At 39.6% G+C, this 122,787-nt stretch overlaps 1 protein-coding gene across 12 annotated transcripts; it reads left to right on the top strand.

The window, feature by feature from the left end:
* The first annotated feature begins 22,888 nt into the window (after positions 1 to 22,888).
* Positions 22,889 to 121,678, top strand: IKZF1 (IKAROS family zinc finger 1). 12 transcript variants are annotated; one of them, XM_085052193.1, is made up of 10 exons: positions 22,889 to 22,964; positions 64,829 to 64,882; positions 71,708 to 71,827; positions 95,914 to 95,967; positions 98,073 to 98,132; positions 100,171 to 100,431; positions 106,154 to 106,321; positions 108,273 to 108,398; positions 112,617 to 112,751; positions 117,179 to 121,678. In XM_085052193.1, the coding sequence occupies exons 2-10, from the start codon at positions 64,843 to 64,845 to the stop codon at positions 117,880 to 117,882; spliced, it is 1,668 nt and encodes a 555-aa protein (XP_084908319.1). In that variant the 5' UTR covers positions 22,889 to 22,964; positions 64,829 to 64,842; the 3' UTR covers positions 117,883 to 121,678. The 12 variants fall into 12 exon arrangements, with proteins under 12 accessions (XP_084908319.1, XP_084908322.1, XP_084908321.1 ...); XM_085052196.1 differs by lacking the exon at positions 22,889 to 22,964 and adding an exon at positions 46,850 to 46,952; XM_085052195.1 differs by lacking the exon at positions 22,889 to 22,964 and adding an exon at positions 51,661 to 51,817.
* The last annotated feature ends 1,109 nt before the right edge of the window (positions 121,679 to 122,787 follow it).

Below are 122,787 nucleotides of genomic sequence, written 5' to 3' on the forward strand. Positions count from 1 at the left end.
TTTAAAGTCCCCTAGTGCAATTAAATTCTAGCAGATTTGTTTAGCTTTTGCATAAGAAGGAATGTTTTATGTGTTGTTTTGTCATGTGTCCATTGCTACATGGAAAATACAAATCCAATTGCACCTCAAGTTGTATGGAAAACCATTGGTTTCACCACAGTTAATCTAAGTTAGTGCTGGATTTAGTTTGATTTTTGAGTTAGCAAGTTACTTTGAAGGTTTCAAAAGGTATCTCTGGGTCAATTTTTTTTTTTTTATATGGAGAATGAGTGAACATAAAATGCTGTGGCCAATTCTGTGTCAGCCATGAAAACTGGGCATCTAAATCAGACATTTGATGGTGTCAACAAAGTATTTTTAGAATGTTTGAAAGCCAAATCTCCAGCATGACCTCCAGGCGCCACAGGGCGTTGTGGGCTTGAAAGCATTTGTCATGATCGTGGCAGTTTGCATAGGTACTCTGCAGGTTGGTTGTGAAACTGCCTGTGTGTCTGTGTGTCTATCTGTGTCTGTGTGTATTCAAGAAAGGCTGGAGAAGCTCTGCAGGAAGATTTACCACAATTGTTCTTAAGGGAGCTGATTCTAATACTAGGGAATATTGCAAATTGTTAGTGTTCTCTGAGGCCAATGGGCATAAGTGTCTATGGAGAAAGCAGTGAGATGGAAACAGAGAGAACGTTTAGAAATATGAGAACATGTTTTAAAACACATTTCTTTTTTCCCTGTCTTTGTGTAAATGCAGATATATCGCAAAACACAGAGGTTGTCTCAGTATAAGCACCAAGGACTTTTTCCTCAACTACAGATCATCATCAGATTTCTTTCAAGGCACAATAAAAAAACTATTACAATTTAGAAAGAGTCAGTCCTTTTTTCCTGGATAGCTTACAGCCTGAGTGTCTGACATGGAGGAGGAAGGAAAGGTGTGAAGATGTGCAGACACTTTAAACACAAGAGCATGAATAAAATAATACAGAAGTGGGTGTTTGTGGTAGTCCTTATTCTCATAGTTGTGACTGACTGACAATTAAAACCATATTAAAAACAAGAAGAGATGTAATTCAAAGGCTTGAAAGTTGTTCTCTGTACTAGATTGCCCTGGGAAGTAAGATTGAAAATGATGCTGTAGCTGTTCCATCTATTGACATAAACATTTTGTGCACACACACACACAAACATGGACACACATATGTGAATGTATTATTAAATATGAAATTATTAACTATGAATTAACTATGAAATACAATCTATGAATGTATTATTAACTATGAACAGGGCAGCTTCTCAAGCAGTTCTGAGTGTGCCTTGTAAAGATGGTTAAATGTCACAGAGTGAGATTTTACCTTTTGCCTGTACTTGCTTTGTGTGTGTAGTGAATAAAAGGAGCCAGGTTATGCTCCCTGCTTTGGAGGGTTATAAAAACTGTGTGCCTTACATCCATGCTTAATTTTTTTATGCTTAATCAGAATAGGGAAAATCTAAACAAGGAGGATGAAGGACCTCTACTTTAGCATTTGCCTAGGCACCATTTATATTCTGATGTTGGTGTAGACAACATGAGGAAAGAGCACCCCAGAGAAAGAGAAGATCAAATGCAAATTTTTCAGGGCATTCTGGTGTGCTCCAGGGGCCAAAATAGTAAAAATAAAAAAAAAAAAAATTATTCTAATTTGGACAGCCTTGCAGATTCCTTAGAATTTTCTGTCCTGAGGTCTCTGGTATTATCTGAATAATCTATATTTCTACTCTGTTACCCCTAATGCTTGCTTTTCTCCAGTACAGGCTTCTCCAGGCTTTTAAGGTATGTACACGTGTAACAATGTTTGTAAGAAGTAGCTTTTTCATAGCTACTTAAGAGCTTTCTGTGAAGGATTACAAAGTTCACCAATGGTGAAAGACCCTTTCAAGAAAGGTAGTCAAAATAAACTGCAGAGCCAAAAGACACAAAATCCACAGAAAGAACTAACATCCCTTAACAAAGGGATTAGATCCTCAGCAACAATAATGGGAACTAAGCATCCAAATCCCTGACATTGCTGTGCAAATCTCAGCCACAGAGAATATACGAGCCCCTAGGGAATGTGAGATGACAGCTAAGCAAGACACTAGGGTATACCATTTCTCCTAATAAGACTATAGCAGGTTGTTTATCCTGAAGTGGGGCACAAGATACCAGTTCTTGTAATGTCTGACCAACACAGAAACTTCTACACTTCTAGTGTTCTGTATTTTGCTCATGTACAAATCACCAGTCCTAGATTTTTTAAAAGAGATTCTCTCATCCATTCACTTTCTTGTTATACATTAAATTTATACTTACATGCAGGTACAGGAAGGTTGCAACCTCCTTTTACCTTTGCTCTTGTGCATTTGGATCTAACGTGTATATAAGACAGTGAATATTTTAGATGAAAACATAGCTTCTTTTGCAAATTTGGTTTATTATATCCTATCAAATTATTATGTAGCAGGTAAAAATATTTACAGATTTGTTACTGGTTACAAAGGCTTTGTTGTTCTATGCTTGAGAAGGATTTCAATTAAATCTTTCAGAGCCCCAGTTGGGTAGTGTGCAGAGAGTGATGTGACATTAGGTACAACTGTAGAAACTGTCTTTGTGCAATGCAATGCCGTATCGCTGCTGTATCTTGAACAGAAGCCTAAATTCCTTTCAAACTAGCAGATGAAAACAGATTACATTTTAAACCAGCAGTGGGCTGAGAACATTGAATAGAAAGACAATGCCAATGCTTTGCCAATGGCCAAGATGCATTGCACAAGTAATTCAGCTTAGTTGCTTTATGCATAAAAATGGTATAACTCAGCATATTTTCTTCTGACATTACAGATCAGTTAAGAGCCAGAATCTCTGGCTCTAATGGGGGAAAGCTGTGTCTTAGAAATCCTCTAGATAAATCCAAATAGTAAAAAAAAATGTAAGGATGTTTTACACTTCTTTATACTGATAGACTTCAAACTGAAGACATTTATTAAGAATAAAACCAAAACTAAACAATAAGGAGGAAAAGTATTTTCAAAGCTGTTCTCTGGCTGCTTTCAGTTTCTCTGAAAGTTTGAGTAAAGAGTAACAGTCTCTAGGACTTAAAGACCAAGTGCAAGGGAAATGCTTGTATCTAAACTATAAAGAAATCCCTCATTTGTCCTAAAATAAACTAAAACAAAAATAATCATGTTTTCAAACACTTTTTCCCATTAAGAAGTTTTTATGATTATCGAAAAAAATCTGGTTTTTTTTACCTAAAATTAAAAGATTGTATTCACTGAAATCTCAAGGAGGGAAAATATTCATTTGTAGGAACTTACAAAAGTAGTAATTTAAAACTACGTATGTGACTCACTTGATATAAGGTCTAGCCCAATTCTACTGGCTGCAATAGCATTGCTCTTGATAGTAAAGACAGAATGGGATTCTTGCCATCCTATGCACCTTGTAACTAGCACCACTTTATTTGATCTGAACCCTACATTCATGTGATTCATGATATGATGATCTGGTTATTGCTATTTTAAATTTTTCTGATTATTCCACACTACCCTAAAGAAAAATAACCCAAACTTCTTCCCCTGCTCCGCATATCCTTTCACTTGCTACTCTAGCATATGATATAAAGTACATGTTAGAAAGTTTATGAAAGAGAGTTGGTTTTAAATAATCTGTTCTGCCTCAAGTGGAAACCAGTGAACAAATCAGTTCATGGGGCAACTTTTGCTTTTCATCTGCTAAATGCCTTGCTGAATCATAGGTGCTGTTAATCTGCATGCAGGGTTCATAAAGCAGTCAGATTTGAAGTCACTAGAAATGATTTTTGGATCTGTTCTTTTGAGTTATGGCATAGACAACTAGATGAACAGGAAAAGAGTTGGCTTCCTGTGTGTAGTAAAACCACTGAAAAACAACGCTGCTGTGAGAGAAATGGTTTCCTGGGTAGAATTTAGTTGCTTTTCCTCTTACAGTCTTCTAAAGCCTTCAGAAAGCATAGTCTTCTAAAGCAGATGATTTACACCATGCACAAGTCACTACATTTGCATCTTGTTTCACAGAATTTCTCTTTAGAACCAGCAGGCTTTGGAAGTTAAATTATTTGAAGTTGTTTTGTGTAGAGTAGTTGTTAGTATAGTGACCATGCTTTTAATGTGATCACTCGATGTGCACAGTAAATAATCATGTCTTAAACTATTCTATTTCTTTCTAAATATCTCTAAATAGTATCTATATATTTTTGTATGCATAGCTACTAAACTCCTTCAAATACATTTTTGCATTATGCTGAGTGGATTGATCATAAAGAAACATTTTGATATGGAAAAATAGGTACAATAGAGCAATTATAATAACTCTAGCTAAAGTTCATTTTTTTTTACTAGATTCTTTTTCCTCTTGCTCCTTTCAGAAATACATATTTTTAAAAATTGGTTTCCTTTGGTTTGTTTGTTATTTTATTCCTAATGCTTCTCATCTGCCATCTAGTAAAGGTCATAGAAATATTAATGTATTTCCAAAGCAAGAGGACCAAAAAGCTTTGCTTTCAACATAGCTTAGAGTATGGGGATGCAAATTGCAAAAAATCAGTGGCCTGTATCTTCTCACAGAATTATTTAGTAATGAATATACCAAGTGAAAGAGAAATGTCTGTTGGGTAAACAGTACACATAAACAACTTCATGGTAGGAAAATAATATGATATAAGAGGCGGTGGTGATCCTAGCCTGAAATCTTGAAAACGACTGGAGAAAATAAGGTACTTACAGAGGAGTCAGAAACCAAAAGCATTTAATAACTGGAAACTTTAGTTTGTTTTACAGTAGATGGACGCCTTCTTTATTTGATAAAGTGCAATTAAAACCAGAAAAAGATAGTGAACAAGTAGACAATTTGCGTTGCTTTCAGAAATTGAGAGATTATGTATGTTTTACTCAGCAAAGTCTGGCAAAGGAGAGGAGAAAACAACATTTAAAAGTGGGGTATTCCCCTCCACTGGTGGCTAAAATCTCCTTGTTTTGGGTCTCAGCATCTCTTAGCCCTTGCTGCCTCCCCAGCAATGGGAGACTCAAAAGGTCTGACTTATGCTTTAGAACTGGACTCTATGTTTTCCCCCAGTGTGCAGGAATACAAAGCAGCCCTGCAATATTTGTATCAAGCCATCCCTGAGGACATTGTTCCCAAAACACTGACCTGAGTAGTGAGACAGGATGGCTGCTTATCACTTCCTCCAAGTGCATTTGCACTTAGAACATGTAATGCTGGCTTTGCAGTAAGGATTGAGGACACCTCTTTTCTTGCAAATACCAGTGTGTGACATTTAATGGTGGTAAGTCAAGACTGTGCCTCCCATCTTCTCTGAAAAACACCAGCTCTAACAGCAGCCTTAGAAAATAATCTATTAAGGCCGAGAAGGGAAATAAGTGCCCAAATCATTCTTCATTTACAAAATGTGATTTTCATTGGGAGTTTATCAGAGAAATAGGAAGCAAGCCTAAGTGAAAGTTGCTTATGGAACCAGACAAAACCATTGCAGCTGCTCTGTGCTCATTACTTAGTTTAGAAATGACCATATGTAATAAGTTTATCACATATAGGTCCTAAAGGTCAAAGACCTTTGGGCGCCCATGCTCCATTGACTGGTGGTTTTGTTTGCCGGCAAGGGCAACTTTGGAACATCACTAGTTCAGCAGCTGGTCAGAGTGGAGTGTCATAAGAGGTGTCCCTTCTGCTTCTGCCATTAAAAAGATAATAATTCAGGTTCCATCTTTAGACAAAAAGCATTGCATGGTTCCTTGTTGTCATTCTGTATGAAGCAAATCCTATGTGTAAATTAAATGTACACTCATTAGCTTAGGATTTTGAAGTGAACTTCTCCAACAGTCTCAGAACTGGAATAAACAATGAATGTCTCTCAGCTCATTGCTGGCTCTCAGTTTTAGAAGATCATACACCTTGCTGAATCCTGTAGTGTGAACCTTCTCATTGCTATTTATGACCTCTAAAACCCCCACAGAACACTCGCTTGACATCATTTAAACTAGTTAACTGTTTCATTGCAGATATGGAATCTAATGTGCAAGCATTACAGTTATTCAATAAATATTGCAGTTATTCAATAAAGTAAGGATGCATTTATTAAATCCATGAATCTCCTTCAATAAGAACCTTTGAGTATTCAGTGAGTCCACTACTTCTAGGTAAAAAAAAAATAGACTCTCTCCTTAAAAACTAAACCAAGTTTCTTACAAGACCTCTATACTTTTTGAGGAAAGAATGTCCAGTGTATTCTGCATGGAGTTATAACAAAGCTCTCAGCTGAATTAACTCCTCACAGCTTTCTGCCATGTTCAGTTCACCTGTGACAGCAGTCAATTTAGGATAAAAAGCCCACCCAAGATCAAAAGAAGTCCTGCCCAGTTAACCAGGTACAAACCTAACTTCAAATTTACCAAAATCATGCCCTCAGTTCTCTTAACCTTCATCTGCTACACACACACTCTCTGTTCACATGGGATAAGAGAGCCTTGATTTGTAAAGTAAGAAAATCAAGGACAAAAAGGGAAAGACAAAACCTAAGTGCTCCTACTATTATTTTTATTGAAATTAAAATGCGAACTAATTTCTTTTCCTACAAGCTCCAAGTTGTTCTTACTATTTCTCTAATTCTAGCCCTAACATGAAGAGCTATTACTGTGAAATCTCATAGAACTTCCTAGGCTCATTTCCATTTTTTTTTTCTGACAGCCTTGCATGGAACAATTAAATAATTTGGGTAAGCAGTCACCCCAATCAAAATATTTTCCAGTGAATTAACAGATCAGATACTAGTGAAAAAAAGCATATAATTGTATTAGCCACTATCAGTTTGAAAGAGTAAATATGCGAGTATGTACACATCTCAAATAATGACACAGCCAGCAGGCTGTAGATCAAATTAATTTACACTTAAAATAATTAAAGAATAAAGGAGAAATTATTGAAATTACTCAAGATTTTATAGAAGGCAAGCCACAACACAGATGCAAGTGATGAAAAAGAAAAGCTTTAATGACAGCATCCAGTGACTTCAGTGCTATGTAAATTAGACTGTAGATTTCCAATGGCTGAAGATTTGGTGCATGGAAGGCAATATAGGCCTAAATGAGAAATCAGAAGGGATTTGATTATTCACAGAAAAAACTGAGGCTAATTCTCCTCCCCATGATATACATTAAGCTGCACAATTACCAGCACACCCTGAAGTTTACCCTTTGGCCTGAAAGCTGCCTAGGCACTGAGGCTGTGACCACACTGGTGAATTGAAACACGCCAAGAGCCATTTGATGGCACTTGGGCCAAGGAATACCCAATATCTATCCATACTGTTGACACAACTCCAAACAAGGGTGCCACAGATGAGAAGAATTGATAGTTTTTTCCTATTTTGGAATTTATGTATGAGATATTTTTGGATGTGTGAAGAAGAATGCTGTTCAGCATGAAGTAAAAATATGGCAAACGCCAGGCTAAAAATCTAATAGTATAGCTGGTCCTGTTGTACAGCCAGGAACACTCTCCAGTGGTGTTTAAGCATCTCACATGGACAAAATTGCAGAAATTTTCTTCAGAGCTTGCACAGTTACCTGATAAAGTACATACATAAAAGCCAGATGAAGTTCCAGAAATGAACAACAGTAAAGAAACTGTTTCCCCAAGCATCCTGTCCACTGAGAATTAGGATATGTCCTTGAAAAGAAGAGATATAGATAGGACTCACAACTGCAATGGGAATAAGATGGCCATAAGCCTCAGGAAAGAATCATGGCATCATAAAAAAATGTAGTCTGGGGAGGAGCTCTGAAGGTTAACTGCATAAACTCCAAATTCACAATGAGGCCAATGGTGAAGACAAGGCATTTTGCTCAGGGCCTTGCCCAGCTGAGTTATGAAAATTCTCCAAGAACGGAGGCTCCCCAGCCTCTCTGGGCAACATGTTCAATGCTTCCCAATTCTCCTTTTGAGCATATTTTTCTCGTAGTGCCTTTGTTGATGTTTGCAACCATTGCCTCCTGTCACTTGGCATTGAACCTCACAGAAACATCTGGATTTGTCTATTCTGCAACCTACTACACACTCCCATCTGATTAATTTCCTTTAGAATAAAGTAACCCAGCTCCCAAGTCCTTAGATGATGTGATCCAGCCCCACAACCACCTCTGTGGCTTTCCTCTGAACATCCCTATTTGTCAGTAGTAGCTTCCATTATCCCCAGGCAGCTCATGGTCTATCCAGCCTTGTTGAATTCTTTAAGCCGGCAGACTAATGAAAGTCCATACGACATAAAAGAGATGTGGGAAGGGGGGAGGAAAGAAGGGAAAGTAGGTTCCCAGCTGCTTTTTGATTAGAAAAACTCTTTAGACTTTTGTTGTTGTTGTTGTAAAGGCTATACTCCTAGTATAAATAATAGGGTTTTACACAGACACAGTAAAACTGCTAGTATGTGTGCACATGCATGTGCACATTGCGTGGTGTGTGTGTGTGTGTATTTATGCATAGATACATGTGTGTATTTCCCACTGCCTGGGTCAAAGTGGCTACACACCAAATGCTTCGGACAGCCCAGCTTCAGGTTTTCAACCTGCAACTGCTGTTCCTGCCCCTATTTAGGCACCCTTTCCCACATCCCCTTTGTTTAAATTAGGGGTGTGGCTTTCCCTATGAGAGGAGGTTACCTCAAAATTTGACCTCGCACTACTTTCGAGGAACTCAGGCTCTTTTTCTGTTTTGGTTCATTATAAGAGAATTTACTTACATACTCATTTTTGCACTGCTCCAAGAGCAATATGGAGCAGTGCAAAAACATTACAACTCTAAGCCTCATTTCTTAGAGGCAGTTCTGTAGTGTGAACAGGTTTTTTTAGCCCAGTCAGGGTGTCAGTTGACTTGCAACAGCTAACCTGCCTCCATAATAACACTTGCTGGCAGAGTGCTGTGAATTTCCTTTATATCAGCTACTCCTCAGTCTAATTTACCTTTCAAGTGGGCTAATGAAATACATTGCTACAGTCTGTCTGTCTTTAAAAATAAAAAAACCAACCCACTACCCCAATTCTGCAGAACTGAATAGCAGAGAAAAAGAATCTAATATGACAGAGACAGGCTCCCATCATATTTGTAAAACTTTCCTAGGAAGGAAATCCTGTCAATTTTCAGAAGTTCCACATCTATCCAGACATTTCATTTAGACCTGTGTTTTTGTGTATATTAAATTGCTTCTAGTTGGCTGAAAATCATTTTTAGCTCTTATCTCTGTGATCGGTTACCCCTGCTGTTCTTTAATGGCCTTCACCTCATTATGCAACTAGTCATTAAAAGCTTAGTATCCAGTACAATGGTAGCTTATGTAAAGTGATCTATGAGAGCTTTATATAGGCTTACCAGCCGCAGCCTTAATTTTACTCATTCGTCTTAATTTTTTGTAATCATTTTTTGTAAAAAGGGTATAATGTCAGGCATGCTTCCCTGCGACTGACAGATCCAATCTAGCAGATAATTACCATAAGGAAATTGATGTTTTAGTGTGCAGGGGAGAATTTAATTTACTCAGACATCCTACAGTACAATGCATTCCAAAAGATATGAGGATTTAAGTTTTTAAGAAATTAAATTTCACTATTTAACATGATTACTTATGTTGAACATCATTAACTAGCTTTTTTTTTAACTGTTTGATATAATTACAAGAACAGTTATTTGGTCTAAAATTGAAAATTGTCTTTAAATAAGGGTTAAGGATCCATGAAGTACAGAAAAGAAAGCTGCATTCTTTCTCTCCCTCTCCAACACCAGCCTTCCAGCAACAGCATTAAAAAATCTATAGAGATTAACTGAGCCAATGTATGAACTATAGAGCTTTTTCCAATGATGTTTTAATAGATACTTTGTTATCAGCCCATTCCACCTCAAATTCAGCAGTCAGGAAATTCTTTAGTCCTATTCACAAATATAAATTGCTTAAATGTTTCAAAACTGATAGTACCATGAAAGAGTTGTGGAGATCTTAAGTAAACAAGGTGATTAATTTATGTTTAATTTGAGGCTTTAATTGAAGTTGACTTTAATTGAAATCCACGTGATTTAGAATTGGATTAATTGAATTAATCTCTATAAAACTGTTTAATCTTCATGAGAAAGTGTTGTTTCTAACATACAACATGTTTACCTTGCAAGCAAAACACACAATGCACAACCAGGAAGACCCAAAAGTCTGGGTCTTTTGAAAAATAAAATTTTTCAGTCCTTAAAAACCTTCTGGTATGAAGTCCAGAAGTTTGCTTGTTCACTAAACGTCCTTATTAGTAATGCTTCAACCAGAGAACTAGAGCAATGGAATTTTACAAGCCTTCTCTTTTTTTCCTTTGTTTGTTTGAAGTTTTGTTAAATATTTTAAGACAACTACTCCATGTCTTATTTTGTCATGGGGTTGTGCAGTCAGAGAACAAAAAATACAAAACTGTCAAGAGTGTGTGACAAATGCTTGTAAGATGCCCGATCTGTCAATAGAATTTGAATAGCATGTGCATGACTGTTGTACAAACAGAGCTAATGCTGATTTGAAATATTCTCTTATGACACACTTTTAGTTCTGGATTAAAGTCCCTTTTCCAAAGATAGGAAGCTCCTATCACATGATGTTCTAGGAGTTATGGTGGTCAGAACTTTGACACCCCACTAGGGGAACAGTCAGGATAGGGGATCTATGCTTCAGCCTGAAACTGGAGAAAACTCATGGGCTCCGAACCATCCATGGCCTGATGGCATGGTACAGATGATTTCTGCTGAGATAGCATTTTCTCTTATTCTTCATCATTTAAATAAAATACACTAAATCCAAGCAAAGAATTACTTTGTTATTAATAACATAAGACCAACCATTAGTGCTTCAGAAAATCTACTTGAAAATAATTTCTGTCTGTCTTTTCTTGAAATAGCTTTGTCAAAGGCATGCTTTTTGTATTTGCAGAAGAGAAGCTAAGAAACCGCAAATAGAATGAGGGAATTATGTGACTCAGTATTACTTCTAAAATTAAATGTAAAACTTTGCCATTTTTAGTTACACCCATAGATACACAATGTAAAATGGAAAGAGCATAATGTCAGTAATGACATCAGCGCTAACTTCAAATTTTTTGTTTCTTAGAAGAACTGTGCTCATAAGAATGCCCCAGAATGCAGAGAAGAGCTAGTCAATACCACCGGAAGCACAGAGGATATGATGACTCCAAAGGGAATGCACGTCACTGAACCCAACATCTCTCCCAGGTCACAGCTTACCTGGGGGTGACAGCAAGGAAGCAAGAAGGAGCAGCAGCGGCTGTAGCAGACATTGCCTACTGGTGTGCTGTCTTGAGCAAATTCTCTTCCAAGCAATTAGATCCACTTACAATGGAAAACATTTTCTCAGTTTTTAACCATGATCAAGCTTCTGCTAGCAAAATTCTTCTACAGAATTTCTTAGGAAATTAAACCAGAAAAAGAGCAGTTTGAAAGGAATTATTAGGCTTTCTGAAGCTTGCCAAAAATTCACCAACTTGCATAAAAATTCCTTGCTCTGCAAAAAGAAAGAGAAGATCTTGCCTGGTAGACATTTGCCTGAGCATGGCTTGTCTGGGATTAAGGCGGGCCCATGGCATCTGAGGAGATGAGCAGCTGGGGAAGCTACATTTATCATCTCTGCCAACACAACAAGGCCTCCCTCCCATAGGTGTTTGCAGTCTTTAAGAAATCACAGTCCTAAAACTTTCAAAATAAGTAGGAGGGGAAAATGATAAAATTCAATGGGCCCTCGGTCAGTGACCCTGACCGTACTTTCTGAACCATTGCCTACCTGAGGCAGTCTAGACAGGAACTCATCTGGTGCGTGACAGACATCCCAGCTGTGCCTTTGCCAGGCACTGCATCACCTCCCCTCAAAAAACCTGATTCTCAGTAGGCACCCTGCAAACTTACATGTACAATATCTGTATGGAGCACAGCACACACTTGTTCGTAACCATGCATATTTTCATTATATGTATGAATGAACACGTGTCTAAAAGGATACATTGTGTCAAAAGTATGTACTTTGTATGCTACATATACAAAAGCATATAAACCCACACTTCAGCTGTTTACTAAAGCATGCAGATGCATGTTGCTGTCAACCCAGCAGCCTTTGAGCCTAGGCAATATTCTGCTCTTGTACCAGACTCTTTTCATAATTTTTTTTTTTCACACCAACCCCAGAGCTGTGAAAAAGCAGTGAATTGTTTTAATTCTGTTTTAGGATGGGGTTTGGGTTTTTTTGCAGAGGAAATGTCTTTTCCATTTATCTTATTCTCAGCAGACAGTTTTACCTCATAATTCCAAAAAGTTATGTCTTCATGTAGAGGTCAGGCATGGAAATTTTTACCCTGAAGGGTAAAATTTGCACGAGCAGATTAGGTGGGTGACCGAGAAAAGTGGGTTAGAGTGGAAATTATTGCACAACATTGACAGAGACACGTAGGGGGATACCACTTCTGTCATAGACCAGTTTATTAATGAGAGCATGTAACAGGGTATGCTGATTCCTTTCAGCATCTAGCAAAACCCCTAATTTCCACTGAAACCTCATCAGAGACCATTTTTTAATCTGGTAGGTTCTCTTGTCTTTTTTGCTCCCTTTTATTGTTTTTGTTTTTCTAAAAGAGTGAGCAGTTTGATGTCACTGTTTTTAGTCAGAGAGGCAAATTTGACATTTCCTAGACCTTTGCAGAGCCAGGACCAGACTACCAGGGATATCCCTGGGAGGCCTGAGTTTCACCTCTCTGCCTGAGATCTTTGGACTCCTGGTGTTCAGAAAACATCAGGTTATTGTTCACAAAACAATCCCGCAAAATAAAAACATGTGGTCCAAGATACTCTTTGGCTAGAGCTGCATGTAACAGAGCCTGTCACTGCACACTGCAAGCAGCCATGGACATGTCTGAAGGGAGCACCATTTTGCATGGAAAATGGATTTTGAAGGCAGATTTGGAAACTATGAGATAGTTGCCTTCAGTCAGAAGAGAAGGGCTGACAGCATCTCTTCCTTCTTCTTTCTAAGGAGACAGCAAATATGGTGACTCTAGGATAAGCTCCTGGAAATGGCAGGCCTCCCTCCTGCCTGCCTGCCATGCTGGAGCCGTACATGCCACCCCACAGGGCCACGGCTCCTGGGGAGGTGTTGGCACAAACACACAGCCCTGACAGTGACATTTCACCACCTGAGGGACAGTACCCGCCTGGGCACTGCGGCCCTGCCTGGCCTCTCCCACTGTCCTGAGGGGCAGCCATTTTGCAGCAGTGACAAACACATTCATCCGCACCCACATTTGACGCTGTGCTGATAATTCTTTCCCCCACCCTCAGGGAGTTCCTGTAAAATTATGTCAGACCACTGAGGGGTCTTTATGGGCTTCAGCCACCCCTGCACCCAGAGGCCAGGGCTCTGCTGTCAGCACCCAGCCAGCCCAGGCGCCATCGGGCCCTCGGTGACCTTGCTGTGGGGCAGCAGGGGAGCCCAGCCAGCCTGTGCTGCGGTGCAGTGCCTCGGGAAAGCAGCGGGCCACAGGCTCCATCCCAAGCAGCACAGCTCTCCCAGCTACCCAAAGGTATGTGCTTTGTATTGGTTTGGTTTGGTGGTTTTTTTGAAGTATGGGCTTGTGGAAAGCTTGCTTGAAAGTTTATATTAAGTTAGTCTTTAAAAAATTGCCCTGTAACGGATTCTTCCTTAAGGCTTTCTCCGAGTTGAATCCATTTCAATTCTGGCTTTCTTGTCATTAAGTAAACGAGTTTGATTTAATAATTATGTTTTATTAAAACAGAGGATGTCCAATATAGCAGAGGGTGGGTTGAGTTTTCTCTTTGGCTGTGAAAGCTGTGTGTTCCCTGGAGCCTCCCACCGCAGTCATCACCAGGAAGTGTTGGGCAGCGCCGCCATTTCCCACAGCGGCAGCAGTGCTGGGCCTCATTCTGTGAATAATTACACATGCACTTAACCTCATCAGGACAGAAAGTTTTGGCAATTGCTTATCCCAGTAAATATGTACAGAATCAGGCCTACCAAATGGCTAGATAATCTCTTTTCCAGATATATTGACTTTGCTGGAGAGGAAGAAGTAAGGGAGAGGGATGGCCTCAATGAGGCTGCAGGGCTGCCTGAGGGAAGGGAGCTTTCCCAAGTGCTGGGGAAGCTCGAGCGTGGGACATATAGCTGCTTTCCTTCATGACATTGTCACCACAGCCAGGCTGACAAGCTTTTCCATGCCACACGGTTGCTCCAAGAAAATATGTCGACGTGGAATATTCATCAGTGCTCATAGGTGACATAGCTTTCATCCATGAATCCTATCTACTTGTCTGTAAATTCTTTACCCAAGAAAGAAGCAGTAAGGGATGATCAAGGTTTGGAGAAGGACAGGAAATGAGCATACTGACAGTGGGAAAGAGTGCAACCAAAGTGGTGAACCTTGACATCTTTGAGAAAGAGGAGATGTGGTTGGAAAATGCAATGACTGGAGGAAGAAGTGGAGATGAGGGTAAAATGACTGGTGACAGCAGGGGAAGGTAAAGGGAAGGGGTGTAGAAGTGAATGTGAGTTAAAGGGCAGACCACAAATATCACTTTGTCAAAGAAAAGAAGCAAGTGCCTGGGTGTGTAAACAGCTAGGAAAGGATAGGTGTTTAGGCATATTATGTAAAAATTTCTTTCTACTAAGGGCAAAGGCAACATTCTCATGGCTTTATAAACAGATGGTCTTGGGTTTGCAGAAACCAAGAAAGTCTATGGAGAAATTTTGCTACTACTGAATTCATTGACAACCATTGATTGCAGAGTTAAGCAAATACTGACCACCTGGAAATCCCATACACATTACCTAGAGACAGCTCTACTGAAAAATTTAAGAGTGTGTGTTGCCCATCCCCCCTCCCACCTCTGATCCCCAAACTAAAACAGAAAAGGAAAAAAAGAACAACCCCAACCTCACTAAGCTGTCTGAAATGCTATGAAGCCAGACACAGGAACTGGTTTGTAGTTCTGGTTTTTGTTTGTGCTTTGGACATTAGCTTCAAGAGGTGGAGAAAAAAAATATCATACATATAACAACTAAAACTGGAAGAGAATGGGTCTTCCCCACTAACAGCCATACTGTTTGGTGTGAACATCTGGAGTAACTTGCATGCTTACTCTGTTCTGAATTCTGACAGCTGGAATGAGCAGTGGGTTGAGTACCACCTTGGCATTTTTAAGTATTCTTTTTCATGAAAGTCTATAAAGAACTGAGTAGTCTTTCCTTTCAGGTGTGTACTGTAGTTAGGAGCTAGAAAAATAATTGTTCAGATAAACTGTGTGACTAATGTATTACTTATTTGGATGTAAGGTAGACTGACAATGCTGTGGCCTAAAGCCTGACCTCTCCTTCCAAATACATGACTTTAAAATTATGACAAAAAAACTCCCCCTCAAGAGAGATTTTTCCTCATTTAGCATTCTGATATCCTGTTAAATATTCTAATTTGTGTTAGAACTTTATTTAAACGTGATGTGGCCAACCAGCAGAAAGGCTGTTCCTGACTTCTGTGGGCTTGGAACAGGCCCTTTTGCTGGCAGAGAGATCATGTACTTGAACCATGTCTGCACTGAAAACAGAGCCAAAGCTATAACATCACACTATGATACCAATTGATAAAGAAGACTGCCGAGCTAGTTTCTCACTAAAGTCGCAGAATTCAGGCAGTGAAATCCCTGGAGCAGTCAGTCTGCTGCAAGCTGTGCAAGTAAGTGAAAAAGAATCAAAATAGTGGATTGGTAGCTAGATGCTAGAGAGTAGATAAATAATTCCTTAGGATAGTTATTCCATTGAAAACTTAGTTATTTTTAAAGTAAATCCATCCTTGTAACCAAATAAAGGAAAAGATTTTTAAAAATTACTGAAATACCCTTTGCTTTCTATTTCACCTACTACTTCCCTTTTATATGGCACTTCACTCACACTTAGATTCACTTTCTTCCTCTTACAGCAACAAGTTGATATACCAGTGATCAGTTCTTCTATGCCCTAATTTCAAAGAAATTTCCCTCAAGTGAAGAAATAAAAATGAATCATTGTCTTCAGTTTGAAGATGTCTAACTGCACACAGAATGCTTCTGCTGTGAAATCAAGTGAATAGTTTAGATCTTGATAAGAGAATATCTAGTAGATGTATGTTTAGACATTTAATATTTAGTAGCCACTGAGATTTCTCTCTAGATTGGAGACAGAGGTTCCAAGTTAGGGAGACATCTTTTGGTACACAAATATTTCCCTAACCAATTGAAAAGAGAATATGGAATTAAGACAGCTTTAGATACAAATTGACCTATGTCTGATCAGCAAGGGACTTTCTTGAGAGAAGCAGGTTTGAGTTGAATATCTGGAGATATTCGAGGACCGTCTAGATGCAGTCCTGTGAAATGTGCTGTAGGATGACCTTGCTTGAGCAGGGAGGTTGGACAGGATGACTCACCATGGTCTTTTTCCCTTATGCATTCTGCGATTCTGTGAGTCCTCAGAATCAAAACTTGCTTTCTGAAAGAGCACTGTAAGCATTTAGTTACAAGTGAGGTTGCACACCTTCTGATGAGGTGCTTGTCTTAAATCCCTGGTCCACAGCTCTGCAGTGTCTTCTTGGGGCAGGAGGAGAGGTTTCTCCTTGTAGGAAAAATGCCTCCAGCACTCCCAGCTGGGGCTGCATTTGCACTCCCCTCCTTGGCAGCTTCTGTGTACTCCAGACAGGCCAGCAATTCTTGTGGGGTGCTGTGTTATGCACGACTTCTCTGCATGCATTATGTAAGGATTTGAGTGCCCCAGTCAGAGCAGTGAGGTCTGCTAGGTAACAAGGGGAACATGTCAGTGCCTTTGTTCTGCAAATGTAGCCTTTTGCCTGTATACCCTAATTCTTCATCTAGGGACAGAAGTACCTTCCGGTATCAGGTACTTTTTGGAGAGGTCCTGATTCCTGCTGTGTGCTTGCAAGCAGCAACTAGACCATGGATGTAGGAAAAACGTCCCAGATAGTGACTCATTCCAGTTTGGTACACAATGAGGAATAGCATGGAGTTTTAAGTATCAGTCATTTGTGTCTAGTAATGAGCATTTTTAGTTTCAAGATGACTAGCATAAAAGCATCTGTGTTTCATTCTATGGTGAAGAGAATCCAAGAAATACAAAGGGATAAGAAAAAAAACATTTATTTTGTTCATTTGCCTGTGAAAAAATTACATGTTTATGCAAAGCACAAATGCTCAGGGCCACCCAGCTTCACAGCTGATCTAAACTGGCAGGGCTTCTCATAAAGGTGTTTCCCTTGCCTTAACATGGGATGCAGGAAGGGATAACATGGAATCAAGTTTGCATCCCTGCATACCAGAGTGCCAAAGAAAGCCTGCAATTCAGCAGTTTCCTTCACATCAGAGGAGTCCTAAATTGGATTGAAGCCAGCAGAGTAGCTCTGTTTTGCTGTCTGTCTCATCAAAGAGGGTCCTTGGCCAGAGATGTGCTTTCTAAAGAAGATTCTCCCTACCAGCAGAATCAGTCGAGCCCCAAGCAAGCTGTATGGACTCTGTGCACAGCAGCTGGGACGTGCTGTGCGTGATCACAGCTCCACCTCTGCCTTGATTCAGGGGAGCTTGAGTACCCAATGCCACTGTAACCAAGTCAGCAAAATGTCAATCGCTGTAGGCTGTGTGGATCTACCTGGAGCCCCAGGGGCAGCCAGGGCAAGCCTGTGCTGGAGTTTTTCTGTTGATGCAGCACTGCTGGGCTGAAGCTGTCTTGGTTAAGTCAGTCCATGCTAGAGGAATCTATCTCTACCTGCACATGCAAACATGACCTGTGAGTCATTAGAGGGGCTCCATCCTACCAACTACTCTGACTTAATGTCAACGGTTCCTCCCGGCCATACTCTCGCCCGATCTGATAAATACCACTGCAAAATCTCAGGTGTGCTGGAAACATTGTTATATGTTGCTGTAAGTGTACTCCTCATGTTTTCTTTTATTATCTCAATTTCAGTGTGGAAGAAACCTAAAATTTCTATTTTATCTCTCAGATTTGGCTTTCTTCCTTGTCAGTATGTTTGGTTTTGGCAAATCATAGGAATAGAGGCTCTTGATGATGAACTTGCCCTTCCTGGCTTCAAACTGCCTGTCTTTTTAAGATCAACTTGACATAAGTTCAGAGCTCATACTGGACAATGCAGTGTTTTCTCTCTGTTGAATAAGAGAGAATTAATGAGGAAAAGCATAGCTAAAAGGCTCACTGGAACTTTTATCAAAATCATATCTAAATTTTAATAGCAGAAATCATTAAAATTCCTGCTATTTATTGAGAGTCTAACAACTTCCTTCTTTCAAACAGGCGGATAAGTTTCTAGAAAAATCTTTCCCACCATATTTTTCACATACACTTCCTATTCCAAACTGAAAAGTACACAGAACAGATTTCTTCTTTATAAGTGTGTGCATAGGCAAATTCCTTAGCCTCCCTTTTCAGGGAAATCTCTGCCTTTGTTTAAAAGCACATGTTCTCTGAGCAGATAGTAATTTACATTTTCGGGATGCCATCTGCACTTTATCTTGTAATTCTAGGATGGGATGAAGTATACTTAAATGTTTGTGTTAAATTTTCAAAACTCTAACATACAAGAGCATCAGTCTGTTCTGTCAGTGAAAATTTGAGATTTTTCAACTTACAGAAGCTGACTCAACTGTATTTTACCTTAGTGATCTGTGATCAAGTTTGATTTTCTTTGATCATACTATTAATCATACTATTAATTGATCATAACTGTTAATGATAACAAGAAGTAGAACAAAATGAAGAAATAGATTCATATCTATTCTCAGGGTATTTCATCTGAAACCGGCAGATTCAAACCTTGTGGTCAAACCTTTGCTCTTGGTTAGACTTATTTTTGATCCATAATTTCCTGATGCTCTCTCTTTATGATAGAAGGGTGTTAAGAACCTCTGCCTCTTGACAACTTACCTACTTCTTCAAAGCAGCTGCGCAAAGAAATTACTCTCACGGCACATGATTTGGGGAGGGGTGAAGGGACAAAGAATGGAATCTCATCGATTGAGATTTGATTTATTTTATTGAAAGAAGGCTTGTTATTGTTATACATATAAATACATTATATATATAAATATGTGTATATATACATATACAAAAATGCAATTTCACATCACTTTAGGCAATGCATTCATTGGCATTAATGCTTTGAAAAAATGTGAGTTAATTCAGAGGGGTTTTCTGTTTATTAAATTAAATAATATTTCCCTCTTCTGTGTGTTTTAGCATTCACGCTTTCCATCACAGAGACAATTTTCAATTTTGTGATTCTTCTATTGCTAGCCGTCTCGCTGAAAAAAAGCTAAAGTATGTGAGAACTCACTGTAAAACAGAGGTTTCTGAGCAAGATCATATTCAAGAATTAGGCATGTTTATGCAGTGAGTGTCTTTTAGCTGTCTGATCATTACTGTTGCAATGGAGGAAATTACTATATTCCTTACTCAAAACATTCCTACAAAGTCAAGCATGACTATCAACGGCACATTTATTCATGAAAAGAAGCCTACAAAATGTAGGTGTTCCTCTTACATCAGCTTATATCCTGTTGACAACTCAAATGACACTAGGCCCATTTATTAGTTTCTAGTGGTTTAACTGACAACTTTTGGTCTCATAAAATGTGCTATAAATACTATCTGTAGCACAGCCTTGCTGTTCAGTGGTATACCAAGTGCTCAGATGGCTGAGAATGCTGTTTCCCAATGGGAAATGTGGCACTTGGCAATCATATATTCCGATTTCCTTTGAGGATATGAAGGAAAGGTTTCACTAAAGTAATCCCCGACTAAAAAGCAAGCAACAAAATTAATAATACCAAAGCACAGGACTATAGAATGAATGCTAAATTCCAGGCTTTGTTATATCTTTAAAGTAGATAGGGTGATTGCATACTTTTGTCTCTATAGGGAAATACATGTTTGTGCTTTCCACACATGAGCTTGTGGGAAAATTGCATGGGATTGATTTCATGAGTTTGGAAGTGAGCCTTGGTGTTGAGAACAACTTCACAGCCCCAACTCTTAACTCACTTGGCAGCTTGGATGTAGGAACCTCTTTCTCCAAGTGAAGTCACTCCTGCCAGTGGTTACAACACAAAGAGGGTTTGGCTCATAAAGGACAAATTGTGATATAATGAAGTCCCACCATGGGGGGAAAAAACTGGATTTGTTTTCATCTGGAACAGGACAGTTTGTAGAGAGGGAGAAAAAAAACCACCAGTCCAAGCACTTATTGCTCTTGATTCCTCTAGATTTATGCTGCCCCTATCTTATCAGGAAAATCAGGGAAATGAAAAAAGACTGTGAAGTGCATGTTTAGTCAAAGTAAGACTAACACATTTGCTGAAATTTAATCTCATTTTTCCAGTACCTTAGTTTACCATGTTCTTCATCTGCAGTGAGTTTATAGTTGATCTTCCTTTATTCTTGGTCCCCTTCTTAAGAACATGAGACTTATGGGACTGTGCTCCTACATCACCATAGGCAGCAGGGAAACTGGTTGGTGACTTTCTGCTAAAGCTGATGCAATGTAGAGATCACAAGATACGTTAAGTTTCTACCAGCCGTTCTAGGGAATCCATGCCTGTACTTAGAAAGGAGTCTGAACTGAGACAAAACAGAGAGGTTGACCTCTCATTGAGCCAATGGCAGAGGGCAGAGATCAGGCAGTGTCTGCTTATTGCCAGGCTGCCAGCATATGTCACCTAGAGAAAGCCACTGAGCACATTGCCTCCATCTCAGCTACGTGTGCATGGGATGTGGAAGAGAGCAAGAGGAGGGGACAGTGTCAGAGAGACACATGGGAACGTCAAGGCAGCATAGGAAGGGCTGGGTTTTGTAGGAGTGGAACATCTGAAGAATGGGGAACTTATTTCCAGAAAAAACAATGCTTCATATTCAAAGATTTTTTTTTTTTTTTTTTAAATCTGTACTAAACATTCTGTTTCTTTTTCACAGTTTCTTTTTTCCCTGCCCACACTCACTAACAAACCTGTGACAACATGGAGCTAGCAGTTTGGGTGGGCTGTACTTTTACCTCTGGAACATTTTAGCCATCACTTAGAAAAATAAATTAAAACTCTCACGTGAAGGTGAAGATGCAGATGCAATGCACTGAAACAGTTAAATACTGATCTCAGAATGAGACAAGATCACAGCCCTTTTTCAGTCTTGGGATAATAGCCTCCCTGCTAAAGCAAACAGAAAATGTGTTGCCTATGCAGATAAGAAGAACCTTAGAGTACCCTTGAAACTGTGATTCAGCACACTTGAAGTTGCTCGTGTTTTACAAGAAGGTGCTGAGTCATTTACTAACTGCATGCAAAACAATCTAGAAGAGCCACTCTTTTCTCCAGAAAAATTTAGACATTATTGTTGGTAGCAATCACAAAATCACAGAATGTATCAGGTTGGAATGGACCACAGTGGATCATTTGGTCCAACCTCCCTGGCCAAGCATGGTCATCCCAGAGCACGTGGCATAGGACTGCCATCAATTACATTCATGAGCAAAGGATGGCCAGAAATAGCTCTTGGGAAGGCAAATAATTCTGCTCTCGCCAAAGCTGACTCACCTATAATTCTGTGTTGGAAATTATTGGCACTTTCAGGAACAAATCTGATCACTTGTCACGGGAGAAGTGCTTGTTGTCCTCTGGTTCTAGAAGCTTGCTCTCTTGTGGTGGGATGAAGAAGGAAAGGGATTGATCAAACTTTGAATGCTGTCAAAGGAGCCATTAGAGACAGGGAAAGGGCAGTCAGATTCAAAGACAGATTCAAAGTTATTCTTTCTCCTGGTTCATGCTTTTTAAGACAAACTAAAGGGTTAGGTCAATGACCAGCTTTTTTTTTTTTTTTTTGCTTTTTTTTTTCTTTTTCTTTTTTTTTTCCTTTTCTTTTTTTTTTTTTAATTTTTTACTTCTTAGTAGCAGCAAAGAAATAGAGTCTGTCCCTGTCAAGAATTCAGTAAAGGTCTATATGTCTATAAAAATTTATTTGGCATGGTCTTTATTGTGAGGCTTTTTTCATCAAAAATAACATGCTAACTGAAAACTAATTTTATTCAGATTTCCTAGGAGTGAATGCACTAAAAATCTAGGAAATGCCAGTTAAGCAGTCATTAGTACCTCGGTAGTCAACCCTAACTGATGTGGCATTCAGCACTGCTCTCTGATTTTATCCAGGAGAAGTGATACTGCCTGTGCAGCATATGACCACCCATATTGCAAACCTCCAGTTACTTCCACACACATACAAATTGACTCCAGCTTCAGTAATATGAGATGCCATAGGGAAAAATACTGATCTGAGTGAACACACAGTGTGCCTAGAAGTTTTGAGCTGTGTTCAAGTTGAAAGGCAGTGCTATGGAGTACTCCATCACCTGTGCTTTGCTTCCTTATTTCACAGCTCCTCACATATTTAATACTTTTCCAGTAATTTTGAAGCCCTCCTGAAGTCTACCTGTCTTTTACTAGGGGGTTTACTGAAATAGATGCCAGAGCAGCACAGTAGCAAAGCAAAGACACAGGTCAAACTAGTATTGGTATAACCTTCTCAAATCTCTCAAGATGGAAACAGATGGTGAAACTATTCCATGCTCCTTCTTCAAGAGTTAATTAATATTTACCTCAAAATCACTTCTCTTCTTGTAAGTTAAACCATGGCAGGGCAGGTATGGAAACCATGAGTAATGATAAATTTGCAAATGTCTCTCTCATTCTTCCTCTAGATCACACTCAGGGAAACTGTCTCCTCAGCAGACCTGAGCAGTGGATCCAAAGTGCTGGTTCTGCATCTCTCAGGGTAAGATCTAAACTTGCATTTTCTGTACCCTAGCTAAGAAATGTATTTATTTTATTTAATGTGTAAAAAGAGCCTACTACTGCCATTTGTCCTTTTGTGTGGGAATCTATGTACTAAAAGCTGCTGACCTAAAAGTAATATGAATCGCACCATGGATTGGCAGGAATGAAGTGCACAGCTGCTCAGAGGGATCTGGACTCTAGCAGTTGTGAGGTGTGCCTGGAGATCAGGGATTTGCCTGGAAGAAACAAAAGTATTGATAGGGTTAGAGTTTGGTGTTGAGTGGAATGGATACCAGTATCGCATACATGCTGGATTTGTGTGCCCCAGTGCCTCCTGTGAATGTAGCCCAAAGCTTTCCTATGCTGCCCTGCAAAAGTGCCTCAAGTCTGTTCAAATGGGAGATGAGAAGTTAGGCCACTTTTTATGCTTTTTCTTACAGTTCCCTGAAGGGTTAATTAGTTTTTAGCAATAATAACTTCTTCTTCTTTTTACAGAACTTTTCATTAATTGCATCCAACATTAGTTTTAGGGAAACTAAGGCAAAAAAACAGATATTTGCCCAAATTCACACATCTAGTGAGGCTTAACACTAAAGGCAGCTTAGCTTTGTGTATTGACTTTTCTTTGCACATGCCCCCGAAGTCTGACTTTGGAACTCAACAATTAAAACTAGCCTGTACTTCACATTCCTGAAGATTTGTACTAGCCAGAAATGAGAAAGGCCACAAAATATTGAAGAAAAAATACCTCCAATGGAACTGCAAGGAACTTGAACAGGAGATTCATTTGAGCAGGAATTTATTCCCAAATAAAAAATGCATACGTTTTTGTGAGTATGTATATGATACATACTTTTAGTATAACCATGTGACGCTACAGAGCTGCATGATACTGTACATAGTCCTTTACAGGAAATGCACAAGCAGAGCACAGTCTCCACTGGAAGTGTTTCAAACTCGGGTATTTGGTAATACAGATAGACAGTGTACCCAATCTCCTCTGCATTTGGTTTTCATGGGGTCTACAAGAGTCAAGAAAACAGGGAATCATATCCCTCCTTCCATATTCAGAAAAGACACACAAATATTAATCTAGTATTAAATCTATAGCCTAGAATTTTAATATTTGGTGGGTTTTTTGAGGAGGGGAAGTAAGATTGATTTGTAAGTATATCCATGTCCTCTTGCCATAATTTATTTTAAGAAAATGTATTAAGCATTGATTTTCAAATCTGACCTGTAGTTAATTCCTCAGGTGTATGGCTGTAATGGAGTTTATTGCATCATGCCCTTGGTCTTCCCTTCTCATGGTAAATTTACATATTTATTTAATTCTTTGTCCATCATGTAGCATTTCGGTATTATCCCTTTAAAAATGTGAGTTTGTTGAGGTTCTTGCAGTGCTGTTCATTCTGCTAGCTGCCAGGAACTGCTCTGAACATCAACTAAATCCTGAAGTTTTTTAATTTATTTTTTCCTTGTGTGTGTCTGTGCCTTGAAAACAGTTAGTTACAGCTGCGTGACTTCTGCACATTGTTTTTATCATCTAAAGACCTAAAGATAGAGAGTATTTTCTCCTCTAGTGATCTGCTACCTGGCCTTTTCATTCTCTCATCCTTTGAAAAGCTTCTGCCTCCCTCCTAAATATGCTTCCTCCCCACCTTTCTAGTCCATAGCTTCCCACTGTGCCTTCTAGCATTCAATCCAGCTCAGGAGGCACTAAAGCTGCTTTAGAAACAGGAGACAGGAAAAGCTGCTGCCAGATCCCCAGCAGTCAAGGATCCCTGTGAAAAGGGGGATTCTCTGAGGGAAAAAATGGGAGATGGAGCTTTCGTGGCTCCACGTGTGCTACACAAGCAGAATCAAAGAATTGGTGGAGAACCCAGGTAAATTTTATCTTGTTTGAGGAATATCTGTTTGAAGAATAATGTGGTGGTAATTCAGAACATCTCTTTGACTGATGCCTCACTGCTGCTTTTTCTTTTCCCTACTGTTTCTTATGGTCTCTGTGTGACACACAGGCAAAAACTAGGTGTTGTTTGCAAGACAGAGCAAGAATTTCCAGAGTAAGACTAAAGGGGGTGCTTGTTTCCTGGAGATTAGTTCATAGTTGGTGTGACTCAACCCTGATAAGATCAGTTTATAAGAGGATGGCTGATCATGATTTCTGATTGGATATTTTTTCTTTTAATTTCTTTAAAGGTCTATTTTTGACCCAGAGTGCTATTTTGTAGTTTGCATTCATGGCTAGAGAAGCCAGAATGCTATTGCAGTCACCAGTGGAAGGGTTGGATTTTAAAGGATGAGTCTTCATAATCTATGTATTAACTCATCTTTGTCACACAACTCTCTGAGGAGATGCTGCCAAAGCGCTTGTTCTCATACTCAGCCTGTATCTGTGTTCCAGAGAAAGTCTATGCCTGACTGTCTCTGGTCTGCAGGACACTGTATAGGCTTCTGCTTTCAGGAAAAAGGATTGAATTCAGAGGCAAAGGCCTAGTCTCAAACTACATAAGACCAGTGGCTGGGTACTCTCAGAATCCAAGCTTAAGGCTCCTTATTCCTCCCTGTTCGCTCACATAAGTCTGTATGAATGAAGTAGTTTAAAGGTCCGTGTGTAATACAGAGAGGAAGACTCTGAGATTGGAAAAGACTCAACCAGGTTAGTGCAGAACTCTGTTTCAGTGGGATCATTTATGAGCTGAGAAAGCCATCATGGCCAAAATTTACCGATATTGCTGCATCACTTAAGGGTGAGAAACTGACTTCAGCACATAAATGTGCCAGGGTGCTGCAAACAACCACTGCAGTCCTTTTTTTGGCAACATATGTGGTGTATTAGAAAGGCAGTTTAGGAGTGGCCCCTCTCAGCCAAGGCTGTTTCTAGTGCAGCTGGAAGATTTACAAAATTACAAAAATAATTTTCGAGAAAGTAGTTAAATAAGAGAAAAAAAAGTGGATTTCTATGGCTGAATTATTAAGAATTATAATTATTTATGTGTTTATTGTTTATTGTTCATTTCTGGTGAATATTTGGAGCATGGAGTTGGTGAGAGAGAATGGATGAAAAAGGAGAAACAAGACATATGAAAAACTTCAAATTTTGAAATCTGTTATTAAAAAGCTTTTACTTTCTGGTGGGTTGTTTTGGTTTTTTTTTTTGGTTGGTTGGTTGGTTGGATTTTTTTTGTTAGTTCCTCAGAAGGAAAACAATTTCCCCAGGAAGGTCTGTAGTTGAGTGCTACTGTGAGAATTTCCATCAGTTATATGGCACCTACAGTAATTGAAGCCTAAGATCAACCTCAAATTTAGAATAATATGTAGGTTTTGTCATAACCACTTTTTCCCTATGAAGATACTAAAACATTGTGTCCATAGTTAAAAGACCATTCAGAGATGCGTAATTGCTGAAGTTTACAAGTCACCCAGTAGATGAGGGTATATTCCAAAGTATTTACACTAAAACTGTTGATGTTCAGGAAGAGCAGCTTTTTTTCTGAGGCAAGTCTGAATGTGCTCCCTTCCAAGCAGGGTGAAATTCTCAATGGTCTCTTCTTCCACCTTCTGCCCCCACAGATTATGTGAGAAATGTTTCAGCATCTTACTATATATAGTCAAGGCTTCATACTCTCCTGCTGAGGTCAGTGGGAGGTGCTGAAACCGAGATGGGGGAGGAAATGAACTGCGTAGGAGTGAGCTGGTGCATCCTGAGCCTGGGAGGCAGTGGGAAGAGATGGGTCACCTTTGGCCATCACATCCAGCAAACCTCTCAGTGGAGGTGCAAGGGAAAGGGTTGGTGCAAAATAAGCTCTCTTAATACTCGTGTGGAGGTGGAGTGGGGCTTTTGCCTTAAATGAGAAGCCTGAGGTGTCTCAATGAAGCTTCAGGGAAAAGGTGGGACTGAAAGATACCCATTAGAGGAAATTGCAAATATGTTTGCAGCTCCTCTTGGCAAGCTGGCTGAGTGTGTGCTGGGACAATCTCCACATGGGCTGGGCAGAAATTACATAGGAAGAGTCGTGTATTCCAGTGATTTATGATAGGAAATTTCCCATGGCTGAAAGCTTTATCATGGCTGGATTTGACTCTCTCTTGTAGTAGGCATTATTGTTACAATCTAAATAGCTGACCAGTAAATATTCCTCAACTCTCAGAACTTTCCTCCCCTAAAATTGAAATCTGGTAATGGAGAAAAGACACAAATTTCAAGTGACTTTTTTTAACAGTTTAGTGGATTGTTTTGGGGGGGTTTTGGTATGTTTTTAACAAAGTAATTTTTTTTAATTGAGTGTTAAAATTAACACTGGGTTGTTAATCTAAATGTTTGTCTGCACTAATGATTGAATTACTTGCACTTGAGGTCACCTAGCTTGAAGGGCTGAGTTCTTCACAAACAGGTGGAAAAAAAGGAGAGCCTGCTCCAAGCATTTCTCAGCCTTGGAAGCTCAGGGACAAATTATCTACTTTGGGGGAAAATGAGTGGTGTGTTAATATTTTTTTAGACAGGGAGTTTAAATTAGAGACATTAAACAGCAAAATTGCGGGGGAAAGCTCACACAGCTTTGAATGGGACCTGCAATTTATTCTCCCTTTAGATGATATGTTAAGTCTGATGGCTAACCACAACCACTGAACAAGGATTAGAGCAGCTTCTATGTAACTTGGCCTGCACTTTTCAAAAACAATTTTTTTCTCAGGCAGAGATTCCTTCTGTGAGTAAGGAATGTTCATAATCTAGTTTTAAAATGTGAATATGCTTTTGTTCACAGAAGTAGAGCTAAGTGAGGAAATGGACACAAGTTTTCTCAAATGAAAAACCTTCCTCTGCTGGTTTTAGAATTCAAGGAATATTTGTGAGTTTGTGTCTGAACCAAGCTCCACTGGGTTAGTCAGTACCCACTTCTAGCTCCAGGAATGTTACGCAGGTTTAGAATGTCAAATAAGCAAAGTTTACATATAATTCATATTTCAGTAAAATACGCATGACTGGTATATTCATTGGGTAATTTTTTCTTTCAAACCCAATGAAACGAAAGAGGAGTTGGTGTATTGGACAAAGCACTATGTATCAGAATTAGAAAAGAAAAAAGGAAAAGTAGAAAAGAGGAACTATTTTATTAGGCTGCAGCTCACATTCTGTATTTGGCATCTGTTTCATTATCTCCTATTTCCTGATGATAACATAATGTCCTCTCTTTTCCTGTTGCCCAAGCACTTTACAGAACATGTGTTGCATGCCTGTTAGCAATTATGGACAATTTGCCATTCACAGCTTCTTTTTACATGACTTGATCTCAGTTCTTTTTCAAAATACTCCCTCCCTCATTAGTGGAATACATCTCCCCCTTTCCCTTGCTGTGTTATACATTGAAGAGCAGCTGATGTTACCTGCAACAGGTATTAAAGCTACAGATCCATTTGTGTGCATTTGGACTGAGTTGCCATTCATGGATATTACCCTTTTGGAAGTCAGGGGGTGCTCCTGGTGGTCCTGGGGGCATGGGACAGCCTATGCTTCACTAGGTGTTACAAGGAAACAGCTCTGTTTCAATTTCTTCCCAGCGTGGGTTTTGAACAGCAAACTTACAGAAGCAGTAAGATCCTCTGTAGTCATGGTGGGTCTCTCACTGCTTTGTGAGCAGCATAAACAGGTTACGTGAGACCAAGAGACCGGTTCCCTCACTCATGTCAGGTGTATTTGCACATGGAAATATAAAGCCAAGCTGAAATCTGCTCTTAAACTTGCTGAGAAAGGTTTCTCTTCACCCTGGAGACCCAATTACCTTCCAAGCATGGTTCCTCCCCTGCCATACAGCACACAGTTTCCCCTATATGGCAGTCATGGATCTTGGAAATGTCACCAGCTCTGAACTGCTCTGACTCTCCTCTCCCACCTGGTTCTTGGTCACAGTGTCTATCCTGGGCCCTCAACAAGAAACAAAGATATGTTTTCACAAGAAAATACACCCACTCTCCTTTTCCACAGCCCTCTGTTCCTCTGCTGGAAAAACATCCCCTGCTCAGAGAATCTGTCAGCACCACTGGTTCAGCTTGACCCAGCCTTACCCTTCATCTTAACCTTTTTGTTTCAAGTGTGTGGGTTGTACCTGGATGGATCCACACCACAGAGTCTTCTTTACAGCATTCTCATAGGTACCAACCCGATGGAATCATCACTTCTGAGGTCAAGGGCAGGAACTCCAAAACTATTACCTGAATCTATCTCTTCTCTATCTTTTTTTTTTCAGTCACCAAGCAGGTGCTCAGCATCTCATCCTCCCATCTCAACTTGTCATCTTCTTTGATGTAAGAGAGAAGATACAAGTAAGTACCTTACCAATGGTAATAGTCAGTGACTTCTTTTCAATAACTAGTGGGTTTGGGTCAATGTAGGTCCACAGTTAATGTCAACATTTTCTGACTGATGAAAGTTTTCAGTGATGCATTTTCTTGTCAGGTTTGACAGTTCATTCTGCAGGAACTCCAGTGCAGGCTGTAAAGTGGTTAGCTTTTCTTTGTCATTTTCACTCCTGCCTTATGTCCAGGCATTTCTCCCCCCATTTTTCATTATTTTTTCCACAATGTGTATACTGGATTGGGATTTCTGTGCATGTGTTCTTTATTGGTATCCATTTGCCATAGTGCTTGCCCTTTTTTTTTTGGAAGGAACTAGCGGCTATTAGGGTTTGTTTTGCAACTTCTTGACCCATAATGATGAAATTTGTTACCTGGACTTTCTGCAGAGTAAGGCTTGTTTCTTCTATTACTTCATTTTAAGAGAAGTCTTTCTGGTGCCTCCAGAAATGCTGAGTAGGGATCAATGGGAATGCTTGAGTATCTGACAGAAGTATCTAGTCTGCTTTTTTAACTTTGGATTTCAGGTTAAAATAACAACCTCAAAATCCTGAATTTCTCAGATCTCTGATTCTACCAGTAGTCCCTGCAGTGGTCAAACACAGTTACAGTATATCCTGCTTTTCAGGTGCCAATCCTAGCAGCATTCACTGCAGAGCTGCTTAGGTGGTTATTTAACTTCCACTCAGCCTGAGCTGCTGAAGACCACAGTTTGTGTAAAAATGTTCTAAAGAATGAATATATGGATACCGGCTATTACTATGCTGAGCAAAAAGCTGATATACTCATAGCCAGAGAAAAATTCTATTTCTTCTGTAATGTATAGAGTATCTATTAATCATCAATGGTTCCTGGATTGCTAGTAAGTGGAAGTAAAATATATTTTCATATAGAGTATTCTACTAAATCTCCCAAATTGTCCCTCTTTTAAGTTACATTCAGGGAGAAGCTGAGGTATACATTTGCTAGAGTAAGTCTGTACTCATTATTTGTTTATGTAGATATTGAGACATACCTTATCCCTTATGTTTCATATCAAGGGGAGTGACTAGATCTGAGAAACTCTTGTATCAGAACATGGAGAGTGACTTAGGATCTTGACTGTTTTTCTGAACAGAATCCCAGGGAAAAAAAAATTATATTCCACAGATGACATAATACAAAAATATCACAGTATATGTCAGTTGAACTACCAAACCACTCTTTGATGTGCTTTACATGGCTATGCTTTTTTTTAATTAAGCATCATCTTCAATTAACAGTTTTCCTGCCCTGAGATTGTCAAGTTTGTAGGATTCCTCTCATAATCTGACTGCATGTGACATTGGCAGAGATTCAAGACATGGGGCCTTAATTGAGGGAGATTAATGTCAAGAGGGTATGGGTGATAGGAATGTCCCTCTAAGTATATGGAGCACTTGCAACCAGGACAGCTTTCATATATGAATCCTCTGTTGGTTCCTAAAACAGCAAATGGAAGTTTGGGATGATCTGGTCTAAGAGCAGAGACCGAACAACAAGAAATTTCTGTCTGTTGGAGTTTTCTGTCTCATCTGGAACATCTAGTGCTTCAGTGGGTGGGAAATACTACGGCAGTAAGGAGGCACAGGAGAAGGTCTCTCGCTGCCTACGCTTTTCCCCATAAAAGTACACCAGCTGAGTGCAATGATAGGAACACAGGAGACCTAAATAAAAGAACCACTCTTGGCCCTTTTGAACGGTATAAGAATGGATCTTTGGCTAGGGCACCTATTTTATTGAACAGTGAGCAGCTGCTGCCGATATGCAATTGAGAACTGAGGTCTATTTAGAGAAATAATTGCTTTAGTTTCCAAGATGCTCCTGGAAATAGGATCTAAATTTCTCATTATAATCTTATCTGGCAAAATACAGTATGTTCTAAACAATAATTAAAATTCTTAAATGAAAAATTCTCAAAGAAAGCAGGTCAGTCTTCCAGGTTTGCAATGGCAAAAAAAGTAGGAATAAACAATCCTCTTGTAAAAGGGAGAATATTATTTTTGTCCTGTTCTCTCATCGAAGTGAGAAATGGAACACCTGAGCTCATCCTCTCTGGTGTAGTGCTTGTGACTGTATTTTTCATGTGGAGTATTTTTCCTTCAAAAGAAAAATCAAAAACAAAGAGAAAGGATCTGGATACTTTTGTTTTTCCAGCCCACCTCACAGGATATAATGTAGAGTGCTGTATTTTCTTCATTTCTCCAGATTAACTATTGCATTTTGGTAATTTTTTTAAAGTTGTTCCTTCTTAAATTGTTTTTAAGGGATAGTGCTTCTCAAATGCACCCAAAATTACACTAAGTTTTTAAAAGTGTGTGAAGTTAGCAGTTGCTTGCATCTTTCTGTTAAATGTCCATGTTCCTTTCTTATGCTGATAATCTTCATAATACTTTTTCAGAACGGCAGAACTGAGAGTGCAGGTAGGACCCTAAATACACAAAACAGAACACAGGTAGGACCCTAAATACACAAAAAATCATTCACATGAGTATAATCTTAGAGTCACTTCCTAAATACTATCTAATACTGGGAATCAGGACATTGGTTAAGAGGCTGCTAATTCTGAGAATTCATGTCCTGCATTTTATAGTTAAGAATTTCTTCCCTTTTTCTTGTACTTCACAACAAAAGTTTTAACACTTGCCATCTCCCTTTTAAGTGTGGCTGCAGGATTAATAATATTTTCTAAAATTCAGCTGAAAAACAAACTTTCCTTACATGGCATCCACATTCTGAACCAAACACAGATGTTATCTATCATTTGTCTATCAAATAAAAATAGATGCCTTAACATTTTAGGACTTCACCTTCCACCTTTTTGTTTCCTTTTTCCCTTCCTGCTCCTACTAGCCCTGATGGTTTAGAAATGAGAACTGCAGGATTAAACCTTCAGTAACAAATTACTTATTTCCAGAATTTTTATTTTGCTTGCACATCTGCCCTTTTAAGTCTTTGTTTTCAAATGAAAAATCTACAGTGACTTCCCAACAATCCCCTCTGAGTATTCACTTGACTTTTTCCAGAAGTATGGATAACTCATCAGTCTTGTGGTTCTCAGCTGAAATGAAGCTTTGTAAGAGATTTTTTTTAAATGCTAGTTTTGATGAGTGAGATAATAAATGTTCAGCCTTTATCTCTTAATCCACTGGCTGATGCCATGCAAAGATGTGAATATGAAGGAAGAGAGCCAAGTGGGCTTCTGCCTCACAAAGTGTAATCATTCCCTTTGCTGTTTATCACACCAAGCACCACAGTACTATCTTCCTCTGTGAGGAGCCTCTTGATGTGCTATCAGCTGAACTCTGATCCTGGCAAGGAGATTTTGGGGACACTGGAAAAATAACCTCCCACTGCAACGCATCTTGTTCCTGTGACACTGTCTTGGGGAAGGACAGTGACAATTCCTCTTTAGGAATATAGTAACAGTGTTGAGTGTTCATGAATCTGAAGAGCTTTGCTCACCTGTGTTATATCATAAAACATAATTAAATTATTGGAAAAAGAAAGGGAAACAGAGAATAATTGATTCACCTTTCTACAAGCCATCTATTTTCTTTGGGGAAAAAGAAAAAAATCTATTTTTGAGGGGAAATCTATTTTCAGGTATTTTTTACCTGTTTTCTAACAATGCACACAGATAAGACAGATGGCTCATTTTGTATTTTAAAAATTGCTGGGGAAGCACTTCCTGTTGTAAGTGGAGTTGGTCTTCCTAGCAACTGAAGAAGTCCAAGCCTAGATAGGATTTTCCCACGGTACCCAGGTCTTCTTTGCCTGAAATTGCTGAAAAGAAAAAAATGGGCAGACAACCATATGTGTAAATTGCCCTGAACAGCAGAAATTGAAGGGAAACAGGGCCTTAAACTACAGGCAGGGACATAATTTACCATCTCTCTGATCTCTGTCTAGGTTGACACTCTGTTCATTTACCAGGCATTGAACCTATTCTGTAATTTTTTATTATTTCTCACATGGATTTTTCCTATCTCGGCCTGTTGGAGAGTATTGCAGGGGTGCCTGCAGGGATAGCAAGTTACATCAGCCAGCAGTGAGAAGTGTGGGTGATCAGCATCTCATAGGTTTGGACCCTTCTATCAAGACCTTATTGATGGAAGTCATAGAGCAGGGCCAAAGCACTTTGCCACAGCCTGACTCAGAGTTCTCTCTGCTTTGAGTGATGCTGTCAGGAGATATCCACACTGTGTTTCACAACCCCAGCAGCAAAATAATTGCATCAGTTTACTTGTGACTTAAGAAGGAAGACTCAAGAGCAGCTAATGTATAAGCAAGCTGATCTATAATTACCCCAAGAATGAGTTTGAGAGCATTTTTAGTGATATAAAATGTAATAGCACTATTACATAAGCTCAGCGACAATCATACATCTCTAAATGGTTGCAGACTGCCTCTTTTGACAGCTGTGGTAGAAAATGGATCACTGGATGGTCATGAAATGAATATTTTCCCTAATCAGAATGGAGAGCTTTATTACCCCTATAATTATTTGTTTAGCAGTCACTTATTAATTTTTTTTTAATTCATGAGTAATAAAATGGGCCTGTTTATTAAATAACATTTTAATTGGGAATCATTTTTAACTTGTGCCAAGCTCTTAATGTTTTCTCCTATGCAATTACTTAGATAAATGCTTGTATTTCTGATAACTCCAGTGACTCCATAAGCCAAATGAAGCTTTCCCTGGTATACAGCTCATATAACAGGCTCCAGATGTCTTAGCTTCCCTCAAACAGCTAATTTTTAACATATTGCAACAGAATATTACTTATTTCACTAAATCATTTTCACAGACTCCTGATAGATACTGTATATTTACAGCTCATTTGAATTCAAATTTACTAGTTTTGCTCAGCTAAATTTCTTATTGACTGCACTGGGAAGCTTGCATTTAAACTTTTTTTTTTTTTTTTAATTTCACATTTTCATTAAAATACACCTCAGAGGCAATGTTGACAAATCGTTTTGCAAATGTCTGCATATTATTTGGCCATGCATAAAACTTGTTTAAAACATTATGAATGTTGATGTTATGTTGAGTAAATATCTTAAGTGTTGATCTCAAAATAGTCATGATTATTCTGAGGAATTTCAAAGGTCCTTCTTTCGTCTCTACGATAAAATCTGAACTTCAGGGGTGGGGGATTTTTTTTTTCCTCTTTGATCCTATTTTTTGAATGAGGACCAGCATAATTTGGGTGTCTACTTGTTTACGTTGAGATATTAGCACAATTTCTTCTTTTGCCCTGAGACTGAAACCCTTGCACTGGTCAAAAAGAGAGATGGGTGTCCTTTCACTGACACAGAATATGAGTAGATCATGTGTTTGTTAGTGCAAACAAAGCCTATTTGGCCACATAGAACACTTAATTTTGGTATAGGTATTAGGCTAATGTATACATTCTGGTAATAGCAGGGGACCTACAGATTTCTTGCCCGGTGCCAGCTGATTTTAGTGAACCTTTGCAGATTTCTTCTTACTGACATTTTCACTTTCTAAATACATATTTTCCAGAGTTCCTATTTCTTCCTTAGCATTTCCATGCAGGTTTGGGGTTAAAACTTGCCATTACACATAGCAATATACATTGTCCAATGTGACTCAGTTTCAAACATGGGCTTGTATTTAAGTCCTTTGTAATTTTTAGGACTCTGAACCTTGTGTCCCAGAGGTATCTGGAATACAAGTTGTTCAAAAATCAGTCATATTGCACCAGGAAACTTTAGTCAATGCGAGGTATTCCTATATAAAGGAAGCCATGTGTTCTTTACTTTTAATGGAAACCTTTACTTTGGGATTATTCTAGTATATGGTAGTTACCATTTCTCAGTAAACACTGGATGCATAAATCCAGTTTAAACCCACTTTTGAAGGATGATTGAAGAAAACTAAGGGTTCAAGATGACGTAAATGAGAAACAGATTCTGTTCTGAAGCTAACATTTCCATTCACTCACAGGAACAAAGGAAAAAAGAGAAGAAACCAACTGAATTTGAGTGAGGACTGGCCTGCAGACCCAACTGATGGCTTGTCTGCTTGTCAGATACATAAAACAATTTTCAAAAATGTAGGTGTTTTCTTTGGTTTTGTGCTCCAGGTCCTTGTTCCTGTGGCTTGTTTCCTTTCTCTTTTTTTCTTCCAGTCTTGGGTGGTCAGTCTCACCATCCCTTATGACTTTTCTCAAATCTTCTCTGCTTATAGTTATATGCTTTACTGTGTAGTAAAAACACTGGACACAACAAAATTATCTTTCATTTTTACAAGAGGATAATACTTTGACAGGCATCACTTACAAGTGAAGCCTTGTCTATATTGATACTTCTGTGTATTTTATCTCACTTTATCTCATGACAAAGCAGGATGGAATTGAATGCATATTTTTCATGTGGTTAGAAATTAGATTTGAGATCCACATCTGGATCCTAGGGCTTCTTTGGCCTTTTTGGATATTCTCTCCAACACAAAGATGTTCCAGTGTTGAATTAAAAATTATGATTGAAAAGATCCTTAGACTGCCCCCATTTAGGGCAAATATTATTGTCTCTGTGATGTGCTGCCTAATTCCCAGGAGTAAGAAAATCACCACTATATAGTCTCTGATACTGTCAGAGCCCTTTGGAAGCTTTCTAAACTGACTTAGAGGTTAATCAACCTTAGTTTTAGGGCAGATCTGTAGTGTCCCTTGAGTGCAAAAGCCACAGGCAATTCTGCCCAATGTTGCTAAACTTCTCAAAACCAAATCCACTGAGGTCAGTGCACGAGGAGGGAAACAATTCAGCTCTGCTCGTGTTGGCTCTCTTATGGTCCTTTTCTTCATCCATTTCAGCTGGGAAGCACAACCTGGTATTTGATATTCACAGCCCTGAAATCAACTTCGATAGTTTAGTTTTACCTAGAATGTCTGGTTTTTTCCTGATAAAACACAGCAAAAGCTCCTCCTCTAACCCTGCTTCCTGCTCTCCCCACACAGATTTTTATCTGATTGTCCCTGTTACAGCTCTAGGAGACCTAGGTTTAAGTTCCCCATCTGCCTGAGGAGAGGAGCCTGTATTGGTAATAAGAGAACATGGTCGTTTGATTGAACTGCTGAGGTATTGGCCATTTGGGGTAATGCTGTCTCTGTCTTGCATATTAAATCCTGACAGCTTTCAACAAGTGGAGGAAGAGGCTTGAAGCCAGGTGCTGTAGCTGAGCGCTTTTCTTGACTCCACAGGAGTGCACAGGAGTTGCAGGGATTCAACCAGCAGGGTGCACAAGTAAATCTTCGTTTGCTTAGGCAGAGGAGGGATGTCTGTGGATGCACAGTGTGTTCGTGGTCTCTAACTGCTGGCTTGGGGAAAAGCAGGGTGCTGACTTCACTGGGGAAACAAACTAAGGGGCTGCCAGATTGAGGTGGCAGATGAGTCTTGATTTGAGAGTCTGGGTTGTTGTACTAAGTTACCTAAGCATAAAACAGCAACATAAATGTCAGTTTAAGACCTTTTGTGCATCAGCTTCCCTGACAGTTGGGTCTGAGGCTTCGGCACAGCCTATGTCTGAGCTTCTTCTTCCTCTCTGAAAAAGCCTTCTGATGTGAAGATTGCCTTATCATGACAACCTCAGCTCAACTGAGTGTTTGGAGACATTCTTTAGACAAGATAAGTTTCCTTTTTGCAAGAAAAAAAAAAAGCAAGAAAAATGAGGAACACTGGTGCACTAGGGATTAATAGAAGTTTTTCTTCTTAATCTGTTTCAAAGTCTAAGAGACTGCTACTATGTCTAGCTGTTCTGGTTTCAAGGAGAGAGGCAAACAATGCTTGTCAAACTTGACTCTGAAAAGACACTAGCTTTTTCTGTAGTGGTATCCCTCAGTTTCCATTGCACTGGCTTGTCCTATTTTAAATTTGTAATGAAAGAAAAAATTCTAAAGCTGGTAATCATGCGCCTTCCTTGTATAAAAACACATCTTGTTTTTATCATCAGTAACCTGCACTACACAAGAGCTCTGACACATACATTTCAGGATAGATTAGGAATTGCCTGCTCCATTTGCATAACATTAAAATCACTGTCTAGATACACAAAATAAAATGAATACCTTCCTGATTCTCTAGTATGGGCTTGCATGAAAACGATTTTACCTTCTTTTTTTTTTCATGAAAGCAGCAGCCCCTCTCTTTATTTAGTAGATTGGGAGAGAAGGATTTGATAGCTGAGTGAGGGGACATCGATGTAATTTATTTTTCTTGGACAGCATGCTTACTGCATTTTTAAAAATAGGGCAGGGGGTAGGGGGGAAGTGTTGCTAAAAAAGCTTATGGAGAGTGTGACAGACTGACACTATCTGCACTATCTGAGTCCCCATCATTCCTTGCAGCTGCCAGAAGCCAACCGCTCATCTTTCCAAACCACAGGCTCATGCTGGTAATGGTATGATTTCCTCTATCTTGTGTTTTGTGTCTGTACTTCAAGAAAAGTAACCCCCTCAAAACTCTACACACTCAGTTAATCAAGACAGTATTGGCTTCTCTCATCCAACTGAAGTCATTCTTGCAATGCTGGGATGAGCAGCTGGAGGCTTCGTCTTCTGTCCCAAATGATGTTCACCCTCATTCCTATTTTTCTAAATTGTATTAAGCTTTAGCATTCTTCTGACTACAAAGTAGCACCCTCATCAATTGAAACAAAAGAAAAAAAAAGAAGTGGTGTTCATGTAATTGGTTTCATACTAATATAAAATGTTTAGTATTTCACTTTCTTAGGAAGGTAATTTACATACTACAAGTAAAAAATGCAAAATCAATATTTTTTTGTTGCATTTATCATCACTGGTAATGATCATCACATGAGGGCTTTTAAACTGCTGACTCTGTGCCTATAAATGTTGGAAGTAATTGGTGTTTTACCAAGAGAAGTAAGGCTATGCTGGTATTGAAAGTATTCCTATTCAGTGATTTCTTATGACTGGAAATAACTTACAGTTTATTCTTCAACCAACCATCTTGTACTACACATGAAGCCTTTCCCACTATATTGTAAATACTAATTTCAGTCCTTCTATGCCTATTAAAAACAGGCTGTTGTTGTCAACTTTAAGAAACCTTAAATCTGGTTTCCACAAGGCCACAGAATGAGTATTTTGAAACAACAAAGAAAATCAGGAGCTGTTCTCAGTGAGGAGCAATATGGGTGAGAAAGAAAAGTTTCTTGTTTGAAAAAGAAATTGCTGAGTGGTGGAGGCAAGTTTCAAAGGCTCATTGAATATCAGAGCTTATATCTTGATGGGCAATAAAGATTATAGGTCAAAAAATATTTTAAAAAACCCAGAATCTTTTTTTTTTTTTAAGTGACGGAATGAATTGTGCATTAAGGTGTTTGTGAAAAGGTTTCATTTGATTAAAGGGACAGGCAAACATAATGATCCCTGTATCCATATTCTGAATAAACATGACCGCAGCTTATCATGATGAAACAAAATTTATGAAGAAAGAATACTGCAGTAATCAAGATATAAGGGGATGAGAAACCAGAGTTAGCTGTTACAACTGTTGGATGTATAGAAATAGTTTTCAAGCATTTGAAATAGTCTGAATGTGAAAAACATGAGAAAGTTATGAGCAGAGGATGAATGTTTGGGGTGACAATGTGAGAAAACAGGCAGGATGCTGATTTGGTGTACTATGATTCAGAAAGAGGTTGTGGTCAGAACCCAAGGGAGAGAAGTGACACCTGGTTTGGCACTGTTGAATTTGAGCTTAGAGAAATAGTCTCAAAGATATGTTAGAGAAGGATGAACTTTCAGTTTGAACAGAAAATTACAGAAACCAGACAGTCTGTCTATATGGAATTGCTAGCTGCAATTTAATTGGAAAAGCACCTTGCATCTTCTAATTTTGGAGGAGCAGTGTGCGATGAAGAGGTATAGGACAGAACCCAGAAGCCTGCCCAAAAAAAAAAGATTAAAGAACAAGAGGGACTTCCAAAGGTCATAATGAAAGTAGGAGGAGAACTTAAAGTCAGCACTGGTTTGGAAGACATCAAGAGAAAGGAGATAGTGTTAAAGAATGCAGAAAGGGCAAGAAAGAGAAGAATAAGTATGTTCTGGCTCTGAAAATTGGCTGTAAAGTGATCATTAGAGATTTTGACCAGAACAGCTGGGGGTGGTGAGAAGAATATCACTATATCCTCACCCATACTGATTATACTTCACAGGCATCTGGTTTGGCTACTGTGTAAGACAGAATATTGGGTTAGATGATCCTCTGATCTCACCAAGTTCAGCTGTTCCAAATTTCAGGGGAGTAAAAGGTGCAGAAACTAGATTAGACACTCTTAGGGTGGAAATGGAATACAGGAAATCTTATCAGTGCTTGCAGACGGGACGCTCAATGTGTTCCAATATGAAGGGGAAATGTAGGAGGTAACTAGCCAGGCAAAGGAAGTCAAGGATGGGAGAGCCTGCTGCAGAATTGGCATGGGAACGGGGGAGATGGATTAGCACAAGTAATGAAGGGAGTAAGAATGGATGTGAAGGAAATTGAGGGAAGATTTGGTGGATGGAGTTACTGGGGAAACTGGAAGAATTAGAGGAAAATATCTGCAAAATTCCTGTGCCTGTGGGAGTGGTCAAGGGAAGCCGGAGGACATGAAGGAAGCAAAGTGGTCTATTGGGAGTGTAGAGGTCATACCAAGCCAATTTGCAACTGTTATACCCTTGCAAAATGGGAACTGAAATAACACAGTGAAGTAAAATTGAAGTAATCTGTTATTTAATTATTAATATAAGGCTGCAATATAAGCATTGTTATGCACTTACAGCTTACAGTGCTTTGGTCGAATAGCTGTACACAGAGATGACCAAATTCTACAATTGCCTCAGAATGAGCAAAGAAAGCATGATTCCCTCAGTGTTTTGGATTTACCTTTGGGCCTGCCACATGGCTTCCTCTTCCACTCACACCCAGGGCTGCTGGGAAGGTTGCTCTTCCTACAATGCAGCAGCAGCAGCTACCAACTTTCCTTCCACTTGATCTCCACCACCCTTGTCAGTGGGAGATTGGGTGCATAGATTGCTTAGTCCTGAGCAGTCTCACCCAGAGCTCAGAAGTCCAGGGTATAAAACAGGTTGGCAAGTGCTGGAAGGTGTACATTAGACTTAGCAATTCCCTAAAAAAAGTATTTTTGGAGATTATTTTCCCCAAAATGGTCTAATTGAATTTTGGAAGCCAATACCACCATATACAGGCCTTCCTCTAGGCAGTCTAAAAATTACAGCCTGGCCAAAACCAGCAAACTAGTCCTATCAAGATTACCTTACTTTGCCACATGGCAGTCAATTAAAACTACCTAAAATACATCGAGTTCTCACCTCACTAGAGGAACACAGATAATATGGAGTGGTATAAAAGTATCAGATGAACTGGAAGATGTTTTCACCTGAAAATACTGGAGATGGAAAATAGAGGTTCCTCCTCAAAAGCCAAACTCAGCAGACAGGTTCTGACTTTGCTTAACTATTTCTGCAATAGGAGAGAAAGGAGAACCCTAACTACAGCTCTTTAGAGGGTACAAGTAGCATTTTATTACTTTATTTAGTTATGCATTTATTCATAAGATAAATTAGAAGGTGTGTATGTTCATGACTTTTTTTCTTTCTCTGCCTTAATGTAGTTAATAATCTGAAGTTCCTTTATTTTTGTAAAGCCTTTCTATTCTTAAATAGGGCAGTGATCCTGATATTTCTTCATGTTCTGAATTTTTCATGGAAGGAAAGGCTCTGAAAGAATAACCATAAAGAGGGTTCATTTGTTCTGTTTTTTATATTTAAATAATATTTTTAGCTTTGTTTCCCTATGAATTTTTCCTTGAAATATTACCATTTTCAGTCTGAGATCTACAAGAAAAAATTCTCAGTTACAGTAGATCAGACTAACACTTTCATAGCTGGCTAGTTTGCTTTTTTGCCTTACTGAGGTGTGGAATTTATTTATGTTTGGGACTGGAGAGTTTGGATTTTATTTTTGTTATTTTTTAACTAATATTTCCCTGTAGCAGCAACCACAAGAACAACAAAGTCAGAAAATGTTTTGAAGTAAATGATTTGTACATGGACTTCTAATAAAGAGGAAATAATATGAAACTTTGCAGATTCTGAAAGTGCTGTGGTTCTGAAATAAGGGTCAAATTCTCATGTCCTTTCTTATTTTAAAGTCAAGTTATTAATTGCAACAACCAATTGCAAACAATAGTTAGGATGCAGAGCTTGAAGATCACAAAAGAAGTCCCAGGATTCCCTGGAAAATTGTAGCTGTTGTTTAAACACACACACAGAGAAATACTCCAAGACATTAAAAATAACAAAAGAGTGGAGAAATTAATGTGGAATATTGACTGTTTCAGCTCGGTTCAGCAAGAACCACTGTTGTCTGACTAAAAAAACTGGGTCATATATGTGGATGTTTCTTATACTGGCTCAGCAGATGTGAGTGATAGTATTTTTTGAACCTCATATGCTGCATTTACATGTTCAGTCTGACCTTTTTTTTAGAACCCTGAGCCCCACAACTGTTGGAACTAAGCAAGAAAAATGTTCCCATTTGCTATATACCCACTTTTATCCAATTATGAGACAAACTTTTCCTCTATGTAAGAATAAGTACTTATTGATTTAAGAAGAAACAGGCATATTGATCCAAAGGAAAAATACACTGTACATGTTGATCAATATTTACCTTGCAGGACAAAACATCCTGGTATTCACTTCAAGGCATCAATATATACATATTACTGGATGTTTGTGTCATTAAGTCAGGTAACTGGGCTAGATTTCCATCTAACAGTATAAACTCTCTTAATGATTATTTTTCTAGTCAAATATTGGTCTCTAAAGGGAAGAAGGAGTTAGAGAACCAGAAAAAAGAATAATTGTTCACCTCCCTTGAGATAAATAATACTTTTCATCAAACTCAGCTGATGCCTATCAAGAGCTACTAGACTGATTATAAAATATAAGCAGTGAGAAATACTCCAAATTCTTTCTAAAATATTTCCCTGTACCAAGGTAAAATTGGAAATCTAAGCATCTGTGTTTGAAGATATTTAGGTGCCTAGCTTGTAATTAGTTTGATATCAATTAGCTTGTACAAAAAGGAACATTTTCCTTTTAAGGTCCAAGGATGGAACACATCTGAGTTCCCAGAACACCTTTAAAAATTCTGTGCAATCCAGGGCTCCTCTCTCTTTCAGTCTTGCTGCAGGCCAGGGGCTTTTTCTGTCTGGAATTCATTGACATAGAGCTAAGCATAAATTATACAAAGATAAACTAATTATAGTGTAATGGGGCAGTCATGGTACACATTTTTTTTCTCTGACATTTCTTTTCTGGCCCGTAATAGCTCTAACACTGGGTTAATAATTTTTATTTAAATGTTTTCTTTATGGCTAATTTCACCCGATTATCACCCATCTCCATCTTGAGTCCCTTGAGGCTCTCTCTTTGAAGGACACACCCAGGGAAGGGGCAGGCACGGGACAAAGAGAAGCTGTGACAGCTACACAGTTAGTATGTATTCCTGACAGGATCAACACCATAATAGCAATGTATAATATGTGTTGCTTCAGACTGGAATAAATAAGGTGACCCTCCTTTCAAACAGCCTTTATTATATCCTTCTCCAAGGAATAGACTCAAAAGCTGTGGAGCCCTTCTGCATGGCTTTGCCCAGATGAAGCCCTTCCTAAACCTGCCTGCAGCTGAAATTCATGTTTAAATTCTCATCACCTTGTGTCTCCCTTGTCAGAGACAAACCTGTCGTCTCCTGTTCATGTCCGTTCAAGATGCTGGAAACATCATTGCCTTAGAGCATATTTTGGGAAGTTTTGATCTGCTCCAGGCTCTCCACCCTTGGTTTAATCTAATACTTACATCCTGTACTTCTGCTGGAAGGGTCTTGTACCCCTGACCACTCTCCCCAGCCTGCTCATTCTCTTTTCAAATCATCATTTTCTTCTTGCATGGCTGGGAAGGATGTCTCTGTATGTTCCATTCCAGCTAAGTAATTTTCTCCCTTGAACCTTTTTTCAGCTGTAGGATAACAGAAACTATACAAATAATACAAAATGTGATAGGAACTACAGTGAAGCTACACTCCAATCCCCGGCCCATTTATTTGCCTGATAGGATCTCACCTTTTCCTTGAGTTCCCTGAGCTGTGTGTGGCTTTTGGTTATCTATTGTCTGACTAAATATAGGTCATGAACTGTTTGCACACTGCAACATGTGATGGACTCCTAGACTCTGAGTGGCATCTGCCTGTTTTCAGGTAATGCAAATAACAAAAATAATCTGAAGTAAAGCTTTTTAGAAGCCCAGGTGTAAAAACCTTGCTTATCTGCCAAACAGGCATGCATCCCTGCACTCAGATATAGGGAAGGGATACAATGTTCCCTACCTCTGCTGTGCATCCACAGGAGTAAGCAGCCGTACACTGGGAATCAGCCAGCTGTGCTGTTATCTTCAAGCTACCATCAGAGTTTACATGGCATGGTTTTGGTAGGGAGGGGGAGCTGCAGGGATGCCTTCTGTGAGCTGCACCTTGTCAGTCAGAGCCAGTTCCAGTCAGCCAGAGCCAACCCCTGCTGGTGGCAGTTCTGGGGAGACACCTTTAAGAAAGCTGTGCTGTAGCTGTGAGCAAATGTGAGAGAAAGAGCAGACACCAAGACCAGTAAAGAAGGAAGAAGGGATGCTCCACGTGATGGAGCAGAGGCTCCCCTACAATCCAGGGAGAAGACCATGGTGAAGCAGGTTGTGCCCTTGAAGCCCGCAGAGAATTTCAGTGGAGCAGATATGCACCCTGAAGATCATGGAGGACCCCATGTCACAGCAGGTGGATGTGTCCCAAAGGAAGCTGCATCTCATGGAGAACCCATGCTGGAGCAGGGTCCTGGCAGGAAAAGAAATGCAGTTCATAGAGAGGAGCACACACGCAGGTTTTCTGGCAGGAACAGTGACCCAACTGGGGACTGAAGCTGGTATAGTCCATTCCTGAAAGACTGCAGCACATGGGAAGGACCCATGTTGGAGCAGTTCATGAAGTCCCTTCCATGGGAAGGACACCTCATTGGAGCAGGGGGACAGTGTGACGAAAAAGGAGGAGCAAAAATGAAGTGTTATGAATTGACGAAACGTCATTTCTCATCCTCCTGCACCACTCATAGGGGAGGTCACAGAAGCATCAGGAGTGAAGTTGTGCATGGGAAGAGGGGATGGAGAGAGGTTGATTTTAGTTTTGGGTTTGGTTTTTTTAAAATATTTTTCCTATCCTTTTTTGTTGTTTATTGGCAATAAAATAAAACCATCATGGTAGTCAGTGAGTGAGCTCTGGGTCCTTACCTTGACCCATGAGCTTTTCCACGGTATTTTCTCCCTGTGTCCTGCAGAGGACAGGGAGCAAGGGATGGGCTGGGTGGCCACATGGCAGCCAGCCAAGTTTAATCCATCACAAGCTCACAGCTGGCTTGTCATCTGGGCAGCTCAATGTGAAGGCAGAAGAGGTTCAGTCTGCCCTGCAGACATGCCCTTATAACGGATTCCTTTACCACATTTTCTGAAATTTTTAAAATGTTTATGGTGTTCTCTGAATAGCCTTGTGAAATAAAGAAGTGTTAACATTGCCATTTTCTCCAAGGAGCTGTGGTACAAAGAGACTGAATTGTTCACTTAAAACTGCACAGTAAACATTGTCCAAACCTCTTGCTTGGAATCCAGCAGTCATCTCCAGAGCTTGCTTTATTGCTGTTAGTTATAGAAGACAGTCCCCCTTAGATTCCTTAACAGAAACTCTTAAATGCTATTAAACAAAAGAGATTTTGAAAAGGTGATAGGGATCACAATGGCACTCTGATCACATATTTGCCATCATTAACTATAAATAAAATAATCCAAAAGGAGGTGTATACTTTCGCCTGTATTAAAATACATTGGACTAGGAAGGTATAAAGATAAACTTACTTAAAATGGGTTTGTTTCTCTAAGCTCAGAATATTTCACGTATGTGCAGCTAGTATCAGAAGTTAAAATTCATCACTAGCTAGGCACAGTGACAGCCTCCTGAGCAAGGTCCTGTACAAGATGGCAGATCTCACAGACACCAGTATTGTTTTCTAGGGCCAAATGAGTGTACTTCTTCTTAAGATGAACTGAACTTTATTAATATAAATGTTCAGTGAAAGCAAATCTGTCACAGAATGAGAACAAGATTCATGAGAATATAAATATTCTTGCCATTTTTGGACAGTTCAGAAATGACCATATATGATTCACATAAATAAAACAATTGAATGTTGAACCAGTATGCAATGCAATTGTTCAGAGATCATCACTGAATATTTATCAGTAGTAAATTAACTTAAAAATTAGGATTTGTTACTGAAGATTTTGTGAGCAGTGATGTTGAATCAATCCTTCAAGTATTAGCAGTACTGATAATAGTTTACTCTTCATAAAAATTGAGAGTAACATACTTCTTAATCTTTGTAATCTGACTTCATTAGAGATTTGTGATTTTTTAAAAAAAAAGACAAGAAATTTTAAGAGATAGATTTGAAAGAAAATGTAAAAGCAAACCATTCTGATCAGTACATGAGTTCATTAACACAACTCTGGATTGCTTTCTGCTTCTTATTAGACAACATTGAAATTACAGCAGAATAGTATCACTTCACCTTTGCCAGAAAATCCACCAGATATCTACTTTTAAGCTTTTGTGTCTGTCCATATGAATTTTTAGGGAGCAATCATAAAAGCAGTTGAGAAAGAAGGTGAACTGTCCATTTGCCAATCAACTACATTGCTAAATTTCTGATGTCTTCCTTATTAAGTCAAGATTAGACCAAGCAAAAATGGACCTATATCTTTCTCCTACTTCCAGCTACCTTCTCATGTAGGATTAATTATCACAGTAGTCCCTCAAGAGAAACTTTAGTCAGTCCTTACACAACTCTATTAGTGGAGAAATGACTGATTAACGATGTTGTTCTTGGAACAGATCCAGTGTCAGACAAGGCTCAGGAATGTCAGACAAGGCTCAGAAGCAGCTTCATCTCTGCCTGGGTATATTAGTCCTAAACACTGTGATCTTCACCTTGTAAACAGACAGCTATAGCACATTCATGTAATATATGAAAAAAACAAAAACAAAAAAAGGCACAAACCAAATACTTTGATGCTCAGATGCAATGGGTGACCAAAGAATGTGTGCAACAAACCCTCTTAATTCAGCCCCTTTTGTAAACATAGAAAACTTTTATTGCACTTTTCCAAGAAAAAATCAGTTGAGAAATTTAAATGGAAGTTCAGCTTTGGCTGTACAAGTTTGGAAGGGAACAGTAACAGAAGAATTAACAGGAGAGAACATTTTTCTTTTTTAATTTATCCACATATTTAATGATCTCTGAAAAACATGAAAAAAAAGATGATTGCCTTTTCCTTATCACAGGCTCTTGAGATCATCTAGTCCAACCCCCGGCTGAAGCAGGGTCAGCCAGAGCAGGTTGCCCAAGACCAAGTCCAGCTGGGTTTTGAATATCTCTACAGACAGAGACTTTACAACCTCTCTGGTAAACATGTTCAAATGTTCGAACATACTCAGAGTAAAAAAAGTACTTTCACTTCAGGTGAAATTTCCTTCACTCTGCTGTCTCTTGTCCTATCAGTGAGAACCACTGAGGAGAATCTGGCTCCTTCTTCTCCCCTCTCTCCCACCAAGTATTTAGAAATTAAGATCACTTCAGGCTGTTTCCTCCTGAGGCTGGACAGTCCCAGGTCTTCCAGCCTTTCCTAATAGGAGAGGTGTTATAGTCCCTTCATTGTCTCTCTTGCCCTGTGCTGGACCCTTCAAGTTTTCCCCCATATCTGATCAAAGAATTCTGGAAACCTCATGGATACATATTAGTATGGAAATTATTGAGGTCCTGTTCTGAGGCATTTTAAGAAAAGAAATATCAAATAATTTTTTATTTGTAACTCTGGCCAAAGCATTTCTGTTCTTAGTTTTGTTAGAAATAGAGAGTAACTATTGGACTTCAGTAGATGTCTCCAGATGTAAATGGAAGTTAAATTTTATGTACGTTCTATGTAAAGCTACTTGCAAAAAAAAAAAAAAAAAAGAAGCATAAACCAAACTTTTCAGTTGAAATAGCTGAAGCAGCAAAATTTTTTTCATAGGCCATAGGGGGTACTTCAAAGCAGAGACACAGAATTTTGGTTTCAGTTACATTAGACTAAGTCCGACGTGCCATGTTTTTATATGCAGAGTAATTGCTGGATAGTCTTTGAAGCAAGAAGTATGGTTCCTGTAACTCATTTTATCCTAGCTGAGGCTGCTGGTGGTTACAGTAGTATCTTAGTCTTCTGTAGTCAGAATTTTCCTACTGTAGAAGGAAATTGTGTCCTTCTCCCCTGAACCCAAGGTATTACTACTGTATGTAACCATGTCCCTGACAAGACTGATTAGCCTGTGATCAAGAATGACTCATTTTACTCAACAGACTGAGCAATTCACACTGCCTGAGAAGACAGCAACAGCCTGTGATATAGTGACACCTATTACCTAGCAGGCCTGTGCACTGCCTAAACATAAACAGCAACAATTACAGTGTGTCTACCCTATGAAATGGAGTGATGGTGCAGCTGGTTCCTTTCTCCACTGTATTTGTCCTGTAGACAGACCCACTGGCCAGTTGTTATTCCAACAGATTCTTCAGGCTACCAAAGCCATCTGAGTGAAAATGCCAGACATCAAAGAGCAAAACAAGGACATAATGGGTTGGATGTGATTGAGAGCTCCTGAGTCTGTTCTTAGATTAGGTCCAGATGCAACTGTGAGCAGGAAGTTTTAGAAAGGATGCTTTCCAAACAGTGACATGATAGAATGTGTGGGACTGATGATGTCTCTGGTGTGCCCCTTCCCAAGTGTTTTGTGCATGTGTGCATCTATGTGTGCATGTGAACACCCATAACCAGAGTGTTTGAGTCCACTAAAATTGTAAATAAATGAAAACTTGACATTCTTCTGGCTGAAGAGCAAATGTGATTCAACTTCATGGTTACACATCAGTCAGTCAACAGTCATACAACATGCACCTCTCCCTGATGCAAAAAGTGTCTACAGTCACATTGAGCTTATTACATTTTCTTACTGTAAAACATTCTTCTACCTTAAAAAAATAACAACAAGCAAACAAAAACCCACAAGTATCCCTCTCTTTGCATTCACTATTCCTAAAAAAGGATGAAGTTAACAAAACCACTGATGACAAACTGTTAGTTGTGTTCTTCTGTCACATACTGATTAAAATCTCACATAGATGATCATGTCATCCACATTTTCTTGCATTATTACAGCAATTATTTATCTTGTGTTTGTGTTAGTGTCTATAAGATACCAAGAGTTTCTCTGGCCTCATGATAAGAAGCTCAAAAAGAAAGAGTGGGGAGGCTGAGGTACAGAAAACCATATGGGGCAACTTTCGAATTTTACACAGGTGACTTAAAACAGTAGTATGGTAGAAGTTAGTGGGAAATACACAGATTGGAGAGGGCAAGGGACTTGTAGTTGAGTTCAGGGAGGTCAGCTGGTAAAAGAAGTTATGTGGGAAAAAAGCCTGAAATACTTATACATAAATGAGATACCAGAATTATGAGAGAGACCAAGTAAGGACAGTGGGAAGCCAGTTGGAAGTAAGTTGGAAGAAAGATGAATAAGTAAGCATGTTGCAACAGTGGCTGAGGAGTCAGAACAGCAATGCAGAGAGGAAAATTACATTCACAGATTGATGGGAAAGATTTCGGTGGTGATGTTTTCTATTTATTTATGTTTATTTATGTTATGATGTTTTCTATCTATTTCTATTTATATGTCAGAGGCATGGGTGGTATTTCCCATGATGTATAAGGAGAGAAAACCATGGAATTTTGACACGATTTTGAGGTAAAAGCATTAGAGCTTTGCTGAGAGGTGACAGAGTCTTTCTCTAAAGTTAAAAAATCTGAGAGTACAGAGGTCATACTTAGCATTATAGCAGAAAGCAAGGTTCTGCTTGTAATCTCAAGAGAGATTTCTGATTGTAGAAGACAACATCCATTACCCATTCATGCCTCTGAAAATTTATCATGCTTCAGATAAATCTTCACCATCCTTATCTTGGTCAGAACTTCCATATTCCAAATTGAATGAGAATTTCTCACCCAACAAGTTCAGGATCCAACAAGCAAACCCTCTGAATAAGAAGAACTAAAACATCAATACTGTGATGGAAAGCCAAGAGAAACACCTGTCTGGCTTACTCCAGCTGTTGCACCTAATATGCATACTCTGTGCTTAACACTTTTTTATTGATTCTGAATTTGCAAATCTTTTCTGTTGTATTTTTGTATTCAATTATCAGCACTTGCCTGGTAATTGACTGAAGCAGCATGAATGTAGCATGCTGTCCGTGTTGAGGATTCAGGTTGGTAAGACACCTGTAAGAAAGCAATAAATAGGAAATGGTAATACACAGCTGTAGAACCATAGTACCTCCTGCAATAACAATTGCTATTTGTATTTAAGAATAAATCTGAAGGAAACCATTCATTGTGCAGCCTTGTTAGATGCTTCCCACAATAAATCTGATAGCAATGGGAAAGCCTCTTTAGCAGATTTCATCTGCCATAAGATTAAGCTGGTAGGGAATTAGCCAGCTCCATGGCTACTCTCTCTCTCTTTTTTGTTTTTTTGGTTGTTTTTTTTTTTTTCTTTGCTATACATTGCTCTCCCTTTACAACCCACTTTGGCTCATCCAAAATTCCCAATAATGTCACTGGAAATCCCGCAAGAGAAGGGGTGTAGAACCTGCCTCCTCAGGCAAGTGCCTAAGTGTGTATCTGCAACTATCCCTTAACAGACCTGTTTGAAGCAGCTCTGGCTTGGGGGCCGTCACTGGGACAGTGGACCCCTCTTCAGACTCCTCAGAGCTCTCTCTCCCAGCAAGGAACTTGCTGTACCTGGGAGCAGCCTGGTACCTGTGAACTCAATGCTGCTGTGGTTGTGCTGCTGTGGTTCTGCTGCTGGTCATTCTCCAGGCACCAGCCTCAAAAGGGTCTTCCACAACATCTACTAAGTATATAAAGTTCCTATGAGCTGTTAACAAACCTGAACACAGTGAATTACAGAAGATCACATCTCACAAGATTTAACTTTAGCAGGCTCAGCTCACACATGTCTAGCAATTCAATTTTGATCTTAAAACTCGTATCAAATGTTTAATGGGACATGGCTTGTGCAGTGTAAAATCTGCATTTAAAAATGTATGCCAAATCAGTTCCCCCTTGGTGCACTGCAGCACATGGGCCCCATGGCAGCCAGAGCATAAGAGAGCAGCAATGAGCTCCTGAAAGAGCCATTCCTCGGTAGAGTGTCAGTCCTTTTACTTTGGAATATCCAAACACACATGTCTGTGGAAAGTTGCTGAGTTTCCTTGAGTTAACCAGCTTCTGCTTTTGAAGGTGTCTGGCGAAGTTCTCCCTGCCTGTATTCCCAGTCTGGCTGAGGATGACCTCTTTGTGATTTCCTGGAGAAAGGTACTAACTGCAAAGCACATGGTGGCACCTTTTTGTGGATCTTTTGTGAATCTCTTTCTTATTGCTATCTGGGACTGCCAGGTGTTCTAATCATCAAATGCTCTTGATTCCCTGTATGCAAACCTGCTTGAAGACATGGGGTTCTTCTGGAATAAATATGAGGAGAATTTGCCTCTGAGTTTCAACCATCTCAGATCCATAAAGTCTACTTATAAGTTATAATAAAAGGAGCGTTCTGGATCTCTTTAAAGATGCAGCATGAAAGACCAAAAAAGTAGAGAAGAACAGGGTATATACCTCGTTCATTTCAAGTGTACCCAGATACTAGCCCAGCTTGTGAAGCACAGAGCAGTCATATCTACAGAGCTTCTCTGTGGGAAGGAGTGCCTGAAATAAATCCCCAGGTACAGTCTTGGCATTTCTGTTCCAAAAAAAAGCCCAATTTACCCTCGAAGACCTAAATTTGTTCTATAGTACAAACTTACAGTAAGTAGTAAGCAGTTTCTGTTTCAAAGAGCTTGCATTTTAAGCTCCTGATCTTTCCACTGTTTACATGTTTGTTTAACCTTTCGTCTCTGAATTGTCCAGTTTAAGTCCGTGAGATTATTCACATGCATAAAGCTGTGCCTAAACTTTCGTCATATGAGAGGAAAGATAAAGATAGGATGTGAGAAAGGAAGTATTTGTTATCCACGTCTTGAGGATGAGGAACTGAAGCACAGCAAAAATGAGATCCTGATCCTCCGCAGAGTGTAAATGTGCTTAATTCTTAAGCATGAGTAATTTCCATCAGGTTTGCCGTGCTCTCCGGACTGAAGCATAAGGTCTGGATATCAGCGACTGTCCCTGCCACCGATTTTAAGTAAGTTACTTAAGTTCTGGTCCGGCGGTTAAATTCAAGCGCACAAAAAGCGCGGGACGCGTTTTGCACGGGATGCGAAAGACTCGGTTGAAGTAAAGGAGGATGATTTGCCCCCTTAGTCCTGGAGCGTTACAGGTGGATTTCTGCAGCTGCCGGCCCGGGACTCCCGGCCGTGTCGCTGAGCCCTGTCGCTGCTTGCCTTGTAGGGACACCCGAGTCCCGGCACGGCATGTGCCCGGCCCCGGGAGCGCCCGTGGGGCGGCGCGGAGCCCGGCCCCTCTCCCGCTCCTCCAGCTGCGCGCAGCCGGCGGGGCGCCCCGGTAACAGGTACCTCTCCAGGTATATTCCGCTCCACCCCGGGGGCCGCCGCCGTCCCAGGCACAGGCACCGGCGGGGCGGGGGCGTGCGCGGGTGCGGAGCGGGCGGCGGCCGCGCGGGGCGGGCGAGCGGGAGCGGCGGGGGAGGGACCGGGCGCGGAGCCACCGCCCGCGGGGCAGCGCCGGCACATGGAGCGGCGCCAGCCGCGCCGCCACAGCTGCCGCCCGCCCCGGCCCCGGCGTAGCAGGTACCGCGGGGCGGGGGGTCCCGGGCGGGCGCTAGCCCCAGCCCCCGGGGCGAGCGGGGGGTCAGCTCAGGGCGGCTGCGGTGCGTGGGTGAGGAGGGGCGGCGAGGAGCCGATGCTGCCGCGGAGAAGTTGCCGGGCGCGTTAAGTGGGAGACTGCGGAGCCCGCTCATCCCATCCCATCCAATTCCATCCCTTTCTCCTCCTTCTCCCTGTCACACACGCTTTTTTTCTTTTTTCTTTTTCCTTTCTTTTTTCTTTTTTTGGTTTTTTTTTTTTTAATTTGGAAACATTGAGGCGCACATACAGCTCGGGAGTAATCCAGGCGTTTTAGAGCGCTTCCTTAAAATTTCAGAGATGAGTAGCCATGAGGAGCTGGCCGAGAAGGGGTGTTCATTGATTCAAATGCGGATTGGTCTGTGTTCTCCTCGAGTCAGCTCCAGCACTTCGATTCATTCAAAGCCCGCGTTCCAAGTGCTTGTGCCTGTGTTTTGTAGAGGGGAGGCAGGTACGGATGTCGTAAGAACTATTAGGAAATTGTAAAATTAGCAGCCCCAGTGCGCTTGAGGGGAACGGCATTAGAGAAGTTGCTGACTTCCGAATAGCGGTGGCACCAGAAGTTTTCCTTCTTGCCATGCAGCGTGTCACAGCTGGAGGGTTTCTTTCACCCTGCTCCGCGAAGTTACCCTCTCTGTGAAGGGACGGTTTCGCTCTGTAGTCATTGTTAAAGAAGATGCACGTAGTTAGAAACTGTGTGTCTGAAGATATGAGTTCCCACTGCAGCAGTCGGTTGTAAGGAAACTTTTAATTTTGTGCTTCAAGAAACCTGATAACTTCTTGGATTACTTTCTACCTTGGTTTAGAAGGTATGGTAACACTGCCAGACGTTGCGCAAAGCATTCTGCTTACAAAATTGTTAAAAGTTAATAATACTGTGTCAGAAAATTGTGTAGTGTATGATTGCAAATTATCTCAAAAAGGTGATATTTTGTGGGATGCAAGAATTTTTAGACTGTTATGGCCACTGGCTTAAACTATGTAAAATTGTTGTAGAGGAATATAATGTTGTTTCTTTTTACTTTTTCTTTCTTCCTTTTTTCTTTTTTTTCTTTTTCCCCCCCTTTCAACGAGTCTTACACTTGTGAGTGCAAGAAATGTTTTCAAAGGACTTTGTGTGGGGATCAGAACTTAGAATTTAGAGTTTCTTGACTACTTATTTTTCCTTCCAATATCTGGATGCTACCGAGGTTTCACCAATATGCATTTACTGCCTAGATGTCCAAACCCCACCCAAACTAAAAAACCATTTATATTATTATATTTTGTGCATTCAAATTAATAACCCATTTTCTAGACTTTAACGGTTTAGTTTTAAAATTTGGAGCTGTAATGCAATGTAAAGTCCAAATCCTTTAAAAGACACACTCTGTTAGTTTCAGTTGACTGCTCACATCAGTTGTAACTCACATGCATGCTGCAGTACCACGGACTATGACTTGCTATTAAACATAACAAATTATCATTGAAATGTAAAGGAAAAGCATATTAATATGCTGCATTTAGAAATAACTACTAAAATTCCATTCAAATACTTGGAAATACTTTATCCGAATCAGCTAAGCAGGGGCATATTCTGAGTGGCTTGTGGCACTACTCTCTCACCTTGCTACTGAATTACATAGTTTAAGGTGTTTAAAATCTTAGTGGAATAGAAAAATGAAAGATGTGATGCCTTTAGCTTCTGAATTTTCCAAAAAAAATTGTTGCATTTAGGTAACTTTGTTTGTTTGTCCTCTTCTCTACTGAGGGAAAATGTAAGTCCAAAAAGTGAGAATGGATTTGTCCATGTTACCATGAAAATGCCCAATATGCCTCTTCATGGGTTACTATAACAGTAGATACAGTAGTTGATACTATGTCTCTTTTCTAAAAGGTTTCATTGCTCCAGAGCAGAAACTTCTTTCTGATATTGGCAAGTTCTGCTTTGATTTTAACTCATAAGTGTTGGTCAAAAAACTGAATAAAAACCACAGGATATACTGCTTAGACTGCCTTATGCCCCCACCCCCTCAATCCTTAACAAAGCTTTACCAGGTTTTAGTTTGATGGCTGTATGCCTTACTCCTTTATCAAACCCTTTGAAACTGATGCCTGTAGACATGAGAAACCAAGTGCACACCAAGTGCAAGACCAAGAACTCTTAAAACAGTACATGTCCCTACGATTGCTCTCCATAGCAGAACTGCAGGGGGGGAAGCTCAGAAATATTGGAGAGCTCTGTACTTTAAGTAGTTCATGTTTCTATGATCCCTGACTTGCTTCCAACCTTAAAGATTTTCTCACAAATCTTGGTATTGGTGACTATCCATGTGCTTTTTTTCTTTTTCCTTCTTTTTTTTTTTTTTTTTTTTTGTGTGTGTGTAAGATAGGTGAAACTCAGAACATGATATGCTGCAAGTTTATAAAAAAAAATAGAAATAGAAATTATACCCCTAATTATAAGGTAAATGTAAGATAAAAAGCCAAGGAGAAATCAGGTTTATCCACTGAGTGAGAAGATTGACCAGTCTAAAGTCAATGGAAGTCCAGTGCTGGACATCCCCAGCATCCAGTATTTCAAACCTAATGCACTGATCCTTGCAAGAGTCCTCTGCCTACTTGGTATGGCTTCCAGGGGAAACGACAGGAACACAGAAGCATAATGTGAAATTGTACTGACTGTCCTAATTCAGTCAGGAAGGAGTGATTAGGAGGACCCTAATATTTAAACAGGGATCACTAATGTCTTTGGGCCAATGTAATGATGGGAAGACAGGGTAAAGGATTCTTTTCTCTTTGCCCTTCATGCTCCCAGCAACTGGAGAAGCTTAGGCACTGATCATGTGTGCATCCTTTATCCCAGCTGAGTATTTCTCAGGGTGGCTGCGTAACTACAAGTGAGCAAAGTGACTTGGTATATTTTTTAGTAGCTCCCATACTCATGAGTTGCATTAGAGAGACAAGCTTGTCATACACCTCTGGCTTTCCACCTCAGCTCCCAGCACTCCCTCCAGAAATTATCTGGTTGCTTGTTCCCTTATATAAACATGAATGACACTTTTGTCATTTGTGTTGCATGAAGTGTACCATTAAAAAATGCAATAGTCTACATCTCAGCATTACTGTAGCAGTTTTCCTTTCCCTTGTGGACCTTAATACCAAAAACCTGGTCTGCTTGCCACTTCCACTACATAGCAATGCAGAAATGTAACTGGATAACCAATCCACAGAGTTTTACAACAATGCAAAACTTCTTTCTCATCATTAAAATTGGATAACTACAAAATGAAGCCAAAAACATTTCCAGACATATTTTATTTGAGCTTAGGTACTTCTTACACTAACGCCACAATTTTGCAGAAAACAAGGAAATGGGACCAGTCTGTATTTCAGCAACAGAAAACAAGGGCATAATGAATCGTATGCTGTTCTGGCAGATAATTTTTGGCAATGTTCTCTTAAAAAGTCCAGAGGATATCGAAAGTCATGGAGCACAGCCTAATTGTGTGGCTCTTTGTCAGGAAAAACTTCCATTGAAGGCTTATGGGACTTTTTTTCTCCTGTTTTATGTGCAAGAAGAGCTGGGTCCATAGTAATTTTTGTTTTTTGGTCAAGATTCACATATGTACTTGATTACATTTTGACCAGTCATTAGTTTTCTATTATTATTAAAAGTAATAGAATTAGACCAAAAAAACCCCCATAGTAAAATAGTAAAATTTAGTGTAACAACAGGATCTTTGGAAAATGCTGTCATCCTTATAAGAGTAGGGCAGGATGCGCTGCTGGCTCCCCCAGAATTCCCCTCCCAAGTGACAAACGCCACTTCTCTAGCAAGTAATAAAATCAGTCATGAAGAAAGAATACTGGGAATACATTATGTCAATTGAGAAGTGGACTGTAAGGACTCTCATCAGCCTTTTCTAGGACTATGATTCTTTGGGAGGACTTTTTAAATGCTTGCAACTTAAAGCAAGAGTCAAAAGAGGAAAGACCTATTCCTCACTGGTATTTTTTCTACAATCCAAAGATTACTTTTGCTCTCCCCGCCCCATGCTGGAGTGGAAGAGCGTTTAGAGATGACTGTGAATGCCATCTGAACCATGGCAGATAGCCTCAGTCTTGTCAGGTTTATGGCATTTTTTTAAACAGGAGGCTGCTTTAAATACCTTCCACTCACCCAAGGTAGCTGCAGGAGTTTTCTCTCTCCAATGGTTATCCAGCAAAGTGGATTGACTTCAGCTGGGAAACTCCCTGCTTCCAAGGTCAGCTGTGGCTTGTTGTCCCTATGTCTGTAATCTATACATAAACCTAACTACAACCTGCAGTCAGTAAAAGTTTAGTTTGCTCCCTAAATTTAAATAGAATTATGTGTAACCTCTTAAGGTACTTTGCAATTCATCTTTATTAAAACCCCAACAACTTCTGCCTCACCCTTCTCCTTCAGGACACAGCTTCCTCCATGCTTTGAGCTGGTGAACATGAAGAGATTGCAGGGGTTTTTGCACTAAGCAGGTTACTTCCAACACTGTGGTGGCTGCAAAAGTAGGTCCTAGTTCTGGAAAGATACATGAAGATTCTTAGCTTTGTTTGTACCATTGCAAATTCTTGGGGATAGGACTGTGCAGGTTCGGGAGCTGCATGTTTCCTGTAAAAATGCTTCCAAAGGCTGTTCAGACTGCAGGTTTGGATGAGCAGTCACACTGAAATAATCATATTTTTTAAATGATGGCAACTGTCCACTTCTCTCTATTATTTTGCTTATTTCATGTGAAAGATTTACATTTCTTCTTCTGGTCCCACTTGCTCTAGCTTTCTCACTGAAAGAGAAACTTGCTCTGTAAGAGAGAGATCTGATTCCCCACTGAATCGCTTCATTTTTCCACTTGTTTCAACTGACTGAGAACAGCAAAGCAATTGCAGTATAAAGCTGGAACTGACCGTAGTGGATTGGGTCCAAAATATTTGCAAAGGCAAAGTGAGTTAACTGAAATATATAGTGTGGAGGAACTTACTAATTTGCTTTAATTTTAGGAGTTATTTTTAGGTTTATTTAAGGGGGAAAAAGTCACACTGATCTCTAACATGCTTATTCATGCTGGTAATGTCCTTTAATAATCCGTAACAGTCTGAACAGTTTGAAGGGAAATTAGGAAGCAATTCCGTGATCATGAAGCAGAGTTACTGAAACCTTCTATAATTTGGATAAATTGGCTACTGATATATTGTAGGGTATATTTGGCAATAATAATTCTCAACATAAAGAAATGCTTTTATGTTGTCTCTGTCGCATATTTAGATACACTGTGGTGAGGACAACCTACGCTTTTTTTAAAGTCAGATAAATAGATAGATACCATACATACAGTTTTTCATCTGCTGTTTGCCTCCTCTTGAGAGAGAGCTCTGGAAGAATATCCAAGAGCTCTATATGGCCACTTGAGAATGTGCTGTGTTCTTAGATTGAGTGCCTTAATTTACACCCCTCACCTTTTATAGTCAGTTTATTTATAAGATGGAGGTGTGTGCATTTTCTTTGTCCTGGTGAATTTATTCTACTTTTCTGCTTGATTTTTAGTGAATAAAGGTGACAGGGTTTAATGAGTTAATAAAACTTGCCCTTAATTAGGAAAATTACCTTCATATTTTTCTCATATTGTGGAAACAATTTATAATGACTCTGGTTGCAATTCAAAAACTTGAAGGAAGAACCTTTTTCATATTTGCAGTGATATCAAGTCCAGTAATTTGCACACAAAATCAATAAAAGAATGGATTTTTTTTATTATCTCCTTTAGCAATGAATTGTTACATGAATATAGCTCAAGCACAGAGAACACTAGGAAGAGCACATATGGAAAACACCTACATGATACAAGATGCACTTTTTATCATTTGTCAGCGATTTGAAACAGAATTCCCAGAGAACTGAGAATTATGTAAGATCTTTGAGACAACTTTTTTTACACCCTCACAATTGTTCCTTAACATGGAAATTAATTTTACATGTGCCAGACATTTAAATGTTTTACATCTGCACTGTTAGCAGAGTTCTTTTCTTAATCTTGTGTGTTGAATTACAGTGCTTCCTTCATTTTGCAGACAGGAGCTCTCCATTGAAATTTCACTGTATGCTCATAATTGTATTGTGAATTTGTGTAGTTAACCAGAATTTACACTAGGCAGGAATAGAGAAATGACTGAATAAACTAAATATCTCCCTAGACTGTGTAGAAAATGCTGAATACAAAATTAGTGCAGAAGGAAAGAAATTGATCTACTCAACCTTTTTTCTGTTTTAATGTAGTTCTTTCAAAGACCTGGAGGTATTTTTTTGGGTTCTTTTAACAGAAACAGAAAGAAATTGAAGTGCTTATTATGACTCTCAGTTTTCAGAAAGAACCACCCCTCACCTTGCTAGTTATTATTTACATTGAGCTGTGTGATGAGGCGGAAATTAAAAATAGAATTAAAATGGTTCTAAAGTAGAGTCATTCACAGAGATTGTGAAGTGTAGCATATTAAATTACAATAATAAAGCTAATTATCAGCTGCTTGCTGAGATATTGAATGCTTTTAATTAAAACTAGTTTGTAGAATTCTAGCAGTTTTCTTCAAGTATTTGAAGATTGGTTGTACAATACAGATTACCTTTTTTTCCCGCGTTTAACAGTCATCCTGTTGCATGTTCAGTCACATGTAGCACATTTCTGCATGAAGTTATAAGTCTGTTTATATACATATATGTTAGGTCTTTGGTTTAGAATGACACTAAACTTTAAATCCTTTTACAAAAGTATCTTTGTTCACCTCCTCTGTTAGTTGTTGCCCCATATTCCTTGACCTCCATGCATACAAGAGGCTTGGTTCTGCTAGGTTGAGACCCTCTGGTGCAACTAGAAATGCAGCTGTACTATCATCCTGCAGGTAGATGCAACTCCCAGCTTAAACCCCAGAAGACTGATGACATATACATGACAATATCACTCCTAAACTGTTTTTAATGTGCAAATTCTCCTGTCAGGAGAGCTATAGGTGTTTACTGTGTTTTTAAGTCTGAAACTTCCTTTTCCTTATTAATTTTTTTCTTAAACTTCTCTTTATGTGTCTTTGGTGGTTGAATCTGGGATCCATTTTAGGAGCTCTGCTTCAATTTAGGTTTTAAAGAGGATTGGTTGTTAATGGTTTTGGTTGTTGGTTTGGAGTTTTAGTCTGCTGTAGCTGCAGCCTGTGTGATGAGGAGCCAATGGGATGTGTCAGAGACCACAAAGATGAGAGGTGCTCACATAGCAGCACTCCATTAGGGCCAGCTGCTCCACTGACTGGTGTGAGCTGTCCCTTTCCTGCTGTGAGGCTCTTTGCAGAAGTGGGGGTTACAAGTCAGGCCCTTCCCCAAGGTGGCTGTGGAAGTAAGGCTGGGGTTTGCCTCTGTGCTTGTTTGTTTTATCACAGTTAACCCAGAGCTGCCACCGCTGAGGAATGCATGCTCCCCTCGCTTTTTATATTTGCAAAAGTGCCTGCAAAGCACCAGGTCCCTTGTAGAAAATTTATTTCCCCTCCCCTCAAGACTTTGTGAGTGCTTATTTTCTGCTTTGAGGTTTCGTGGAAGTGTACCTGCCCCTGTTGGCTGCATTCAAGACAGAAGTGTTCCTTCAGGGACTTTTCTGTCTGCTCAGTATGGCTACACCTACAAATGTCAGGAAACATGCAGCTGAATGTGGTGTACATTTGTGGACTCCTTGCAACACCAGAGGCAGAGCTCTTTGTAGATGGAAGGACAGCTCTGAATTTAGATGTCCTGGCGTAAGACCAAAGTGGCTCCTCAAATGTCAGCATTTGTGATTTCATTTCCTTACTGTAAGTGGGGCTCCATCGTGCTGAGTGTGGCCCACACCTTGTCCCAGAGAAGTCAGTACATATGTAGCTTGGGAAAAATGGAAGAGGAAAAAGAATAGCTAGTCTTTGGCATTGGATTATGCCGTTGCATTGAATCACATCAGTGGCCCAATCTTGCGATCTTTTAATATCCTAAGAGGTCAGGGTTTGTCGGAGGACTGACATACTTACACATGCTTTATTTCACTTGATGAGGCACTGTACAACTGCTAAACATTCATTTTCTTGACAAGGAAGTTTACTTTTGAATTTGCATTGTAAAATGGGAGACAAAATAATAAACCAGTATTTGCGAATAATTAATTTTCCGAATTCTGAAAGATTAGAAAATCTTGACCTTGCAGTGACTTCTTCCTATTTACTCCTAGAATTCTAAAAGGTCCTAAGTCTACTTCTGGTAGTACTTTACATTAGGTATAAATGGAGCAGTACTTATAGTGATTCATGGGTGTATTTTGATATATTATTAAAAAAAAGCACAAGTATATTTTATAGAAAGTTGCAAGGAAGGAAATCAGTAACGTAAATTTTCTTTGGAACAAATGCTGATTAACTTTAATCCAAAATTGTTGTGTGAGCATGGTGACTTAGATGCTTCCTTATTTAAAACAAAATCAACATAACCTTTCAGGGTGTGTTATTAATTAGTTTGAGGTTGCAATATTTGATTTTTTTTCCAAAGGACTATAGTAGCTTCATCTCTGAATCTGGTATTTACAGTCTGAAGAGGAAAGTATACAGGTCAGAGCTCCTTATCTGAACAGCCTTGAAGAAATAGTTCTATCTGTTTTGAAAGGAATTTTATCGATTTTGTAGCTCTTGTAATAAGGAGCCAAACTTTGAAGCTATTTGTATTCCTAAATAGAAGAACTATCTGTTATCACCTAGGTGCTAATCCCTTTCCTGCTATAAATGAGAGTGACACGCATGTTCAGCATTTGAGAGCAAGATTGCTTCAGTCAGGTACCCACCTAGCTTTTGATTTCTAACTTCAGGCTCCTAAATTAGCTGATAACCTAAAGAGATGTGACTGCACTGAAGACAATGAAGTCATGCACAATTCTCATGCTAGTGACAAATTTGATTCATAAGTAAAACTTAAACAATGAAAAATTACAAAACATAATTTTCTTGCCAAATCGAAACTGATTGTAATTTGGGGTTTTATGTCAGAAACATTTCTAAAACATTGTGATTTTAGATAAATTATTGTAAAGGTGTATTAATTTACAAATTGATATCAAATAGATGCTTTATTGCTAATCCTCATATCCATACACAGGGTCTTCTTATTTTCCAGATAGAGACAATATTTCTGCTGATTCTACAGCAGAGGAAAGGGAGAAAAATCAGGACTTGTTTTCCTATTCATAGATTTACTGTACCAAAGTCAAAAGGGTCAATTCTACTCTTAGCACTTAAAATTTAGCCCAAGACCAGTGTGAAAAACCTTTTAACAGACACAGAGCCAAAACCCACACGTGGCCCATTGCAGAACTGAGATGGGGTGACATGGTGTGACAGGTGTCTTGTCGTATAGTCTTTGCTGATACAGGACCTAAGCTGTTATTTCGTTAGTATTTACCAGATACAGTAAGAGTACACTTTTCCTCTGGGAAGGGATTCAAAATGACCTTGAGGATTTTTTTAAAGTTCCTTTGTTTTTGCTTTTATCAATTTGTTTAGTGCTTCTGGATCTTAATCTACATTTAGGAACCACATTTGATTGTTCTACATAATTACTGGGAGAGAACACAAATTTTTCCATCATCCCTTTTCCACCTGCTCTATTTCCTCTCAGTGTTTCATCCCTGAGAAATGGATCAGCTTTGCTGAATGTTTTAAAGTCACCTAATCCAAGGATAAACCCTGAAGTCATCAGTGTAAGGTCTGAGGGTGTGTGTCGCAGGACAGGCAGTCATCCAACCTCACAGAAAGCAAGCTGAGAAATGCATTCCAAAAAAAAACCCCAAAACGCCACAACAAACTGTACTCCAGTTTACTTTCATTAAAAAAATCCAAACCAAACAAAAAAGAAAATATGTCCTGTAGTTTAGCTCTCCATTTAAGAAATTGGGAGGTGTGACTTCTCCACTGGGAAGTGTTTTCCAAATGAATTCTGCCTGATGACAGCAACAGGTAGGAAGGAGTACAGCTGAGAAGTGTATGGTTAAAGCTGCAGAAATGCTGAGCATAAGGCTTGTCATGCCAAAGGCAGGTAAAATCAGGAATACAGAAATAGAAGAAACTTTCTCTATTGTACCTCCTCTCCTTGTCACTCCCAGTCCTGCTGAAGCTGCAGCAATAGCAAGAAGGCAAGTGCAGTCAGAATAATGGGTCATTCCTGAGTGTGACCCTCTTCTGGTGGGTATTTTCTTGAGGTGTTTTTATTAGTTAATTAGCGTTCACTGTCCTCTGGAAAGAAGTGTAGTAATCAACTGATTAATAGTAGCCAGATGACCCTAGAAGACAGGAATAGATGCGCAGGCATTTCTTTTTTTCTTCCTTTGTGTTCAGTCATACTTGCAGGAGAAGTAAGGCACTTGTACCTTACCACCTACCATAAATACACTGTGTTTCCAGTAACTGAGCAGGCTGCCCTTTACAGGATTTTCCCTCCTGGAAGAGAAGCTGCTTTTCCTGCTCACTACTTTATTAAAAATGGACATATTGAAAGCTCTTCAGTCCTGTAGGAACTGACACAAATGGTTGAGTGAAAGGTAGTTTTTTGCATTTTGCATGGCTGTAGTAACTTCTGAGAATTATACACAGACATTAAACAGTTTGTCTGGAATTAAAGTTTAAGTGCAGAATAAAGCAAGACAGAGCATTATTGGATATTAAGCAGTGTTAGGGTACGTGTTCAACAGCCAGGATGTTCTGTGAGAATACCCAACATTTTTTTCCAAATTGCATAAACTATAATCTGCTCAACAACCTATCTGTCTGCAACCCTGCAGTCTACACACTCTCTTTTTGCAATTCTAGCATGGACCTGGTGAGGAAAGCCAGGATTTGTAAGATTTGTAAGGAAGGTGGGTGGCAGCAATATACTGGATCTGAGATATATGTTGACATTCAGAAGCAAGTGAGCAGACCATAAAATTTATGAAATTAATAAATGCTATCATAGCTGCATGAATATCTTGTTTTGGCAAAAAAATAACCATGGAACTTGGGCTAAAAATGTTAGGATAAAGTTAAACCCTTTCTCAGGAACTAGAACTATATCCTCCTCTGCTTCTGTCCCTCAAGAAAACGCTTGTTTAATTCCAAGGAGCAGGCTTCACAGGACAGGCATCTCAGTTACAAGGAACAGCAAAGAGCAGCTTCTCTGCTTGGTAGGATGTGGATCCAGCCACACCAGCTGACCATGTGACCTAACCCTCCATGGCTGAACAAAGAGCTTGTAGCGTCCTTGTCCCCTCCCCACCTGAGGCTACCTCGGCTGCCCACGCTGTACTCCAAGGTGGGGACCAAGTTGTGAAGGGACTGCCTACTCCGGCAGCACATCTGTTATCCAAGGGGCCACCAGCTGTCTCTAGCAGGCACTTGAGCCCTGGGACCTGCAGGGTCCCCTTCCAATTGAGAATCTGAGTTTTGTTTCTACCCCGCTAACCCTCTACACGCTTCTCCCTGGTGCTTGTGGTCACTGCTTGCTGGCTCCTCGGAAGATGGTGTGTCGCAAGCGGAGGGCAGGAGCTTCCTGGTATCGCTTACCATGCCGTGGAGCCAGCCATCTGTCAGCAAAACAGGAAGGCATGGGTTTCTTCTCCCTCCTGGGCTCGTTTCGCTATTTTCGGGAGCTGTACTTCTCCCCCCCGGCAGCGCCAGGCTGGTGCGGTGTGAGGGAAGAGCTCCCGGGCGAGCGAGGGTCCAAAGCCTGGAGCTGCTGCTCTGCCCATCTGCCGTGGCTGGAGGTGTATTCATTATTAATGGAGGTAGTGGCTGTTGCTGCTCAGATATGCAGCCCTGCCTGGGTAAATGAGACATTCTTCAGCAAATTGCTTCGTTTTTTGATTGCTGATTGTACGTGTGTCACCAAGCTGACTCAAGGTTCATCGATGCATGCTCAGTAAATTAGAAAGAACATAACTATGGATCAACCAAGAGAATGAATTCTGTGCCTACAATGACCCAGGGCCATTTAATTTTCTGCTTAATTTTGTTGCAGTCAGTTTGCATTTTGGGTTATTATGCAGTAGGAAATTAACAATAAATAACAAATTTGGTCCTCCTGTGCTTGTAATGATATTTTTATAAATCTTTGTAATGCTGTTTTTCAAAGGATCAAGGTCTGTGCCAGTCTGATACTCCAGCAAGTATGCAGGGAGGAAATAAAGAGAAAAATACATTATTCTTCCCAGATAATCTTATAGTTAAATAGCAATGGGTTTTTTTCCTTTCCCCTTCTTTCTCCTTCTGTGTGTGTGTGAGGTGTTTTTTTCTTCTTTTTCTGTGCGTGTATGTGTGTGTTATTTTGCATTAACATAAGGCTCTTCCTCTCTTCTCAGATAACTTGAGGAAAATGGAAACAGATGAGGCTCAAGATATGTCCCAGGTTTCAGGTGAGGTCCTTAACAAATACTTCTACAAAGAAAATACTAAATTCCTGCTCATCTTTCTAGCACAGTACAATGTTTTTCTTGTTGTCAATAAAATTGCTTTGGGTCTTTTTTAAAACCAGAGTGGGAATTGAGATATAATTAATGATATCACTTGATATCAAGCCCAACGGTGCATGGATTTTTTTAAAAGGAACCATGTAAATAAAAAAAGTCAAGGGAATATAGAAGCATAGATGTAATTTTGCATTAAACCTGTGGTAGCATACCCCTGAAGGAGGGTCAGGTGCATGTTTACACCATTTCTTTTGGGAGCAAAATTCTGATTCTTACATAAAATGTGTAGAACAAAGTTCACCATGTGGGAGGGGGCAAATACTAATGAAAATCAAACAAACAGTATTTACCATATAGAGATATTTGACTTTTTTCCAAAGCATTCAGTCTTACTTATACACGTTTTGAAACAGAAAAAAAAAAAGGAGGGGGGAAAAAAAGCAAAGAGAAAAGGAGAACTGATTGGCATGAGACTTTTTGCTTGTACTTGTTTTTGTCCAAGATAATATTTTGAAATGTGTTTAAATGGCAAAGAATTTAGGTTTCTACACTTGGCCCTGTAGTCGCATGAATAGGATTTTGCTGTTTTACCCCATACTGATATTCCTTGGGGGTATTCTTAAATTCCTCGGAAACTGGTTCCTTTAAAAATTGGCTTGGCAAGACAACACGTATTCATACTCTTGTGCCTCTGCAGCTGAAAAAGGCCATGTTAGTGTCTTTCCTAGTTTCCCTAATATGTTGGCAGCTGCAACGGTTAATGGCTTTCAGTTTTCACTTTTAGTGTTCAGCCTGGAACACAACAGCCCCGTCACTGAGCCCACTCACAGCAGACACCTGGGTGTGCAGTTCTTGGGTACTGCTGCCTCAGGACCTGGAGAGTCCACCTCTAGGAGGTAGCTGGGGAAGGTCTGGGCAGTCTGGGTGACTAGGTCACTGGGTTTTCCTGAAATATATGAATACAGTTTTCCTCCCCTCTCTCTTTTTTTTTCCCCTGCCTCCTTTCTAAAAATTTTGAGTTTTATGAAAAATTGGAACCCAGAATTTTCAATGGCATCTAAGAGTTGAAAATCAAACATTTTCTGTTTGAAAGAGAAACAGTATAATAGCCTTTCATGCCAACAGAAGATTACCAATTATGTTTATTATAGGGAAGTCATTCCTAGTGAGCCCTGTGTAGACATGACCCTCCCCTCCTCAGGTAACCAATTTGGAATTGTAACTGGATATACTTACACATTCCTGTGTTGTCACATGCTGAACCAATTTGTAAATGAAATAAAATCTGTCCTATACATGCTGTTCCTGAAGCATGTGAGGCCCTAGCATAAAAAATAGTGGGGTTTTAGTCCTTTATTCACTGTGGGTCTGCTCGGAGCACTGAGAGGCACCATGATTTGAATTCAGCTCCTCTGCCTGCTGCAGAAACCCTTCCCTACTTGTGTGAGCTCCTTCAGGCAGAAACAATGACCTCCTCTTCCTCTGCAGCAGCACAAACAACCCTGGATACCCACACCTAAGCATTGTGGTATTCTTTACAACGGTGTGAATTTGAGCTTTGCACCTGCTGCTTCTTACTAGAGCATTGCTTGTTTTTGTTTTGACGTGAAGAGTAGCAGCATGGGAGATGCTGCCTCGAGTCAAGGGGTGGATTGGTCGATCAAACACTTTGCACTCCTTGCAGTCTGCCTCTCCCCTTCAGAGGAAAAACTTGCAAGACAAGAATGTTTGCCATTTTGAATACTTGTACATATGTAAACATGTACATAATGGGTGATATATAATTTGTAGTTCTCTTAAGTTTTCAGTAGTTGAACCACTGTGATATTTTTCTGTGCCTTTTAGCTTTTCTAGCATATCATGCAACAGCACTATTCTGTGATGAGAGAGGGTTTTCTTGAAAATTACCTCTGATAAAAGAGAGACCTACAAAAGCAGATAAAAGGAAAAAAAAAGTCTGCTTTGAACTCTTCCTACCATTTCTGTCACTGAACATCTGGTAGTTTCTGTGAGCAGAGGCTGTGACTTGCATTGGGTTGTTAGTTGGATTTATGAACAACTGACCGAAGAAAGAACTTCCTAATTTACTTTCATTTATGATAAGATTTGTGTGGGAGCTCACTTCTGGAAACAAATGTTTGTCAGATTAGGTTCCACAGATACTGGTTTTTTGTAAACTTTTACTAGACCTCAAAAGCAGAGGATCTGAAGGTACAGGGATGTTACCTACTTCCTTCTCATAGGTTGGTGAATCCAGAAGGGAATTTTCCCCTTGTGTTCTCTTGGGGTCCTATGTGCTTCTGGGATGCTTCCTTGCGTGATGAGGGAACCTTGCTATACCTTGGGAACCAGTTAAAAGACTGCACACTTTCAGGAGTATGAGATTGTCCTGTCAACTGTAAAACACTTATTTATTTCTCCTATTTTACGAGTAATCCTCATCAGGTGTAGCTTGCTCTCTGGGCCTATGGAATTAAGTGATTTGGTTCACGAGCACACTTGATTGTGTTTTTTAAAAAATAAATTTAAAATAAATTTGGGTTGGTGTGTTTCTTTGGGGCTTTTTGTTTTGTTTTTCAACCCTGAAATAAGAAGGTCTCTAGAAGCAGTCGCCCCAGTTCAAATGTGGTATTTTGCAGCCTCGTGCTTTACGCAGCTGCAGCTGACTCAGGTGTGGCAGGGACCATCCAGGCCAGGAGAGTATTAAACTAATGTGAGTGAGCCAAACCCTGTGTGCACACAGGCATTCCCGCCTCCGGGAATCCAGGCATGGCTGACTCCTAGAGGAACTGAAATACTGTGTGACTAGCACAGAGTTCACACTTTTTATTTTTCTCCTGAAAGTGATATTTCATGAGACAAGCAGTTGCAGTTCTGAAATGAGGAGAGAGCTGACATACATTTAACCAAACGGTATCCGGCACCCATACAAGAGAGTCAGAAAATACAGATAATATCTCACTTAACAAGCAGAATTTTTCCTGCCTTTTTTTTTTTTCTTTTTGTCTTTCTCTCTCAGTTCGAGGGCCTAACAGTTAAGGAAGGTGAAAAAACTGTACAAATGTTTCCACATCTAACATTGATAGATCCCCTAGCACAAACCAGGCTGTGCTGTGCTCTGCAAGAGCAGGAAGAAGAAACCTTCAGTATTAAGTATATACACACTCAACATTAGTTTGTGAAAGGATAGGGAATGAGAGTTCTATAAGAAATCCTGGCCTGGCTTTCTTTTCAACAGTCGTAGCACCAGCAGCACCATTCTGGCATGATCTGTATCACTCTCAGAGCTAGATGTAAGTGTTAAAGGAACACAAGGCTAAGGACTCTCACAGAAATAAATGATACTACAGTCTTATTGAACTGGGCAGTTTTTTCCCTTCCTCTCTTTTCTTGTGGCTTCAACTATATTTCTCAGGCAGAGATGAGGAAACTCAAATAGAGAGAAGTTGAGAGTCTTGCCAGGCATCATTGATAGGTCAGGCTCTTCTCTGACTATTTTTATACAGAAGTGGCACTGTTAGAAATCTGAGACTGTCTTTCAGAGATGCAGGTTGAAATGAAGGAATGTTTGCTACAGCCTGCAGTTCAAATTCTTTGTACATATGACTTAACCAAGAGCACCACAAATCAGTGGCAGTGCCAGGAACAGAACTTCAATTCTACAGCTAAGGTGGCTCTTTAAAATAATTAATTTTAAAAGTACAAAAAGACAACCCCCTCCACCCCAAGATTAGATTATAATTTTTTATACCTCACTTCTTAGGCTAGTTTGCTCTGTTATGTGACATTTAAATAATTCTCCCCAGCACTGGCTGCTAGGTGTTGGTGGCAGGGGTGTTTTACCTCCTTTTCCTGTGGTTCTTTTTTCCAGTTGTTCTCGACAGTTGTTGTTTCTGTTTGAAATTAAAAGGGAAAGCGTTCCCTCCTTTCCCCACTGCCCTTCCTTTTCTAAATTCATGGGCAAAAGAATGTTAGTGAGATTGTCTATGTGTAAGATTGCCGTGCAGTAATCAACTTACCATGGTGTAATGATTCTGATCTAGTTAAGGCATGAAATACAAATACAGTGCTCCAGAATCCAAGACGCAGAGCTCAATAAATGGATCTATTTTAAATCCACTATTTTTGCCTTGTCTTCTTGCATGTAGGGATTTCTCAATTCTGTGTAACAAGAAGAAATCAAATTACATTAAATGGGTCATTAAAGTCAAGTTTACCAAGTTTTCTTAACTGCAGTCTCCTGCAAAGAGGGAAGCATACCTGGTCTCCAGCTTCTGCCCCACTAAGTCCATGAGGCAAGTCTGATTCATGCCAGCTGGGCAAACTGGTATTAATTTAACAAGAAAAAGACTAATACCCATTTAGTGAACCAGAGTTCACCACTACCAATGTACTCTGCTGCTAACAGGTTTCTATTCCAAAAAGACTGCTTTGACTTATCTTCAAAGCATCCTACTTAGAATATATATTGTATGATGCCTAATTGCACACTAAGAAAGATATTATTTTGTTTGCTGCCTGTTATCTCATAGTTCTGATGAGTTTATACTGGTTTGTAGCCAAAAATAGTCTTCAGGTTTTTAGGATAAATTCACAGCCTAGACTAAGTCAAAGCATCAACATCCATTGTTGTAACTGGGAGCACAGTTTGATCCTTGGAAGATGCAGGAAGCTTTTGATTACTATTACTATTTAACAAATTTCCTTAACTTACTTGTAGTGTGAAGAGAGCTGCCAGGCTGCCACTTGCCCTCCACTTAAACCTGCAGGATTTTTTGGTTCTTGTTTTGTGTGGGGCAAAATGTATTGAACAAACTTAAATATTTCATCTCTTTCTTCACCTATATATCTTACCTGTAAGAGACACCTCAACTTGGCAGGGTGGGACTTGCAATGGAAAGTTGCTGGGAGTTCTGTAAGTTCCCTAGATCCCAGAAAAATGAAGAAATAACTAAATAATGACATAAACAGTGAATGGCAAAAAAAAAATGTTTTAATGAACTTACTTCCTGCTTTTATTTTTCTTAGTTGTAAAGTTCATATTCCCTCTTGTCCATTTATGCAATCCACCTTTACCCCACCAAAGCTGGATATGAGAGGGACCTTATGAAATTATCTAGTTAGTCTCTCTGCCAGTGCAGGACTGTTTCTTCAACATCCTGGAGTCCTCTGGCTGCAGTTTTGGATAGTTCACCTGATGCCACTCTCAACACTCCTCCTCATCTGTTATTCCACAGTTTGATAGGTGTATCATTAAGAAATGCAGTTACATACTCCTTTCATTCATTTAAACACAGATTTGTGCAAACAACCCAAACCAGCTAATTTGGAAGATGACTTAAACCTGCCTGTCATTTTTCCGCATCATGATAGATGGGAAAGCACAATTCTTTGATCCATCCAGGAGGCAGGGAGGAAACCATTAACTTCATTCAGAACAAGTCTGTAACTGACATCACTAAATGGCTGTCACTTAAGTAAGCTATATTTGGTTTAGTTTTTCCATTTCTGGTAAGTGTTTTCAGGTTTAATTGATGTTTGTGTTTTAATGAGGGAATTCTTGTTAGGAAAAAAAACACTAATTTTCTAGGGCTTTGTGCCATGGAATTACTGCCCTTACTGGTGTGCGAGTTGCCATGGGATGTCCAGCAGATTTCATCAATGTAATTTGATAACATCTCCATTTTGGAGACAAGGGCCTTATGTGAACATTACAGAGTTAAAATCCTGCTCTGGATCTGTTCTAGTCTTTGCTATTAATGCAAAGACTAATCTTTTTGTAATAGTCAATGAAAATAATCCCTTAGATAATTCCGTCAGTAGTTGTTTCCAAGGCATGCTTTTGTTAGAGATGTGTGAAGTCACTTTAAAAGAAGTTCTTCAAGAAAGTGATAGTACTGTGAGCAGGAGATGTATGCTGTGACTGAGGCCTGAATCAAGAAATCTCACCATTTCTGGAAGCACAATACTTAGCAAGAGAGTTCTTTTTCTTACTGTGTTGTGTTCAGTGTTAAAACAGTTCCACAATATTTACAATGTGTTAAAGCACCAAACTGTTTTCGTCTGCAAAATCTTGTGTACACAAGACATTGGGGTTTGTTTCCTATTTGCAATTAAAAGACAATAAAATCCTTGAAGTTGTGCATTTACTGAATTCTGCTGTATAAGAAGTCTTGGGAGCTACAGGCACTTCACTACTTGTAGGCACAAGGACCAGTCAGAGCTTGACCTGTGGGTATTAGTGAAGCTTGCCAGCATTGTAGTTGAATTTGCAGTTGAAGATAAAATTTTGGTTTTGGGATAGTTCTTTTGGAGCCTGAGAATACTTGTGGGTTAGATTTCACTATGTCTGAAGTAAATCCGAATGTGCTCTCAATGAGAATTTATGAAGAAAAGAAAAGTTTTTACAAAGGAGGTTCATTTGATAACCTTCTGTAATCTGTCAGTCTGCTTTGGCTAAACTGGATCTTCTGAGCATTTCCTTCTTCTGGAAAACATACATGTCTCATAAATATCCAAAATGCTAAGGCTGATAACTATGTGTCCAGATTTCAATAAGTTTGGAGGAGACATTGGCATACATTCTCTTAAAAAATGTAATTGCCCTGTATTCATAAGAAGTTTTCTCTGCAGTAAAGTAAGGTTTGGTCCTAAGAATATAATTCTTTAGGGGGGATTTTAAGTTTTATTTTGTTTGTAGTTCCTCTTTTTGTATTATTTGAAAATGAGGCTACTCTGACGACTAACTGATACTGCTTTCCTCACTATTAGGCAAGGAAAGTCCTCCAATTAGTGATGTTCCTGATGATCCAGATGAACCTATGCCTATACCAGAGGACCTTTCAACTACTACTGGAGGTCAACAGAATTCTAAGAATGACAGAATCTTGGGTAAGACGACAAATCCACTCTGATAAGAAATACTAGCAGATAATATAGCAATAATGTTAAATTACTTTTTAACAAGCTGCTATACAAGCAGGTCCTATGCCTTTTCGTCTTCTTTAGGTGCAAGTAGTTTTTGTGCAACCTTTTCTTTGGGAAAGGCATCTTCATCCACAGAGAATATTAAAGATCCTACTATTTATCTTCTTTCTAAAGCACGGCTGTGGCATGAAATTCTCCCCAGGAAAGACAGTTTCAATTCTGTGTAGGAAAGGAAATTAAATATGTGGTTCCAGGTCAAAATTATCTGAAGTCAGATTTGAAAAAAAATCAGTAAATGCTCAGGTATTTTTATTATTATTTTAATTGTTATTAATTTGAATGCTATCTTGAGTGTTATTGTGTTATCTGCTATTCAGATTTCTCCAGAAATGTATATTAGAACACACATAGTATTCGTATTTCAGATTCCAATATCTGATCCCCCATTTATCCTTCATTTTTTACTGGGATAACTTTAGAAAACATTTGTCTTAGATAAAAATCCACAATTGATAAAGTCTGTTGTGTTAAAATTTTTGTCCAGAGATGATTGTGCAAAATGCGGATTATTCTTAGGGATCCCAGACTCACACCAAGGACTAGCAATGCTGCTGACTACTGCATGCACCAGCTCCCATGCAGTGGTCTAAAAAAGCCTAAATATTACTTGAGCACCATGCTGGTTTGCTTGTGGGAAGAAAAAAAAAAAAAAAAGAAAAACAGAGGTAAAAAGCACACTGACTTCCAGAATGCTGTGATCAATGCCATATATGACAAAAATAGTTCTGTAAAGGCATAACTACCAAAGTACGTGAATTTGCCCACAAATAAAAGTATTGCTCATCATTCTTACGTTATTGTAAGAGTGAAGGTCAGGGTGGATGATTTACAGAAAGATTGCAAGTGCCTTTAAATTTTTATTGTCCAAGGAAATCCAGTAAAGGATACTAGGTGGAAAGGGAGACACAGAAGGCAAAATAATCAATTCAAGGTAATACGGCAGGATGGTGTCAGCATTAGGAATAGAACCTACTCACAAACTCCAGCACTAACTAGTAGTGAGTGCATCATCTTATGCATCTTCATTTTATTTACGATTAGATGCCTTCTTATAAAAAATGTGAGCACAAATTTCAGTTCCTACATGCATAGTGACATACTTTATGAACAAATCCATTTTTAAACATGCTTTTTAATAATCTGATCGCTTACCTAATGCTTTATTTTTTTATTTTTACTTTGGACAAAATCTTTCATTAACTGCTTATCTATCAACTCACTAAAAAGAGTTATGTCTCCTTTCTCCCACTAACTAACCGTACAAAATATTTAAGCCTTGATTCAAAAATTAATAATAAATTTTTGAAAGGTCTTTGTTCAGACCCAAGCAAACAGGATTTTTCATTGCATTGAAGTTTCTTTTATATACTCACAATATCATACAGACCCAGCAAAGTTGAACTTTATATTTGCTGATGATGTAATGATTCTGCCAAATGCTCAGTCATATATCAATATGAGCACATATTCTAAGTATTATGAGTTCCATCTGTTATTATTCAGCAATAAATTAGATTTTCCATGTCCTGACTTTAACAGGTTTTCTACAGCCACTTTCTCCACCCATAGCTCTTTTGTTTACAAGGGTTATATCTTTTAGTGAGACATTTACTATAGTCAACAGAAACAGAGACAATTCACAATACTCTGCTTTATGGATGATCTGTAGATATCAACTACAGTGCTTGCAATGTTTGTCTCTTCTGTAAAGCTGCATACACTTTTACCCCTTCTATTGCTCCTTTTTTCTAACTCTAAGCTACCTCTCTGGAAAGAGTATATTGAAAAAATTACTTCTCCGTTTTTACAAAGAGGATCTGAACACATGCCCCAGGTGTATCAGGAGCCGTATGATTGCTATGCACATTCTGGATCTTCATCAAAAGAAAATCTCTTAGGAGTAAAACAACCCCTTAGGAGTGGTGTTTGGCCTATATGATCCTAGAGGTGTATTAGGGATGAAGTGGGCTTCCTATGTAGGCAATAGCATGGCAGTGTAGACAGACTTGGTGTTTAGTACAACACTGTCATCTCCAAGTCCCAAGATCCATTTCTCATCTCTGCTTATCCCCAAACTTAGGTAGACAAGGATGATCTGAAAAAGTAGTTTGAAGAATGAAAGATAGGCAGGTGAGCATTGTAAAGACCCACTGATGTTATCTGTGTGCATCTGGCAGGTGGGAGATAGACTGTGGCCTGTGGTAACCAACACACCCTGCATGAGCAGATATGACCAGCCAACAATGACCAGCAGCTCTCTACATGACTTGCCCAATGTCCCATCTGTTTCCTTCTTCGAAAGGGAATCATCTAGCATTTGGATGTATTTTAACACAGGATTTACAGGGCATTCCACTTAATCTGTAACACTCCGAGAGATCAGCTGTCCATAAACCAAGGAATTTGAGTCAGACATTTAATGAAGAGGGTTTTTACATTCTGGAGACTTTTTTGTTAATGTAGGGCTATAGAGGTAACAATGCGGATTACAGGTTTACTATATGAAAACAGTAAGTATTTATCTCATCCTGCTGAAATTAGGTGAGAAATCTGTTATTAAGTTTCATCAGCCTGTGAGATAGAAATGTTCAAATGACAGTTTGCTTACTCAGATTGGTAGTAACATTTCATGAAATAATCTTTAACCCTGGAGTCAAAAGTTTAATTACCTTTTTCATCAATTTAGCATTTTAAAGGTCAAAGATTACAGGAAATAAACTATTTTTAGAAAAGAAAGAAAGGCTCCAGCTCCTCCATGTGTTTTCAAAAATCTCCTTTTGTTCTTCTTCCAAACCTGTACTTAATCTTGAATATGGTGCTACAGAGCTCATAGAACCATTTGAAACATCTCTCCTGATCTGAGAAGGAAGGTATTGAAATCCTCTACTCACCCAATTTTATTGGGCACCTTCAGTTTTTGAATTCTCACTTAAAATGACTAAGGAGGGTGCAAATTTTGTGAGGGAGGTACCCAGAGGATCATGAAATGTATGTTTTGACTTGTGTCCCAGCAGGGGGGATGCCCAAGACATGGGTTTCTTCTGATCAATGCAAAAATGATCAGTGGGTGTGAAAGGGTAATTTACGGAAGTAAAGTCATCAACAGCTTCTAGTAATAACCCCAAGTAGCACAGCAAACCAGAAGCATATTGAAAGAGATGTTCTGGTCACCATCAAGGATCTTCATTTCCTCGATGAGCTTACTATGATTTTAATGTTGCAACCCCAAGAATGCCACTATGTGTTGAGCAGCTTCCTTCTGCAAGTTTAAATCTTGCTGCTCTGTTCACTAGATCTTCTTCCTTCCTTGTCCTGTTCTAGACCCCAGATTTACTTCTCAGGCTGCTCTGGCACTCATAGCATTTTATTATTTTCTTCTTATTCTTTTCCCCCCTGTGCTCTACAGATAGTTTCTCTAGAAAACACAGAGAATATTTTCAACAAAGTGTGAGATTTTCACAGCTCTTTAAGGCTCTAGAGACTGTTTTATCATCTCTCCTAAATATCCTTTTGAAATCTTGGTCTAAGTTACTTAGAAATACACATCCCACTGAAATTCCATTCCATTAAAAATTAGTGTTTTGCAGCCTATTTTGAACAGCCCTATTTCCCATGGTAACCTATTTGAAATATCCTCTGATGATTCTCACTGTCTCTGCAAGTTTCAGGTTAAACGTTGTGTGCACCTTTTGTGGATGATCAGTAGTGAACATCCTGTGCGGGGCAAAGTTACAATAGGGCTGTTTGTGCTCTGAGACCATATCCTAATTCAAGCCATGTGTGGGAAGTTAACGACTCAGTGAGCTCAGACCCTACTTCATGGAGAAAGAGCCATTTGCCTCAGTGGTAATATTTATCTAGAAAGGTAGGCAGTGCCTTCCTTTATCCATAACTTCCCATTCCATAGCTGGCCATCTCTGGGTAAAAAAAAACACCATCTCACAGCATTAGCAGCTTCAGAAAGACGCTGTGGCTCACCATTTCTGCCCAGATGGCTGTCTGATGCTCCAAATGACCATAAACTTCTAATACAGGAGTCAAATGATACCACTGTAGTCACAGATTGCAGTCTGGACCTGGAATAAATGATGTTTACAGATCTTTTCCTTTTTAAGAGGTGGGGAGAAGCCATCTCACAAAATTGCGTTGAAACTGTCAAACAATTGACAGAGGATACCCAAAGTAACCAGTCAAGGTGATCATAGATATCGGTAGAAGACAGACAAACTTCCTATGAAGTTAGAAGCTCTATTTGTTTAAAATAAAGGGTACTAGTATGGGAAGAGATATTAAAAGGAATGTATTTTTTTGACATTTTTCTCTCCCAGTGGGAAATACCAAGTGATGATGTTACCTTCCTCCCACAGCTCAGTTATTGAAGCTGAAGCTTGTGTAGCTGCAGGCTTTGGTGCCCTGGCATTGCCTTCACACCCTGAGGTCTTCCCTCCCAGCCATGGGCATTCAGAGGGTGGAACTTGCATGAGGAGCTACTTACTGGGGCAGGCAAGTGTCCCTTCTCTGAGCAGCCTTGGTGCTTTATTTCCTTAAAAGGAGCTCAGCCTTTTGAGAGCAGAGACACAAGCATTGCTGAGGGGCCACCAGGCAACCACAACCATTGTCATTACATAAATCTGCTGCAATTCACATACTGCTGGGTGGAGACAGAGGAAAAGTGTGGACAGGCTGCAGACGGAGGGGAAAAGCAAGGAAAAACAGAAGAGGAAGTGCCCCACCCTAGCTTGCAAAATCAGTCCTGTGGTTCAGACAGGTCCAGCTCACTGCTTCCCTGGTAATTCCACTGCGTAGGGAAAGGGGCTGAGAAAAAAGACTGCTGGAGCTAAACATCTTTGCACACTCCTCACGTGGGTGTTTCAGTGGCTATGAAGGCTGTATCTTGTGTATGAATAATAAAGTGTGGCATATGTGCATCTGAACAGAGAACCAAATTCCAAGACCTAAACTAACCTGGAGGGCTGTGTAATATATTTTACTAGCTCTGGTTTCAGATGGACGTCTCTGCTGCTCAGAGGTATGGAAGTGTGTAGAAGCTGATGAGCCTTTATAAGTAATTGGTGATAATTGCTGTCTCACCTGACATAACCATTATGAGACCACAGAGCAAATTTGTTTCAAGATGGTGAGGGGAGCTAGCTTTGAAAATTGTCTTTAACCTTCCACAATGGAAAAAGGCCTGAAAGTTCAACTGAGGAGGCTTCTGAAGGAATTGAAAAACTTGAAGCTGAAATATCTTAGGAACTTTTAAAAATAGGGAAGTTGGGAATCTCCCATCTTGTTTGGTCTGAAGCCCCATTTTCTAACCCCAAAGTAACATCCCCCAGTATGGACTGGTACTGTATGCTCTGAGAGCCTACCACTATGACTTTTTTTTCTTTTTTAAGGGGAGTGCAGGAGATATTTTTAGTCCGAATTATTTTCATTTTCTCTGAAAAACTTTTTTCAGGATTTGTATAGAGGAGGATGGAGATGGTTTATTTGGAGAAGGTGTGTGACAAATTTCATTAATGCCCTTATATATGCCATACAAGATACATGTTATATTCCAGCCTTCAAAGGTATGTTTTGCATGAGCATAGTGTGAAAGTGTGCTAGAATGAGGTGCAGAAGACCCAGGTATATGGGACCATTGGGAATTTCCTCTTGTGTCAGAGACAACTTCTGGTCTATGTAATGACTTGGGACTTAGAAAACTGTGCACAAAGGCAAGTAGAAAACAGCCCTCTTACTGAAGGTGAATTCCTTTATTAAATTTTAAAAGGCCTTCTACAAGTAATGGAGGGTGAACATTTTCAGAACAAATTTGCAGGTAGTTTCTGGAATTGAGAGTGGCCCAGCCTGGAAAGCAGAGCTGCTGCAGCCCTGATATAGGCTGTGCTGCGTTATTTGCACGGTTCTCTCAGCCTGTGCAAAGCCAGAGCAGACATGTAAAAATTCGTCCTCTGATGCAACCATAGTACATAACAAGATCAAATCCTTGAGAACAGAACTGATCCTAAAAAAGAGCTGCACTTTTCCAATGATTTCTATTTCGTTTTGTGAGGACTTTTTTTTTTAATCTTGGCCAGTTTGACAGAAGTATGATTTGTGTTGCTGCTGTGTGGCAACATGATGTTGCAGTAGGTGCTGAAGCTATGGGTTTTTGTCTCTTATTTCTGCAAAACCGTGTAGCTTGTGGAGCTGCAGCCTATTTTATGAGCACCTGCTGGGTATTGGTGTGTTTTCAGAAGAGAACACCACCACATAAGTCAGGAAAAGCCTGGGAACTGTGCCAGTTTTTTCTTCAATGTTGAGAGAGTGACAAGCGTTGCTTGCACTGGAGAGATGCAGTGTGTTTAGCTGTGTGGCTTTAGGCACAGAGATGGAGTCTGCTGATCAAAACTGCAGTGAGAGGAAGTTCTCTTTATCTGAGCAGAAGAGATGTGCTTCACAGATAAGCCCCATTCTAGCTCGGGAGTTAAAATTATCTAGCAGGATCTCAGCAGTGGCTGCAGCTCAACTCAGAAATACCAGGCTCTGGTTGGAAGATGGGCATATTTTAAGATGGGGAGGACCTCTGTAACAGCAGCTCGCTAAACCTCAGGTTATTTTAAGGGAATGATTCTGCATCAAAAGGTTGGATTGGTCTCCCAACACCAGCCACCCCTCTGTTCTGTGTTAATTCTTTGTTCTTTGTTGTAGGCTTGCTTTTTATCTTGAGCAAGTTCTCATTCGCCCTGAGTGCTCTTCAGGACTGCAGACTTAGAGAAAACATTACTACTGCACTGAGGCACAGTGCAGAGACCACTTGCCTCTACAGAAGAGCTGTTTCGGAACCAGCTGCTCTTTTGGTTTTGTTCAGCTACTCCTCACATTTCTGTAATTTCAACTCTTGCTATTTCATCTCCTCTGAGGGAGGAGATGGTTTCTGGCTGCAGAGGACCTGCAGCAATGCTGTCCCCTCAGGTGTGAACTTCCCAGGCTTATCCCACAGTAAAATGTGCAAACACGGTGTCACTGTGGCCGCATCCCCCACAATTGAGATCTGCAAGAACGGATTTGTAGCATGGCCATGCCTCCACAGCTTTCCCAGTGTAGAATAAATCCTTTATGATAAAGAGAGAGGATTGAAAAGCTCCTTTTTGGAGCTGTAGTCCTAAAGCTAGGAGTGAACACCACTCATTGCAGCAGGACAGAGATTTGTCCCCAAACCATTTCCACTGAGCTCACTATGTGAGGTTTCCTGAAGCCTCAGATGATCTCTCCGGAAAAAGCTTTGCCCAGTGCGCAGTAGTTAAGTATGACATAGCCACCACTGCACCCTTACCCTCAGCATGTTATTTATGGTGAAGATGTATGACCACAACAAGCTGTTAACTTGTGCAGGTGGCTCAGCTAGCATCCCAGGACTTTGGCTTCCAGAGGCAGTATATTGGAAATTGTCACGCCTCATCCAGCTGCCTCCCTAAACAAGCAGAGTGAGCAGAGCAGCAGCCCAAAAGCAGGCTAGACCTCAGCCTGCAGTGTGAGACATCCTGCTGCTCCCTCCCTCCCTCCTTCACCAGTAAGTGGATTTGGTGTTATCAAGGTGCACATGCAGGAACATAATTCGTAGTAAATTAACCCCGGTGTATGATTCTCTTTCTTTGAATAATGCTTAGCTCTTGTACTGCTGTTTAGGGTAATGTTTCTCAGAAGCATTTAGGTATTTAAGTTACCTGCATAAAAAAAGATTCCAAGAAAGTCTCTAATCTATCATTTCACCATCAGCCATAGTGACAACACAGGCAACAAATAGGATTTCTGGAAATTAGTAACTCCTACTCTATTGATGTAAATGAGATTTCAATCCTAACATGCCAAAATCCACACCTAAAAATTGGATTAAGAACCTGATTGAAGGATTGCACAAAAAAAAAAAAAGGAAGAGCAAGCACAGAACTATTCTAAATTTCCAACAAAAATAGGCCTGGTGCAAAAAGAAAAGTTAAAGCACACGTTTTGCTCTTTGGTTTTCACATTCCATTTACCTTGTTTCTCCCCCCGCAGAGATAGATCAAAGTAATCTCACTTGAGAAGTATAATAAATGTAGCAAAGATGGAGAAATAAGGCAGCATGAATTAGCTTCCATTCTTCCAAGCCACATATCAGAGTTTAAAGAGGAAAAAATAAAAAGAGGAAAAAAAAAAAGAGAAGAAACTGGAGAGTAAGGAGAACTTTCACATGAACCTTTTTTTTTACCCTGGAAATGTTACTTCTGAGGAAGTGGGTCTTACCAAAGTTTTCAGTTACTTCTAGATTATTTTATGGAACAATGTAAGAACTCACTTGTTCCCTGACCCCTCCTTAAAAAAATAGATAATAATTGAGATCTTTAGAATGAATTGCTAATTCCTTTACATAATAAAGTGTATCTGCACTGTTTTGCCCTCCCTACTGATTAAGTAACATAACAGAAATGTTTAATGCAGTGAAAGGTGGGTTTAAACTAAAGCTGGCAACACTTTCAGCTTCTTTTGCAATTAATAGAAGAGGAAATATTCATTCTCCATATTTCATCATTTAAAAGCATCCTGTATTTGTAAGAAGCTGTGATCAGCCAACATCTCTGCTATGGATTTGAACTTCCCAAATCTTTGGTGGTTTTTGAGTTTTGGGTTTTGTTTTTTTTTTTTTTTGTCTAAGCTAAGAGCTTTGTGTTCTAATTTTTAATAGTGGCTTAGGGTTTTTTTGCAGGGAGATCCAGCCTTTGTCATTCACAGCACTATGCACCTCAGCATTATATAGACCAAGTTATGGAGCCTGTTTTTTCCTGCTGTGAATTTGTGTTGCAATGCTCGGAAGTGGTGGCAGTGGTTGGTGTTGAAGCAGGATGGTTTCATTAGCACCAAAATGGGGACTGCCAGCTGGGGAGCACTACTGTTTCTGCACCCCTCATGCTGTGTCTGCATTTCAGATATATATTTCCAGTTCTTCCCGTAGAAGAATGTATTTCCAGCGGAAAACAACACATGCAGCCACTGAATTCACTACAAAAATAGATTTGCCTTATTGTGGGATGGGACCCACTGTTTGGGTTCTGTGCCCAGGTTTGCAAAGAGAAAACATCTATGTGACTGAGGGAAGTGTAAATTGTCCATGATCCATCTGTACCCTGACGTCCAGCTGGCTGTTATTCACAATTCAGGCTGTGAATGTCTCTGTCTTTTCAAATCAGAGCACTCCGCCCGGTATTCCCAGACTGAAGCCATGAGCAGAGAGGTGAGAACATCCCTTCTGCACTGATATGGCACCTTCCTTTCTGAGTCAGGGTTCGTCCTTTTTCCTCCCAGAATCCAGCTGTAATTTTAATTTTAATTTTGTAACTGTCACCTCTCGTGACTGGATGGTGGAGGGGAGTTGGGGAAGCTCTAATGACCAGTGTGGTCACTGGAGATTTGTCTGCTGCAGGTGTGGATCTGCAACACTTTATCTAGAAGTCAAATGGGAACTAGGCTTTTCTGTAGAGGGGTTGAGCTTCCTGCCCATTTGTCTACATAATGGCGAGTAGAAGTAAAAATGAGAAATGATAATTGTGCTAGCAAAAGCTTTGGAGCCCAACACATGAAACATATGAGGGAGGAATAATGGTAATGAGGCATTACTTCTGTTGTGGTATCACATTTGTTTAATCTTGCCGCCACATTGCTAGTAGATCCTAGTAAAATTGGTATCCTATCATGGGCTTATTGTGGTGTTAAGTGGAATTCTTTTTCTCCTTGCAAAACAGACTAGAGATGTCTGATGTTGTTTTTTCTGTAATTACATATTAATGGGTCTGTACATTTGCTGTACAGTATAAGCATTAATAATAAGCTCTTTCATGTGTTCAAAGAAAGAGACTGATTTATACAATGAATGATAAAACCCTTGTTGTTTAGAAGACAATGCAAATATGTTTTTCATTTCTAAAACTTTTTGTAATTCATTTGTTCTCTTTAACACTTCCTTTGAAATTTGAAATGGCAATGTGTTTGCCAGCCAATAAGAGCCATTTATTCAATGTTCTCCATTTTGCATGTTTATATGTACATACATACATATATGTACATAAAAATATGTCCGTCAGCACACATAAAATTACATGCCTGCAAAACCAAGTTCCTCTATGTTTATGTCTGTGTAAAAACAGTACACATATACAAAATAACATTTATGTTGAAAGCTGAGCTTTTCCTTCTTCTGGAGACCAAGCAAACATGAACTCTGCAACGTAAACACATGCCATAAAAATATTTTTTTCAAACCTAAAAGAGGAAAGACTTAGTTCCTGCTAGCTTGTCTGTATCCCTATAAGAAACCTAACTGTAAATTCCTTTTGGGAAGTTGGCAGCAGGAGAGGAAGACCCATTTGTACCCATTGTGGCTTTTGTAGTCTGCATAAAGCTGCTGGGCCAAGGCAGCTGTGAAGGTCATGGTACTTGAAGGATCACCAAGGAGTTCATGAAGACAGAGGGAGATGGGGGAAAGGAAAAAGAAACACACCCCAAATTCTTCCAGGTGGCATTCTTTGCCTTAAGAGGCTCTCCTGCCTGCTGCTGCTGGCTCAGCAGTGAGGGTCCTCAGGATTCTCCTCCACAGCTCGTAAGTGCTATTCCTCCTTGGATTCAGGTGTTCTATTCACTTAATTCCTTGCTGTGTTATATAGGTAAGGTCTGTAATGGAGAGACAGGGAAACATTCATGAAAAGTTTTTTCCCAGAAGATTCTTTTACAGTCTTATATCAAATTTAGGATTGCATAGAGAAACTTTGGGGAACATAAAATGCTCACATCAGAGGGAGAGATGAGTGACATATTGAAAAAATTAATGGAAAATGCAGACATAATGTCTTGTATCTCTTGTTTGAAAAACTTACATGTGCCTAACTTGGTAACTTTCTTAGAGATGTTTCAGTAGCTAACTAAGCTAATGGATACAAAGCAGACTTAAAAGTACCACTGTAACAGATATTGTGATAGACCCGTCTGCTCTTCTGTCCCAGAAAGCAACTTGTATTCAGGGGATCTCCTTATGTAAATCTTGGGGAGCTTCAGGTGAGTTCAAAATGTAACTCCTCACAAAGGCCAGGCTAGTTGAGCACAACACAGTCCCCTGCCTTCCTGTGTGGGAACTCATGTTTTCTGTGCAATGGTGGTTTTTTTCACCCCTCTTTTTTGCCCTCAGTGAGACAGAGCACAAACAGTTATATTAGTTGCCTACTTCCTGAGAACACAGTGATCCTCACATTCTGGGCTGCGGGTTGTGTTTTTCACATTCAGGCATAGGATGGGAGTTCATCAGATAGCCATGGTGAGCTCTAGCAAATAGCACATTTGCATCATCAGAAGCTAGTTTCAGCAGACTTGCTGGGAAGGTTTGCTGCAGCATGCCACCATCCTGCACTACTGACAGCCACTGCACATTCATTTGATAAAACAAATGACAATAGAAATTGAAACTTTTAACGTTCTTTTCTTCAATTGCTCGAGAAGCACCTTAACCTGAAGGTGTAAGCCTGTGATTTACATCAGCTTTCCTGGGACACCATTATACCTTTGAGGTAAAGGAATTTGAAGCTGTGGGTGAGCCATGTTTCATTTGTCCTGGTGGCTAGAAGAGCTCTTAGAACTGCTCTGATGCAAGTGACAATCCTGATGTCTAACAGTTTCAAAGAGTCCAAAGGCCTTCAAGTAAGATGCTGGGATTACTGGGATTTGAGTGTATTATGTGCTCAGAAATAGAAAGCCATTACAATTTTGCTTTTTGTGTTGGACAAGTCACTTGAAACTCAAACTTGAGCTTCTCTCTTCTAAATGAACAATGCGTCATCAGTCCCATATATTTGTCTCTGGTTTCTGACCAGTTTACCAGGTGAAGGTTGGTTTTCTGAAGACCAAGTCTGCACACTTGCTGTGGCCTCTGACCAACCTGCCTGGCTATGACCTGGCTCAGCCTGTATAATCAATAGCCCAAACTGTATTTCTGGATATATGTGTTTCTAGGTGGTGGAGTCTGCAGGAGTTCATCTCCTTTCTTGACCTCACAACACTCCACAGTGCAGCACAGCCAAGAAACAGATACCAAAATTTATCTTCGCTAATAAGATGTAGCAACTTCTGTAGTGCTGTTTTATGTTTTAGAGGGGAAGGTTTTTCATGCTTTCCATCTGCCTCACTCTTAGTCCCACCGCACTGTCTGTGTGCTAGTACAAAATTTTGGTGCATTATGAATCGTAGTTTGGGCACTGCTGATGCACTGTCTCTGGCTTGGTAGCAGCAAGGAGCTGCAACTTGGTAGCTCATGGGAAAGAGGGCTTCCTAAGATGTTTTGGCACATATGTTTAGGACACACATTTTTGTGTCCCAAGAATCCATCATATTTTGTGAAAACACTATGCAATGTCTTTTCCTTTGGAATATTAAAAACGCATTTTAAACATAAACTGGGAACTTGCTTAAAAAAGGATTTTTCCAAGTAAAATGCTACTAGGAGCAGAGAGGAAGTTTAACAGAAACTTTGCCTGCTAGACACTTTCAAATATTCCATAAATGCTGAGATGACAGGAAATACCAACAATGATAGCCTAAATAGATCATTAACCCTTACAGGACACCAAGTTTTGATCACCCTCCGAATGCCTGGCACCAGTTTTCACAGCACAGATCTTGTTCTACTTGTGTATAACTGTGTGTCCTCTGTCCACTTTAGCTCTTGCTGTTGGTGTAAGACTGAGAAAGGGAGAGAATGAAGCTTTGGGTTTTTTCCTACTGCCATTTTTTTCCAGTTGTTTTGTTGGGACTTTTTTATCTCTGATTTTATGTGGTGGCACAGGATTCCTGGAAATGGAACTCTGTCACTCTAGACACTACACAAACACCAACAGAAGGCCCCAAAGAGTTTACAATCTAATTAAGGCTATATATACATAATTGATTAATTAAGCTTTAAGTCCTAGTCAAGGTAAGTGTGAGGTAGGGCAGAATGAAAAGTAATCAATTGTGCTGTGGAATCTAAACCACACATAGTATTCTGGAGACCAGAGAGCAAATGTGATTTTCCAATAGAGTCAACAAAACAGTGTTGTGTGTTCTTCCAGGGTGCAGTGGGATTAGTTTGGTTCAAAGTACTCAACTTTGTTTTAAACCATGTCTCTTTAGCTTGAAGAGTAATATTGAATAATATAAAGAAGGTAAAAGTAAACAAATTAAGAATTTGGTGACCATACATGAGAGAATAAAATAAATATTGTCGACAAATTATACTTAAGGAATTGGGAAATAATTAGTTTCCTGACTTCTTATTAGTCCAGATCTTAGTACAGAGGAGCAATCTACTGTATCACTTGGACTTCTGGGAAAAAGGGAGGGCTGATTCCCAGCTCTGGGCCTGATTTGGAAAGGCAGAAGTCCTGGGTTGCAGCAGTGCAACGAGTGAAATTGCAGCCTGGTGCTGGGGTGATGGAAGTGAGTGAGGCTGGTCTTGGGATGCTGGGCAGCTGATGATAAAGTTGGGACATAAACCCAAATTTCAGGGTGTCAAACCCACACTCTTGTTCAGGCTTTTCTTTATATTGAGATGTCTCTGAAGATCTTTTGCATTTACAAAAAATACCATTTTGGTTTTGGAGTGAGATTTCACACCTCATAGCTTAACATATATGAGAAGCACTACACAGCTGAACTGGAGATGACACAATTTTCAGTTTTAGGTCATTTCCCACAATAGAGGCACAGGCTGGGCCTTTCTCTTCTCTCTCAGACCACTGGTAACTTTTGCCATGCTGGCTTCAGTGTGTAGGATAATTAAAAACTGCTTTGGATATGAAACGTCTAATGCTTTTTTCACTTGAGGTAGTTGCCTGTGGGATTCTTACATCTTTCTTGGAACAGAGTGATAGCATGGGAAAAGGTCAGCTGAGGAAAAATAGAATTTGTTTCCTGCTTCTGCATCAGTCTGAGGAAGAAAAATCTACTTTTTGATCTTGAAAAATCCTGGATAAGGGAGAGCTGTCTGATATCTGGAATTTTATGGTTGTAACCAAGGTTTATTAGTCTGGACATATTTCTACCTTTGTATAATTCTGTAGGATGCATCACAGACTATGGGTAGCATTTTTACAAGTACCTAAGTGATGCAACATTTTGGAGCTAAAACTTCTGCCTCCTTCGTGATCCCTAGTCTTCTTCTGTAGAACACATGCCAGGAGGGTCACCAGTGCATACCCAGATTCCAGCTTTATGTCTTAGGACACTTGAGAGGCATGTACCTGAATACAGGAATCACTCTAAGCAGAAGAATGGCTTTTGAGTCCCCCATTAAAAAAAAACCCAAAAAACTTATCCCCATTAAAAAAGAATTGAAAAATGTGCAGATAGGGAAGTAAGGGCACATGATGGATTAAACTCCTTTCCCATGGCCACACAGGAAGTCTGTGGCTAAGCTAGGAATTAAACCTAGATTTCCTCAGTCTGCATTCAGTGCCTTGTCCCTCTTTCAGACTGCAAAATTTTGTTTGTTATCAAATTCTCTGAAGGCTGAAGCAGTAGTACACTGTTTATGAGAATGAGAATTATTAAAGGATATTCCTGTTAGTAATTGGTGAGAAACTGAGAATAGTTCTGGATCAAGTATTACCCATTTCTATTGCTATTTAATGTTCTCTTTTTTCCAAGTTTACGTCAGCATAAAAATCCCCTTATGGTATTGTTCCTTAATCAAACTACTTGTGCCTTTCCTTATGGCTAGAGTTGCAGTGGAGGCCAATGCTTAGCTGTTTCCAACTGTTCTGGTTTAACAGTAAGTAACATTATGACTGGATGGACAGAAAAATTATCCTATTTCTGCCTCCTTTGCTTCACATTTCTCATCCAAATTCAAAATGAAAAATTACATCCATTTCCTGTGGAGAACATCCATATCTTAGTTCTCTCTTTACAGTGCACATTTGATTTAAAAAAACATCATTTCTTGAACTGTTGCATGACTGAACTTTACCCTTGGAAATGGTGAACTACATCAAAAGGGTCTCCACTGACGTGAAAACTAGACCAGGACTAGTAAAGCCAGAAGAAGGCCAGTAGTGCCCCTCAAACCTGAAATAAAACAGCAGGCCATCCCTGTAATAGGCAGGGTATGACAAGCTAGGCCTTTTCAAAACCTTCACAATGGTCATAGTTCCTCTCATGTAAATGTACTGCGATTTGCACAGCTTGGTCACCGCCAGCTCTACAAAAATAATGCACTGTCCTTGTAAACTACGGGGATTGATGCTGTGCCTGTAGGGAACTGAGAGAGCCGTCAGAGCTGCAGGATGGAACATGCAATTCAGGTCTCCAGCAGTGACTCCATCTCAGGGACAGTTTCTCTTCACTGGAGGATAATTCTAACTCCTTCCTATGTAGGTAGGAGTCCCACACATCCCAAATTACACTAACTTTAGCTGAAGAACTAAACATTGCTCAAGCAGCTCAGAAGATATTTTCTACTTCACAGACAAATGGTAGGGAAAAGATCTGAACCTGCTGATATTCTCTGTGCAAGAGTATTTCAAAGAAAGTGAAGCCTTACTAAAGCCCATTTCTTATCACCTCCTGACAGGCTCTGTTGTGGGGAATAGCCACAAATGTTTTTGACAGTTCTTCCAACAAGGTAGCTTTCATGCAGTGATGAGCAAATAAATATATCAGGGTACACCTTTGTGTAACGCTCCTGTCTTCATTTACACACAGGATTTCACCACTGTCTTCCTGAGAAACTACAAAATTCTGTTAGCCACAAGATAAGACAAAAACTGGAGCTTGACTCAAAAGGGATGCATAACTGATAGACTTGTGATATTTATAGAGGGCAATTTCTCATGTTGTCACTTTCCACTCAGCTCTTTATCAGACAAATTCTCGCTGAAAAGTCCCCAAGAAATGGAAGAGTGTAAAAAGCTGGTGTTCCCACTCTTAAATAAGTCCATGTTCTGTTTTGTATCTATTTTGTCTGGAAATGGAGAAGAGAAAATTCTTCATGTGAATCTCAAACGCTTTTTGCTCCAGCCAAGTTTCATTCTGAACAAGTAGAACAGAATAGTACATGATCTCAGTGGAAGGACTTCCTAAGTTGTCTGCTCCATCCACTGCCAGCCAGGCAGGATTGCCCAGTTAGGCAATCTCTACTCTGCTTTAGCCAATTTCCTTCTGTACTCTTCCATCACTCTGTCCCCCTCAGCTGCCTTCAGCAAAAAAGACCATTGCTTAATCACACCTTTGATATGAAGATAAGGAATGGGCTGGTGGTTGGTTCTGGTTTGGAGAAGTTCAGCTGCACACAGAGCAGGACAGTTCGGTGACTTAAAGTCTTAAAGTAGGTGGGGAAGGGCATACATGTCAAGTGGGTGAAAGTCAGAGTGGAATAGTAATCTGGGAGATTACTGTAGAGGCAACAAGGGCTAAATCTCTCTATTTTTTTTTTTTCTGCTAAGCCACTAAGTATAATTCCTGGTCTATGCTTCCCTTTCTGTCACTTCTCCATAATTCTTAACATTTCAGTTGGGCTGCTGTCTCTTGGCTGCTTCCTCTTTTCCTGCTTTCCTATATTTCATTATTTGCCCTTCTTCCTCTTAGAGTACTTTTAAAACAGAGTGAGGAGGATGTGGAAATGTTACAATGTGACACAGAAACTGCAGTGTCACAACTACAATTCTTGCACCTCCAGGAGTGCAAAGGAGAGGATCAGGGTGAAAAGGCAGGAGTGCGTGAAGGAAGGGAGAGATTTTTAAATAGGGAAGAGAAATGACAAAAAGTCAGAAACTTTCCATCTTGGTAACTTGAGATAATGGCTTTCCACATAGTTAAAGATAATCCCAAACTGAATCATCACTGTGTCCTTGAAAGCAAAGGAGAGATGCAGGCAGTACTGGGGTAGGGTCCTCTCACAATACTGCTGCAACAGAGAAGATGCAGCCATGATGTGGTTTTGAACTTGCCTGTAGAGCCACGAAAGCTGAGCAGAGCTCTAGACCTGTATCATGCACGGTTCATGGCAGGCCTTTCAAAACAACAAACAAACAAATAAATCATGGAACCTCAAAAGAAAAAGTATTCTTAGAACCTATGTCTGTATGTGAAGTAAACCTTTGGAAGACAACATAGTTGAAATTGAGGAGATGCTGTAGCTCACTTGAGAGATTATGCAGCTGGAAAAACTCACTCCCAAGAACTTTACTCCAGCTACTTCCTAGGGCACCCATTAATTACAGCTTCTCCTCTTCTCTTCTCTTCTCTTCTCTTCTCTTCTCTTCTCTTCTCTTCTCTTCTCTTCTCTTCTCTTCTCTTCTCTTCTCCTCTCCTCTCCTCTCCTCTCCTCTCCTCTCCTCTCCTCTCCTTTCTCTTCTTTCTCTTCTCTTCCTGTCTGTGGTCTCTTAGAAACCTTCCAACTTGAATGATTTAAATTTATATCATAGCAACTGGTGTAGGAGTTGATCCAAACTTCTAGGCCATGACAGATGCTAAGGAGATAAACAACTGTGGGAAGGGAGGAAATGGGTAATATGTCCAGACTTCTGCTTGTGGAAGGAGTTAGAGGAAGAGTAGGTAAAGGTTTCCTGTTAAGCCAAGGGGACAAGGGGGAAGCTGTAAAGCTACTCAGCTATGGCTGCAATTGGACTTAAGTTCCCCAGCACTCTCAGTGTGGGTTTACTGTTTCTCCACTCCCCCAGTCCCCACCATGGGAAGGTCAGGCTATCTTAAAAATCTGAATATCACTAAAAGTCAAGGAGACTTAAGTTCCCATATAATTTTGATACTGATAAAAGTTGATCTCCACTGTCACGCAGTTACTTCCAATCAGTGGGGTGCTGCAGTGGACCAAGGATTTCATAGTCTCCCTCTGCTGCAGATTGGAAAGCAATAGCTGAACCATCTCTGAGATTTGAAATCAAAATATGCCCATACGTGTTGTTTTTGCTAGCTACTGTGCTACTGATCAACTTAAAGATTATATCAAACAGAGTTTGTGAGGAGGTAACAAATGCCTACCTGCACATGCATGCTAAACAGAGGGTACTCCTGAGATGACTGAATGCCCAGGATTCAGATTTGGAGCTTGAGACAGTGGTCTGATTTCTCAGTGGATTAGCATTTTCCAGGGCAATCTGTTTTCTGATAGTCTAGTTTCATTAGTATCTGAAGTCAGAGTGCCTCAAAGCATTAATTGCTTTTGTAAAAATCTTTTGTTGATAGACAAACATTAAAGTAATTGGTAGGCATATTGAAAGGAGTGGAAAAGTTTTGAAAAATGTAAGCAGTGTTTGAACACTAGTTAAGACTATATTGGATTATTCTGTTCTGCACTTCATCCAGAAATGAAGGCTTTGATGGGATAATTTCTGTGGTCTGAGTTATATAAGTTTCTGATGTCCATAATAGTCAGTTTTGGGCCCTTTGTGACAATTTAGTAGAGTGATGCTATTGGAGACTATTCAGTTTAAAAACTCTTATTTTGAAAAGACTTGTCCATTGAAGCTCTGCCAGCAACATGATGGTTTGGATGCTTTGTTGATCTATCCAAGTTAAGAAAGTGGTTGCATTTTGATGTAAGGTACCCAGCTGGGTGATTGTGACTGTCTGAAGACTGTGATTTTGATTGTGTTTCCAGTGAGTTTCAAATGTCAGATTACTCATTCAAGAGAGAGGTAAAATAATTTTAAAACACCTTTTACAATCAGCAGCCTTAGATATTGCTGAAGAACTGTTCAGAGTTTGAGGAAGCTGCACCTGAGTGGATTGCCATGTTGCCCTCTCTTTTCTGGAGGTATGGTGAGACTTGCACTAGAAACTCAGCTAAACCTCAGCTTGGAGTTCTCTTCTGCAGCATAGTTCCTTTCTGGGTTTGGAGACACACTTCAGGACAGGAATAAGGACTCCTAAATTCAGTAGTTTCAAATCAAAGCTGAGATGTGATTGCAGATCAGACATAGGAAGATCAGGTCCTGCTGTAGTATCTTTTATATATAAAATTCTTTAGTCTGAACTTCTGACATGATTTTTCCACATCTTTCTGAGAAACTGATGTTTTGGGGTGATTTTAATATTTTCTCCTTCAACTTTTGCAGAAAGCCAGTGAAATCTAGGTTTTTCCCTTAGCACTGTGCTCAAAGACCCAAGAAAACAGTATTTAACGTTGCAATTGCTGGATGCCCCAGAGAAGAGGTATCCAACGTCAGAGGTGACTTGTCATAGCACTAATATGGTTACAGTTGGATTCTGTTCAGGAAATGGAAGGTGTGCTTTATTTCCTGAGGTAAAATCAAGAAAACAGCAAGCATGAAAAATGGTCAAGAAGTGAGGGAAGACAAGAAATACCTAAAAATATGTACTAAACTGAGTTTGTAGACTTTCAGAATGATCCAGATCGCTGAGTGCTTGAGTGTCTGCCAGCATCATTTGGGGTTTCTTGCCATTTCAACACAGAGGACTGATTGCCAGAGGGGGACTATAGGTCCCTGTAGCAAAACATTGTCTGTTGTATAGAGTGGGAAAGAATTGATTTTGTCCTGACATTTTTCTCCTCAGGAGCTATCAGGTGTGTCCATATTCGGAGAATTTCTTTGAGATCTGTGTAGAACAATTTTTGCCTCTTCCCCAGAAGCTGTAGGTTAGGATTTCCTTTCACTGGAATGTTGAGCACACTCTAACCAAGTAAACAGCAGCTTAGATTGCAAAACATTCTCATAATATTTCTACAACCCAGAAAAAAAAAATTTCAATAGCATCTGGAAAAATAACTGAACACTCAGGGTTAACAGACCTAAAGTGGGCTTCATATCTCAGCATCACCTTCTTTACACAGTCCTGAGAGAGAACATCTACTTTATCACTCATAAAGCAGTTACTACATTTGATTTGCTTTAGTCTAAAATAAACCTTCAGTATCCCTGGGGGTTTTCTTCCCATGTGTCAGATGAGGGGGACACAGAAGATTCTGTTCAGCAGTTTGTTTTTAGAGTAGGCAAGATAATAAAATTTTTATGGTATATTCCCTCCCAAGTGCTGAAGTAGCTGGGTTCCTCTCCATTTCAATCCTCTGACCTCTTCTCAAAAGAGGACATTGACAGTGCACAGCTTTAGCATGACACCCAAAGGCACCTCCCCAAACCTAAACACAGCTGCTTGGTCTAATTTTAGATCTACTGACCCTTTGACAGCTATGGGGAACTATGTACATTTGCATAAAATATTGTTCAAAACATCATCATTGTAGCTGAATGATCCCTGAAAAAGTGGCTGTGTCTGTTCAGTGACAGTGAAGGCACAGAATGTTAGTTGTTAACATGGATGGACTTGCAGTGGCCTGACCCTGAGGCAGGGTAGCTCTGTGCTCTCCCGGCATGAAATTAAGGATGTGCAAGCAGCTCACTGAGCTGGCATATGAAAGAGGAAGGTTTGCAAAGAAGGGCTATCTTTGCATTCAGGGCAAGGCAAATTTAGGTGCTATGAAGCAATGCACGAAATAGTTAATCTTCCTGCCTTTTCCTGAACCACAGAACCAAGGGCATTTTGTTGCTGCCAGGTGGTGGTTTCCTTCTGCAAGGCAATGACTGTTGCCTTCAGCTGGTATCTGACCAATACCATCTGTGAGTATTCAGATTTCACAGGCTTTTTCTCTCGGTCAAGCAAGTTTTAAACTCCCCTTCTAACTGTAGTTCACATCAATTATATGTAATTGATAGTCTTGTCTGGCTTTTAATTGTGTTTCTTCACTTTTTAAGCCTTTTGCCTTGTTAAGGGATGCCCACAGTAACCCCCAGGTAAGGACAAGTTCCAGCCATGACAGCATGGCTTCATGGAAGAGCCTGGCTATCTCTTATATCTGTGAGGAGCTTCTATGGTCTGCCTCTTGAATCTCAATATAGTCATTCTTCTTCTCTAAAACACTAGTTTTTGCAGGTGCATACTCCCTTCATATTCTCCCAGCTGCCAGGTGCGACTTCCTTTAGATAGAACTTTGTTGCATTAACTGAGGACTGGTTAACACCTAAACTGCTTTCACTAAAGCATGCTTTGTGGAAGAATTGGAGAAGGGAGATGCCTTAAAAATGTTAGAATATCATACATCTGAGGCTCTGCTGTTTTTGGATAACTTTTGCTGTGTGGGGAGGAGTGTAAGCCACGTCTGTGCTGGTAGTCTTTTTGGAGAATGCAGCTCCAGAGGTTCCGGTCTCAGCACATAAGCTGAGGTGTACCTGTGTGAGCTCAGGTGTACCTGTGTGAGCTGAGAATGTTTTCATATGTGGTAGTGCTTTTACCTCACTGTTGTGCACTGTTACTTAAGGTTACTTTGCTTCTTAAAAATTTCCTGCTAAATGCCCTTTTACTACTCCCTCATCCTATAATGCCCATATTAAAAAAAATCTGGTGAAAGCAGAAGAGACAAAAAAATTGAGAATGAAAGGTGCTGTTCTTACCATCATTTATCAGCAAATCTATCTCTCTAGTTTCAAAGTGTTCCCAGCTTACTTCTCAAAGAAGAGAAGTATCAATAAAGTCTGTTACCAGCAAATCTGCAGCTGTTCCCTTAGCTTCTCCATCAAGCAGCCAGTAAAAGATGGCAGAGCATTTCCAATATAGGAAGCATGGATTACACATACATGTGGAACTTGAGAAACAGGTTTAATATGGCATTTCCCGACAGTGCTCTTTCTCCTGCCTTTAAAACTTAGTTTTACATGTAGTTAAGATGATGAACATCAAACAGTTAGGTACGTAACTGTCCTTTGGAAAAAACAACTTGAATCCAGTACAAAATGTACCAGGAAGTGTCACAACAAAGACAAGAAATATGAACTAGATCAGTCCCTTGTTTGGTTACAGATCATTTCCTACTGAACCACAAATTTAGAAAGGTATTTAAAAGGCACATAGCTTCAAGTGTATATTTGAGGGCATTACTTCAATTTGTCTTTAACCAGTGAATTTTTACTGATTCTTTAGAGAACTCCTGTGGGTAAGTAATGGGAGTCTACTGGGACACTGCACAAGGGAGCAAAAGCTACGTTTGTACCTAGAGAGGACGTACTTTGTTAGTTGTTTTGTTCACTTTTCTGCACTAACACAGTTTTATTTCACTGTAGCCTGTGAAATAACATGTTGATGTGCTTTACAATGCAGTGAAGCACAGTTCCCTGCTCAGGACAGACTGTGCATGCTGGCGGGCGCTGGCACATGGGGTGGGTACCTCCCCCAGACAGTAGCAGTCATGGGTGATGACATGGGTGGAGCTCCACACACCAGTTGTCCCATGGGAGATAGCTTATCTCTGGATGCCTGTGTTTCTGGAATAATATACATTTGATTGAAAGCCAAAAGTAGAGTAGGGAAGAAATTGGCTGCCAAGGGCTGATTGGCAGTTGGGGTCAAGGGAAGCAGCATGGACCTTGCAGGGAGGATCTCCTTATCCGTCAGCACCAGCCTCTGTACCTGCAGGTGTGTCCCAGCAGTTCCTGCTACTACTCTTCCTTCTGTTATTTTTGTTTCCCCTTAAAAATGCCCTCAAACTTTCAGTGTTTTACACACAGAGATACCACAAATGCTTGATTAATTGGTCAATGCAGTCCTATACGTAGAAAGGAGAGAGTAAAGAAGTAATTTTTAAGAGCACTTGGATGCATCTGCTTTTTCTGTAGCTAAATAACTAGTTAGTTTGATCAGTCCCATCTATGTTCCGTTGTGTCATCTGAATTACATTGAAAAAGGGCTTATGCATAACTAATTATGGTTCCTCTCTCCTTGCCTTTTGCTGTCCTTTTCCACACCCACACAATTCTTCTTTTCACTTCAGAATCTCATAAGGGAAGGATACTATTAATGTAAACATAATTTAAGTTAAAGAATTGGTCTTTGTTGTTTGCGCTCAAGTATGGCTGGTGAATGATGACTCCTTAAATATTCTGTGGACAAACAACTTTCATTTCTGGGGATGGCATCCTCCACCTGCAGTGCTGTTGCGGGGTAAGAACAGAGCTGATGCCACAGTAAATGACCATGATTTAAAAAGGAAAGGAGGAAGGATTTCAGTTCATAGTTAAGTGTTAGAATTTTTGTATGCTGTAACAAAACAATATAGCTGTTGTGTCTTGTGTAACAGGTGGGATTGCTGACAATATTCTGTTTTCTGAATACACATGTAAATAGGAAAAGATCCTGTCTGCATTTGTTGACATATATTGGCATGCTAAGGTGATTTATTTTGGCCTGATAAGTGTTAAAGGTTTTTTTTTCTCACCATTGCAATGATAATGTACTGTTCAATGTATGATTGCTGGTTGAATAGTTATGGTGCCTTCATGAGAGCCCTTGGATTTTAAAGCTACCATTTAAACATCAACTAACATCAACAAAGTACTTCTGACTTGTCTTGGAATAACAAATGTGCCATGCAAACAAAAAATTACATGCACCCAAATGATTTGCAGTAACTTGAAGTAAAATCTTTCTCTACTGTTGGCTACAAAGTACAAACAAGATATTGCATGTACCCAAAATCAAACTATCAGGGTTATTTCAAAGAAAGTCTAAAGGATAAGTTCTTAAAGGCAGGTATATGCCAGAAGATGCAGTTTAGTATTTCCTGGGATAAAAGGTCAAATGCCATTATAAATCAAAGAGAAGAAGGGAATTCTATTGTTTAAATGCCTCAGAAGATTCAGTGTGATTTCTCTTTCTCTGTTACTCTCCAAATACCTTTGATAGCCAGGTCTTACACCTTTCACTTCTCTAAAGATCTCACTAGAGAAGAGTATGACTTGGGAGGTGAATGCCCCCTTACAAATGGAATTATGGTCCAGGTACTTAGACCTATGCTGGTGCCAAAGTCTAACAAAACTGAAAGGATTTTACGTCTGGGAGGGAGTCCCATAGATAAAAGAGAAGGTAAATTGGCAATGAATTGAAAACAAATTACTAATTCTTCACATGCCTCTTTTTTCCAGCTGCCTATTTCTCTGTGCTTCGAAAGCCACCCTCTACATCCAGTTTCCCAGGAGGTCTGTTTGGTTTCTCCTTTCTGCTCGCTATCAGCTCTTTCACTCATTGCAAACCGCCTCCCTTCCATCTCCATGTTGCTCAGCTCTTTCCAGGGAAGTGTGACACTGTCTCCTCTCATACCATCCTGCTTTCCTGACTGCCCCAGCCCATGTTTGATGTAGAGCCAGCAATGCTGCTCTCCAGTGATAAATTATATCATCACCCCTCTCCCCTTTGACATATCAATTTATTTTTTCGATGACTTGCATAAATCATCTTTAGCCATAGGATACTGAAGAGACTTTTTAATGTTAATTTCAAATGCTCTTCAGAAAATCCCAAGTGAAATTCCCAATAAACAACAGAGAGCACAAGAGACACAGACAGTGCCCTGCATTTGGGTAATTTTCCCACACTCGTAGTAGGTAAAAAAGGAGTGGGGGAATGCTGTCAGTTCAGTGACACCAAAGAACTCCACACCTCTTCCATACAAAAAAGGGTTTCCATCAAACTCCCCTAAATGGTAATAATGTGCACAAAGAGAATAAAATCCAGAGCCTTTTAAGGTCATCTCCAACCAAACTGAGGTAAATTAATTAATGAGTAATTTGTTAATGGTATTAGAAGAGCCAATGAGAAATTATTACCATGAGTTATTATAGACTTAATCAATGTCTGCATATGTGTGTACATAGACATGGATGTACACAGAAATTACTTCTACAAAGACTGTATCAAGTAACTGTTTCAGAAATCTGTACAAATGCTGAGTATATTTTTGATCAGTGCATATGAAAAATATTGTTTGCATATGTTTTTCACATCGTTGTTGCTCCATAAGTGATTTCCCTTCTATAACAAATGAGGGACAGGAATCTCTCTCACAAAAGAAGTAGAAAACACTGATGATTTTTATTTCCAGTATAAGTCCCCAGGAAAAAAAAAAAAAAGTATACCCTGCCTTCCCGTTTATTATTCAGATTTAATAAAAATCCTTAGTATTTCTACTGGAGTGATTCCTCTCCTATTGTGTCTCCTGCATCAGTGAGACTCTTTTCATTAGTTCTCGAATGTCAAACAGGTTTGCAAGAAGTACTGAGTTTGAAAATGGAGAGATTTTGTTTTTTAATTAAACCTATGAAATGTCTGTAAGGATCCAGGGTGAGTCAAGTGCCCTGACTGTCCATCAGCTGTCACTGGGGAAGTTAACTCTGCACCTGAACTGACCCCTGCCATGAGCTGCACTGCTGAATGGATACACATCCTGGATACTCAGCCTGGTCTGCTTGTGAACATTCATTGAGCAGTTCAGCTGCAGCAGTCCAGGGCATAGCTGTGGAGAGCTTTAGTGAAGATTGACTGGATCAATATCCCTATCATTGCTTATGTCAAGTAATGAACTCCAGCATTACCTGTATCGGCATGCCCAATGGCATGTTAATTTCTACATAGCTACTCATAATATGGAGGGTAGAATATTTTTGTAGAACTGGTTTTTTTTTAATAGATGCATTGTGAGCACAACTTTGACTTAGAAATACAAACAAAAAGTATGCCAATAACACAGTAATAGATATTTCTATGTAAAATGGAACTCCCTCTTCTTCCATTGCATAAGACCAGCAGGTGTGAGAAGAAAAACGACACAATTTCACTTTTTATAACTGCAGAGACTAGAAACAAAGATGTGTAAGGAAGAGATCTCTGTCACAGAAAGAGGGTGTATATTGGCAAAAAATAAATTTTGAGGAAGCTGCACTCTAGGGGCCTGCATTGACCGTTTTGAGACACATTAGCAAAAGTTTCTCTTGACTTCAGCAGGAATTAATGTGCAAGCAAGGGGAATACCCAACAGACATTATGCTTCTAGAAAACATGATAAAACTTGTTGGCTGCTTTGGAAGAAAAGGACATTTTCACAAATGGGAATTGTTCTAGGCAGGTCAGGAATCCCCTACCAGCTGTCCTTCTGCTGTTCCTCCTTCATCCTTAACTGCTTATGTTGCTTCTATGATGATAGTTTTGTCTTTCTCCTAGATACATATCTTATAGCAATAATGCCATCTTTTACATTTACTGCTAGCAGTACCACAAACCAGCATCCTGTTTACCTTCTTTATTGCAGCTGCATACGGGGCGGAAGGCTTTAGGGACTTTCATGCAATAATTCCCAAATCTTTTTCCAGTAAGTATACTGAAACTCAGTTCACTACAGAGCATTTCCATCTAGTTCCTACTTTTATGATTTTTGTTTATGTCACTTCACTTCTGAGTAATGTATGTTTCTCTGCATGCACTTAAGTAGTCTGATCTTTTTGCTTTCTTCACATGCATTTTGTTTTACTTATGAGAAAATCTGTTTCAAAAGGCAGGCAAGGAGCCTTTAATTGTTTAGTATATATATATATTATATAAACAATATATATTTATTATTCCTATAATTGAAAGGAAAAAAATTACATGTAAATTGTGGGAAATCTTGTCATATCCTCAAACCAAATACTTCTATTGCTTCCATTGCCATGGTGAAAACAGCAGGATGGCATTGAAGTCCACTAAATTTGCAGAATCACTTCTGTTCAACCAGTCATACCATCTTTTTAAATCAGTTTGGTCATTGATTTTTTTTTCCATATTGCTAAATTATTCCCCTTTTTAGAACACACATTTTAAAGGAAAACTGCTATTTATGTTACACTCTTACTCTGTCTTGCATATTTCTGTTAAAAATGCAGTACTTGAAAAATCATTACAATACCTAGACTGGTAAACTTTTAAAAAAGTGTCCAGTCAAGCAGTATTCAGAAATGTGAACACCTTTAGGCTTCTGTTTTCCAGTAGAATTTTGAGTCAGATACTCTTGTCAGTTACATCCATGCAGTCCTTCTGGAACACCTGTGAGGCTGCAGGATGTATCAGAGAAGAGCTTATCAATTCTCTCCATTTCAAAGGAGTATCAAGGTCCTTCAGTCTCTTGAGGTAATTGTTGTAAGTAGTTTATTGTTACCACATTGCTAACCATCACTTTTGAATGAGGTTACCATGAAACTATTGTTCCACAAAAAAAAAAAGACCTGGACTTTATTGGATGAAACAGACCTCTCATATTCTTAGCTACCCACTAAAGTAAAGTTTTTTCTTTTTTGGGGGTGGGGTGAAGGTAGAGGGGTTTTTACTGTATGGAAAGTAAGATTTTAGACGATGAAATGATCTTTTTCAGCCTAATGAAGAAGAATTTTTTCACCAAAATCACCAGATTAGAAAAGAGGGAAATAACAGCAAAGATTTTTTTTTCTACATAAAACATCATACAATCCTGTGGAGAGAAGAGGAATGAATACTGGCATTAACTGGTCTGAATCTTGGCCCTTTTCTTTAAAGTTTGCTGTGTTCATACCAGATCAGATTTACTAGCCCCTGTGTTATCATATGTTGTGAGGCTATGGCAGATTTACACTTTAATTCTTCTGGCTGTAAGCAATTGTCACCTATGCGATTACAACAAAAAGGATTTATCTGATAAGTCATAGCAGTTTTCCCAGGCACCTTTTTTTGACTGTTTTTTAATCGTAGCTCCCAACTCCAGAAATTTTCTTCTATTATTCAGCAATCCTAATCCTGCTGTCCTAGAAACACAACTAATACTCCTATAATTTCCTTAAATTCTTTGTTTTATCCTTCCTTACCTTGGTTTCTTTATCAATTTTTACTCTTTGCCTTCCCATTGTCCTTTCTTACTCCATAGAACTTAAAACCAAGTATTTTGATTCACTACAACCCTTGGGATTTTCCTGCCATGTGGAGAATGTTGAATTTTCTTTTCATTTTTATCCACTGAGTTGAGTTACTTACTTTCACAATTGTTTTGGACAAATCCACATGAAGTGGATGAATTTTAAGTTTAATTCCAATTAGCCTGATTGTCAAAATGACAGCTATAAATGCAAAAGCCTCAAAGCGAGCCAGAAACAAAACTGTAATATTGTTTGGGTTCCCAGCTCCCTGGATGCCTCGTATTTGTTTTACTGATATTCACTGCTCATTGCTCCATATTTTACAAGCTCACTGCATTGCCCGTAGAACTGTAGTCGAGTTCATAGCACTTGTTATTTAGTGATATTGTACCTGCTGTTTAGAAGTTAACTCCTTTCATGTGATTGTTTCTTTGCCACATTATTTGCTCTCTAACCAAACTGAGTGGCATCCTGTATTGTTTTTTTCAGCCGGTAATATTAAAATAGAGACTCAGAGTGATGAAGAGAATGGGCGTGCCTGTGAAATGAATGGGGAAGAATGTGCAGAGGATTTACGAATGCTTGATGCTGCAGGAGAAAAAATGAATGGCTCTCACAATGGCCCAGGCAGCAAGGCTTTGTCAGGAGTTGGAGGCATTCGACTTCCTAACGGAAAGCTAAAATGTGATATCTGTGGGATAATTTGCATCGGTCCCAATGTGCTCATGGTTCACAAACGAAGCCACACTGGTAAGGCCTGCCATAGTTTTTCCTGTAATTGACAAGAATTGGCCACATATTAGTAACTAAGACTTATTTTCTGTATCATGCACACGTTGCCTCTTGTAAGGAAATGCAATTGGTGAGCCTTTGTAACTTGGTTATTTTGGTACATCCTTTTGGCCAGCACAGGAATTGAGACTTCTTTGTGGAAGTCCATCTGTTGGGCTAGAAATTGTTCTGTTTGGTTTGAAGCAAAAAAAAAAAAAGGAAAGAGAAAAATCAAATTTAAATAAAATATAAATGAGTCTTTAATTTCTAAGAAATTTCTTAGAACTGCTGAAGAAAAACCGTTTTGTTGCTAACTCTGAAATTAACCCAGTTGTAATGTTTCCAACAAAGCAACAAGGCTCCTTATGGATCAGTGATTATGAAAGTGATTGGCAATATACATATTAAGAGGACTGTATCGGCAGACTTAGGAAAAAAAAGACATACGTTTTATGTCCAGTGATTCATGAAGCAAAAATAAGTATTGTCACTGGTCAAATCTGCACTTAAGTGTTTCCGCTGGGACACTAAAAGAGACATGTAAAGATTTTGTGCTCCATAAGAATGGCTTTCATTATACAGTGCTGTGAATATTCTTGCCTCAGTTTTCTAATTCTGAATAGTCTCAAAGAGTGCCAAAAATGAAGAGGCTGAAAAAAATGAAGAAGTGAAGGGTGAGTCTCACCTTGCCTGATATAAGTTGTCTAAAAATTAGGCTTCCAATCTAAACTTTAATGTCATTCATTGTTAAAAGAAAAACTGAACTGTACTGTTGTTTCACAGAAGTTGCTTTGAAAATAAATAGAGGATTTGGCATTTTTACATGAATATTCAAATGAGAGGGAATGTTAAAATGTTTTTAAGGTAAGAATGACCTGTCTTACAATTACATTCCACTGAAATAGTTGTGCCAGTGAACACATAGATACTTTATTCCTCCACATCCTCACAGTGTTGCTTAAATAACTTTCCCAGAATTTCTAAGGAGTGCAATTAACAAAGTATTTTCAGAGTTTAATGGAGAGGATCCATGAAAAGCCCCCAAGTGTGTTCCATTGCCCTCAGTGTTACTGTCTGTCATGGTAACTGTGTCTGTTTAAGCTAACGAAGGGTACAATCCGTTAGTGTAACATGGGTTAGCCACATTCAGAGGAATGCTGTTACACTGCCTGCTTCAAAGTACTCTTCAATTCCATATAATAAATCCCTCTGTCAGGGAAGAGCAGATAGTTGTATGAACTGGAAAAGCCACAACTAGTACTCAGAAGAGAGGCTGTAACTTACTTCCTAGATACAACAAAGTGCTTGCTGGTTAATCCTTTTCCTTTTCATCTTCCTCTTCCTTTTTCCTCTCCCCTTTCCTTTCCTTTCCTTTCCTTTCCTTTCCTTTCCTTTCCTTTCCTTTCCTTTCCTTTATTCAAAAGTTGATAAAATGTGTGCAGAAAATGACTTGTACATTAGGCCTTTAAACAGACCCATGGGCTGAAGAGGATGCTGTAGTAGTTGAAACAATACATTGCAACTTGAAATGCACTTAGAGATAAAGTCTTTGTGCTTGTTTAAGCAGACTGCTCTTTTATTTAAAAAAATCCCCACTGTTGCTGATTCAGAAGATCTCTTTCAGGTTCCTAAGGGTCCATGGCAGTGTCTGCACCAGAGATGAATGGCCTGTGTGAGGATACACTTGACTTTAGGGAGGTGGTGGGCAGAGCTGCCTTTGTTTCTAGCGCTCTTATTGGTACCCAGCAGGCTGTCTCTGAGCATGAGCTGGGCTGCCTGGGCCCTGTGACAGCATCCACAGGGGCCACCTCACTGTGTGCCACGTCATTTCCCTGGCACAGACCTTCAGCTGCCTGAATTCCTTGTCTGGCAGAGAGACCCATTTTCCTGCCAAAGGTGCTTGGGGTGCTAGCGTGGAAGCATTGTCACTTGAAGATTTCTCCCCACTTTGCAGAGCTCTTCCCTTGCCAACTAGACCCTCTTTTTTACCAGGGAATGTAGTTCAAGCCTACAGTGGAAGCACCCTACAAGAGGCACTTTGCTCAGGAGGACCCCCTTCTTTTATACTCAATAAAACTGAAGGGTGTGAAGTTTTGTCCCTGAATCCATGGAAAGAATGCCTTTGCTTTCCCTCCTGTCTCATCCTCAGCTCCTCTCCTGAGCAGCCTCTTTGAATGAGCTCAGGTGGTTTTTCAGGGGCTGGCAAAGGAGTGGAAGTTCAGAGCTGGTAGTTTAAATTAAAGAGACGTCATGGGGAAACAGTGGTGACTGCTTTTCCTTTCAGCCGCGCTGTGAAAATTAAAGTCGAAATGGGATATACTATTACAGACATTTAACTGACTATGCTGAAGCCCATTTCAATACATGCCTGGTGAGGGAATAAGCCTCGCAAATGAATTACTTTGCTGCTAATTCATGTAAAACCTGCATATGCAGTGAGGTTTTCTTAAATAAATATTTGATAAGTGAACAAAACTCTAGCACACTAAAGTGCCAAAATAAAATGACTGTCTGACCTGATAAAAGACATAATTACTTTTAATGAATACACCTGCCAAGTGCAGATATGCAGAGAAGCACCTGATATTTCTGCCCCCTCCTGTCTGCAGGGAGCACTTACTGCTTTCTAGCCATTACCTGTTTCTTCCATCTGTAGAGCAAATCCCAACTCATGGATGCCCTACTCTTCTCACTCTCCTCTTTCAGCACATTCATTTTTTCCAGCTTGCTGCTGTTTGGAGTTTAGGAAAAAGGATATCTTGAAAGGAGAAAGAAACTTCTGTTCCCTGATGCTCAGACCTCAGGGTGTAGATTCAGGCTTCTCTTGCTCACATGTGCATATATGTGCATATCTACAGATGTGTGTGCATAGGCATATATATTGTCTCCTTATATGTACACTAACTTAAGTCACCAGTTAGTTCACTCACATCTTGTTACTTGGCTCTGAGTGTCTCAAATTTATCCAGAAAATGAATGCCCATTGAAGGAAAAAAAAAATAAAAGAAGAAGAAAGCTCTGCAGGTCTCTGAGTGTTAGGTGGTTTTGTCATATTGTTTAAGAAATGGGAAATATTTTAATTAAGATGATAAGTATTCTTCACTGAAGAAGTGGTCCATGGCCCAAGCTCCCATTAAGACTTGCAAATCACTGCAATGGTGGTATTGGTTGATTGAATTCAGGGTCCCAACACAGTTTTTGTTTCTGGGCCTATATATGTTCATGGCTACATGCCCAGGATGGGTATGTGCTGTTCAGACCTGGAGAAAGTAACGCACTGTTTAGACTGTTTAGAAAAAAGGACTCATTATGTATTTTTTCTTTCCATCCTGTTCCATCCTCATTTTGGGAGGTATCACCACACCCAGTAACCTTCCATCAGTGGCTGTCAGCATGCTGGCAGGTCTGGTAGTTTTGCTGGGCTCACAGGGGAGGCATTCCCCACCTGGTAGTTACAGCATGGACAACTAAGGGCCAGCCAAGCGTCATGTGGCTTCAGGGTCTTTTGGTGACAAAGTTGTTTCCCTTCTACAGCAACATGAGTGCAGGCTCCCTTACATTTGATCCCACTGTAAGTTCTGTAGAAGTATTTGGCGTGCAGCAGTCTTGTTTGAAATGCTTCATTCATCTCTTTTCCACCTAGTGCAAGATTACACCCTGTAATTGGGAGAGCTGTAGGCTGGAGGTACATTGCATTCTTACTTCGCTTTACATTTCATTCCTGGAGTACTTTTATGATTCTTCTTTTCTCCTCTTACACTCCTCTGAGTAAAAAATAACAGAAATGAATGCTATAAAAGCTGCTTAGTAAGAATTAACTATTTCTTCTGAATCTGTGTCCCCCATGCCGAGCTGACTTCTTCCATTACTGTTTCACTCCATTTCTGAAAAATGCCCTCCACACTGAGTAACTGCCCCAAAGATTAAGAAGTAAAACAGAGAGACACTTACCTGTTTTCCCCCTGACCACCACCATGCATAGTTTATGAAATACATTGCAAAGTCCTGTAAGGCTTATGTTGACATTTTTGTGGGCCACCCCAGCTGAACCAGATGTGGGTATAGTTTAGATCAATAGAGCTACTTGATGGACAAAGAAAGTGAGGTCAGTTTGGCTTGACAGAGACTATGCTACCCTGCTTGAAACTGTTTGACCAATAAAAATGTCTTGCCATAAAGTGGACTCACTGTGCTGTTGGCTGAATGCTAAAGCTGCCAGCCCTGATGGCAGTTTTGATTTTAGGGTTGGGACTGTGCTGCTGTCTAATTTATCTTCAGCTGTTCTGCTGCATTACCCAGAAGTCAAAAATTATCATGCTGCACATATATGCACATGTATGGACATGAAAGTTGGTCCTAGGTGTTCAAAATAATACATGATGTTTACGTGAGAAAGAAGGAAGAACTTTTTTTTTTTTTTCTTTTTGTCTTTTAACTTCAGCTCTGAAATCTTAAATACAATGTTATTGTTTCACAAATAAAAACAAAACTGAGAACAGGTAATCTCTGGGCTGTTATTAATGTTGATACATTATAATTACAACAGATTGAATTGATGCCCAAGAGAAACAATTCAGTAAAATGAGTTTTAAAGTCTAGCTTGACTTAGTTGAGGACTGTGGAGAAACACGCATGCAGAAGCAGTTCTGGATGATAGAACGCTCTCTAGTATAAATATTCCTTTATTCCTATCTGATGCAACTGAAAATACATTTCATTTGCCACCGATTTCAGAAAAGGCCTCATCCATCTTAAATTAAAAAATCAAGAACATGAGCAAAAACCCCTAAACTAATAAATGATCATCTTGATTTTAAACAGCACTAAAAAGCAAATGACAGCCATATTAATTTTTGCAAAGGCTTTGATTCACTTCCTTGATAACAGGTACAAGTTTAGACAAATCAAGGCAGTGTCTCTTCAAGTTTTTCCACATCTGTCTGAAATGTAGACCATCAGAGGCTGTTTGTGCAGCTCCTCTGTTCATACCTTACCTAGAGAAGGGTTGGGACTCTGGCATGGAAGTACAGAGCTTCCTTCGCACTGTCTTAACTTCTGTGATTTTACTCTCTAGCTTTCTCTCTTTTCTCTGTCTCTTTCCTGATTTGGCTGCTTAGGGACAGACAGGTAATGGAGAAGAAATTGAAAGGGAAAATACAGGGAAAATGTAAATGAAAAGAAGTTATTATAACTGTTATAATGAAGTGCCTTTCATTTAAATATAAGAATGTAACGCTGAAATGAACTTGTGATCCTGAAATGCATTTTTAATGAGTTTCCTTTTTATTTTGCTGCTTCAGTGGCATATTTTAAAGACCCTTTGAAAAAAGCCACATTAAAAACCCCACCAAATGCCACAACATGCAAAATTGGATATTGGTTTATTCCAAAACTGCTGATCAGGAAGAGTGGCTCTTCAACACAAAATGTTGCAGTCACTTTATTTAAATGAGTTTGAATTTGCATTGTGATGTGCCATTCTGATTTAGAAAAAAAAAATTAGATTTTCAGATCAAATTGACCCAGCCAGTGAAGCATTAAGAAACTGGCAGGTTTAGTCTGAAAGCCTCATGTTATATCAAACCTGCAGCCGGTGGAAGTCACAGAGCAGCAGTGAGAAAACAACTTTCTCCCTGAAATCTTTCTCTTGCTACCGCGTAAGATTTTTTTGTTCTCATGTATTTTCTCCTTCTCCCCACAGGAGAACGCCCTTTCCAGTGCAATCAGTGCGGAGCCTCCTTTACCCAGAAGGGCAACCTTCTGCGCCACATAAAGCTGCACTCAGGTGAAAAGCCCTTCAAGTGTCACCTGTGTAACTACGCTTGCCGCCGCAGGGATGCCCTCACGGGACACCTGAGGACTCACTCAGGTAAGTGAGTCCTTTGGGAATAACCAGGGCTGCTTATCACAGTACCTGTTGACGAGATGGGGTTGGCAACCAAGCCTGAGGGCTGTTCTCACCCTGCGGAGCTGAGTAGCCTCATCTCGGGGTTAACCAAGTTGTGAGCTGGCCACAGCGTGTTAGCAGCAAAGAAATGACTAAACACATCTCACACTCACGACCCTTCACCAGAAGAACTGGGTTTTTTCCCATACTTCTTGGCTGATTCAAAGTTTCTGTATTCGGGTTTCATCTTACAAGCCTCATATGAGTAATCCATTTCATGGAAGTAAGAGAATGAGTTAAAGCTGATGAATGTTTTAGGGTTTGAGATGATATGAAGTTGAAACACACTGCGGCATTCATCCTCAACCTAAGGAGTGAACACTGCCTACAACATTTAGCAGCAGTTGTTTGTTGCACCTTGTTATTACAAGTACTTTGAAAGAGATGGTGTGGAGAAGGGAGAGGGTGAATGAAAGAAAGATAATAATGTTCCACAAAGGGGGACTCTGATGGAGTTTTTCAGTATCTGTCTCAACAGTAATATGGAGATATGAATAAATATGTTTGAATAGTTGCACTTTCCCATTACCATGAACCTCTCATTGTTTGACAGAAGCCATAGTCACATACCTTCTGTGAAGTAAAACCAATTTAGCACATTTAAAGTTCCTTTAAAAGCAGAGTGCCATCTCATCTAGTTTCCCAAGCTAAGCTGCAAATGTAAATTACTATTTGGATGGGAGACCTCCAATACACATTGCTGGCATTGACACTGGTAACATTACTTGTGAAAGTTGGCTTTGGCTTCTGGGTGGCAAAAGGGGAGCTCTCAAAGTGATTTGTTTGTGCTGCACAAAAGTAGGGAAATTTTTCTCTAGCATATACATTGAATAATAAGATCCTTAGTGTTGATGCCAGATTTCCAAAATAATTTCCACTTCTTCTGTTTATTCCCAGTCTGATTGAGGAAAACACTTATTTTAAATAGTATTTTGCCTCTCTCTCCCTTGCTGTTGCTGACTTTCACAGATGCATGATTCAAAACATGATTTTTCATATATATGTATATGTATATGTATATATATATATATATATATGAAATTGCACCTAGACATTCTTGGCAAACCCTGAGGATTCTGTATTTAAAGAGAAAATGCATAAACTGTAGGTAGTGATTAGTTCCTGCAATTGACAAATTTATACCAATATGTTATAAAACAAGTTGCATGTCTGAATCTGATTTTCACCTAAGAATTTGTAAATAAAATTCAAAAGTTAAACTGTGTAACCATCTAAAATAGTGAAATCACATATAAAGTGATAGTCTTATATTTAGGACAGAAAATTCAGGTCCAGAAGTACACAAAACAGTATTGCTGGTGTAAAATTCCTAAAACTAGTTAGGTCTGGATTACTGCAACGCAGAAAATAGATTGTCATGCCATTTCTCTTGAATTTCCAGAACCAGAAAACATGCATAATCTAAGATTGTTTTAAAAGGTCTGGGCTGATTCTGTTTACACCAGAACAGACCTCTAGCCATGGGCAAGTCTCTACTCACACCACCAGTTCACCCACTGGCAGCCTTTGTGCCACTGGGCACTAAAGCAACTGCTCTCAGATCTTTGAATGTGTCTCAGTTTCTAACCTGTGTAGATGCCATTTTTAAAGATTTAATGTCACAGCCTTTATCTGATCTGAATCATCTAAGATCAGTTTGCAGCACCCATAGAATTGGCCTGTCGATGTAAAGATATACAACCAGTTTTCCCTTAGTTTTTTCATTTAGATCTTTTTTTTTAATTGACAAAATCTTTCTTTAATTCACCACAACTTGGCATTATTTTTGGGCTTTTTATCTCTTGTCCTTATCATTGTTAATACGCTGTTGAATGCCTCATCTGCATCTCATAATGAATTGTGTTTTCTCCAGTTGGCAAACCCCATAAGTGTGGATACTGCGGTCGCAGTTACAAGCAGCGCAGCTCTTTGGAAGAACATAAAGAACGCTGCCATAACTACCTGCAAACCATGAATCTCTCAAGCAGCCTCTATCCAGGTAATAAAAGTTTCCAGCTGGGGAATAGCACTGTCCTGTCATGAATGCAGAAAAAAGAGTGCAAAAGATTCAGTAGTACTACTTGTGGCAACTTTGCTTTGGTGAGGCACACATATCCTCTATATGTATGATGCTGTGTCTGGATTTATTATTTATCTGATAAACATTTGGCTGTTGTCTTGCTTTGTTTAGATCCCATAAAAATCCAAAGTACAATTCAAACATGTAGCAAAACGCATGACCTGGAAAACATCAGTTTGTCATCACAAAACAGTGTGGCTTAATCACTTCTCTGCCTTCACTTGGAGGCCTATATTGCAATACTCTTGTGGATGTATTTTTAATAAAGATCTAATGCCAGTGTTCCAGAATCTTCTGCACTGCACAGCTCCTTCTGTTGCCAGGCATGGCTTAAAGGGCTTACTTGACCACTGGGACCAACTCCTCTAACAAGGATGAGCTATCTGACTTTGATCTCACTCTTCCAAGCAAGAGGCTATGAAACCAGAGATATTTAATTTAGGCAGTTGGACTTGAGACAATCCAGAAAGGCTAATAATTTTTTGACAGCCTTCTTCCCAAGCTTCCCTTTAAAAGAAAACTGGAGGGAGGTGAGGACCTGTGTTGAGACTAGTGTAATGATGAATGTAAAGTCCATTTCTTGGAGAATATAAGAAAACTATGCCCAGAAAGAGAGCAAGAAGGCATTGGGATTTGGATTATATTTTTTAACAAAGATCCAGAAGAGCTGCATGAGATTGATCACAGTAATTAGCCATTGCATGTGCAGTTTTAGATAGAGAAGATCCAGCTCCTGTGATGGAGTTTAATCCCAGCCAGTAAATTCCATTACCTGCATACCTTTTTAATCCTGTCAGTATATGTTATTTGGTTTGTCAAATGACAAAAGTGGAAAGTTCTCTCTGCCCTATTAGCAATGATGCCTCATTTAATATTTTATATGTGTACAGAACCTGAATATGTTTTTACATGCTATCAAATAATGTAAAGTATATGCACATAATGATAGCAGTGAATACAGCTGAGATGCTTCTGGCAGACAGCATGTTAGAGCAAAACCTCTTGTAATTTTATCGAGGGCATGGAGAATATATAAACAGAAAACCTCAATGTAGTAATAGGCAGCAATACTTATTTCTCAGTGTCTGGCACGTGGATTTGACTGCCTGCACACAGAACTTGAAAATCTGTGTGAATGAGTAGCTTAACTACTACTAAAGTCTTAGTAAGATGAAACTGATGTCAGGAATCATAAGCTTTAATAAGAAATGAAATAGTTTTAGAGACTGACCTTTGTTTATATCAAATCCCGATAGAGCTTGCATTACCTTACAACTAAATATCTAATAAATCAGTGGGATAAAAACTTGAGGAATTAATTAATGCTTTTAAATAATCACTTCTTTCTTCTATTTATAAAAAGTATCATGTAATTCTGTATTTGACATAACATGACTGCTTTAGCAAATTACAAAAAAAAATAAATTATTAACCTAAGGGTTTAAACCTCATAACCAGCCACAGACTTCACTCTTAAAGAGATTTAATCCTCTGTTAATAAATCAAATCTTCACATTTCTAAAAAACAAAACTTTCCTGTATTTTTTCCTAGTATTTTACATAATGAAAATGTAGAAAAAACAGTTGAGAAGGAGTGGATGTCCTGTGAATTTTACTGTATTCTACGATACATCTAGAAAAGCAAGTAGCTATATTACCACTGTTCTTTCACTATTTCAAGGTGTGATGTGGATCTATTAGAGCCATTATTCAGACTCTTTCATCCCCCAGACTCAAAAATGTTGGTACAAAAATATGCTAGAGCGTCTGATTTGATATTCTCCCACAACAGGATTGCTTTTTACAGCATTTTTAAAAACATTTTGCAGTATACATAGAAAAAATGTCAGTTAAAAGGCCCCAAACTGGTAGAAGCTTTCCATTAGCTTGTAAACCTAAAAAATATAATTGAGAAAGAATTTACTTAAGGGAACAATAGAGTAAGAAGTAATAGGAAGAGGAACAAGAGATTGTACTTGAATTTTAACTTTTATTTTCTCTCTTTGAGAAAAGGAAATATAACTCAAAATTAGAACCTGATGACTTTAATGGCAAAATTCTTATGCTAGAGGACTAGAATCTCAATGTCCATGTGAAGTTCTTCTTTTAGAGATATTATCTGGAGTTTTGCATTTGAGTTGAGTGGAAGTGTGCTGAACTCTTACCAGGCTTATATAAAACAACAGAAGTAGTTTATGAAGTTTTAAAAGGGTCAGTTAGAGTTCTTCAGTAACTGGGAATTTTCATTTGAAAATTTTTTTTTTTTCCCAGTTCACAGACACCAAATTACAGAGAATTTATCCAGTTGGTAGCAAATTTCAGAGGTTTCAGTTGCAAGTGCTGGAGATTAGTATGTAATTTAATTTGCCCTCTTTTTTCATAACAGTTTTTATTTTTGACTGTTGAATATAAGATAATCACCCTCTCTTGAGCTGATTAGGAATGGAATGTTATTTCCTGAACAGCTATTTCTTGATCATTTAGACTTTTAAATAAAAATTCAGTCTTTTGTTTCCCTGTTGAATGTCTGCTTTAAAACATTCTCTGTAAGTCTCTTCCTGAAGTGGTAGCTGGAAGCCTTGGCCAGCACAAGATACTGGTGTGCACTTGGTGGCTGTGTACCATCAACACCCTTTACTCTTCTGTGTCTTTGTGACCAAATTCTTCTCATTTCTTATGTTGGTCACAATCTTTAGTGTCCTGTGGGGCTAGAACATAATTCCATGACGCTCCCTTATCACTGTCATTGGCATTTTCATTGTCACTACCACTGTCACTGCAGTATGTGCTGCTGCAGGGCCTCGAGAGCCAGTTGTGTCGTCCTCAGTCTGGTATTTTCAGGCACTGTTGAACAGGACACTTCACCTGCTCCTCACAATTATCCAACAGAGCTGATTTCATGTATTTCAGGAAGAACAAAATTTTCACAATCATCCTTTTGTGGCTGTTCTAAATTGTCAGAATAACATTGGAACAATGTGTTCTTAGCTATTGAAAAACACTCTGGTACCAAAGTAATTGGTCCTGTGAACCAGTAAATCCAGTGATAAAACAAATTCTCAGCAGGCACAGAAGGCAGAATGGAGCAGAGTGAGGCATCTAATTGAAACAGCTCAAAGATTCAGAGTATAAAAGTCATCTTTTGCTTCTTCCTTTAGTAGCAACTCATAAGTTCAGGAAAAATGTCCATATCTTTGTATCAGGTAAAAGTAAAATTAACTCATTTTTCTCCCTTGACAAACAAACAAACAAACAAAAAACCCCACCAACAAAACTGTTGTGCTGTGATCTCGGTGCATTCACCTTCCTCTTAGATGGTGGAAGTCAGAAATACCTTTCCATACCTTTTTCACAGTCATTGTTTTGACAGTGCATTTTCATACATCCCTTTTGTTTCTGCAGGAAAGTACTGAAGTAAAATATACTGAAAGTGAAATAGTCTCCTTTTCCTAGAGCCTCACAGTTAAGCTCCTAATTCTACAGAGTCTCAGCAGAAGCAAGAGGTTGGGAAACAGGTTTGAGTATTAGAAATCAGTGTTCCACTGAAGGTGTGATTTCATCAATTAAAGTTGTTATTTAAAGTCTAAAATAGCATCAAGAAAGTATTGAAATATTTGCTAGGGGATAAAAGGGGCTGGAGACAAGGGTTAGTGTAGCTTGCAAATACATCTTCCATGGCTGGAATTGAGAAGTTTATCAATTTTTCCTGCTTAGGAAGCAATTATCATACAAGGAGAATCCCTGGGAGAGGTGCAGGGGGATGTTGGGGGGTGTCAGTGGGAGAGTGGAAAGATGAACTGCTTTGTGTCTGGGATACAGTTAGGACCTCATTTATTCACAGAAATGCAGAGTGGCTGTAGAACAAGGGTGGAGTGATTATGTGACTTACATGCAGAAATCTTGCAGTTGCTATCTCATTTTTTGTGTCCTAAATGAGGAAAACACAGACTTGTACATAGATTAATCAGGGTGAGGGACTTTATTACCGAGAGTCAGAATCATCCTTTGTCTCATATGCTGAGCTCCTTCGTCCAGCTGCTTGGGAGCTGAAGGACATTGACTGACAAACAATAACCTAAGACAACAGTTCCATTAAAATGGAACCTGCCTAACCCTTCTGATGTCATTTGATTTCAGTCATAAAAGACGAAAGTAACCAGAGTGAAATGGCTGAAGACCTGTGCAAGATAGGGTCAGAAAGAGCCCTCGTGCTGGATAGACTAGCAAGTAACGTCGCCAGACGTAAGAGCTCTATGCCTCAGAAATTTGTTGGTAAGAGTTAAATGTTTGCTGTCTCCTAAAAAATAAAATAAAACAAAGCCACCTAAAAAATCACAGCATTTTTACTTTTGCTTTATAATTTTACTTGTTTTGCTAAATTAACAATATGTATCTCTATAGAAGCAGATACAGAGATGTGTTGGGGAAAAAGAAAAAAAAAAACAACATTTCCAGCAGAAATTTCTGCATGTTTAATTTTCCAAACCTGGAGATAAATTTTAAGGTTTTTTCCTGCCTTTTTAAGAGCTTATGGACCAGATTGTTACAAAATCTGGACAGCCTCATGAAATTGCTTTAAGAACTTGAAAACAGGAATAGAAGTTTCCTATTGGGATAGCATTTGATGACACTTTCAGAGTTGTTTTATTGAATTCTTGAATAACATTCAGATCTGGGCATATTTGTGTTTTTGAAAGCGTTTGTGAGTAGTTGAACATAGACTGGGTAATATTCTTCACCCTTTGATAAAGTCTGTATTTTTACAGCCTAAATTGATATGTCTGAGAACACTGTTTAATGAAAGGACCTTTGGATACATTCTATGAACAATTCAAAAACTTCATGCCCATTTGCACCTAGGAGTTCTTGTCTTAAGAATTAAAAATTTGACATTATGCCCATAAAAATGAAGGCTACATGTCGCTGTTGAGCCGCCAGCAGATAAAAGATCCCAGGTCTCAGTGTGGCAAGAAAGAGAGTTTATTATTTTGATTTCCATATATATATACACTTTTCAGAGGTCGCCCAGATTGGTCAGCTAGAAACCTCCCCCTAGGCCTGATTGGCCAGGCCTGAGCTGTCCAAATCTCGAGACACTGTTTGAAACACATCCAGACTTTATCTTTGTTTACGAAACACAGCAGAATGTTCTCACGAGAAAGACCTGTGCTAGCCACAGCTACACAACACATATTGTTCTGTGTAGTAGGTCTATGCCAAACAGGGATTACACCAATTTTGTGAGACCCATAGACAATATTTTGTCAGCTAGATAGTGTTAGCCTCCTTCCATAAATAAAAACATGGGAGATCAGAGGACAGCACACACTCATTTCTAGTTATATTCTTTTTTAATTCTCTGTACATTTAAAAAAAAATTATTCTGCAGGAGACAGATAAAACTGAAGTCTTTGAAACAAAATACACATTTTGAAGGTCTTCTGTCAAAAGTCAAGGCAAAAAAAAGAGATCAGTTACTATATAGAAAATGCAAATATTCTTTCTTCAACAAAGACAAAAGGGTGAAAGGAAAATTACTACTATTAGACAAGGAAAGGGGAGTTTCAGCTATATCAGGAGGTGCAACAAAAGGCTTTAAATTAAATTCCAAGCCTTTGTTCAAGTCCAAAGACAACAGTTCTAGGAGGTAGCCAAGGATAAGAAATGCTTATGCTTTTAAAAGGGCAAAAGTTTTAGTAGATGTAGTTATGAAAAATATATCAACTATGTGAGGCCAACAGGATTCCTTTAAACACTTTAGTAACTGATTGCATTAGGCAAGATTCTAGTTCCACGAAAGTTCCAGAAAGACCAGAAGTGCTAGAATTTAAAAGGTACTAGCAAGCATGCTATATGCAATGTATCCCCAGGTGTGGACTGGCTATTCTGTTCTCGTTCTCTCTGCTCACCCTGAGAAACAGTAAAGACAGCCAGTTTAACTGGGTGTTTTAGGAGGGCAGAGTTTCCTGTCAGTTTTTCAGGGTGCAGTGTAGGAAGACAACCTACTGACAGCAGATATTTATGGAAATTTGCTAACCTTCAAAAGGATGAACTTTTCTGACAAGAAACTGCCCCCAAATCCTTCCCTTTCCAGTCCTCACCTGCTGCTTCATGAAATAGGCAAATCTGTTATTAACAAAAGGTTGGGCTGGCTGGTCCAGAGACCTTTTGGGTAATAAAACATGTTTATTGCTCCTGTAGATTATCATGTCATCCCAGTCTCTGTGCTACATTCCAGGGAGAAGGAGCAAATTGGGGAAGGAATGTCTTCTGCTTTGCTAGTTTTTCTCAAGACTAAATTAATTACCTTTTAAAAATGAGATTGTTCTACAAATTCAGCCAGTTACCTGTAAAAGTCTCCGTGTATTCCAAACTGGGACAGTTCCCAGACCCAAAAGAACTGGACCATCCAAACCTGAGAGTGAGAACTGCATGAAATGTTGACATGGTTATAATGTTTAAAAGAATAGGCAGCAAAGAGAGAGATTAAAAAATACTAGCAGAAAGGTACCCACATGCACTGAGTGCATTTTTACTGTTTAAGTACCTGCTGCAGAATCCTGAACAGTGCAAACCTTGAAGTGCATCAAACCATTAGCAGTTTAATTTACTTATGCTCTAATAACCACAGAAATGAGCTATTATTTTTAATGAGTGCAAGTATTACTGCATTGCCCAGATATAGAAATGGTACCTGCCTACCCTAACTTTGTGTCTGTTTCAGACACTTTGCTTGGAAACAAATTTTTCTTATGAGCACTTGATCCTCTCAGCACAACTACCAACTAGTTACGCTACATAAAGCAAATACTACCTAAGAAACACATACTAGAATCATGCCTTTTGGATGTCCAAAATTTTGTTTGTAATGAAGACCAGTCCCACTTTGCAATGGTGTGCAGTGCCCATGGAATATAAATTATTTCAACCTCATTTTTTCCTCCTTGAGTAAAGTGTGTACATTCATATTAGGAGAGTTTTTCTGTATTTAATTCAACAGGCTTTCACAATGCCTATTTTGCATCTTAAGCATGAAACTCTGCCTGAAAAACTATGGCATTGTGAAGGATAAATCTGGAATAAAAAAGAATGCACCCCAAATTGACAGAATGATTGGGAAAGAAACCAAGAGGAACTGGAAGCTTGTGCAGCACAGCTAGAAGGTGTCTGTACCCTGTGTCCCCTATCGGAACTTATGCAATGCTCAGGGTATTTCTTTCTCTGCTTGCAGAGCATGGAACTGGTATTAAACCATATCTTGTGGGAAATGTGGGCAGCAGGACTTCCTGCACTTTAGCTGCCATCATTGCTATAGTGTCATGCTAGATTTCTGGGCTCTTCACTGCCTTTGAATGGTGAATTTGAATAGAAGCTGGGTGGGAAATTGTTGAAAAATTAATGTGCACATCTTCTGGTAAAGTTTCCATGCTTCTGTTAGCATTTTTTTGACAAGTTAGGACTTTCCAAGACCTACCAGCAATGTTGATCAGGAAATGGTGACAGCACCTCGCAGAGATGTTTGTGGCTTTTAGTGTTTCCCAAGATCTGCAGAGCTAGAAAATCCACCCAGATTATCAACAATATGTTACTGGTAGGCCATAGGAACCTGTGAAAATCTTTTGCCTCTTTTCATTTGCATAAATTTATTAGGGGTCTGATAATAATTTTGATGGTTTACACTGGTAGAGAAGACTGGTCAAGTTCATAAAATCAGTGTCGGTGCATTTAAAAAGGTTTTTCCACTCCTAACTTTTGCCTTCTATATTTTTTTGCTATCCATCTGTGAATTTATGGGAAACTCTAATGAAACTCAACGTTCAATACTGGGGCAGCCAGCGAAGTATATATTAATGCAGTTTGATTAAAAAAAAAAAGTTACAGGTTTACCCCTTACTTTTGGTATCCCATCAGAATCAAACTTACCAGTAACAAGTAATCTTACTCTATACAGGGCTTACTTCCTTGTAGAAAAAAATATGCTCCAACTACAAATACACTTAATTTTTTTCCATGATTCTTGGTTACTCCTGCACGCAAGAACTTTTTGATACAAAATATTTGGGAATATGTGTTGTTTCTGGTAGTGTGTCTAACATGGCTTATTTAAACACAAGGTGTGTGGGGGTGGTGGTAATATGAAAAATAAAGCTTTTGTTGATTTTTTTCCAAAATGACATATGTATGACCACATTGCCAATGGGGGCTATTCCTAACAAAGTGAAGGTCTAAAACTAAACCATACAATTTCCAGTGTAAGAATGTAGGTAGAATTTACATAAAAATATTGATAATATGCTTCAGGCCAGGCTCGCTGTGGCTGTGCTTGCACAGTGGCTTCACCAGCCACAAAGGCACTGCCTCAGCTCCCTGTAGGAGGCAGATGAGGGATGCCAGTTAGAAAGGAAAAAGGCATAATGAAGCACTTGATCTGTAGCTCCCATGAGTCCCCATATAATTATTTCCAGAATTGTTTTCATCCATTTGCTTTTCCAAAGCCCTCAAATTATTTTGCAGGCTAAAAAAGACCACCAACCCACTGCTTGCCTGTGCAGCTGTATTAGAGAACTGTGAATACCTCGGGTGGATTTCAGAGGTGGATTTGGTCAACCTTCTTCTTCCCTGTTTTATTAATCCATTATGTTCATTTCCTTAATTATGTGGAAATCAACCCTCTAAGTTCTCACTCTTTTCCACTGCAGGTGACAAATGTTTGCCTGATCTTCCATACGATGCCAGCGCCAACTACGAGAAGGAGAATGAGCTCATGCAGACGCACGTCATCGACCAGGCCATCAACAACGCCATCAGTTACCTGGGGGCAGAGTCCCTGCGTCCCCTGGTCCAGACACCACCGGGTGGCTCCGAGGTGGTGCCTGTCATCAGCCCCATGTATCAGCTCCACAAACCTCTCGGGGACAGTCAAGTTCGCTCCAGCCTCCCTCAGGACAGCGCAGTGGAAAACTTGTTGCTGCTTTCCAAAGCCAAGTCTGTCTCCTCAGAACGAGATGTCTCTCCCAGCAACAGCTGCCAAGACTCAACGGATACAGAGAGCAATAATGAGGAGCGCAGTGGTTTGATCTACCTGACGAACCACATAGGTGCCCATGCAAGAAATGGCATCTCTATAAAAGAAGAAAACAGGCAATATGATGTCTTGAGAGCGGGTACTGACAATTCCCAGGATGCTTTCAAAGTGATCAGCAGCAATGGGGAGCAAGTAAGAGTTTATAAGTGTGAACACTGTCGAGTCCTTTTCTTGGATCATGTGATGTATACGATCCATATGGGCTGCCACGGGTTCCGCGATCCTTTTGAATGCAACATGTGTGGCTACCACAGCCAGGACAGGTACGAATTCTCTTCCCACATAACTCGAGGGGAGCACCGCTTCCACATGGGTTAAAACTCTGGCACAGATTGAGCCTCAACAGCTGCGTTACTGGAGCTGCACGAGCCATGACAGCAACAACGCAGAAATCAGCTGAACAGTAAAAGTAACAGAATCAGAACTTCAGCAATCTTCTCCCACAAGAAAAGGGATTTCAGTTTGGTAGCATGCATTGCAACTCAGTTTTCTAAAATGAGTTTTTACTGAAAATGTTTGATCACCAAAAACCTTTAGTAATGTAAGTAGAAGCTTTTGTAGTCACATAGCTGAAAGCCCTTCCCTGAACCGATGCTTCTTGCAAGCCCCCCTCACCAGAACTCTTGACCGCGCGCAGGAGGCTCCGCATGACAAGGACACAACAGGCAGCAGTGGCCAGGCTTTCTCTCCTAACACCCTGAGCGTAGGGCTCTTCTACCAGATGTGTGGTTTTTTGATTTGCGGTATTATTTGACTCTTTTGGGAAGATTGAACTCAACTAAAGATGGAGGGACCCATCTCAGATGACTTCATGGACAGCTGGGGTGGGACAGGACCCTGCCAGCCAGAAGGTTCTGAGTTTCTTTGGTGGTAAGAAGAACACTTCCACCTGCAAGGGTGCTACTGGCATTGACATCACATCAGGCCTTGTTTGTGTCACTAGGCGAGAGAGCAGGAATGAAAAAGATAGAACACCCTTGTAATATACTCTGTGAAGTATGAATTGCATTTAATGTATAGAAAAAAGGGTATTGTTGGCTCTTCTTTGAATAAATACTTTCTCTTCCTATACAATAAACCCCGGTTTTGTTAAGCAACCCCTCCTCTCTCTGCATAAACAAGTTGCAATGTATTTAATTCTTCTTTCTTTATAAAGTTTTAGTTATTTAGGAAAGTATGATGTACAGTTGAGGAAAGCACTAGATAGATATATGTGTGGGGAAGGTCTCCTTATGCACATTTTTCATCTTTTTAAACTATCGGAAAACATCCAAATGTCCCTCTCTTACATATAAAAAAAAATCCCATTTTGCTTGCACAGAAGATGTCCTCTTGTAAATTTTGTGGCTCTGCTCATAAGTGTTGCACTTGATTATTTTTAAAGCACTGAGATCAATTAAACCACCCAGTCAAAATTTGCAGGCATCTTCTTTTTTCCTGGAATTTGTCATTTAATGAGGGACCAACCAAAGCCCACAAAGGTGTTGAGAGCCTTTACTTCCCATTTAAACAGTCATTTCACTATGGGCTTTGAGTTACTTTTACTTCAGTGGAACTAATTTTGAGATTAAAAAAATGGTGGTTTTTGCAGAATGGAGCCCAGAAGCTGCATCATTTTGCAGAGTGCAGCAAAGTCCACCAAAAGTTTTCTCCATGGTGGATCCTGGTGCAGCTACTGTAGCTTTAGTTAGATTCAAAACTTCTATGACAAATAGATTTTAACCCCAAACACATCTGGTATAAAAACCTCTTTTTTAAAGCTTCTACTTAGCTTCCTCTTCCAAATATTTCATTTCTCTCCCTGAACACCCTCATGCTTTAGAACTGGGTGAAAAAGACATTTTTTGCAGCTTCACAAAAATCTGTCATTGATGCTGCCATACTTCCTGGGCAACATTCATAAAGATAACCCGTCTTATTAACTTAATGTTATACTAAATGGATAATAATAATAAATGCATAATAAATTGATATTTTGCAATAAACACAATCAAACCCAACAAGTTTGATTGTGTTGTATCAGTCTTGTCATACATTTACACATTTTCCATTCACAGGTGCATGCAAGCACATGTATTTTCTATAAAACAGGTTCGATGGGATCACGAACTACTTGTACCTGGGCCAATGTAGCCTGATACTATAGTTGTAGTTATATTTGATATACATTTCCTATATACACATACTATTACAGGCACACAGAGTTCCTTCTTCTGCTTTCACTGTTGCAGGTGTAGATCAGGAGCAACAACCCTGAAGCTGAGGAAAGACACTGATGAAACAACAAATCACAAATGTGTGCTTATACAACCTCAGGCCTTGGCTGCTCATGCCAGCTGTAAGGCACTTCCTTCACTGGACATGTGGGCAGGGCAGTGTTTTTACACTGAACGTGCAGGAGAACCTGACAATTCCATGGCTTTGTCACCAGAGGTGAATGCTGTCTATGAATACCCACAGCCTGGTGCATATGCCCACAGCAGGGAAAACCCATTATTAGTCCATGTTATCTGCTGAAATTGGGCAGTGTGAACTACAGGCCCAAAGGTGTTCCCCTTGTTAGAACTCAGTTGCCTTAAGCCACTTTATTGACCCCCTGCACTCCTGCATTATAACTCAGCTGAGACTTTATTGCTTGTCACCTTCCAGCCCAAGAGGCTGCACAAGGGGTGGGCACTAGGAGTTGCTGGCTGCATTCATGCCCCATGACTTGTCATCAATTTGGTTTCAAGACAGACTGGACCTGACAACGAGGTGTTACCAAATATTTTGTATAGGAACGATCTGAAGAGCACCTTCAATGGGGGGACTTTATATCAATGAGTTTCCTTTATTTATTTTTTTAAATACACTTGAAATTAGTTCATTTTTCATAGCTGATAGGGATACACTCAACTGTTCTTATCCTTCTCCAGTTTTGATTGATGCCAAACAAGAGGGGACTAATTAATTTCCCAGCCCTGCTGCAAAGTCCTGTGTGAGATCAGACATTGGCTGTACAAAAACATTCTGCTTTTACTGCTCTTACACCTCCTTCCTGCTCTGCTTAGATTTAGGTCACTATATACCCCATGACATAGTTATTTTCCACCCTTCATTTTAAGACATCCCCAGCTACACAGGGGAGGGGGACAGAAGCTCACTCGGGTGGTTTTGTTCCTTTGCTTTTACCAAAACCCAACACAAACAAAGCCACGTTCATGAACCATGTAAACAAGCACAGCTCCAGTGGAGTTCATGACTGCCTGGAACACAGCTTTGAAAGGTGATTTCGGATTCCTGGGTAGTTTTGCTACCTTCACAACATCTCTGTGCACACATGCATGTCTCTGAGTCCCTGTGTGTCTTCTCTTGTCAACATGCACATGCCCTCTCTGCGGCTTTGTGTGTCATTAATATTTTATATACATTTGTATGTATATATATATATATATATCTACAATGGTTTGTTTGACATGATGATGATGCACTGTCACTCACAGTGGGTTTGTTTCCTGGCTCTGGAGTTTTCTTATTTATACTATAACAGAATATGTTGATGTTGTATATTAAACAGTACAGTAGTATAAGTAAGTATATTAAGACACACTGTATCAGGGCACAGTCTAAAGGCGAGAGCAAATGGCATTCTCTGTTCACTAAAGGGCTTTTTTAGTTTTGCTTTTCTCCAGTTCTTTTTTTTTTCTCTTTTGCACAAAATCATCTTCAATTTGTTTAGAAACAAGTGGTTTAGTAATTTTATTTATGAAAAATGCAAGGACGGCATGAAAATACGGTGTTGTGTCTGTGTGAATTGAAACAAACTGTGCCCTCAGAAAAGAAGTTTAGTGTAACCTCCTTTTTTCTCTTTTTTTGCTATGGTGCAATACCCTGATATGGCTTAGTTGACCTCTAAAAGGAGTACATATGTGAGTGGTTTTAAGTTTATATCTGTTTTAAAAAAGTAAAACATAACTGCTTCCCATTCCTTCCCCAGGCACTGCCTTTTCTAATAGAAAAAGTTGTATTTACACCTTTTTTTTTGCTGTGGTTTTATATTGTAACTTCATTTTTCTTTGAGAATGTTGTATTTAAAAGAAAAGCAAATTTCATAAAAATTGGAAATGTTATTAAATTATGTCTGCAAACTGAGATGTATCTTTTGAGACAAGAGAACAAGGTAAAAACCCCAAGCCTCAGAATATTTTCATCACTCTCCTCATGGGTGAAGGAGTTGTTGGGCACAACTGGAGGCTCTGTGTCTGTGGGGTGGTGGCTGTGTGGGAGGGAGGGGACACAGAGTAAGGGGAGGTGCAGGTGGACAGAGCACCATGGGGACACATCCATGTTGTCCCCACACCTCGGAGAGTTCATCCATGCTGTCCCTGCACCACGGGGACTCCATCCATGCTGCCCTCTCAATCCAGCCTCCATGGCCACCAAAGCCAGGCTGTGTCACCACGCTGTGCTCACCCTCTGGTGAGGCAGCCTTGCTCAGCCAGCTCCAGGGCAGATCAGGTGCTGAGCTCCCTGCTGCTGCCCAGAGTGTCCCTGCACATCAAACTCCCCCAGGTGCTGCAAGCAGCCGACCTGGAGAAGTGCTTCCCCTCCAGCCCTCTCCTCGCACCTTTCCCTCCCAGCAGCCAGACAGAGTCATTACAGAACACAATTACTTCTGCATGTAGAATAATGGTAATTCAAAATAAAACACAGAGAAATTATTTCTACCATTTGCCATAACAAAGGTGATTTCTCTGCGGGTGTCCCTGTTTCCTTCAGATTCCAGCACAGTAAATTTCACATCACATATTTAATGCAAACAACAATCAGTGTTTTGCTCAGAAAAGGCACCATTTATAAAGTTTCAGAAATATTTCCATTTGTTAAACTGTATTATTATGAAAAAAATGAGATTAAGAAAAAAACCAAAAAACAACCCCAAAACAAACCTTAACAGTATTGCAATTAATTCTTCTACAGGTTCCCAAAATGTAATTTTTCCTCAAGTTTTTGTGATACAGTTTCATCATAAGCTATTACTAGATCACATAAGAAGGAAGTAACATCTTAATTCCTTTGTTCCCCATCATAGCTGGTTCTCAGTAAATGAAACAAACTAAAACTAAAAAAAACCAAAAAACTAAAAAAACTAAAAATTTCTGTTTTGGCTGGTGACTTTTCTCCAAAGTAAATATGATCTGTTTAATAATAATAATAATATTAATAATAAACACAAAAATAGAC

The sequence above is a fragment of the Lichenostomus cassidix genome, chromosome 2 (genome assembly GCF_008360975.1).
Source record: "Lichenostomus cassidix isolate B80296 chromosome 2, HeHo_3.0, whole genome shotgun sequence".
In the NCBI taxonomy this organism is placed as follows: Eukaryota; Metazoa; Chordata; class Aves; order Passeriformes; family Meliphagidae; genus Lichenostomus; species Lichenostomus cassidix.

Excerpts from the sequence above, each read along its gene's own strand:
- IKZF1 (XM_085052193.1), top strand. The coding sequence starts at position 64,843 with ATGGAAACAGATGAGGCTCAAGATATGTCCCAGGTTTCAG. Across the intron at positions 71,828-95,913 it reads TAAGAATGACAGAATCTTGG|CTGCCTATTTCTCTGTGCTT; the intron begins GTAAGACGACAA and ends TCTTTTTTCCAG. Across the intron at positions 100,432-106,153 it reads TCACAAACGAAGCCACACTG|GAGAACGCCCTTTCCAGTGC; the intron begins GTAAGGCCTGCC and ends TTCTCCCCACAG.